General features: G+C 39.5%; 2 protein-coding genes across 2 annotated transcripts; one reads left to right on the forward strand and one right to left on the reverse strand.

Annotated features, from left to right (window-relative positions):
• Positions 1–21,106: 21,106 nt before the first annotated feature.
• SLC15A5 (solute carrier family 15 member 5) lies at positions 21,107–50,942 on the reverse strand (the record flags this gene model as incomplete). Its single annotated transcript, XM_082280923.1, has 9 exons — positions 21,107–21,251; positions 23,007–23,115; positions 31,155–31,286; positions 35,492–35,680; positions 39,787–39,973; positions 42,502–42,722; positions 44,576–44,745; positions 48,773–48,995; positions 50,624–50,942. The coding sequence occupies 9 exons, from the start codon at positions 50,940–50,942 to the stop codon at positions 21,107–21,109; spliced, it is 1,695 nt and encodes a 564-aa protein (XP_082137049.1).
• A 27,557-nt stretch (positions 50,943–78,499) lies between these two features.
• MGST1 (microsomal glutathione S-transferase 1) lies at positions 78,500–85,462 on the forward strand. Its single transcript, XM_082280980.1, has 4 exons — positions 78,500–78,556; positions 80,709–80,856; positions 82,721–82,815; positions 84,871–85,462. The coding sequence occupies exons 2-4, from the start codon at positions 80,731–80,733 to the stop codon at positions 85,115–85,117; spliced, it is 468 nt and encodes a 155-aa protein (XP_082137106.1). The 5' UTR covers positions 78,500–78,556; positions 80,709–80,730; the 3' UTR covers positions 85,118–85,462.
• Positions 85,463–130,978: the final 45,516 nt, after the last annotated feature.

A 130,978-nucleotide genomic window follows, 5' to 3' on the forward strand; every position in this document is an offset into this window, starting at 1 on the left:
TCAGACGGCAGCCGCAGAAACAGCTGCTTAAAGGAGCTTTTCATTTCACCGGGTGACAGACCCAAAATGCTAATTGAAACAATGTCTGCCTTTGCTCCCACCATTTTAAACCACCAAAGCTTCGTTTCTGACGCAGGCACAACAAACATAAAGTCCTCTTCAAAAGAGTGGCAGTGACCTCATTCAGACACATCCGTTTTCATGAGAGGTAAATACGGCAGACAAAGCGGTGATGTGAGCGGTTTGTTCCTGGCAAGTGAGGAAGGGGGGAAGAAAAATCATCACATAGTTTGTCTTTCCACCAGGCCGATTTCCTTTAGCAGCCTGAATAAGCAATTGGCCACTAGCCAGCTGTGGTGAATTTGTCCCATGTTTGCAAGATCAGTCAGTGAGCAAAGCTGTTTTCAGTTAATAAATATTTGATTTACAAGGTACAGTAAGTAACAGAAAGGGAAGGGAGTTTAGCTGCTGGGAGATTTGTTTAGCACTTTAGTGAGGATAACTAACAACCAGCTTTGGTTGTTTTTTCTCCTTCACATGGCCAGTAGGCAACCAACTTTATCAGTCTTGCTGCATTACAACTGGTAGCAAGCAGAACTAACACCGAACAAAACAAGTGGACTGGGACATACACCGTGCCTTGACAGAAACACAGCTGAAGGGAACACTCGTAGATTCTCCTTTCTTCTTCTCTGCAAGTAACCTGTGATAAATATTGCATTTCTCAGTATCGTTGGGAAAAATCAAAACTGTTTGATCCTTTCCATATGATATAGGTAGCTATATATGAGAGGGGGAAAGATATAAAGTAGCAGGTACAGAAGAGCCAGCAGCATTTTATCAAAGGAGAAAAGACCCCAGAAGACACCAATCAGCCGACTACACAGTCCTGGGTATTTTGGATAGAGCTGGAAAACAAAGTGGGCACGCACAGAGAAAACAAGGAGAAGAAAAAAAAAAGAAAACAAAAGGGCAGTGTTTAAAAAAGAAGCCCAAATCAGCTATGATGGAAGAGGTAGCGTTTTTTTTTCACCTTTTAATTTCTTCCTAGAGTACTGAACCTCTAGGTGGGGATGTGGTAATGTGGGCAAGGCAGGGAAGAGAGCACCAGGAGGCCTGAGGTGCAGTGCTGAGCACAGGTGAGCTCTGCATGCTGAAGGAGCCGACACTTCTGTTCTCGGTCTCAGGTGCAGAGCAGCCCTCCCTCCCTCCCGTGTGACACTGGGCACATCACCGAGTCTGTCAGATCTCCAGTTCCCCCAGCTGGAAGAACACTGACTATCCTACCCACTGCTCAGGCACATCAGGTTGTTTCGTGCAGGCTCTGAAAGGGAATTTTGAGCTGTGTAGCAGTCAATAACTAAAGAAGTGCAGAATATTATTGTCAGAGTTGTGGCTGTTCATCGCAGATCAAGGACTCCACCAGAAGAGTAAGAGCCTCCTTCTAGAGGCTCAGAACAGCAGAAAGTGTGTCCACACAGCCTCACCAGAAATGCCACGCATAGCCAGAGCTACTGATTTCCAGGATGCTGTCAGGAGTTTCTTCCCAGTAACTACCAGTAGGAGAGAACAAAGTGTTTTCTCTGACAAATAAAAAACTCCTCAGAGTTCTAACTCCTCAGTCTGTACAACTTTGCACTCTTTTGTACTGCTTTGCATTTGACCCCAGAGATATTCCTGGTATATGCCTTGCAAGAACACAAAGCCTGGCTTGGACAGCCTGCAGGGAGGGACAGACCCCAGGTCTTTCAAAGCAGGCTCTGGAAAATCAGCCCTTTCACCATTTTCTGCCATACTGAGAGGTCTCAGCACCTGGAGAGGACAGCAAAAGGCATCCCTGGATACCCCCACATTGCTGTGGAGGACACAGACACTCTGGACAGCCCAGCTGAGTGACCCAGGGCCCTTCACAGCCGTGGAGGAAAGTCCGTGTTCACTTTTCTGCCAGCACAGAAAGTCTGCCTTTAAATTCCGTCCCACGCGTCAGGAAAACTTCATGCCAGGAGTTTCATCAAAGCATATGCTTCTGCAAAAGAGCTTTAATGAATCAATGTTTCCTGACAAAAAATGGCTTTTGCCAGAAATCCAGTCCAGCTCCCCTATTCAGTTATCTATCTCTAAAGACCACAGTCCTCAGTCTGCAAAACAAGGATGAGAATTTTGCCTTATTTTTATGAAGCACATTAGGATCTAGGGGCGAGCAGCTCACAAAATAAGGAGCTATTAAAAATCTGGTGCTTTCACAAACGGATCTGAGAGCTGCCTCACTCTAATATTGGACAATGGTATTCAAATGGGCCAGACAAAGCAGCAATTTTGGCATGAACAAACCTACATTACATTATTTTAAGATATGCAGGCATTCCCCTGCAATTGGAGTCCAAGGGTGACGCCACGTGCTTTGGGGAAAGCGGGGAGCAGGAGGAGGCTGTATTTCTTTCATATGTGCTTTACTTTTTAATAGCTGTTGGGATAGCTGTTAAACTAAACTGCAATAGCTGTTTATTGTAATAACAGCAACATTATAAAACTGATCAGCTCCATTCCTCAGAAACAGGCTGTGCCTCTGTTTGTTTTTCTGTTGAGAAAGGACGTGTCCCAGAGGATCTCCCTTTGGGAACCCCTGTCTCAGCATGAAATGAGTAACACGATTTATGTAGACACTGCCAGCTTCTTTCCCTCCTCAGACAGAAAATGGCTTTATCTAGTCAGGTAATGTCACAATAAAGTAGTACAGTAGAAATTTCATCACTGAATGGTCTAAAAGAGACAGATCACCCAATCTATATTTTCACTGGCAAACAACGTGCTGTGCTCAAACGGCAGCAAGCAGCAAAGAGAGGGGGGGAAAAACCCCAAACAACCACAATACCAAACTCCTGATGCTAAACCACAGATTTTAAGCCCAATATTTTCATGAGTGACTGATTACAGCCTTATCAAAGTTGGATAAACAGGAATGAGATCAATGCAATGTGCTGATCAGATTTAGAGGCTCTATTAGGCTTGCTTTTGGTGAGGTTTTCAGAACAATTCTTGATTTATTGTCTGTTTAACCACGCAGGGTTTGAGTTCAGAGGACAGGGCTGACAAGCCCCTGCTAACAGCATTCAGTAGGATGCTAACATCTCTCCAGCACACCTGCACACATCTCACCTTTCCTCTCCAGCTCAGACTGGGGCTTGTCCCACTGTATTTGCAGATGCAGAGATTATTATAATGGGGATTATTAATAGCTGATTTTTTAATAAAGAGGGTAACATGGCAAAGTGGGGTTTTTCGCTACACTTGCTTTAATCACATTTTTCCTCAGTCAGAGCCTGATGGTGGGTACAAAGCACCCTGTCCAGGCAGGTTAGATGCAAGAGGTGAGCATTAGTGACACTTTGATGTCTTCTTGTCTTTGAATACCTGAATACAGAGCCTTAACAAACCCCCTACAGCCAACACTAAGTACATAATGCTATTGTCACATCAGTGTCCTGAAGCTCCACTCACCATTTCAGCATAACAAGGTTTCTCAGCCTAAGAAAAGCCCCAGTGGATGCAGTTTTAGAGAAAAGAACACCATGTACGATGCAGTTGGTTCGAGCCACTTTTGCTCTGTCAGGAAAAGACCAATTAGTGCCTCAGAAAATAAGTTCCTTCCAAAAAATCCAGACTTTTCTTGCAGCTCATATCAGTAACTCTGTACCACATTGTCAGTGCCAAAGAGGGATGGGAATGCAGGAACTGGTGATGGGATTTAGTAAATGAAGGGAAAGGAGGTGTGTCACCACCTACAGAGACTTTTAGTTGTTTTCAGAGGTGTGAGTGTTTACAAGCTCCCTGCCCTCAAAAGTCAAAGCAGATATAAAACGAAACTATGTAAGTCACTACTGTCTCCACTGATTTAGGCAGCTGTTGTTGCTGATGGTATTTTTGCATCTCAACATTCATGAATAAATTCCTTCATCTTAAACCTTATAAACATATAAGTTCATGAAAGAAACCCACATGACTCCTTTTATTTTTAGGAGACTGAATAAAATATTTATATCCCTCTGTGTCCCAAATATCAATTACTTCCTTCACCAAAAAAAGTATACATGCAACGTGATTAAAAATTTACCCTACTACAAAACAATATACAGTTAACTCATACATTTCCAACTTGCCTTGACAGACACGTACTGTACACATCCACATCCATCCTGTTTAAACCACACACACCATCAATTCAGCCTTTCAAATCTGACAGGTAAGTAAAAAATACAGCTATTATCAGACAATGCATCCACATGATCGCCTGACAGCGACAAGCACACACAGCAGCTACCACTGGAAGAAGTCAACACACTAATGTATGTTGGATACCAGTCTGATTTTCCTTGATTATAAGATTCCTAAAGTACTTCAGTTTCAGAATTAATTTTTAGAGAAATTTAGACAAACACAAATTCTGAAATGGCCATCTATTTTCTTCTTTCTTGTGACAACTTCCGTCTTCCCGAAAAGAATATCCAGCAAAACTCCTTAAAACGTTGTCCCAGTAAAGCTTTCAATTTTTTTCTCTTCTTCTGAAAGAAAGAACATGGAATTCAATAGCAACGTTTGCTTTCATCACTGCGGTTTACATGAGAGAGATGAGGAAATTAAAATCTTATTTAGAAATGGTTTTTAAATGCCTCTGCAATAATCTTACAATAACAGCCATGAAGATCAGTGGTATTAAAAAAAACTGCATAAAAAATACTAGTTAAAAAACCCAATCCAATCAACAAATCCAACCAGGAAATCAATGCTCACAAAGCAGAAGCAGCACTGAAAAGCTGTGTTGTTTTTTTTTTTAATCCTACATCATCCTCAAAAATGTTTCTTTTTAGAAAGTGTTCTGAATTGCTCTAAAAATTAACTCTACTGATATGTTAATATTCAGACCTTAGGAGTCAAGAAAGGCAGAAAAGAATAATGAAATATGCACTGAAATGCTGTTTATGAAGACCAGATCCTGCAGCAAAATACAACAGCTAGCCAAAATTTGATTTGCAGCACAGAAAGCTGAGGGGTTATTTCAATTATTTTTTAAAATTAAATAGCTCTGATACAATCAAGCATCAACTGGCCACACTTAAATCAGCATAAACGAATGTAGATCTTCTTCTAGTGTGGAAAACCTTTTATAGCAGCAGCAGATTTTTGTTTGTACCAATAGGAAAGGGACCCTACAGCTCTCATATGAGACATACTGAAAGAGCTACACATTCTTGTCTTCAAAAAGTGCTCCAGCTTCATAAAAGTAAAGGTTTTGTTGGTCTTGGGGTTTTTTTTTACAGATACTTAGTGACATCACCTCGCTAAGCAGAGCCTCCAGGAAAGACCCAGTACTGCTTCTGTCACTTCTGCTGCCCCCTAAGATGTAACTTTTGCAGTTAATAAAGGCTCAGGCCAATGTTAGAGGAACCACAAGTTTCTCAAGCAGAGGAAAACAGAAAAAACATGGGAAAAGGAGAGAAGAATTTTTGAGAAAGTAACTGCCCAAGTGTCCCTGTTGATCTGCATCCATACAACCACCCACACCTGCAGGGTGTTGTGCATTTAATTCCTGAGTTTTCTCAGTTGTGGATCTGGTGTGGCCATCATTTCCAAGATGAGAGGAGCTGCCTGACCTGTTGGATACTCCCCTGCAATGGAGAAAATAAGCATTAAAAAATGGATCAGGGCTCACAGTAGAATGACTCTACAGATAGAACTGAGCTCCTACTGAAGTCAGGAAGCAGTAAAACTTCTCAAGTTCTCCTGGGAGGTTGATTACATTCCTCTTGTATTCATTTTTGGAAGATGGCAAGACTGTCTCCACTTCCCTATTTCTGGCTTCCTACAGCCTCTGCTAACATAAAATAGAAGGACTTCCCATCTGGATGGGTCTTCTGACAAGCAATAACAGCATATGACTTGATGACTTCCAGCAGGAGCATGGAAGAATGCACAGTGGAAAAATGTATCTTTGAATTCAGCATTTTGGAAGTGTTTTTCATTCTCATTCTATGAAAAATTCATTTGTGCTATTAAAAACTGTTATGGCGGAAACCCAAAAACCCAAGCCAATTTCATAATGGAAGGCAATTAAGTTGATTGCTGAATGATAAACACCACATCTTTCTTCAATGGGATACTGTTTTTGAGTAAGCAAACTGCTTTTCTGTTCATGATTTTAAGAGAATGCATCACAAATCTCTCTCTCAAAAGTTCAATGGGAAGCAAACATTCATTAGAGTGTTCTTTAAAATCTCAGCCAATTAAAGAGGTTATACACCAATACTGGAGGCACAAAAAAAGCAAAGTTACTCTTGTGCAAAACTATTGGAATTAGAAAAAGCACCTCTATGAATCATGACCTATATTTTTGCTTTCCAGGTGTCTAGTCATTTTTAAAACATCTTCCTCTAGATTCTGTAGGTTGATTTAAGATTGGAATGAGGGAGTTACTGCAAAAGAAGTAATTATTTCTTTGCATGTACTTAAATGGCAAAGTTTGTTTCTCAAGCAGGACCACAAATATGCAATAGAAGATGGCAAGGCTATCTCCACTTCCCGAATGATTTATTGATTTATTCCCTCGGTCTAGCCTATGCGAACTGTATAGGTTAAGATCCTTTATTCTGAAAATCAAACCAACCCCCATCAAGAATTGACTCTACCATGCTAGGACTTCATAAGGAGCACAGATAAACTTAGTGTTAGGCAAACCTGAAGAGAAAAATACAAGATCAAATCTGCAGTAGAGATTAGTTTTGAAAGCAAAGTCAGGTAAGAGTTGGGGGCAATAATTATAATTTGATTCCTAAACTTCAGGATTTTGCTGCTGCAGTAAAATCATCAAAGACAAAATGCCAGACCTGACTTTGGTTTGATCATAAAAATCTAAGGTTAGTTCCTGTCTTCTGTAAACCATATACATTACAGGTAAAATGTAGGAATTGTAAAAAACCCAAACCCAACAGCAATAGTAAACAGAACCTTATAGCAATGTTAGGACTTTATATGATTGAAAATCTCCATAGATCATACAGATAGGTTGGAAAAGACATCTTAGGCCATCAAGTCCAACCTTCAGGCACACCCAGATGCTCATAAATGACTAAGTCAAGCCAGGCAGCAGAATGAAACCAGGTATTAAACCCTAAACAAGGGCCCAGTGCAGTCATGATTCTCATGATCTAGAACAGGCAGCATTCACCAGCAGCTGAGGGGAAACTCAAACCACATAGAGTGATGTTATCAAATGGCATTAGCTGGAGAAAAATTTCAATTGGTTGGGATATGTAAGGTTTCCCTCTTGTTTCTCAGAATTCTGGTTTTATTGTTTCCTAAGGCACCGACAAGTTCCTGAGGTTAGAGATTCTCCATCTGTGGTATTTGAACAACACAGAGAAGCCAACCCTGCACATGATCTGAATCTTTGGACACACTCAGGAAAGTAACAGTGACACTAAAAAAAGGTGACTATTCCCAGCAAGCTGCTCCTCCCTTCAACTCTCTTTTGTACAGGTGAGGCTAAATGTTGACTAAGAGTAATACACTATTAAAAAAAAAAAAAAAAAAGTATTTTATGGTTCCATTGGGAAAGCCCAAGGTTTTTGATGCTTTGCAGTGTCGAGAGAGAGGAGAAGCTCCTGGAATTATGTATTTAAAAAGAGACTAAATTAGAAATATTTTGTGAAGCTGTAAGTGTGGATGGAACGTGGTAAACAGTAAACAGTGCAAGCTCCAGCCAGGCTACAGTGTGTGGAAATGCCAGATGATTAAGCACAGCAGATTGCAAGGAAGGTATTCCAAGATCAGGAGCCCCAAAGCCTGCATGAGGATATGATCATTTTTAACACCAAGCAATCTGAAAATGTTTTGTGGGCAATGCTGGCTTACAGAGGGGTGGCAAATGGGATCTGGGTGTTCCAGGTGATATTTCACCAGAGCTCGACTTTCACAGGGTGCTGGTGACTCCTGGAGATCACACCTCCTAAAGGGCAGCCCAAATGGGCATTTTGACTGGAAGGTCCTGCCAGAGCCATGGAAGTGATCCTAGACCTTCCCCTCTTGTTGCAGCAGTCAGCTGGCTGTGGTGAATTTGAGGAAGATCAGTACCTTCAGCAGTTGAACTCAATCTTTGAGATCTCTCTTTCAAAAGACGTGCCTCAATTACATTTATTTTAACCAATGCAATTCTCTGCAAGCTGCAGCTCCCTCATCAGGCCTCAATTTGGGCAAAGACTGTGCTTAAGTAATTTGTGAAACTCTTAAAAGACATAACACTCAGCCAGATAATTAAAAAAATAAAAAAGTGGCAGCCTGACATGACTCAGCAGTCAAATATTTTCATTCAGAGATATTTAGCATTAAAATTCAAACAGACTCAGGTGCCATTAGTTATTTATGAGGGAAAGAATCTCAATTAAGTATCCTTGATTTGTTCAGAATTCAAGTTACAATGAAGCTTTTATTTCCTTTTAATTGTAAGCAAACAATATTATTAGTACTCAAGGCAGACAAAACAGCAGTATTATCATTATTCATTTCTCACTGGTACTAAAAAGTATAAGAAAAAGCAACAGAAGCCCCCCAACCTCCATCTCTTCCTCCACCCCTCAAGATATCCTTTCTAATCCTATAAAAGCATCTGTCTTTGATTTCAAGTGGAGTACCTGCTGTGCAGGATGCAATGCCAATCCAATTTGTGTGCAACAAAACCAAATGGGTTGAAATGAACTCTGCATTTTAAAGATGTTTTTGTTTAATCATTACCATCACTCCTCTTTAATGAATACATTAATCAAGCAAAACTTCAAGCGCAAACGGAAAGGCTCATCTCGAGAAACAAAAAAACAAACAAAAAACCCTCCCCCAATCCTCACGACATCCGCTGCTACTGTCAAACCCTGCTACGCTTCCCCTTGGCAGAACTTCAAATGCACATTACTGATGGCTCTTGGGAGGCACCAGGCAGGAGCAGCAGCTCCCTCCAGAAGGAAGTGGAGGAGGACACAGGTGAGCTGCTGCCCAGGCCCTGCTCCTCAGCTGATTAATGGCCCGCTGCACAGGATGGACAGCCCGGAGCTTTCCTGACAACCCCCCCCCAAATGTCCAGAATTCCACTTTATTTTGAGGAAATAATAACGGTCTCCACTGCAGCGCCAGCAACACGGAAAGGCCACGCACATAGCGTTTATTCAGACCTTTGAAATGTATTTCTTTCAAAAGTCGGTATCGGTAGGAACAATTCAACATTCGAAAGATTTCCACCAGACAGTAAAAGGCACACGGCTTTGGCCTATAGACAAAGTTGTTTTTAAAAATTAGGCTTTGTAACTGCTCACTTCTGACATAAATTCGGTCACACCCATTGTTTAGCTTATGATGTTCATCCACACTTTTGAAGCAGGGGTTGAAGATGATTTTGCGTGGGGAAATACCAGCAGAGAAAGTGAGAGAGCACCACAGCTTTTCCAGTCTGGTATTCCCACCATCTCCATCACCCAGGAAAAATTAAGGATTTGTTGAAATTTAACCATCCTGGTACACTGGAAAAGGCAATTATTTCACAAATAAAGTAGAGGTAATTCAATAAAATTTGCTTAAAGACAAATGCATATTAGATAATTATTTTTCCTTTATATGAGTTTGCCTTGTTGAAATTACCATACTCTTCCACCAAGGTAAAATTTAAAATCCATGACTTCTTTCTTGCTCTATTTGTGCATCATATTTTTTACAAATGATTCAAGCATTTTGGCTGGTCACTGCCACCATGCAAACCTGGGGAAAAGAATTGCTGTACCAAAGTTGCAGTGTTCCTTTGGAAGGCTTTGTTCCAGAGCTAGATCTTTTCCAGGAGGAAATATCATACTGCACTCCATTAAAAGATCATAAAACTTTTAAAGACATTTCATGATTAGGCCAGTGACCTTTGCTGGAATTTCTCCCATGGCCTCCACAAATTTTGTCTCAACGTGGGAACAGTAAACAGCAGAGGAACAATTGTGTTGTTTAAATTAATTTGTAATTTGACAACAAAATAAAGGCAGTGTTTCCACTTTCAGATAGACTAAAAGAAATGTAGTATTATACAGGATTACAATAAATTAATTTTAAAATAAGATATTTATGTGCTCTCTCAACCCCTGGAGGGTTCATACTCTTTTTTTTTTTTTTAACATTTCTGAAAAAAATGAGGGAATAGATTTGACCACAGTGATGTACAGCAGAAAGACATTTTGCTATCCTGATGCTAAGATCAGCTTGTGCCATTTTTGGAGTCACCAAGAAAGCAAAGGACAGTTGGATCCTCTGCATGACTATACAACAAATTAAATATATATATTCAATTAATTTAAATTGATTAAACTCAATTTAACAAATTAAATATATATATATACACATGCAGTACAAATTTAGCAGGACAGGATAAGAAACATCTTCCATCCTCTGATGGAAAGGTCTGGAATTCACAGTTATGCTATATTGTGACAACCACAGAACAGGTCTATTTTTATTTGTGTATTTTAAAATCTATCTTGTTCAGAATCATTCCAGAAAAAAACCACTCAGTGGGGAAAATGGGAGGCTCTGCTTCCGCAATGAGCAGGGACTGAATCTGATCACTGCCAAGCTCAGAAAAGGGAAGGAGACAGCTCCTCTCAGCCTCATTACAGACACCAGATGAACCAAGGTGCACATGCATTATGCATGAGGTAATTTGAAAAAGTTGTATAAAAAGTTTGTGATTATTTGTCATCACTTAAAAAAAAAAAAAAATCCCTGTCACCACTAGCAATAACATTTATTTACCAGTTATTCCAGTGTTATGCATTCAAAACAATAGCTATATTTTCTTTACTCTTTCTTCCAAATCCTCAATTTGAAAAGCAATTAAAAGATATCCCCAGATATTTGTCTGCGAGAGACTCAACTTCCTGATTTCTGCTGCTGATAGATATGAGGCAACATCACATAGGGGGAAGAAAAAGACGAGAGAAAACAAGTCATCCCAACCTTCTGTCAGACACTTTACAGCATAATGAGCTATGATGAAAAACAAGTCAAACGCTGAGAAAACAAGAAAGCTTGGAAATCTGATCTCCCTGACGGGATCGGGAGTAATTAATTATAACCCATGTGACCACTGGATGTCCCCACTGTTCCTGGAATGCAGCGCAGACACCAATTCCCTGGCAGTTCCAAACCCGAGGGACCTGACAAAGAGCAGTGAGTGTGCAAGGACACGGGCACCGACGATTCCTACAGCAATCGAATTCCCAATGCACACAGATGCACACGTGGGAGCAGAGCAGAGACCAGGGGAACAGCAGGTCACACGCACACACTCCTGGAATACAGTTTCCACCAGGTTCACTTAGTGTCTACTTGATGGTTAATAATGCAACGCCGAGTGAGGCTGGGTGACAGATCCTCAGAGGGAGCCAGGAAAGCAGAATTACTTCTGAGGAGATGTGAAAGAAGCCTGGATTAGAGCACTGCGTGCCATGGGGCAGACAAAAAAAGAGCCTTGTGCCATAACAGGTGAGAGGAAAGGTGAGCAGGAGCAGGGATGCCAGCACAAGGCCACCGAGAGCTGCCTGTCAAAAGCAGCCAAAAGAGCTGAAAAAACAAGGAGAACATCTGTAACACCCTGGGGTGCTCCTCATATCAAAGCTTGGAGGGCACTGGTGGATGAAAGCTGGGGAAGGCAAAGGAAAACAAAAACAAACCCCCAAGTACACTAGGAAGACTACTTGTACACATCCTTCTTTTGAGGTCAGGTCACAAGAGGCTTAAGTTCATGTGAAGGAATAGAAGCCAAGGTGTAAGCATCAACTCATTTTTATTTATTTTCCCATGTGACAAAAAGCTAGACCTAATTCTTCCATCAAAGAAGACCCAAGTGCCTTGCTCGCTATGATAAAAAGGAAAGATCCCAACCTATTTTTAAAAGAAGGAATTTCCTACAAATGGATTCGAAAGCTAACTTCAAATCAGCCACGTGTCTATTTTGTGGACTTAGAAAGCTCAAGCTCTGATAACTTATGACTTAATTCACTCTTGAGATGAGAGGTTACACTGCAAAAAGCACCAGATCTGTCCCCAGCTCCTTTCATTAGCACAGCTCCCTGATGTTAGATGGTGAACTACAAAGCCAAGGGAAGGGCAGCGGAGACTCAGACAAAATAATATTTGAAGAGTGAGCACTCTGTGAAGGTGATGTGCAAGTTCATTCTCTCTCCTCCATCCGAAATCCCCTTCCTACTACTTGTAGAAACCTGATCAGTGAAGTGTCTGGCCCACAGCTGGTTTCACCTTGGACTTCAAAATGAAAGGCATAAAAACCCCAAGAGCAAAAGCACTAGCAGAAAGATACTAAAACCAGATGTAAACTGAGAGCAAGTACCTGAATTGCACATTAAACTAGATCATGCCAAACTGGCAATTAGCATTATGTTCAGCTAGTGTTTGTATTCTGATTAGTTACAGAGGCTACCAGGACAAGCGGAAACACAGAAGTAAAGGTATCTCCTTCAGCTTGGCTTCCTGGAAGGGTTTTCTCAGAAGGCTTTTGTGTTTTGTCCTTTATTTTTCCCCCCTCACTCTCTGTGTAAAAAGGATGACTGGTCTGACACACTGTGGATACTCTTTTATTCAGATTTCAGATATTCACAAAACAGAGCTGCACTGAAAAGGAAGGGGTTTTTTAGGGGGAGAGCCCTGGGGGAGGGAAGTACATGAATATATTTGAATAATAAACTAATTTGAGAATTTCATGGTTTGGAATTAAATTAATTAGGCACTCTGACTTGCTGGACAGTGAGTCTTCAAGCTTGTTCTGCTTGTTTTGAAGTGATGCATATGCACGAATGTGCCAGAAAACCCAGATAACTTTTGTTCCCTCCCCTTAATCTCATCTGTACTTTCCGATCAGTGGCTGACCACAATACAGACATTTTTATGAAGAATAAAATGGGTAAAGAGATTTGCTGAGATTTCACAATAATAAAAAAAATATTGTTACCTGTTAGGCTGACTTCTGGTAGTCACCACTCTCTTTTGCAGCATGTTGTCTGACAGACAGAAATCATTGTGTACATCTCAGCCTTCCAAAAAGTAGAGTTACTATCGTGGCTCTTCATCCAAAGATCTGAGATTGCTTAAAAATGTCAGGGATTCTTTATGACAGCTGCTCAAATTCTGAGCAGTTTCTTTATAGCTTTTGGCTCTCAGAGAGGATAAGTAACATATCTAATCCTGAGACCTGATTACTTTCCCAGGTGTGAAAGGGAAACTGTGCACTCTCATTTTCAGACTCACTGTTGGAAAGCTGGTTCTCTCGCACCTCCTTCACTCTCAAAACATGACATCTCCACTTGACTCCAAGCTGAAGTCAAGTAAGAGGGCTCTGAACTCTTCAGTGCTCAGCTTTTTGCATCTTAATCAGGTGCTACAATTACATAGGCCTTAATTATGGCTAACTTGTAAATTTAGGAGAAAACAGTAGCAAAAATAATTTCAAGAAACAGTCAAAATCCTTTGAGCCAAATATTTTGGACACAAAAGTTCAAGATTCCATCCAGTCTCTTGGCCCTACAGCCCAGAGAAGGAAGAGTTTAATTACTCTTATGTGAGGAAAACAGAGATTATTGACGCATTGCTAACGGTCCTTTCCAGTGCCTCCACAGGAAAGGTTTTGCCCATGCAAGCCAATGCCAATTAAATGGAGAAGTGTTAAAAGGTGTCCACAGAAGAAAAATAAAGACAAGACTTTGGCCAAGTTTATTCATATCTTTATTCTGTGGCATTTTTCCCTTATCAGTCATTAACTTAGCAGGGAAAAATTTGGTCCAGAGTTGCTACATTGCTCTCTGATTAATGTTTTAGCTAGTCATCAGTGATATAAAATTTGTGTCTGAAAGGGCTGTGTAGTCCAGCCCCAAACACTCACACTGCCTTCCTAGAGCCCTGATAAATCAGAACAAGACTACATAGTAAATCCTGTCTTGCACTAAGGAGTCTCACAAATTTGGTTTTGATTTTTATAAACAGATTGCTTCTTGAGTTGTCATTATTAGTGTGAGCTGGACAGCTTGAATTAGAGAATAATTTATTCCCTGTGCATTTCTAATTACAGAAAAGAGGTTCACTCACTGACACACTTGTCCGTCTTGTTCTTTCCTGTCTTTCAGGCATGGCTGATTGCAGCTAAATAGACAGACCAGCACAAACTGCACGAGAAACACAACTCTGTCAAAAAAGGACTGAAGTGTTACCATTAATTATTCTGGACCATGTGCTCATTTACAACAGATCTAACATGAGAAATATTCTCAGAGGTGTCAAACAGCCTCAGTTTCATAGGTGCATGGGGGTAGCACTGACTAAATGTTTGACTGACTGGTAGGATGTGACCTGCCAGAGACCCTTGAAGCTTGGGGATTTCATGTGCAATTTGTGTTTCAGCATTCAATAGATAATTTAAATTGGGCCGCTCTCTCTGAGCATTTCTGAAGGATCTACATGCCTGAGCCTGTGTCAGAACTGCACAAGTATCTAAAAAAACCCGCAGCAACCCCCCCTGAAAAGCAAACAAACAAACAAACCCACCCCAAAACACTTATGAACATCTGTGCAAGTGATTGTTTGGAACTCACTGCATCTTGAAAAGGCTTGAAGAAAGTGAAAATGCCATTTAGTAAAGAATGCTGAAAAGTAGGTGTAACAATCACCGGGTGCATAGGAAGAGAGCTTGAAAATGCTAACTGGGGGAAAAGCACAAACCCCAGTCACCTTGCTTTAGTTAACCCTTGCTAAAACAGAGGCTGTCGATTTAAATAACCGAGCAGAGAATAGTCCATTTCAGGCATTAATCAGATGAACAAATTTTGCAAAGGCAAGAAGCAGTTGACTGGTAATTCACATTGGAACTGACAGGAGAAGCAGCACTGGATTTACTAAGTTATACCCTTCTACTACTTAAGCCAGAACTACAAAAGCACCCTTTTCTGGTCTTCTTTTTTTTAATTTAAATTTTTAAGTACAATATATATACTTTAGGTGTGCCCTTACTGCCACTGTGTTTAGTCTTTTTAACACCTGTGCAGTCTAACAGACAAGAACTCCCTCCACTCTCACGTGTTCTCATAAACATGAATTTCCTATCCCAAGGAGCAGCAGTCAAAAGCTTCAAGGAATAAAGTAACACCATTTTCAAATGACTAATAATCACCTCCCTCCCCTCTTCATACAGTTTGCTGTTCTCTGTTCTTGAAGCTGTTTGCTTTTTTTTTTCAAGACCTGCACAATTTCTCTATTTGTATCTCTGCAATGAAGTTTCTTCCTTAAAGTCACAGGCATTCCCTAGTTCTTTTTTACAGAACATGTAAGGCTGCATAATATTTCTGCTGTTAAGGTGTTACACAATATTCTCACCTTTAAAGTTTAGTTTACAAACAGCTTAAGTTTAAAGAATGTTTCCACTAAGTGACAGCTCCTTATAACCAGTGACAAAGCTTGTTGAGGGGGTTATCATCTGTCAGCATGATATCAAAATCTCTCAGGTTTTTCTCCTGAACACTTTAAAAGGGAACAATTTCAAGACAACAACAAAACTCTATGAACCAAGATGAAGAAATTCAGAATTGCTTGTAATGCTGGGTTCACTTTCAAGCAGCATCCTCTTGTAACCTTCAGTTTACTATTCAACATTAGCTTTGAATTTATGATTTTGCTAGTTATCAAAGGTTGCTCCATCCTGCCAGCTAAACAGGCAGTATCTTCATATCACAGTCATTGACCATGCAATAAATGAAACTGATAACTCACTGTGCCTTTTTATTAAGTGCTACTCTGACTACTACCCCCACTCTCATGGCAATCTTGCTTCTGAAGTTCACACGGCATGACAATAAAACCATTCAGGATCTGGTTTCAAAAGGTGCTTTTTACCAGGCTACAAAGCAGGTAGGACAAACATCAACTGCTTTAAGGTTTGTTGATGTCCCTGCTGACTCCTTCTCGGTGATTGGGTTTTTTGGATTGTTTGTTAAGTGTTTCAGCTTTCAAAACATGTCTTCTGATCCAAAAGGGAAAAGAATATATATATTTAAATAATGAAAGGAGAATCCAGAAAATATGTATAACCTGCATTCAACTCCAGCTGGTCAGCACACACTGCTGGGTATTCAAGATTCAGTTTCAAAACCTCTGTTCAAAGCTAAGCTCCTCCAGACGTGACAGTGCAACCACTTGAACAGGAGTTTCCCATCTTAACAGGAAAGAAGCCTAACCCTCAAAAATGTAAAGCTAACATCTGCAGTATCTTCTAGACTTGAGCATTTTCTCAGATGTGAGTTAGAAAGGAATGAGAATATTTTGGCTCTACAAAAAATTGTGGTGTTTGGAAAGGTGCTGGACTACTCCCCAGTCAGCTGTAGATGCACATACTCCAGTTCCTTTATTTAAGCTGGGGAGAACAAACAACAGAATTCAGCCTCAAAACAAAACAAACAAAATCAAAGTAGGAAAAGATGCTGGTCATACAGTATGTTAAAAAAACTTCCTGCTAATTTTATTTCTGAGTGTGTATCTCCCAACAAAATATAACTTGGTAGTCTTAGGGTGCAACATCCAGCACTCTGTAGAGATAAAATATCTCCAAAACACTCAAAAATCCCTGTCAGAGCTATTTCTTTTGCTCTTATTACTACTATTAGAACACATTAACTTTAAAGAGTCAGCGCCCACACAAGGAGACTTCATAAGGTTCAGATGTCAACCTTCTGTGATTCAAGGAAATCTGTATTTAAAGTTATAGACAGAGATTGAAACTAGAATAATCTAAAGTACTACACCACCAGAATGTGACTTCTGTGGTGAGACTTTCTAGAGACCGGGAAGGTAGAAAGGAAAAGGCAGTTTTTATGCTGTTCAGAACAGAGAAATCACGAGGAAACTTGTGAATTTCCTTTTTTTTTTCAGATAAAAAAAAAGCAGACTTTCAAAACATCCTCTGGAAGGTAGCTGCATTTGCCCTTGCCGAGGCAAATCTAATACATGTTATAGCAAACAGACACCAAGCTTAAGTTAAAAGCTTTAGTTCTGCTCTGTACTTCTACTCTGTAATGCCACAAGGAAGGAATTCTCCTGCCTCCCCTTTCCACTCACAGTTCCCACAGGACCTGAACAAGACTGATTTTCATGTCTAGTGGATCATGCACCTCTTTCCTCCATCACTGGCAGAAACAAATGGTTCTAGAAAATTTTCAAGAACTTTCAAGATGCGATAGTAACTTCAACTAAAAGAAGGGAAAAGAAATCCAGCACAGAACAAGGCAGCTCAGTTTAGTGTGGTAAAATTACCCCCAAGGTACTTTGATCAGACATTCTCAGAGTTCTTCACAAAAAAAAAAAAAAAAGTATGTCATTCTTTCTTTCATACATACCTAGGGAATCTGATTCAAACAAATTAAGTAACTTGCACAAGGACACTCAAAGCCTCTGTAATGTCTAATCTGGGTTCTACCTTCTGACTACCACTGCCGAGCCTTAACAACTCCCTCTTTCCTCCACAAAGCTGCAGGCTTCAGCAAACAAAGCATTCCTTACAGCTAATTGGTATTACACAGAAACTCAACTGCTCTTATTTACAAAACTACAGATTTATGTCAAGCAAAGCCAATTATGCTTAATGTTTAAACTATTGCAGGTGCTCAATGACATTGTTGCTAGGCAGTAGAAGTGAAATTGCTCTTTTAATGCATCTTGTTCCAACTGGGAGCATGTGTTTTATCATCAGTGCAAACTTAACAGATGGAGATCTTAATCCTTTCCATCGAGTTTTCTTCAGCCCCCCCGCACACAAAATGGTGTCCCATGCATTTAGGCATAACTGAGGTGGTCTATGAACTGTCTGGGACAGAACTTGCATTTTTTTTTTGTATGTGTGTACGTGATTACAGTATAAAACATGCATTTAACCACTAAAAAGACATCCCCAAAATGTACCAGCAGTAATCAGCAGTACATGTGGTTATTCAAGGCTAGTAATGACCTCTGATGAGCACAGCACCTATTCAGTTATAACCAGAACTGCCCAAAAGCAACTTCTTCCAAAGTCAAGTCTGAATCTAGACGACTTTATACTAATTCCACTCTGTGTTGGGAGAACAGTTAGAAAATTTAGGCAGTTATCAAACAGAAAACTGAAGTGGAATGTTTCTGGTCACTCCTAATCTCCTCTAGGAGGCAACTTCTTCCACAATACATTTCAGAACTATAAACCTTTATGGTGAGGATTAAAACATGCATATTCTGAATTTACTTTGTGCAGAGCAATGCAGAATGGCAACAGGTGACCTCAAACACAAGCGATCAGATCTGAGTGCTTTGTTATCTCCCATGAAAACTGCCACGTATCAACAAAAGGCTGAACAAAAGAAGGCTCTCCTAACGTTTTCCAGCTGTTTATTGCATCACTTTGTATGCACACACATCCTTATTTTTTCTGTCCTTTAATGGTTTTTTTAATGTTAAAAGTCTCTAAACTTTTCAGAAGTGAAGGGCAGTTTCCTTCAAAGTCAAGGCCAAACCTTTAGAGTTCTTTATGCTGAGTTCGCTGTGTGCTGGCACAAGATTTATATAATTTAGGCAATGCCCTGTATGTACAAAGGATTCCATCAGCTTTGACTGGAGTCCTAGATGCTTCAGTTCAAGAAAAATCCCTGTCTGTTGGTTTTAAGTGCGAAATTGCTCTGTCATAACAGTGAGATTGATTGACAGATTTTTGCATGTAGATTCCTCTGCTCCACCAACTGAGCTAAGCCAAAATTCAGCAACCAGTGCTCCCTTTTCTTCTGCCATCCATCTAAAAGGCCAAACTCTTTATTAAATCTGATAGAAAAAGCTTTTCTCCCGTCTGTGTGAAGAAGGCATCGAGCCTTCAGTAGTCAACTCTTCATCCCAAAGCCCATTCTAACTCACTGTCTTCCAGAGTACCTGTTTATGTAGGCTGCCCAACTGCTTCCTTCATTGCTGAAAGCCTTTCTTGCATGAGTGCATGCCAGGCAAGTCCTATCCAGGGAGTTAACTAATCCTCTTTTTCTTGCAGAATTATCTTCATCAGACAATTCATCTCAAATGGCTGCATTCTGTTATCAGCTGTCATCTATTCTCATGCTTCAGTTTCTGAGGAGAAAAAAAAAAAAAGAAACAAACTGGTCTCGGGAAGGTTGAAGCCTTTCAGCCTGAGAATGCAGCAGAGGAAACATTTTACCTTAAAACAGAGTTTCTTGTTCTCCTGTTCTTGATGTAAATGGTTCCAAACCACTACTACTTTTGCAGTTTAAAAAAATAAATATTTATCAGTAGTTGTTAAAAGCATCTCCAGCCCAATCCTTTTCACAGGCCCAAATTTTAATTTTTACACCTTTATTACACAGTTTTTCTGCTTTGTGTATAACTCTCAAATGCATTGAGAACAATCACATCCCTCCTGTCAGCAGACTCCAGACAGCATTTTTGTAGGTTTTCTGTGCAAGGACAAAGGTCAAGTATTCATGAATTTCTCAGGAAAGAAACTAGTATATTTTTCATGGCTTAAACCTGGGTCTATTGCAGTACAAATATGATTTAGAAAATAATACCTTACAAGCAAATAACTCTCAGGTGTCATGGATAAATTTACTCAAATATGTAGAAATTAGCCTGTCTTGCACTTTCCAGTGCCCTCAGAGAATAGACCCTTCAGCCTTTTGCTTTCTCTCCTCTCACAGCCCCAGTTCCAGCCCAGCTTGTGGAGCCACCTTGGGAGAACAAGTCTGTCCCTTGCTGGGAAGGGGTGTATTCACTACATTTTTCTCCCACTCCCACAATGCCCAGCCTAAAGTTACAGCATTAAGCGTGGTTAATGGTGCAGAAGAGATTTCCTTTACCATCTCTTTTACAGTTTCAGCTCACAAATTGTGTCCCTTCAGTACATTATATCCTTTTAATGTAACTTCTCCTGTGGTAGAGCATTCCTCATACCTAGCAAGCATTCTGACTTAGCTGCCCATTCTGTTAGGAACATCTTGATATCAAAGTGCTCCTTTAGTTTTTTTGGGTTTGATAAGTTTCCTTATCACACAAAAGACCCCACTTCCATCATCACTCTTTTTAGTAATATGACTTTTAAAAGACATGTTAAGTGTTAGATTATCATCTCCCACAATAACAAAATCAGCCAATTTTGGGAGTGTTTAACACTGTGTGGATCTTTAAACTGGAATGCATTTTATCAGTAATTTTCTCCCCCATCTCCAGATGCATCTACCCTTTCCCAATCTTCTTTTCCTAATTCCCTTCACCCCCTTTTAACCAGGCTGCAATTAGTAATTTTGATGTTAATATATTCCAGTCTCCTGTTCTCCTACTAGCAATTTTCTTTTTATCATCCTTTAGGAATGGCAAATCCCAGTGTTGCTGCACGATAAGACTGGATGCCTCAGCACCCAGCATTTCAAAACACACTTTATGGACTGATGACTGGTATCTTGTTTCTAGGGTATTTTTGGTAGATCTGAAAGCAATTTGCAAAGTAGGTTGATATGCCTGCGTCCATTCCACTGACAGGGAAACTAAAGGAGCACCTTGCTAAAGGCTGGGGAGTAGATCAGCAAGAGCCCAGAACAGCACACAAGACTCCCACCATTGCAAATATCAACCAGCCAATAGCAGATTCCAAAATTATTTGTAAATGATACTGTCACAAAGACATTTGCTAAACATACCTGCACATTTATTAATTTTTAACCATTCCTTAGTACAAATATATGTGCATGCCTATTTCCATATAAAGATTAAAAGCCTCTCTCCATCAGCCATGACAGGCAGTGAGGTCTCATTGGCCTTGATGTGAATTATGACAGTGCAGCCTCCTTTGAGGCCAAACCCTATGAAGAATGCTATTTTGTTAACTTGTAATAACATTATTATTCAGATAATTCATAAATACCAGGACATCGTTCCACTTAAGTACGCTGAGTAATTCATCATTAGAGAGCTGGTGGATAACACAATCAAAATTTAGTCAAACAAGGGTGACATTTTATCAGGTTTTCTCCATAGGAGACAGAATGGGAGAACTTTCCAGGACAGCATTATAATGCTTGATGGCTTTTTCATGCTTCAAAAGTTTTTCTCCAGGAAGACATCCTCTGAATTCATTGGTGCAATCCTGATGCAGATTGTTGTATCTGGGGGAGATGATACAGAAGGAAAATAACAAAATAATCACCCTTGAAGGTTTTAGCTTCACCCATTGTTTATTAGACAATACTTTGTAAGTTACAGTGCCTTCCGAATCCTGGACTTCAAGGCAGCCAAAAAATAGGACAGTGACATGCATTTTCCTAGAGCCTTTCAGAACTTCATGATGAGAAGTACCAAAGTGAGTGCAGATGTTATCAATACCTGTTCTGTGTCTTTTTAAAAAAAATTAATAATGAACATGCTTCCCCCCCCCCCACCCCGAGAAATTTTAGTGTATCTTCCCTAATTCAGAGTTTTAAAATCTGATTTCCCCCCCCATGTCTAAATCAGTGTTTATCTCAATAGTCCTCACTCTTTTTTCTCCCCTGTGGGTTTTTATTCACCAAAAAATGAAACAATTACGTTTGACTTCAAAAACCATATTTCTTTTATGTTTTGGTTGTCTCATTGAAAAATGAGGTACCGTGAGATTCTGAAGAGAAATGTTGATTTGAAATAAATTTTTTTAAATGTTTGTTTTTCTATTTTTAGGAAGATTGGAGGTCAACAGATTTCCTCATAAAAACATGTTAAGATGTGGTAAAATTTTTTTTTCAGTTTAAACCAATTTTATGTTAATTTTTTGACAACCAAAACCTTTTAGTTTTCAGCAGTAAATGTCACAAATGAAAATTTCAGTTTACAGAAGAACAAAATCCCATTTCATAAGGAGAATACAAAGTACATGCAGGAGAAATGTTTTATTTGCTTAAACGTTTTTTAGCTGCGACCCAGCCCACATTTAAAATAAGGAAATCACATTGGAATAATCCACAAGATGCTACGGTAAACTTTGGTGCTGCAAAGCTGGTGCTCTATGCAGTAGAAAAAGCAATATTTTTGTCAAGAGTTCCAGAAGTGCACTGGCCTTAGAAGTTTTCTATTGCTCTCATCATCACATCCTTGCTTCATCAAGGCTCCTGAAGGATTCACATAGAACTGCCTCCCAAAGCCTAAGAGCCACCTGCACGCGACCCCTCCCACCAGTGGTGGCACAGGCTGCTTTCCCTCCCTCTTCTTGCCTTGAAGGGTTACTTTAACGCTGACAATAGAAAGTTAACTGGGATTAAATGCTCCGGAGTTGTGAGTTCCTTGCATTTCGAAGGCAATACACAGGGATTAAACCTAGGCTCTATAGGTGGCATAAAGCTGCTTCCTGTGAGGGGGCTGAGAAATCCTGTTGGCTCTGGCTGGAAGTTGCTTCCATCCCATGCCCAGTATCAGAAGATATCTGGGGGTTGTTGTGTTGAAACTGCTGCATGCAGCATTAACCTGCAGCGATGTGCTGCTTTCTCACCACCCCTCTGCCTGCTATCCTACACTCAGGATGTGAGCTCATTGAGAGACAGCAATGCTTTCTATAAATCTGCACAAAACCAAGGGCAGCAGAGGTCAGTTCCATGGCCAGTATAGCTTTGGGCTCCCCTCGAAACTCCATGCCAACATATTCACACCCTTCTGTAATGAATATGATGCTCTCCTTTCTTTGAGGCTTTTTATAATAATGAGACTCCTTAAATATTTAAGGCTAATTGCATCAGTCTTTTTTTTTAAACCTCTCCACATTATTCCTGTGAAACCTCTCTCCACATATGATCTATCACTACCAACTCTTTATTACACACTCGTTCACAGAATTTACAAGAACTTCTTCCTGCACCTACAGACAAAACATCAAGCTTTCATTTTCTCACACGTACCTGTGTGCAATGGTCCAGAACCCCAGGGTGTTCACCATCATTAAGGAAGCCAAGAAGAAGAAGAATCTCTCCAATTTACCTTCATGCAGCAAGTGTGGAAACCAGTTGCCTGGTAAAGCAGATATTTGAAGCAGAATTAGTTTGCCTTGCAGCATGAGATCTGGCTCACATGGAAGACACGAAGATAACTTATTGTGAGACACAATCCCCACAGGTGCTCTGACCCTCCCATAGCTATTGATACAGATTTCATTCTCACAGCATCCATTGGGGATTTTTGAGCCCCATGTACTTTTGCTCTTGCTTTGCAGACAGGCAGTAGAGATCTAAAGAAACTAAAGAACTTCCCTAATAAATCTGAAGTGTACTGGAAAACCTAATCCTGCACAGCTACTGCTGTAATGACTGGACCACTTTCTGTCTGTATTGTTTTGTGAACGCAGCTAAATGAAAGTCAACTGTGAACATTTTAGGAAGGGCTAGAATTAAGGTGGTCTGTAGAAATCCTTACTTGCATCTCTCATTCTTTCAATAGTCTCTTCTTAATAAAAATGAAAAAAAAAAAACCCCTAAAACTAAAAACATTAAAAACACTCACTCCATTACCAAGATACTACCTGACAATTTACTTTACCTTTCTTTATAGCTGCCTTTAGCCATGAGTCTGTAAGGTGTCCTTCTCCTTCATTCAGTGTTTATTTACACAAATCAGAGCTTTTTCAACCAGGGTTTTTGGCAATAGTGTCTGGGACATTTTGGCACTCCATTCAGCAGAGGACAGTACCACCTATATGTACATTGAGAAGCTTCCCTGCCTGTCTATTCCTGTGCACTCCAGTTTGTGCTGTAATGGTTTCAGTGTTGCTCACTGGAACCAGTCTGCAAACAAGCTCAGGTGGCAAATAGCTATAGAAATCAAAATGGTTAAAAACAAAGCCAGCCCCGTCAGTCTGCAATTGAAGACAATCAGTACCTGAAGTGCCATAATCAACTACAGCAAAACCATCAAACCGAGGTGAAAAAAAAGTTACAGTAGAAACTGAAGTTACAGAATATCAGAGACCTAGACAGTGCTGTAATGGCTGTTTACACGATTTGGGAATACAGGATATTTATTGCCTTTGAAGAAGGCAGATAGCCTGTTTTCATTAGCAATTAATGAACAAACACAGAGTGTGAAACAGCTGGTGCAGAGAATGTGATGACCACACTCTCCACAGCTCAGGGGGGTTCACAGCAGAGCAGTTCCCACTAACAGCTGGAACATATCAGACATGAGCTTTTTTTTTTTTCCTTAGTTCCATCTAAAAGGAATTCAGTTGTTTTCATGCTCCAAGATCATTCTGTGATGTAAGTAGGAGATTATCAAGAGATTTAGATTAAAAGCACACCTCTGGATCTGAACTACACCAGCATCAATGTGCCCAAAGTCACCTTTCTCTGCTGCATGAAAGTCTGGTATCAAATCCTGCCCATCTAAATAGTGTGGCTATTCACCCCTTGGATGGAGAAAGAAGGAAAACCAGCCTTCTTACCCCAGCAGTATTGTAAAAAACTGATGGTCTTAACAGATCTTTTGGCCACTAATGCCACTTTTACCCACTGAATGCCATCCTCAGATTATTAATATTTTTCTGGTTAGAGACAAAGAGCAGTTCCACAGCGCAGAAGAGACACCAAAGGATTACACCCTGCCAAACACACATTCATGTATTTACATTTTACTCTTCCCTCCACATTTCAGAGTTGTAAACACATTTCTTTTCAGAGCTGTTGCCTTTAGCTCTCCTGGGATTAACAGAGAACGACTGCTGTCAGTGCAGCAGTTTTCCCAAACTCCTCCACAGTTGTCTCCATGCCCTGTTACCTTTGTGCTTGTCACAAAGAAGAACCACCACACCTCTGCCTGCTCCCTTCCTTTTGTAGTGTTATCTCAGAGCCAGTTTTAAAAATCTATCATCTTACACTGTAAGTGACTGAGCTCCTAGGTGCTGTAACTTCATTTTAGTAGCTTGTAAACTTTTACTGTCATAATTCACAATCAAGTAGTTTTTCATTTTGCATCCCCCAGGGCCCAATAGAAGGCAGAGAGAGAGCATGTGGATGTGATGAAAGAGAAAACATGCACGGGGGTCTGCACTGCAGCTTGCCAAAGCAGAGCTCACATTGTCTGCTGGGTTATTCACCTTGGCTGGGCTAACTACAGGAGCAGCAGGAGCTTCCTAATGGAATGGCATCAACAGTGGAACCTGAACAGAAAACATACTTAAAAAAATTAATAAAAACCATTTTGCTGCTTCTGAGCTTCAAAGGTCCATTTGCACCATCCTCTGTCTTATCACTGATAAAGGCACCAGATAAAAGCACTGGAACTGGGGCTTGTTGGTTCTATGAGGGTAGGAGGGCAGCCCAGCAAGCAGGAGATCTGGATTCTACTCCCGCTACACCATGGGTCTCCTCCACGGCCTGGGCCAAAGATCCTTGCTCTGCCTCCTCCCTGCTTCTTTCAGGAATTGCCAGTGTTTAAACAGGGAGGCCAGGACAATGACAGAGAGCCTCTGGTAAATCGAGATGAGCAACAGCAAGGCAGGGACAAAATCAGATAGGATATGGCAAGGCTCCAGCTGCCATAGGGCACACTTTTCCCTCTAGTTTCCTGCTCTGTCCAAAGCAAGGGGTAAGATCAAGGCTTCCTTTTCCTTTCAGAGAGGGACAGCAGGGTTTGTTAGGGGTAGGCCTTCCTCTACAGAGGAACAAGGATGGCAGCAGCCTAAGGTTATCCAGACTATAATCCTTCCAATACACATTCTAATATATCAGTGGATGCAGCAAAAATTAATATAACCATTTCCTACTTTCAGCCAAAAAAAAATTACTTCTCACTCTTTTTTCTTTCGTTAATTTTCCTTTTTATTTTTTTTTTTCCCATGAAAGAGGGGATAAACCTGGACTACATTTACTTCTACTTATACTCACTTCACAGAGAATCCTCTCTTCTGCTTGCAGGAAGCCTTGAGAGAAGAGTCATCTGTGCTAAAACATCACCCACGTGTTTCAGGCACCAAAACTCCCTTTAGATGCTTTCACCCCGACCCTACTAACACCTCCCACAAGCTGTCTGCAGACTCCAGCACCCTCCACTGACTGCCTTGGGGGTTCATACTTAGAGGATCTTACTCTCAGCCATGAACATCAGGGACCCCCTGGGCCAGTCTGTTTGGTTTTGCTGGACTTTCCAACCCTGGGCACCGCTGTGTTTGAAGAGTCCAGCACCTTCCCATCCTCGACTCAGCATGCAATATGCAACAATTCACTTTCCCCCAAAAGAGACTGCCTTTGGGCTCTGTGCATCCTTTACTTTTCTATGGAGATTGCCAACAGAAGTGGCAATTACAAGGCTGGTTTGTCACACAGATAATTGCTCACTGGGAATTAACTTTCCACAACGAGCTCCTGATTTTCATTTTTATACCAACAATAGAAATACTTCGTAGCATGAATCACCACAAAGAAACAGAAATTTCCTTTAGGTGTATTATTTTAAACAGACTTTTTCTACTGGTTAGAGGTGAATTGGTTATGTATTTTACAGCAAATTTAGAACAAGTTAGAAAATGAAGTCTAGGCAGAATCAGTTCCTCAAGTCTGCTCTACAATCATGGAAATAAAGCTCCTGGTAAAATTTCACTGACATTTTGGAGTCCTATCAATTTTGCATCAAAATCACTCAGTTAGTTCAAGAAGAAGGAATATTATGCAATACCAAGAGGAAACAACTGATCCTCCTAAAACAGACGCAGGTGGTGGTGAAGCAGAGATTAGGACATGGACAAAAACCTTCCTGGGCTGTTTCTGGTGGATGACTGACAGCAAGAAGCTGCTGACAGCAGCAGCCATCAAAGAAAACCTGAAAAGGGCTGTAAGCCAGTCTTTGACAAATATTAGTGCACACAAGATATCTGCTACTGTGGTGGCACCCTCAGAGAGCTCAAGGGAAAGTTGCACAGGGAGGCATCCAGGATTTTTCGCTGAATAACTCTATCCTATTTTATTATGAGGAAAACCTTGAAGAAAAAACAAGTCAGTCATATGACAGAAGTTACTTTACCCTGTACCATTCCTGTATTTTTGCAGCTATCCTGAAACCCATGCTATGACTATAGAAAACATTTAATTCATGTTTTAGAAAAGGCTTGTATTGCCTTCCTTCATTTCATCAACTTAGCGGGCATATATTTAGTGTTTAATCATATCCAAATTAAAGTCTCACTCTGCCTCTAATCCCTATTAGCTAAGTAGGCACCAGTGGACACCACCATCTGGACTGCAAGAAATATCCTTTAGCTTTATCATCTTTGGTATTTAGAATCACACAAGACTAAAATGAAAAAAAAAAAAAATCAACAAAAAAAACCCCAACAAAACCCAACCCAAAAAGCCCAACAAACCCAAACCACAAAAAAACCACCAACGATCCTCTAACTGCAAGCAGGAAATCTGTGTCTGGGGCAGTTTCCTTCCTCTGACCTTTTTTAATTTATTTCTTTCTTACATATTTATATTAATATTTTTAGAGAAATATATTCTGAAATGATTGGCATAGGAGGACAGGTTTTGTCTTGCATCTTCTTCCGTTAAAATGTTAGGAGAGGTAAGAGATCCAAAAGAAAGCAGTTTCCCAGCTTGTACTGAAAATATCACTGTCACCCATCATCTGTTTGCACTCGTCAGATTTTTAAAAAAAGTCTTATTTTATCATATTCACACCATCCTCCATAGATGCGTTAAAAATGATTAATGCAGCTTTGACTGTGACTGATATCTGATCAACTTTGCCAATAAAAACCCAAATAAAATTCTAAACTAGTGACATAAAATAGGATATAAAAATGTTTAAATTTTGTCAACACCCTCTGTGCTCCAACATTTCAAAATACACACTGGAGGATCTACTTCGCTGCAGGAACATAGAAAACATGGTCTCAATTGCTTAGAGATGGGAGAACCAGAAATAGTCTTGGCTCAGGTTTTAGTGATACAGGAACCATGGGACAAGACAAAAGCATTCATAGCTTGTATTAAGAGTCACTTACCAAGCCTTGTTAAAGCTTACAGAACCATTTCATGAACACTATCCTCTCTTTCAGCTAAAGAGAAAGAACTTGCTCTTCCAATATAAATAAATTAGCAAATTAGCTGAGCTTATTTTTAGGAAGAAAAACAAAAAAGGGTTCTGGCTGGTTTGCTTTACTTCCAGTTCCATAAATTGTCCAGATACCAAATATTTACAAGCTCTTTAAACAGATCTGAAAAAATACCAAATGTGACCAATAATAAAGCTTAATTTGTGTCATTGGACTGTAATTTGACCTAAGAGAGGTCACAAATTTGTTCCCTACAGCAGTGTCATCTTTAGAGGGATCATTAGGCAACCACTAGGTATTAATAAATTAAAAAATATATATTATTTGGTTGACTGCCATGAGCACCAAAGTCCACTGTAAGAAGCACAATTGGAAAAAATACAGATGGAACAAAAGATTAGTGTGTATAATGTTTCTTACTGAACTAGGAGAAAACCAAAACTGAGCCTAAAATGAGCTTTTTGTTTTGGTATAGTCTATGCCCACCTACAAAAGTCTGATCCCAAATCTACTTTGATTTAGGAGTCAGCAGGACAAGAGCCTGGCATGAGCAGAGGAGCATTATAACACAAATGAATTTACAGGAATGTCACCATCATTTGCAAGCTGTGATTTGAATGGATTGTGGTAACTTGGAATAATTAATCTTATTCAAGCAAGGAACACTGGGAAAGAGACATCCAGCAAGATCCCAATTATTTTTAAAAATAAAAAGTGAGAGCCCAGTAATATGTTGTTTACATATTAACAGGGCAAGTAATCCCTAACACTCTTCTAACTAGAGCAACAGAGCAATCACTGAGCATTTTTCACTTTACTCTCCCTGAAGCTTTTCAAGTTTTGCAGAGGACTTTTCCTCCTTAGCAGTAGTCATTCCCGTTACAGCACCTGAATCTGAATACGGACTTTCACTGATTCCCTTGGAAATTTCACAGTGACTTTTGCTCAGGATAATGGTGCAGTTAATTCCACCTACAGGAACAGCAGGTCTGACAACATTAAACAAAGACAAGTTATAGCTTTGGGGGAGAAAAAAAAAAAAAAAGCTAAGTTGAGAAGTTTGCCACCCAACTTTCTAAGAGTGAAGAATATTTTAGCCAGGAAATTTTTCAGTTTGCTCAAAAATCTTGAGCAAAAGGGTTTAGAACATTACAACTGCAGCCGGTGGAGAATTTAGAGAGTTCAGCCTTCTTGGTCTCAGCCAGGAGAAGAACTTGTAATCTCTGTTAAAACAGTATTTCTGGCAAGAAAAGAACGTTTGCTTTTTTGAATCAATTAAATGATTTCATACAGACTCACAGAAAAATAATTAATCACCTTGATAGAAAACCAGACAAAAATCTACTGAATTGCAAACCAAATGCAAAAATTGGTTTCCTCTATCACTTTGTATAGAAATACTCTGTAAAGAAATTAATTACATAATAGTGACACAACATAGACAAAATATTTTGGTGCTGACATTATGCTTAATTATTTTATAATTAATTATTTTATAATTTAATTATTTCCAAAGTCAAATTGCAGTAAAATATGTCAGTTTTACTAAACATTGCAATCTCAAATTAATAGTTTTCATATTTTGGGAGGAAAGAAAAAAGTCAGCAACACAGTCTGTCTTAAACCGTTTGTTTCATTGAACCCATATTGCACTGAACTCAGTAATGAAAAACAGCCTTTTCCACTGGGGGATATTTGAGGAGATCACTTCTCCACACTGAATGCCTTGGTGCTTAATAGCTCTTTGCCCGATTCATTTGTGTAAACATTCCTGGTTTTTACCCATCTCCAGGTGATGTTTTCGTACCTCGTGATAAAATTTTAATTGAATTTTTAACTGAAAAACAGTACTGCATGTCAAAGCATCATTTGTTTGTTCAGATCTTGCAAGTAGGAATAAAAATTTCTTGTCACACTTTCAAAACACCCACTTTCACTTGTTTTTAAGTTACATGATTCTTTACACAGGAAAGAAAAGGGCCCAAAACTTAACCCTAAACAGTCACAAAATCCTGCAGCCATGGCAATTGCAATGGTGTCATGCATTAGGGCCAGCAGTTGTGGTCTTTAAAGAACAGTTCTCTGTAACAGTTCCACCAGAGCTTATTGATAGCACATTAAGAAATATTCCTTCAGCACGTGGGACTATTGCAAATTTATGAACAAAGGGAGACTCTTGTCCCTCAGTTCAAGAACTCAAGTGCTTCACTTGTTAAATTTACTTGTGAAACGAGTCTGTTCTGTATTGAACAAAGATTCATCAGCAAAGGAAAAATGACTTTAAGAAATTCCTGGCTTTTCTTGAAAGTCAATAACCCAGGAAAAACTCCAGTTCAGGGCTTACACTAAATACACCTCAACAGAAGGCTGAAGTGAATCCGAAATAACTCCTTTGGAAACAGGAAGTTTTCCGGGAATTGCAGCATGCATCTGCGAAAGGGCAAGCCCTCAGTGGGACCGTACTGTCACAGAATCTGGATCTTCCAACAGCTGGGCAAAGGCAGAGGTGTAAAGAAGGCAGGAGAGAACTGATCCAGGAGAATGAGCTCCCCAGACAAGTTTGAAACCCTCAACCCAACCTCATTTTCCCTACAGCCCAGTGGGACAGACAGAAGGGAATATTCTCCATTCTTTAAAGCACCAATCTTGCTCTGGAGGCCAGAGGCTTCCATGTAAGTGTGAATATCATGAATGTACTTCTTCATGAACACAAAAGGTGCTTCCTAGCCAATTTATTTTCAGTCTTCCAGAACGGAAGTAGAGAGATTGGACAGGAGGACTTCCTGCAAGATGCCATCCTCTAATTACTCCGACTATCAAAACTAAGATGACTCATTAAAATTGGATGAATACAGCTGGAAGGCTATTTCCTATCTTAATTCCATCTTAATTGTGAGAGCAAATCAATAAAACTTTGGCATCCCTTTTAATTCTGCTGCCTGATTCTCCAAATCAATAATATTAGAAAACTGCTCAGGAACACCCGTCATGAGCATACTCTTACCTTGAGTGCCTGTGTGGGCTGTCTGAACAAAGAAAGCTCCCATAAAGCAGCCAGCTCCATTAAAGAGAGCTAAAAAATGCATGGAAATCCCTCTCATTCTTTCAGGCACAAGCCGGAATGAAAGTAAGGAACCTTAGAAAGGAAGCAGATACAGTTACAAGTTAAAAAAGGAAAAAAAAAAAGCTAAGTGTTGGTAGAACATCGATAACAAAAACCAAACAAAATCATCAAAGCATCTCTATTAGTGAATTTCCATATTTTATACAGAGAATGTACTTGCTGCAGAAGAGCAATCAGATGTGTTAGTATGCACCCTATAACCTGCTTAAATGAATATCTGTCATAAACCACCCCCATCCAACTATCCACATTCCACAGGTACACCAAGATCTTTCCCCCAGACAGTTGCTTGCACCTTTTAAATCCTCAGGCATAAGCAAGAGCAGAGAAACACCACCATGGTCAGTAAGCATGAAGACAGTGGATGTGATATTTAACTGCAGAACAGCAGGACCTTCTATCCCAGAGCCAGTGCAGCACAGCCATTGTTTGGAAGCAAATACCTCCAAAATCTAGAGCTCTGCCTTAATTTGGACAGTTAGCTTGCTTTACCTTAAGGCTGGACAATGCTTCTCGTCCCCAGAGTGCAACCCCCAGGCTCACTGGCTCATTTTTAAGACATCAATCTTCACTTTCTTGCCAGAAGCCTAAACCAGAAGCAGCAACAGCTTTGGTGGTGAGGGGAAGCTGTAGCATGCTGTTGTAGCATGGATGACTATAAATTATCCCACCAGCTGTAATTTGGCTGTAACAGCAAGACTTTATGGTAGCTGTTCTTTTCGTGCAATTTTCACTGATCATCAAAAACTTTTGTTTCCTAATTTCACTCCTTAAGTTCTCATCCACACTTTTTCTCCCAAAACCAGAGTTTCCCCACCTGCTTTATTTGTTGAATTAGAATGCCCTCCAGCTTGAAAAACTTGCCAGCAGAGGATCCTATTTGGACACTGAGTTGCCTGAAGCACCTCTGAATACAAATGAAACTTTGCAATCACCACCTTTCACCATTTTTAATTCGGATGTCCAAATGAGAGCTTTGAAAACACATGAAAGAAAAAATACCACAGACAGTGTTTTCTTCCTCATTCACAATAGGAACCAGAACCCTGAGGTCAAGAGAAAGCAGGTGAGCCTGGGACACCATCTGTAGCAAGTCTGAAGCATTGAACAGCTAATCTAAGACATTAACAGACTTTAAAGTTTCTGGTTGTTCCTCCTTTCTAAAAGCAGGGGTGCAAAACATGCATCTTGGTCAAATTCAGCCTGGGTAATTGCATCCTACTTACCTAAATTGCCCCTGCTGTTTCAATAGCCTACTCCAATCCTCCCTTTCCCCACGGTGCTGCTAGGAACTATTAAACAGCTGCTGCATTTCCCCCTGGAAGCTACTGCATTTCATCGGTGGCTGAAGCCATCCCCAATATATCCTCTAACTAACAGAGCTGCAGTTTCCTGGTTTAAACCAAGCTAGGGCTACAAATTCAGCCTGTCAAAGGCTCGTGAGAACTTTGTAGCACTGTGGAGGAGAGCAATACAATTGTTTTATGTTATTTTTAAGACTTCCTTAGTGGTAGAGGAATGTTGAAGGCAGATATACTTCTAAGAGATGCTCATGCCACTTGAAGCAGGTGATTGTTCAAATCACCTACCAATAAGATAATGAAACATATTGTATAAACACAGTTCTAATAGAATAGCTTGGGTTGGAAGGGACTTTAAAGATCACCCAGTTCCAATCCCACTGCTGTGGGCAAGGACACCTCCCGCAAAACAAGGCTACTCAGAGCCCAACCTGGCCTTGAACACTGCCAGGGATGGGAGAGTCACAGCTTCTCTGGGTAACCTGTGCCGGTGCCTCACCACTCTCACAGTAAAGAATTTTCCTCCTGATAACTAATCTAAACCTACTCTCAGTTTGAAGCCATTCCCCTTTGTCCTGTCACTACATGCCCTTGTAAATAATCTCTCTCCATCTTTCTTGTAGGCTCTTGTCAAGTACTGAAATGACACAATTAGGTCACATTGAAGCCTTGTCTTTTCCAGGCTGAACAATCCCAATAAGAGGTCTTAATGAAGACAGAGAGTTCAATGTGCCAAATCTAACTTCTCTAACCAAGCTCTTCAGAAATGAGGAATCTTCTTTCTTCCCTCTGCTTAAGAGTGAACATTTCCCTGTTCAGCTTGGATCATGTACTTTCAGGTCCAGTAAATTATTATGATAATTGAATTTGACCTTCTGCATAAGAAAGGCAGTAAAGCATCAGGAAAGGTGAAAGAGCTCTGTAAGTGTCTAGGCTGTCATTAACATCCATGGCGATCCACTGAACAGCTCCTGAACAGCAATTCCATTCAAATTGACGTGGAAAGCTAGAGCTCAGATCAGCAGCCTGAATGCAGAGGCTTGGTACTGCTGGAGATGATTCAGTGGACCTCAGCCACCTGCACCGGGCTGCCTGACACAGTGCAAGACCTGGGGGAAAACCAGGCTCTTTGTCCAGCAGCAGCTGGAGGTCACAGAAGGCAGAGAGCCTGCTTGCCCTGCCTGCACAGCCGAGACACTCCACGACAAACAGGGCCAGACAACAATTTGTGGGCAAGGGAACAGAAGCCTTCTTCCCCATCAGCTAAGCAATATGCTATTTCAGGCACCTCCCTTCAGCTTTTTATATGCAAGTCTCACGTTCAGACTTAGTCCCATTTAGCTGGGGCTTTAAGTCACACCTCTCACTGCAGCTCTAAGCACGATGCTTAATCTCTACTTAAATGGGGAAGGACAGCTTTTCTTCCTAAGAAATTCTAACCACAATCCTTTAAAAAGATCTTAAAAAAAAAAAAAAAAAGGGACGAAAACCGCCAAGATGGAGTTTTATGTCTTTTCTAAAGGCTAATGTAATCTTCCAGTCATTGGACTCCAGTTGTGTCCCAGTGTGCTAGATTAAAAAGCCTTATTCTACCAGCAATATTCTTCTCATGCTTTTGCATGAGAAGACTGTAAGCAAGTCACCTCCTAACCTCTTTTTTGTTAAGCTAAACAGAGAAGGTCACAGTTTTCAGTTACACTTAGCCTGTAACCTAGAAACCAAATTACCTGCCTAGAAACCTGTCTCAGTTAAGTACTTGAGAGCTATCAGATGAAGAGGCATTATGAAAGTGCTAAGTATTTAAAACTAGGGAAAATTACCTTTTTAGTGACAGACTGTGACCCACAGCTCTCAGTAGTCTCAGAGTATAAGAATGAAGCTGAGACACTGAAGTTATTTCCTACTCTTAAATAAACACCTGAACATTTCTGGGGTTGTACTAGAACAAGAGACTCAACCCATAGAATTAAATGCCTGCAGAGATCAGCCCATCAAGTACTTTACCTATGTCTCTAAGTGAATGTTGCTTAGATTATTTTTATAATACTAACTTTTTTTTTAAAGCTCTGCAAGGTAAAAACACTGGTAAGCACTCTGCATGCTCCTCAGAAGAAAATAAGCCTCAAAAATGTCAGTGTAGACACAGAAAAGTAAATTATGGAAAGCAGAAAATGTTCACACTCACAATCAAGAGTATATGTGGATATACATAGTGCATGGATGGCAGGCACAAGCTGAGCTCTGCCTGTGCTCTGAAAAACAGAGGTGTTTATCTCTGGCTCCATGTCACAAGCTAGGACATGATGATCTGTGGAGGCATGTTCTCATGACTCCTGATTGGAGCAGTAACAAAAATCTGGCAGCTGCCTACACCATTCTCTAGGTTAACCTGTCACTGTTACCTGCCCACATATGCTCTGTGCCAGTGAAAAACACGTAACAATTCTATTAGCTGGGCCCACAAATGAAAGGTGTTAAATTGCTTCACCTTGCTCTGACTGTGGCCTTTACGGTGGTCACAGAGCATAACCCCAGCTCAGCTCTCATGTGCATTTCTGTTCCATCTCAAAATCATCACAGGGGAGCTCAGGTCAGAAGGGACCTAAGGAGCTCATCCAGTCCAGCCCCCGCCTGCAGCAGGTTCAGCTCCAAGACCAAACGAGGGGTTGTGCCCCCCAGGGGCCCGACTGGACCGTGCTGCCTTCCAGTTAATCTGGAACATCACTGCTCATCCTGAGCTACAGCCAGCAAGACAAATTATGCTTCTCTGAAACAGGTAAAGCACAGATCTGCTCATTAAGCCCGTGGAAAAGAGCCAGGGATAAAATATCAGATGCCGGTAATTATTTTTAGGAAACTGATATAGTTCTCTGAGAATCGGGACACTCTTGCTTTAGCCAATTTGATTTTACTTACAGGAGGGAGTTACCAAGGCTTCAGCCACTCCAAGCAGGATGTACTGAGGAGCTAAGTGGAAGCAAGGCATGGAGGAGACCAGGAGAACCTCCTCGGAGAGCGTCTGCTCCACCTGAGGGAAGCGCTTTCGGTGCATTTCAGAGAAGCCAGCAACCATCACAGAAAGTGCAGCAGATAAGTGACCTACAACTGGGTAAATAGCACAGAAAGCATTCACCAAGGCTGTGGTTACAGTATCATCATGGGTTTAGAGTAAAGAAAAGTCCTAAGAAATGCAAAAGAAGCTTCCTAGCCCCATCCCAAATCATTTTTTCTGAACATCTAAACATGAATAAAGAGTGCTTGCCATATATATATGGCAAAAGGACACCAGCTCAGCACAGAGACAATTTTAGAGTGCAGAATAAAAGAGAGGAAGAAGTTTTCTGAAGACTGAAATCAGAAAGGAGAACTTTTTACTTCTATTCTTGAAGATTGAGGGAGAAAAGGAAGGAGACAAGAAAGAAAAGGCAAACATCCTTCCAGATACTACAAGAGAATGGGTAGGAACAACACTATCAGGCAGCAGGGAATTCTTCCAAAATTCAGATGTATTAAAACTACCCCACAATTCACCCATCACATAGAGGGTACTATTAAAATATATTATTTTATATTTTTTGGTGTTGACAGTATGAAACGGTTGTATCCTCTCAAAAAAGAAAAACAAAGCAAGAAATGCTTCCAAGTAAGTCTCTGAACATGAATTATCTATATTTCTCTCAGTTTGAGCTCCCATTAATTTTGACTAAATTTCTTATTTGTCAGCATTTCTAAGCCATAATGTGAGGAGAATTTGGTTGCTTTCGACAGTGTTGGCTCAAATGCTTGGACTATGTTTTTCTCACAAAGCCTTCATGCTAATTGTTGCACTTACTAGATTAAACATCAACAGTCAAAAGCTTTTGTTTCGTATTTATAACATATACACACTTTGTCTTTTTTACTGTCAGGACAGAAGAGATATAAAACCTCATGTAGCTAAGTGGCCTTAGCCTTGTTATGTTTTTGCAGCCTCTGTTTCTTCTCTCAGCACCAAGCTCTCACACCCTTCCTCTAGCTCAGTTTTCCTCTGTGTTCACAGCTTTAAATATCCTATCCCCACTGCCTAACCTGAACCTGGGAAGCTGTTTAGGCTCCTCTAGTGCTTAATGAGAATATCGATGAATTATTGCTTGAAAATTGATGACAGGAGGGAATTCAACAGTGTTTTCTAGCCAATGCACCTTATCAAAACCAGGTATAAAGCCCTCAAGGAGCTTCTTGTAGTCATCCAAAGCAAGAGTTCTCCTAGTGAAAAATTATGTTGGTACTAAAGGAACCTCCAGCAGTTCAGTATTCCTAGCAGTGCTATACTTGAAGCATTTGCCTTACTAAAAGCCAAGACATTTCAGAAAAAGTAACCTATGAGTGCCCAAAAATTTCTACTTTTTTTTTTTCCTTTTTTCCTCCCAAGATTTTATGTGGCAGAAGAAGAAACCAAGACCCTTGGAACTTTGGTTTTTGCCTTTACTCTTCTCCCTTCAGTCCTCTTTAAAACAAGTGTGTCAGAATAACTGTCTGAGGCTTTGATTTATAGGACAACAGGCTGTTTTGTTAACATTTAGGGGTGATTGTGCAACAGGGTTGTTTATGTTATCTAGAGACTAAGGTTGTATTGGACCTAAGTCCTGATCTCGCATCCTGAGTAATGGAAGTCAAAAGCTTTCCTGTTCAAAGTAGAATGTGCTCAGGGAGAAATGGCAATCAACCTCCAAATCACCTCAAATCAGACTGAGGGCTTGCTTTTGTGTGCTGTACTGAGAGCTGTTCTCCATATCAATCACGGATGGAGTAAATCCAAGACTAAGACAACATCCCAGTATAATCAGGCATGAAGAATATTACAGAAAGAACTTCTATGCCTTAGGTATTTCATCTAGAGCCTCTTTCCTGTAGCTGATGGACAACTATTCAGCAGACACACGAGTTCAGTTCTCTCCTGAATCTTCTACATTACTGACCAAATAACACAGGAAAAAAACACATAAAAAAAACTCCAAACCAAACCCTCAACAAACAAAAACCCCACAAATATACAACTGGGAGACTGGAGAAGCTTTAAGTCTATCAAATACTCACATTTTTCATAAATAAGTCCAGATACTCACTGTATTTGGGACACAATCTAAATTCATGTTAAGATTTTAATGTTTTTTAGGTCACATCTAATTTATGAATAAACCAACAGCTATAGAGAGTAACAGATTACAGTTTTTATGTAGACACTTAATACAGAGCAATCAGGTATTTCAGTTCAACATTGTCTACGTGGTTCATCCTTGAAAACTGTTACTCTTAACATACTGAAAATTTCCAGAAAACTATTTAAAATTTCTTCTTCTTACAAGAGTTGAATTAAAATATAGTTATAGGCTGGCTTAACACCAACTGCCTATTTATACTTCCAATTTTGTTGCTGAAAATAATTGAGAACCTAATTAACTGTTGGCAAAAATATTGGCACTTAGAGGTCTACCATACTTGCAGGTGCAGTCATATACTTGGATATCTAAAGCCATTGCCTGTACTCACAGGTATTTTTATGCCTCAGGTAGTTTATCACCCCTAACAGGAGGCTATTTTGATAAATGAACCTATTAAGAATAAACCACTGCATATATTCTACTGCTGTTCAACATAACAGGATAGAACATTAATACTAACTTGAAATTTCCATGGTTTAAAGGAAAATGATTATCTGAATGTGCTTTTTGTGTTTTAATGGAGATGTTATTTTAAAAACTAGGCTAATTGCAACCTGCTGTGTATATGCTTCTGGTTTGTATAAAACTTAATAACACTCTTAATTAGGCTAATTTAGTCAGATTAATACCTCTGTGTGTGTCAGTACTCACTGTGCTGCCTGCCATGGGGCACTGAATTAATAGCAGCACACTGAGAAAATAGCGGTTTATAAATATTTTCATCTGAGGTTTGCAATGCAGACTGGAAGATAAAAAATGTAGGAAGTTTAATGAGAGTATCTATGAAAGGGAATAGTTTTAAGTGAATATGGAATGGAAGATGCTTTTCTGCTGGTACTACATGTAGCTGATGCCTGAAGAGTGTTGCAGAGGATCCCACCAGATCCTAGAACACAAGAGGTTTGGGGGTAATGAAAAAAAAAATAAATAAAAGAAACCACATCAGTGTCAGGAGAAGGCAGCCCAACTCTTATTAAAGTTATCATTGCTTCTAGGCTATGAATTTCTCTGAAACAAGTGTCAGTCTACAACAGGGAAGACTTCTTTTTACCACTCCTGTGAGAAAGAGGTAACAACTTCACCTTTGGAGGTCCCTTTTTGTCGTGACTGAGTGTACAATGAGGATTTTACTAATGAGAATACTAATCACTTGAGCAATTATCTCATGTTAGATATTCTAATGAAAACTCTAGTGCTGGGGAGGAAGGCTGTAACCTCTCCAAGTAACCTTCCACCTGTGAAATATTCAGCCTGTTCAATGGGAACAGCAGCCAGTGATACACACCCATTTGTTTTGCACAGTTTTCTGCATGTTTTCTTTTGCTCCTCCATTCTAAAAACTCCTATTGCACATAGAGAATTAGCCTAGATACTTTTATTTCATTTATGACACAACTTCAGAGCCTGGACGAAACTGTACTAATGGTAATACCGTTTCCCTCTTATGAGCTGCAGTCCTAACAACAACGCACTTATAGCGTAAAAATCACAGCAAAACAAAACCTCTATTCATAACTGAGTTATCTGAATCCAGACTCCTCATTTTGAGCAACACATTTCTCCAGTATCAGAGAGCAACTAACTGAAGGAATTTTTACTTTCTAAAAAAGTCTTTGATTGTAAATTAACTTTCCAAAAGGCGATGGATAAAGAAATATATTGAAGATAACCAAGTCAAAATAATTCTCAGGCATAAATAGTTAATACTGCTTCTCCCCAATACCAATTCCTTTGGATGATCCCTAGTGCCTCAAAATTTTTATTGGTCAGAGGAATCTGTCCTACACAAAACCTTTACATTTTTCCTTACTATCTAGTAAGTGTTTTCAGGACTGGTTTTTTCCAATAATTCCTTTGATACATATTTACTTCTGAGCATCATACCAAAACAAGTCCATCTTAACATTTATAGTCAGATATAATTGTCTAGGATCATCCATCACACTGAAATTTCTTTCAAAAAACAGAAGACATATTAAAACTGTATAAACACATGTATTTTATACATACCAATGTAAATTGTTGGAGAATGTCCATTGTCCTTGGAGCTAAAGAGCCATGAGTTAATGCATTCCAAAATAGGAACAAGAATCAGTAGTGGCACGATGCTTATCACATTCATTGCTGCAACTGGCAAGACAAATCCACTGAAGTGCAAGTTGGAATTCATGGTTTGGAGATAATATCCTGAAGGAATCTGTATTGAAGGATAAAACCACAATCCATGGATAAGATTTTCACTATATTTGGAAATGTCTCCAAGTTTTTCCTTCTGAAGGAGTCACATTAAACCAAATACCTGCTGGCAAAAAAGGAATGATCATTCATGAATAAAGCCTTTCAGAGAGTGACAATACTGTTCTCTGCCAGAACATAACATTTCCCTTTTATAACATTTTCTCCTATATTTTACAGATTAAGCAACAGTCTAAGTTTCTTTGATCACCTCTGATTAGAGCCATCAGCCAATATACTAAATGGTTCCACCCCATACTTCAGTCACTTCACCCAGACAGTGTTTAACAGAAGAGAATCTTAAAATAGCAAAATGCAGAGTGATTTTATTTCAGAATTGCAAGGCACAGTGTGATTTTGGACTTATGATTGTGTGCTCAAGGTAGGACTCATTCTTAAGAGCACTTTCCAAGCTACAGGGAAGGAAGATTTGGGTACAGCCTTAGAACCAGCTTCATGCAACTCACAGCCAGAGCACCTATAGAGGACTTCCTTTTACTTGGGGGAATGGAAAGCCAAAGACAAAAAGAAGCAGATGAGGAACATCCCTATGGCAGTCAACAGGGTACACAATTAAGTAGATTTATAAGGCTCTCTCACTACAAAAGCAAACAATTCCTCCTGCTTGTGTGAGGCTACCCAGAAGAGCTGTTGAGTTTATTAAAAAGTGTAAAATCAAAATCCTGGTGGCTTCTACCAACAGATTTACAGATTTTTCAGTGGGTTTTTTTGTTTGTTTTTCTGGGTTTTGAGAAAGGTTGATTAACTAATTTCATGTGCAGCAGGGAACCATAATCCACTCTGTTTTACAGGCTGGGAAACTCCAGCTCGAGCAATTCACAGAGTACAGTCATGACAGAACTCAATGTAGAACTGGATTCTTTACTCTGTTTTTACTGAGTTCTGGATTCCTGCAGCATCCTGCACACTCTTCGCTATGACCAGTAATTTCAACCTCAGGCAGGATATTGCTGCTTTATAGCTGTCTGAAATTAATGTATCATTATTAACTGAGCTCATGCAGGGTTACTCACCAATGTTATAGTCAGCCCTACCCACCATGAGTCTGTTCAGTGCTCAAGAACTATTCAAATGCTAGCTCTTAACAAAAATATTTTTCACCTACATTCCACCTCCAAAAGGAAATACAAATTGTAAAAGGGAGAATAAATAGCAACCAAGTTATGTATGTTAAAACAGAGTCAAATTTAGTTGATTCCTTTTTTCCAATGCCTATTGCAAATAAGAATTGACTTCTTAATAGGAATTAAAGTATCATCAACATGAATCACAGGCACTGAAAGCTTTAAATTTAATGTGAAGAAAATACTATTAATCTTTACAAAAGAGATACTGATCTATCTCAGTTTGAAAAAGGGCCTCAAACTTATTGGAAATTCTGCCAAAGGATTAATTTCTTTCAGCAGTGGAAAGACATCTATATTTTCTAGATAAATACTTCATAATAAACTTGATAAATGATAATAACTGTTTAATTTTCATCTGGTCACTAATGCACAACCTTGGTCACGCATGTGTGTTTGTTGGTTTGGAATTTTTTTTTTTTTGTTTGTTTGTTTTCTTGGGATTTTTTTGTGCTTTTGAGGGGAGGGGAGGAACTGGGGAGAGAAGAGGAGAAAGAACGAGGCAGATGGATGGGAACATAGAATGATGGCAACAGGAAGTGTCAGTGAAACAGTATACGCCACGTATTTGTAAGAATTTCCTTAAGCAGCATTTTAACACCAATGACTAAAAATGCATTTCCAAGCCAGCTCATAAACTTGTTATTCCAGTTGCCAAAGGGTAAGCTACCTCCAACTCCTGCTTAGCCAGGATCATCCAGGCAGAAAGGAATCTGAAGGAATCATGTCAGCTTAAGGAGCTTCTTGACACATTTACATTTATATCTCACACACACACACAAGTGAAAAGAACCACACAGCCTGACAGAGGGGCTGTGAAAGGACTGCTGCTTTCCCCAAATGGAAACCCACCCACTTCCACTGTAGGTACAACAGCCACACAATCCTGTCAAAACAGTAGGAGAAACATGCAATCAAAACAGCAAATAAAGATTTTCTACCTCTCCCCAAAAGTGATTGAACACTTAGGAAGTTGGGAAATTACATTTTTCGGGAATGCTAAGCCTAAGGCTCAGTGTTGATAACTGGCACAGCAGTATGAGGAGCACAGGACTCTCACACAAGATGGTTCAGCCAGTAAAAAGGTTCCAAGAAAGGAGTAACAAGCACTCACACAAGCTTCTTAATGAGTCTTGACCAAGTCAATGAGTCTTGCCCAAGCCAATTTTCATTATTTGAGGAGATCAGAGGCTATAGCAGGGTATATTTTTAGGCAATTAAAACTACTCTGCAAGGTTGCTCAGCTGGCAAAGCCACAGTTAGAAAAAAGCACACCTAGAGACACGGTATTAAACAATGTGTCACGGTCTGTTGTGAGATCTTTGTTTAAAAGCTGTGCACCCACCTGCATAATGCATGTTCTGTACAGAATCTGGAAAGTAAACAACGGGAAGAGTCTGGCAAGTGACTTTGTGCCTTCCACCTGAGTCTCACTGTACTGACCACCGTGGTTTTCCTTGGCATGGTCCAGCCAGTTGGTCACGCCTGTGCTAAAGTAGCGATACCGCACACAGCACGCTTTCAGGGCACTACAAATGACCCCAAAAGTCGTCAGCAGGGAACTGTCTGCAAACAATCAGAGAAATTAGACATTGGTTTGTTTTTGCCTGCTGCCAAAAAAACAAGACGAGACAAAACACTTTGGGAGGGAAAATATAAGCTGGTATACTCGCCTTTCTGTGTTTTTAGGGAGGGGAAAGGTAATAACAGTCTGGATTTATTTAAAAACTTTTTTTTTTTTTAACCCAATTGGTTGACAACCTAATTGTTACAAAAGCAATCCTGTCCAACAGCCACCAGAAAAGAGTGCCTTTTATTACCAGTTATTTAACACAGCACAATGTGTTTCTCTGGTTGAGCAGGTAAAGTATTAATTTCCTTTGTTTTTTCTTTCAATTTATTGAATGTATGTTGAAGTCCAGTGGCAAGGGAAGGGCAGCAGCAAAGTGAGAAGGAAAAGGAGTTTAAAAAAAGTTGAGGAATTAAGAGAATTTTCATGGATGAATTTCAAAGCCAGAATTATCATCTCAGGTGTTCCAAGTAGTATGCAGGACAGAAGAGGAGTTTCCACTCTACTACTTGGCATTTTAAAACTTGTTCACTAGGTTCAGGAATTGCTAACTTGGTAAGAAATAGAAGTAGAATGAGCACCAAACTGTTAGCATCAGGCTTGAGAATGCAGGTTCATTTACCTTTGGCAAATGACCATCCATGCAAATAGGGGTTATGGCACTTCTCTGCTTTTCTGAGTGCTGAAGCACTACACTAAGTTGGGTATCTATAAATAAATACTTCCCAAAAGCCAAGGCGAACTAAGATTGCAGAATGAAAATATCTCCCTACTATCTCTGATGTGGAAATTGTTTCCTAGAAATATCCATTGACACCTACTGGAAGCACTTGCTTTAAAGTACTAAGTAAAGGCATTTTATTAGGTAAACTAATATTTCAAACTCCCTGGCTGTGTAGTATTAACCTGCAGACTGTTGCCACTATGGAATAAAATCTGAGATAGCATATCAAAATCTGAAAACACAGAGCTGGTAGAGTTTTTATTGTACTCTAGGACTGTACTAGGCAACTATTCTCACCACTCATTGTAATTGATGTTTAAGTTTCAGACCTAGAAAATTTTAAGATCAACTCTGAAGACTAAAAGACAAAAAAGTGCAGAATTCCAGAGTGACTTGACTAAGAAGCTAACCAGAAAACAAGTAGGACTTGGGGCTCTTCTCAAAGCAGAGCTAGTTTCAGAAGTAAATACAAGGTAACAGAACATTTGATATCAGCTCAATTCATTGACAGAGCTTGTAATGAAATGTTTTAAGTTAGAGAAATGTTATTTTGCTTTGCCCTACACTAGAGATTGGACATTCACAGAAAGGGAATAAGAAGCAGTAATGTGGAGTTACTGCTCTGCAAGGGTTTGAACCCAGTCAGGCTTGAAATTAGAATATGGAGTGCCCCATGACAAGCCCAGCAGAGAGCTCAACAAAGCAGCAGCATGGCTGTGCCCTGGCTCATCTGACCTGGTCTCAAAGATGGTCATGGCCACCTCCTTTCCTCTGGGATGTAAGGGGTTGGGCAGACAAAAGGTTGAACCAAATGTGACAAAATCAATTCCACCAGCTGCACACCTCTTCCTGCATAGGCAAAGGCTGTGCCACGTGCCCTGACATGACAGAAAACATACACGAGTTTCCCAGACACTGCTTCCCACTTTTACAGCCTACCCAGAATCTCCAGGTTTGTCTTTGCAGAGGATATAATTTCTCACATGCAGATTTTGGAGGGCTAAAACCCAAGGATCTCCAACCAAACAGGGCAGAGTTATGAAAGAAATAGTTTAGATATGCAAGTTGATTTCTTCTGTGAAAGTAGTCTCTAAAGATATTTCCTAAGACAGAGTTGCCTCTTACCTGTTTTGGGTTTGTAAATCATTTCACCCCGAACCATGTGAACTGTGATCATACCCATAAGCCCAGACACAAATGGGATGAGAAAGCCAAGGTTCCTGGCCACAGACTGCTGGATGTAAGAAATGCTGACAAAGACAACTGCTGAGTTCAAGTTAACCAGCCAATGAAACCTGGTACACAGAGACAAGAGAGAGAAAAGCTGAGAGGCTGAATAATATAAAAGCCTGTACAGAAGATTAAAACATCCAATTAAAGGCATGGTTAAGTATAGTAATCATGGACAGCATCAGTACCATGCACACATTAACACAGCAATTAAAACAGATTTTCACTCAAATGTCTCAGCTCCAAGAGGTATATGATTAAAGTAAGTGTACTAAGGCAGTAGAGCTGAACAAATTATCAGTGTAGTACTGGAAATATTCTAGTGGGTGACATTAATTAAATACATCAACATTTACCATTTACACATTTAATATCTGGCAACAAGCTTTGTGTATGAAATATCATCAAATCATATGTTTCAAGTTTAAGAGAGAAATGTCTTAATGCCACCACCCCTTCGTTAAGAAACATTAAATGTTAAAAAATGTAAGAAATATTAAAATTTGATTTATCAGTTACTAGTTGCAAGGCTCAGTTTGAATTTTTGTTGGCTTCTGGAATATCTTGGTAAGGAGGTTCCCCAACACAGTTTTCTCTTAGACTGTAATTGGTAGTAGAGGTGCTTCCCAAGTCCTGAGCCCCTCCTAATCACAGAAGATATTCAAAGGATAAATCCCATACACTTGGAAGCAGGTGGCATACCACTAGTGATAGATCTACTGCAGTTTGGAACCCCTGAAAATAGCACAATAATTGAGCAGTACTGCCCCGGTGTGTCAAAGATTACAGTTTGAAACAACTGCAAGAAGAGAATCCTTTGCCTTTGCTGAAGCCATTTTCATTTAAAGGTGAAATACACATCGATACATAATTGTACAGCTTAATACATACTACTGTAAGAAGCCAAGCTCCTTTTCTAGTTCAGTGTAACTTCTGCCTCATGCATGCTATTTGAACTTGAGTATTTGGGCTAACGAATCTAGAATTGTCTACAGTGACAAGAGATTTGGAATTAAGTTACTTGATGATGATACAGTTGGAGGGATTTTGTGCATAAAAATATTGACCCATTCAACTAAGGCTTTTAAAAAAATATAACTACGTGATTAATTTAACTAGAACTTGTGTAGAAGTTTTCAATCAATTCTTAAGTGACAATTTTTAAGTTAGAAGCTTCAGTGGCTGTTTTCCAAACTTTCCAAAGAAAGTAGGTAGCCTGAGCTACCTGAAGTCCTGACATTCTTCATGACTATGAGTGTTTGACTGGAAATAGGAGCATCCAAAGAAAACCCTGGAGTACAGGAGAGCACTTTCATTTTTCGCTGCTGAGTAGCAATGTACTTTAAGACTGAAATGTAAAGTAAAATGTAAAAAATGAGAAGAAAAAAACCCCAACCAATGTGTTTAGCAATCCCTATGGCCAAAACATGAAAGATGAACTAACCTCAACACACATATGAGAATTCTGGGCTGTGCTCATATCATACTGACAGCAGCAGATAGGTATTCGGGCCTTCATTACCTAAAGAGTCTCAGAGCTCACATCAGGGCATAGCAGATTTTGTTAGATACATCAAACTGAATATCCTGTCCAGCTCTGCAGGGAAGAGCTCCTTCCTGAAGCTTCAGCACTCTGAGATCTTTTCACAATGAGAGCCAAAAACCAACTTGAGAGGTTCATTTCAAGAATGCAGACCAGATAAAAACTTAAAAGCTACTGTGACGAGCCTACATAAACCTAATGATTTCCTTAAATCATTTTACAGAAATGTATTTGTTGTGAAAACTTTAAAGTAGTAACATCCAGGTGATTCTTATTGAAAAGCATTGTTTATGTTTATACATCTTTGTAGGAGGAGGTCAGTTTTTTCAGAATGACTGTGGAGTTCTCTGCAAAAACAAAGTGGGGGAGAAAATCCCAAAGAAGTAGAAAGAGTCTTTAAAAAGTCAAAGCAAAGTGTTTTGAGGAAAATGGCAGAAATTGATCTGCAATACACGGAAACAAAAAAGAGAGTGAGGATGGAAAACATCATTGGTTCCATGTTCTCGGCAGTTTTTTTTTTGCAGCAAGTCTGCAAGACAAGATACAGCTCTGCTAACTCTCACCCCTCATCTAGATTGTACCCTTAGCTCTCATTCCCTGCCCCAACAAACAGAATGTATTTCTCCTGCTGCAAAATAGTACCAGTCCATAATCTTAACCTTGGAAAAATTTAATCCAACAGAATCCAAGTTACTTCTTCACTTAGAATTGGTATATTCTATTTATGAGGTCAGAGCCATAGTACATAGTGCACATTAGAACCAAGCCCTAAGATGTGCAAAGCAATCTTCTTGAAGGATTGAATTAGAAAACAGGTAATTACCAGGACTTTTAACCCAATCTTTAATTCAGTAATTCTGATTGTTTAAACAGAACTTGGCCAAGACCAGACTCAAACTCATCAAGAGTATGCCATCTCATTTTATATCATTTTAAAATTCAATCCCACAACAAACACCCACCAAGAGAGACAAGGCTACTGAGGAAAAATGATTATATTCTGAGGGCTTTAATGAGATTAAAAATGCTTAGAATGAACCCCTCATTTTTCTAAATTTTGAGGTTACATTCCAACGGCTCCTCCTTGGGTGCCAGTGCAAAAATTAAATTTTTTGGCATCAGACATGTGCCTTTCTTGATATTTCCAAAGTTCCAAGAACTTACCCATTTGGATTCCCCCAAGGAACTTTTTATTCATATTATATCTCCTTTGTAATCAACACTGAGAAATGCCACTTTGATTAAACACAATTCTGAATGGCTAAGACCACTGTACAATAAACTCTCCAGAGCTATCTTTCAGAACAACTGATTGCTCTCCAGTCTTAATTCCCCAGAGTCTTATTTAATCAAAATGATGTTGCTAATTAAGGATTAAAACTCAGAATAGAGTAAAAAAGAAGGATTTTTTTTCTCTTCTCTCCTATGGGCAGGTCAAGGAGGCAGAATCTGCTCTAGGGAACTAAGCATCTCATCCACCTTTGGTAAAGCTACTTTATTCACTGAAGTTTGGATTTAATTCAAAACTCTTTGATATTAACATAATTGGAAGAAAAAAGAATAGCCAGGAAAGATACCCCCAAAGGAGGAAAGATCTGATTCACCAAGATCTTCACTGATTCTTCAGCATTGCATTGTTAATATGCAAATGTGCTCAGTTTTTATTTTAGTAACTGTGCATGTAAAGGAGAGAAAAGGGGGCAGTTTAGGGCTTTCTTTCACCCTGCCTTGAAGCAGGAATATGGAGATTCCCACTGCAATTTCCTCACTACACAGTTTAACCAGAAAATATATCACTCTGTATAGGGCTACAGAAAGGGCAAATAAGGGCAAACAAATCATCAAAAATTACCTCCCTGATGCATGGAGAAAGAAATAGGTCTTAGGAAAAAAAAAAAAAAAGAAATCCAAACCCTGGTTTTTAAGAAGCATTTTAAGAGCAACTTTTCCTAAAGAATGGAAAAAGAAATTCAACCAAAATACAAATGTTAAGTGGTTTATCAGATGCCAGAACTTCCCAGGAACAAAGCTGAAACAATACAGGAGATCCCTACCACTGAGCTTAGTTTGAGACTACTCACAATCCTGACTTCCAGCAGACCAGCAGTCTACTGCTTCCCGTCACTGCTAAAAACTTACCCTGATGTAAATCCCAAAATATCATTGAATTTTGCCACTGTTAGGGAGCAACAGCAAAGTATCCTAAAGGCATAGCCTTGTTAAAGGCAGAAAACCAAATGGAAAATATTGTTCCAACAGCAAATAGGGCAGCAAGTCTTTTGAGTCTTTGGGCAAATTGTTTAATCTTGAATACTCTGACTGAATACTTCTGTAGGAGGCCAAAATAGATTATCATCTACTAGCAAAAGGAAAAAGTCAGGAAAAGTTTTAACTGAACCTCTTGAAACTCTTCCAAAATCTAAAAGTTGTGCCGTTAAAAGCAAAACCACAAAACCCACCATCCACAGGATCTGTGAATTTCAGCAGTGAATTTCAAGGCAATGCTCCATGATTCCCAATAGATATTTAGCCAACATTAAATTACCAACCAGTTGAAAAATGAAAGCAGTTCCTTTGGCCCACAGTCCTCGAGGCTGTACGCACTTAGTGGACACACTATAGCTCTTATTCCTCCTATTCCCAGACTGGCTGTGAGGAGGGCGAAGTAGAACACAATTTTCTGCTCCCTTTTGGGTAGAGTGTGAAGAATATGTCGTCTGTCGATGTAAACATCTTCAAAGGGGAATGACACCACAGGTAATAGTGCTGTGCCTGGAATGGAAAGAAAATAGTCATTTGAAAGGAATTAGAATCAGATGAATAAGATGTATATTTTTTAGAGCAGGTATGTTGAAAAGACAGATGGAAAATCAAAGATGCACAACAGAAAAGTGCAGAGAGGGAGACGCATAATTCTGTAGAGAGGCAGAAACTGTTTGGATGTTGCCATGAAAATTAAGGCAATACCATTATGGACCTCCAAGAAACCAAACTTCCTCTGAAATGCTTGTAAGGATTCAGGTTCTTCTATCAATTGAACCACCAATTAATCAAAAAAAACCCACAAACCATCCCACAGTGGAGTGCAGCTTTTTTTTGCGTCATCTAAAACCCCAGAATTGTAATAGGAATGATAATTGAGAAATAAATTCTCAAAACTTTTGTTGACAATTTCCTTTTTTCCTTCAGCAGCTTCATAGAAAATATGATTTCCAGAAAATTTAACTATCAAAGCACTGCCATAAATTGCATTTGCCACTTCTAGTCTTCAAAGCAAGTCTCACAGATTTAATCCGCTACTGATTTTTCAAGTTTTAATGGACACTAAGCTTAAAATATATTGATGTGTCAACAACACCAACATCAGCCAATGCTATGACTGTGCATCAAATTTTAATACATCAGGAATGTTTAATGATTTATCTCCAAAGGAAGAAATGTTCTAGTTATAACAATACCCAAGTGCATCAAATTGTGTTTGTGTCTCCAGTCTTCTACTTTCAGAAACACACTGAAAGGACAAGTGGCAGAAAGAGATTTAAACCAGAATACCAGAGGAGAAACAGTGGAACACAACAGCAAACATTTTTCCAGACTGCTTGAATAATGGTTTTGCAATCAGCTCAAGAACATTTCAGGAATGACTCTGATTTTTTTCACTTCCTTTCTTGTGTATCTAAATAACAACGTGGCCAGCTATTGTAGCAGTCAGACTTGCTCAACAAGCAGTTCAAGAAAAATATTTTTATCACCTTGGTGTAATTTGACAGAGTAACCACCAGATGCACCACCAGTGCATGGGAGATGCACTAAATGCTACAGAACAGGTGCATTTTGTTTGAGCAGTGGTTTTTTTGTAAAAGGTGTTCAGAATAATACCCAGGGAAGATTCAGAATGTGCCAACAGAAGGCAGGCCCTCAGTGGAGGTATTAGGACACTTAAGACAAACTTTGTTTATACTGGTGTGTTCTTAAATGCTTTTCCTCTTGTCCAAACACAAAAGTCATGCACCTTTACATATAATCTTACTTCTAGCAGCAGGGAAGCAGTTCCTAAATTCTCTCTCTGACTGAAGCCTTGCATTTGTGCAAAACACTTGCGAAAGGGACCAATTTTAAGAGTTGAACATCCATGCTCTCAATAGCTGACCCACTTCAGAAGAGTCAAGTTTGTGCACCAGCACCACAAGGTGCCCACACAAATGCTGCTTTATCTTCTTGAAAGCACTGCCTCAGAAAACTGCAAAGGTGAAAACACTGCAGTGCATTTTGCAGAGGAGTAGCTAAGTAATTAGGTGTTAGAGAAAGCTGGGGAAAACAGATGCCAAACACAATGCTCAAGAGCGCGTTTCTGCAAGAGAATTAGTAAAACGTGACATAGCCACCAGGGAGTCACCCACCTAGGAAGTGTAGGAACATGCAGATGCACACCAGCTTGATCCTCCCCACAAGGTATTCGGCGAGCCAGCCCACCAGCACTGGAGTCAGCGTGGAGCTGCCCACAAAGCACATATTGACAATGGCTGCCTGGTAGCTGCGATAGCCCAGCTTGACAGTGCAGAAGAGGATCATGTTGCACACGATGCCGAAGAACGTGAATCGCTCGCACAGCTCCACCAGCAGCACACAGACAGCCTCTTGGAGCTTCTTCTCAGGTTGAGGCAGTTTGCCAGCATGGCTGCTTCCCCCAGGTAGGGGTGCTTGCTCCTTGTCAGCCATGTGGTTCAAAAATCCCTTCTCCTGCATATCTCTTCTGTCTGCATCAGGCATGCTTGTCTTTTTTTTTTTGGAGTATGACTGAGTAGATCAGCTTAAGTTACAGGTATACTTCTGTGCTCCTGCACTGTCATCAGCAAACTGGTAAGACTCTCGCTTTGAATTCCACACTTTGCTACTACAATTTCTTAGGGCACCTGTCACTTTTGAGATATTACATATAGGATCAAAGAGTATTAAAAAAAAAAGCAAAACACCCAAACAAAAAAAATCAAAGAACTATATGAACGTTTCAGCTTCTGAATTTAGCAACACTAGGAAGTTAAGTAGTTTATTTAATTAGTTCATTTGGGGGTGAACAAGATTTTTCCCCAGAATTATATTACCTATTAAATTATGTGAATCCAATACTGTATGCTAAACTCAATCTGTATGTTAAAGATAAAGGTTTAAACACAGATGAAAGCTAGCATTTTCAGCAGAATTCAAATAACAGATTGAGAAAATAATTTGGTTAAAATAATCCAATACTTTAATTAGACAACAAGTGAAAAACAGCAAGTAGATAAAGACAGGGATTTTTTTTAAGGTTAACATTATCCAATCATTGTGAAATTTCTTTCTATTTCTGGTTGAAATTCAGATAAAGGTAATTATAAAAATAAGTAATGCTACTAGGTTTAAGCTAGAAAAACAAATTTTAAAAGAAAGTAAGTTGAATTTATTATCAAAAGAAAAAAAGAGCACTCTAGAAGCAACCTAACCCACAACTGTTCCTCTAGGCAGATTCTGCCCTGTAGCTGCAATGCATCAGAAGGGGCAGGGGCACTGGCAGTGCTCTCTCAGATCAAACAAAAGCTATTACAACCTTGAAAGGGAATTAGGAAGAGCCAAACTCACAGCACTTTATAATGTTCCTGCTGCTTTATCCACAGCGAATTTGCTGATTTCCCAGGTCAGTTTCTCCATTTGGTGGAGCTCATTAAGATCACTAACACCTGTTCAAAATGCTTCCACCTGCAAATGGAAGCATCCCACATCTATCTCGTGCAGGTGTAAATGCATACACATGTTACAAGGAAGTGGAAAACCAGGTCAGCTTCTCTAAACAGAGCTCTCAGTGTTTCTGATGGCATTTTTTGAGACATAGGTTCTGCTGTTCGCTTCCACCTGTCCTTATAACTACTCAAATTTGGCCTCTTAGGATCTGTTTAGAATATGAAGGCTACTACACCACAAAGCAGAAGCACAATAGTATATAACCAGTAGGGATAAAGATTCCAAGATTACCCAAAAAAACCCCAAAACCAACCATGATTCAAACACAAAGCCTAGAAACTCTGAAGCTTAATTCTAAGCAGTAATAGGCTGTTTCCTAAAATAAAATGTATTTTTGAACCTATTACAGAAGAACTCAGACAGCAAAAACTTCTCAGTTTTCAGAGACATTCTAATGGGGATGAAAACAGCTGTGATTGGTAACATGTCAAGAACTGTATCTGTCTTCTAATCCATGATAGCCAAAATGATCCTCCTTTGGACAAACCAACCAGAGAAATCAAGAGTATAACTCAGCTTAGTTTCTTCATCAAAGCCTAAAAAAGCCAATCTCAACTCAAAACAAGACAGAGAAAAGTATTTTAACTTTTCTGTTGCATAAAGCTACTTTTACCAAACTGTTCATAAAGAAAATGATTTCCCCTTTCTTTTAATTCTTTCCTTTTTAAGCAAATGCAACCAATTTTTAACATCAGATAGAAAACATAAGGACAAATAAACTCTTGCTCCAATAGACACTTGAATGTAAAATAGTCTGTTTTCCTTTAGAGTGCCAAGTTTACCTGTTCTCATGGGTGCTAGCAGCTCACAGTGAATTATATGATGGGAACCAGCACAGAGAGCAGGGCTCTTAGTCCTCTTGTGGTTTCATTTACCCAAATTTGGGGTTACAAGCTGGGAAAAAGGAATAATTGACTGAGCCTTATAAATGCTGTAGAAAGCAGGAGGTGGGTGATTTTCATAATTACTTTTGAATTGCCTTTGCATGTGATTAATAAGGGTGTGGTGGTGACAGTCAAAGATCAATCAGTAAATGAGTTAACATGCTCAATGCTAAGAGAATAAGCTACATATGACAACAGGATCTATATTGATTTACTTTCTTAATCACTTCTGCAGCAATTATAGGTGGTCATTCTATTTACTTGACATGGTTTTTAGTGAATTCTGGTTGACTTGCATGGCATTCAATTGGCTTATTCTTACTTATTCTTACACAAGGTAATAGAACTGCATAAAGCCTCATAAAAACCTCTATTATTTGCATTAAAATATGTAGAGCTCTATGCATACTGAAGCTCCTAGAAACTGGACACACAAAATAACTGCTGTTTCAAAATCCAGCCCTTCTGGCAGTACTTCTGCCTGCCAGAAAGGACTTTGAATGTTTTTTAACCACATCCTCTTTAAAGATCTGAAAATGTGGCAGTCAGATCTTGGTTTATAAAAATACTTGTTCTCACGTGATGGTGTCAGCCCACTAGAGGTCTGGCTGTTAAAGAGTTGCTATTTGGTGCCCTACCACCCAAGGCTAAAGGTTACTTCTTCTCATACTAGAACCTATACATGAGCATCAGGCAAGTGAATTAAGCTGGACAGGTTGGAACTGAAATTTTCTCCTAATTTTCTCTGACAAGAGATAGTTGTCAGTGTTTTTATTGTAGAGGTAGTTTATTGGAACTGAAGAGGCAGAACTTCAGTGTCCAGCACATTTCCTCTGGCTAAAGGGTAGTAGTGGTGTTAGAACTCAGTTTGTGCTCTAGAAAGGTCAGTCTCTCTAATGCTATAGTAAATTTAATTCAGCTTTACTCTTAGTCTTTTAAAGAGCATGTGAGAGGTGTTACCCTTCATCATAGCAGTGGCTGTGGTTCCTGCTAAATATCTGGGGTGGAAACATAATTGACATGGACAAGGCTGACAGTGCAACACAAGAATTTTGACACTTGTAAATAAAAAATTATGTGGGTCAACTCTTTCTAGGCAGCACTAGGATTCACATTAAACTGTATGGGCTGAGAACCTGGCACAACGACCACTGACTTGAGGACTGGAATTTAAAAGGCAGAAGAAATGCAGAGCAAAATTTTAATAGCTAAAAAATTTAATAAAAATTTAGCTTCTAGGAACTAGAACTCTGTCTTTTTCTATTAGCGTTCTTATTCTTTTGTTTTTTGTTCCCTTTTTTTTCATCTTTAGATGTCCCATTGGACAATGTGTTAATTCCTATGTCCTATATCCTATTTCACAGGTGAATAATGAAAATTCTGTTTAAAATGTTACCTCAGACAACCACTTTAGTGATTTCTGCACTGCCTGTCACTGTAGTCTCAGAGTAGTCTGACCTGAACAGAACTGTGACAGAATATGGCTTCTTTAGGAGTTCCCAACACTTCAAACCCATATCTGATACTTGTAAGAAACTCCAGAAGAATAAATACATGTGAAACCCAAGTGCTTTGTGAAGCATATAAAAGGTCGATTAAGAAAGTGAAATGTAGTCATCATGAGTTTGAGAAATCCAATTTATGAAATCTGTTATGTTAGCAAATCTACTAAAATAAAATTGTTTTATGTTTTATAAAGATCTCTCAAATGTTTTAAAAGGACACTTTGAAGGCTGAAAAATAGCATCTATGAAATAACCAGTTCTTAAAATTACTGATTATATGAGAAATGCTCTGAGAAGTTCTGGAACCACGGTACCACATCAACTTTGAATAATTTTATTTTCCCTTCAGTAAGTATTTTTGCAGAAGTGTCAACACTTTAGCCAGATGTTAACTGGTAACGTTACCCAGTTCTGCCTTGCTGCGGAATGGATGTTATGTCTGTCTTGTTCCATGGCCACTTCTGTGTGTGAAAGTGCAAGACCAAGGTGAGACTTTAAATTCAGGGAAAAGCGTTATTTTAAGAAGTATATTTGTTTTTTCCTAATATAATAATAATCAAAAATAATGTGGGAAAGCCATTTTCTTCATTCTGCTGAAATGCAGCATACCAAGAAAGAGAATTAAATCCTTCTCCCAAGAATGCCCCAGAGGTCCTGGTGAAGAGTGCAGGTAGGACCTCTCTATTAGAAGCTTTTTCTCAGCTTGTCCTCCAAAAGCCTGTCTTCTCCCTGAATCCTACATTTCCCCTGGTGTAATTTTTTTCCCTTTCTCTTACTTAAGCAGGGAGTGTGGCAAAAGCACAGAACTGACACCAAGCAAGAATTCCATAGATTTTTCCATGGTACCTAAAGCAGTACAAGGATGTACAAGACATGAACATACTGGAGTGAGTCCAGTGAAGGGCCATGAAGATGCTGAGGGGACTGAAGCATCCCTCGTACGACCAGAGGCTGAGAGAGCTGGCACAGTTCAGCCTGGAGAAGAAAAGGCTCAGGGGGCCCTTATTAGACTATAAAAATACTTGAAGGGAGGGTTCAAAGAGGACAGAGACAGGCTCTCTTCAGTGTGCCCAGCGACAGGGCAAGAGGCAACAGGCACAGGATGAAAAAAAGGGAACTCAATTTAGGAATAATTAAAAACTTGTGGAGTTTTCAAATGCTGAAAGAGGTCGCCCAGAGAGGATGGAGTGGAATCTTCATTCCTGAAGATATTAAAAGCCTGACTGGAGGCAGTGCTGAGCAACCTGCTGCAGGTGACTCTGCCCTGAGCAGGTGGGGTAGACAATTGCCAGACGTGCCTTCCAACTTTAACCATTCTGTGATGCTGAGCAGCAACACTGAATACTTTGGCAAAGTAGACTCTAAGGAAGATGATAGAAGAAAATTTTTCTTGCCCAGTTGCTGGGCATGACCTCTCTGAGTGAGAAATTTACTTTACACTCTATGAGTGCTAATTTATTTTGATAATTTTTTTTCCAGGGAGATGGTTTTAAAATTGCTGATCCTCAAACCTTTACTGTAAATGAAAATTATTTTGGCATGATTACCCTGTTCTTTCAAACCACACATGTTTTATTTTGGGGATTTTGTTCAAACATATATAATTATCTATGCTAAGCAGTTTATCATATGTTCCAAGGCTTTTGTCTTTTTTGCACCTAGCTGACAGTTTTATAATTCAGGAGTAATTGAATTGCAATTATTTTTCATGATGCATGGTGTGGTTTTATATCATGTTGTTGGCAGATATTCTTTATGGTGTCGTTTGGTCTAATGGGAAAATTAGAAGTAGCTCTATCATATAGAAAGATGGCTTTTTTGTGTCATGTTATGGTTTGTAGATGGCACCCAGGATATTTTCTTTTGACATATAGATTTTTAGGTAGAGGCTGAAATGAGATTCTACAGCAGAGTTCACAGTTGAGACAATATTATCTGTACATCCAAGATGATTTCAACTATTCTCCCATAGTGACAGTTCATTTATATTCAAGTCCATTTAATAGACTATGGTTAGTATTCTAAAATACATATATAAGTACTATGTGGTGGCAGAGTTTCTGCTCTATATTTATCCCTGATCCAACATAACTGGTTTCAGAGAAGCCAGGAAAAGGCAAATATTCATCAGAGCAGGGGATTGACAGCAGATCTCCCACCTCACTGAAGAGCTTTCCAACCACTGGTGTGCCCAGACAGTCTTTTAATCTCTCCTGCTGGAGCTTTACAGTGTGTAAAGCTTTGTGAGCTGCATGGGAGCTGACTTTGTAACCTAGAGATTTGGGCTGCTCTCCCTATGGAATTTGGGAAGAGTCAAATTCAAGGCTCTATGTCAATGAATAGTTAATGTCTACAAAAGAGATAGTCTTCACCAGACAGGAGAAAGAAAGCTCAATCTGAGAAAAGTACAGTTTTGGCCCAAGAGTGGTAGAAAATGAGAGCTGCATGCTGGAGCCAGCAGAGCATCCTTTTCCAAAGGGAAAAGTATTACTTTAAAGTTTCTGGTTTCATCCACAAAATAATATCTGGAGTCTCACAAATCTGCATGGGATGTGTCAATGGTCATATGAACCCCAGATTATCTGCCCATATAAAATTCTCATACACAGATGATCACATAAAGGTTGATGGCAGGAAGTTTCAGGCAGTCATCTTGAAACCTTTTTTATTGCTCTTATCTGTTCATACACATTTCTGCCTTGTAGACTGGGACAGGAAGTAGTGTAACACAATTTTATTTATTCATCTGCAAACTTGAACGTCCACAAGCTGAGAACTGTGTGAGTCACTACAGACCCTATCTACAGTGCCTTGTGTGGCTTTTTTGAGGGAGAAACTGGCAGAATTTAAAATGCTTCTCTCCTAATGGCGAATATTTTCCTATCTAAAACTGATTTTAGTCGAGTTTTTGGTCTTCATGAAAGGTGTCAGCATGGTCAGCAGGTTAAGGGAGGTGATCCTTCCACTCAACACTGATGAGGAGACATCTGGAGCACCAGGTACAATGTCCTTTATTGTCAGCAATTTGCCTAAAATGAGTGAAACTGAAGTTACACTCCTAATCTGGGGATAAGTACAGTAGAACTGTTTCAAAATTAGCTCCAGCTGAAATACACTGGATTAACTTTTTCAACTCCATTTACTGTTAAACCTGCCTGATTCTGACCAAAACAGATGACAGAGGGCTCACATAATCCTTTCTACTGCTGAAATGGGTGGGTGCTGGGATGTCTTCAGCCACAGAGGTTTATGAAGGCAGGGGAGGTTTTCCCATGCCTCAAATGCTGATAACAACACATCATGTAACTTTATAGCTGGCTGTACCTCTGGGCCTCAATTATGTGATGATGTGAATACACTTTTTCCTGACTGCATATGGCTCTTTAAAGACATCCCTGAGTTTTCCAAAGTACAGTTACTGCCATTTAGATTGCGGTCTGTGAGATCTGAATTTGTATTTGGAAATGCTGTTTTCAATTTCCACTTAAAAATCACACTTCAGCCATCAGTGGCTCTTGCATCTGCTATTCAGTGCTCACATAGAATATTTGTCATGTTCAATACAAGAGATGTCTGCAACATCTGCCCAGGCAGTTTTGAAAGTATGGAAGCAATTTAAGAGAAAAAACCCTAGAATAATTATTATTAACTTTATTTATATTTGATACAACTTTAAGATTAGGAGTTATTGTTTTTTAAACACTGAACTTTAAATTTCAGTTTAAGTGCTGGTGTGTGAATTTCAGGATAGAAATACAATTGCTTACATGGAATACTCTGAGTTTAAAAATAATCCTCCTCCATTTTGAGACATGCAATATAGTACGTTCTGAAAAATTCATTTTTTTTAGAGAGGTGCACCTGAATGTGCGATTCCAAAACAATATAATCAGACCAAATAGCTTTATCAAAGATAGCAATTCAAAGCTTTTAGTGCAAATGCATCACAAATGCTCGCACTTAGAAATTCTCTTTCTAAGGTCGCGTTTACAGACTCTGCCACAATAAAAGAAAAAAAATATCTTTGATGATTTAGCAGAGAAAAGGGTGGTACTGAAAAAGACATGAGAAAGAATGGGATGCAAGACACTATTGAAAAATAATTGATACTGTTGCAGGAAGAAAGCCTAAACTCAAAAAGAAAGACAGAAAGGGAATAATAGTGAAATAAATTCGGTATTAGGTGCTCACATTTTACAGTTAGATACGTAAGTGTTTGTACATCAGTAGTTCTGTCACATTCATAATGCACATTGACCTAAACCCACATCTGAGTTTCTCAGCTTTCTCCCTATTGCTTTCTCCTTGACAGACGTTTTGAAGATCTTAGATATGAAATCTCTTAGCGAGACGAACATCGAGTAATTATATTTGTGGCAGATGAGATGAAGGTGGACGAATGCAAACCAGGTTTTGGCTATCACACTAGGATCTGGCAGGAAAAGAAAAACACAAGGACACCTTAATTTCCTCTCCCAGCTCCCCTGGCTGAGCTGGAATGATGAAGGAGAAGCCCGTGTGCCAAGTGATGCGCAAGGAGACCACCCGGGCTGCAGTGTTTAACAGTGATACAGCCATGTCACCAGAATGTTTGCCTTTCTCCACGTGTAACAGTGGGCATCAATTTCAGAGGGAAGACCTCAAGCTGTGACAGAAAAAATGTTTGGCAAGTGTTTCAAGGGATGAGGGAGACACCTTTGGTTTCAGTGTCTTTTCATAAATTCAAGTTCCCGTTCCATGGAAGAGTTGCAATGAGTTTATGTCTCTCAGATTACCACAGCACACTACCTGAAAATAAACACTGCATTCAGATCAGTTCTTACATTTACTTATGGATGATAGAGCACACAAATTGGTCTGGCTCCTTCCAAGGGAAGAGAATCATGCTTCCTGCTAAAAAAAATGGTAGGGAGATGTTTAATAAGATTGCAACTAACTTTTAAAATCCAGGGAGCTGACAGAAGAAAAAAACAGCAGAGTTATATCGTCCCACTGCAGAGATGTCACATTTATAAGATAATCTCCAGCACAGTGCTCGTAGCTCATGTTTGTTCACATACTTCAGAGGAATGTTTTCTAATCATCCAGAGAAGTTTACAGTGCTCTGTTGAGTTAACACCAGTGGAAATCAGGTCAGCAAGCAAGAGATCCATCATGAAACAGCTGTATAGCACCTGTGTGTGCTGTGCAAGTGGCTGCTGCTTCCAGTTTGGTGAAGAAATCACAATAGGTATTTTTCACAGTGAAGGATTTTGGCAGTCACACAAGCACGCTTCCATGGAGTTGTAAAATCCTGATGGAGCTCTAAAATCCTGAGTAGATCTAAGCTTGAATTTGAAGTTTTAAAATTCTTTCTTACTAGTGGTCCGTACTGTTTCACCTCTGGATTTTGCAGGTGGGATGGACAGCGTTTGCCCTTCTCTGCTAGACAAAATGGAAAAATTCTACCAGAGTAGGTAGAATTTCAAGTCTTTGGCATTGAATAAGGGAAAGAATTAGGTTTCAAAATATGTGCATGAAAGTAACCATTAATATATTTGCTGTGATATGCAGTAATGTGTTTAAAATGCATCTTATCAGTGCACCAACTGTTTTTCAAGTTATTTGTGAATTTTCACTGTGAATGTGTATCCAGAGGCTCAACCTGATAGTCTTGAAGAGCGTCAGTTTTCACAGGATGTCTCTAACCAGTCACTTCTGAAAACATTGTCTGTTGCTAATTAAGTCTGGCACGTTTCTGTCAGATAGGCAAGGAATGTTATTTGCCATGCTAGAGACGGGTCAGTTATGGCACAGAGAAACTCTGGCTCCCTTGCAAATTAATAGCGGGGCCAAATATAGAAATGAAGAATCCTAAAGAAGATCAGAGGAAAAAACTAAGATCCTAAATAATGACTCTACTTACATAAGGATGAATCAAAGCCACTACAGAATTTTACACTGGAGAGGAAAAAAAAAAGAAGCCTTTTCAAAATATTCAACAGTGTGACAATCAGACCATGGGCTTTACATGTGGGGCACAGCATGTAAAGCCTTTCTGTCACGATACTGAACATTATGCTGATATTTGTCTTGCTGGGAGAATAACCCACAGAACCCACAGAAATTTTCCAGGCAGATATTCTCTAAATTGCTCTGGCTTGCAAAGAGGCAATTAACTTAAGTGAATCTGATTTTTTGAAATCAGACATTAAAATAAGATTTACCCAGCTGTAGTCCTTATTGGAAACCCTTTGCAAGAACAGTTTTTCACTGCTTATTTGAAATCAGAAAACAAATACTATACTCCAAGTGCTGCAAGATATTTGGAAATTTTTAACCATGGCCTGAACTTCCGTTCTCAGGAGTGATTTCATGGTGACAATGTGACTTCTGATAGAAAAGAAACTGGTCTTAATTCTGCAATAGCTGGATGCTAAGAAATCCTTCTGTGCTCAGTGATAAGGCTGCTGATGCTACTGCCACAAACCTTGTATTTTTCCTGTCTTGGTGAAATGTTTTTGCCACACTCTTGTCATTGTTAATGATATTTAACATGGACTATAATGTGCTACCATTATCCCTGGCCACAGGAAAATGTAGTTTATACCTGAAGCTGCCCACAATCTTTCTGATTTAGACTTTATCTACACTCAAGACCTCTCCCAGCATAACATTTTTGTTGCCTTTTTTTTTTCTTTTAGATGTAACCGTAACATCAATAAAAAGCTTCAGTGTGCATTACAGTACAAAATCACCCTGCTCCCCTTGCTATACAGGGACAAGTACATGACAGAATGGTGTTTTACAGGGCTGTAACAACAGCCAATGGGTTGTAGCACTTTAATTACAGCGGTATATTTAAAGTGGCACAATTTTGGAGCACAGACAAAACCTTATTTACCACTCGAGGTATAACAGCTGCATAAAAAATTATACTCCATAGATAAATCACCCCGTGACGGTGGCAAAACACTGCGTTTAGCATCTCTCTGTGCCTGTAGGAGTCTCAGCAAAGCTTCAGACACCTGCTAATGGAAAAATAGAGAGGCTGCTTATTTTTATTACCTTCAAAGTTTTTGTGATACTAAGCTTTGGATGTATCAGGAATTACTGATTTTATTCCCCCTGTGGAAATTCAAAATTTGCTGAAAAAGAAAGAAGTAACTCCCAGTGATTTCCTGATTTTCTTAACAAGCTGTTATACTGAGCTTTTGTATTCCCTAGCCCAAATCTGTGCTGACCGTATCTCAGGAGACATTAATGAGGGGAAAAAAATTGAGCTGCATTGTCCCCACCCAATGTGCATTTTTTTGCCACAGAGAGACAGAGTACTTGTCCCTGAGTGTCAGGTAGGTCCCTCATGCAGTCAGGTTCCCAAAGTAAATACAAACTTCCCAATGGTGTGATAGTGTCTATCATTTGGGAACAGCTGGTGTATGAAAAGATCTCTTAATTTTCCTTGTTTTTTCCTTCTTTTTCAAAAATTCAAAGGGGATTTTGGGGTTTCCTGGAGATTCATTTTTCTTTTATCTACCATCTGTCCCACCAGTTAGTTACTTAAACAGACAAAACTTAAGAAAATACTGCCCAAGCATATTTTTGTTATTTTGAAAGCAGTTTAGACTATATTCTGTTTTTCACATCAGAAAAGTGAGCTGAAATCATGTGACACATCGGAAAGCACAGCTATACTTCCTCTTTTTTTAACTCCTTGTGTCTTCAAGCTATTCAGTACCTTTTTTTAGAGCACAGCTTGCACTCAGAAAGAGAAATGAGGGGATCATTGCTGCTAGTTATGGAATTCAGCATGGCAGGACTCCAGAGCAAGCAAGTGCATGGCAGTGGCACCTATTCCTGCTGGCTGCCAACATTCCTGTACAACTCATACCAGCTTTACCAAATCAGCAGAAGGAATTTGTTTTGATTACTGATGCATTCAATATTGTTTCTTCCAGGTCATAATCATTCCACTGGTGTCCCACTGAAAATTTCCACTCAGCAGGCGTTTGCCACGTGCCTGCTGTCCCCTTCCCCACCTGGCTGGGGATGGCTGGGCCACGGAGGAAAAGACCAACATGGAAGTTTTGAATCCCATGGAGCACCGCCACCTCATTTCCAGTGTGCCCCACTGGTACAACAAGGGAGCTTCCTACTAATACAAGGTTTCAAGGTGAGATATGTCTTCAGAAAGTAAGGTTAATAAACAGAATTTAAGTGTTTTTAGAGTTTTGTTAAAGTTTTAGTTCACTTTCCATTTTTACTCAGCCGATTCTTTCTACTTCAGCAGATAGCAAGGATGTAGTGCAACTCTAGCCTTGAGACAGAAAGGTACTGACTAGAAAGTGAAAAGCTATCAGCCTCAGCAAGCCTGCAGACATTATGGTTCACTGCCTAAATTGCATTCATACAGCTCTCATCATAAGAAATATGCTGGGTAAGTTCAGGGGCAGGTTAACCTGCCATTGATGTATAAACTTTCTAATTAGTTATTGCTGGTTTTGTTTTGCATGTAACAGTTACTAGAAAAGAGTTTGATTGTATTTTTAAAGAAGTTCTGAAGTAAGCTAGATATCAGTGAAAGCTGTCAAATTGATGCTTTATTTTTTTTATTATTATTTTTCTCCTTTTAACAGAATAAGAAGAAATAAGTTCTGCAATAAATCGTCATTTGGTGTTTTTAAATGCTGGTCAGGACAAGCCTCCTCCAGCAGTTTAAATTCCTGTAGTGCATTCAACTTTCTGCCTGTTGGCCACAGTTGGCCAAGGGTTATTTACTGAGTGCCAATTGTGACAGGACATTTTGCAGTGCTGAAGAACCAAAGGGCACAGCACAACTTGCTTTGAGAAAAATGCCTCATCTTAATCGGGGAGCTTGTGAAGGAAAAAAATCCAGCCACCAAAAAACAACTGGTACTGAGGACCTTCTGCCTGATAAAGACTGGAAAATATTTTAAACCTCATTAGAAAAGTAAAATTTGCCTATTTCTCATGTTTCATACACTGTGCAGGAAAGGAACACATATGCTGTCACATTCATATTTTACGGGCTCTTTTTTTCCCCCAAACCTTCGTACCTCAGATTTGAACTTTAAACTTGTGACAGTGTTATGTTCATTAGAATAAAAATCACTTGCTATTTCCATTGCAAAGCTCCCCCCCAGAGGTTATCTTAGCTGTTTTATAAATCATATCAGGAGGAAAGCTGGCATAAAGGTTGACAGCTCACTCTAGATAATCACTTCCTCTTCTCTTAAGTGACTTTAAGCAGAAAGGAGCATGTAGCTTGCCAGTTCAGTTTTTAGTGGTCAAGCATCCACATCTAACCACCACCAACACACTGACTAAATTACATTGTAAGTATTTTACTGAAATGCAGGAAAATCATAATCCTGCTCAGGAGAAAGAATCTCAAACCTTCATCAGCTATCAAGGTGTATTTTCTCTGTCCTTCCAGGGCAGAGCTCATTACACAGAACGACATGAACGCCAAAGCCCTTTGACACAGGGTCCTTGAAGGGAACCTGAGCTTCAGATTACTGTTGATTTATCAGCTTCCTCAAAAGCTGGACTGATTAGACTAATGGTTTATAGGGGATATGATTTCAACATTGAAGTCCTGTATCATGGAGGCAGACAAATGAAACAAGTTAGATCGTGTAATAAACAGAATCTACAATTCAGGGCAACAACCCATTAAGTAGAAACTTAAAGGGAATAAACACACACCGAAAGAATCCTGGGTTTAGGAGGAAAGGTCAGCTTATGTATTATAATTTTTCTACATAAACCAATAAAACTAAATCCTAATCCTCTCTCAGAGAGACTGAAGCAGTCTGGAAATGGTGCCAAATCTTCCCAGGCTGAGTCAGAAGAGAAAAAAATCAAGAAAACTATCCCTTTAACACATCGCTTCCCCGTGACCTGATTACAGGCATTTTGCAATCAAGAGGGACCTTCCACTGTTTCCACTGGACTTTGGAAGCAGTGTGCTTGGAAGAGAAAGGGTTAACTCTAACAGGTAAAGTGGGGGAGGGGGCACAGGAAGCAGATGGAAAGCCTTTCTTGGGAGTTGGTTGTGATAGAAGCAAATATTAAGGAAGGAAAGAACTGAGAATATTAGCCTGAAACATAAGTTACAATTCAACTGCTAATCACTCCATCTATCCCTGAAACTGTTGTCTCTTAGTTAAATAAGGATAATAAGACTGTCCTTTCTAAAACGGATAATCCTGAAAGTGTGTATCAGTTACAAAGATATAGGGAGCTTATTTTCTCACTGTCTCATAACACAGAATCAGAAGACAAATTCAGCTCAATGCCATTAGGAAGAATAAAGTCCAAGCCTGAGAAAACAATACTTTTTTACTCAGCTTATAATTGGACTTTGACATTAATTTCTCTTGGAAGCCAAGAACTTGACAAGGTACAAAAAGGGACTGGATATTTATGCAGACAATGAAAATTATCTATAGAATTATTAATTTTGAGGAACAAATGTTAGGAAAGCTATTAAATTTTATGCTTCAGATATTTGGCAACTATTTTAAACTGAGCAGCTTAAGCTGACAAAGAGTAGTTAATTTGGTTGCCCCCAACTAAATAGTTAACTGTAGTGTTGTGGAAATAAAGGAACTTCTGAAAGTAGAACAAAATCTGAATCTTTGGCAATAACTTGCATGAAATACTTCCAGTTAAGAGATGTTACACAAAGCACTACACATTGCAGTTGTTACTGCTTCTCAGTCTTCCCGTACTTTTATTAGGCTGATCTCAGCTTGTACAACACCCCCAGGAACCAGATGAACCTTATATCTAGTACACCCTGGTAGCTTCAGAACTTGGCAGCCCCTTTTCAATGATGAAAGTTATTATTAAGTTTAAACAAACAAATCTTAAAAAGGCAAAGGAGTACATGAGACACCACCCAGCAAAGTGGGTCAGAGTTGAAGGTGTGTTTGTGGGTGGGTGGGAGGACACTGAACGTCTTTCATTACCAGATTCTTGCTACATGGTACTGGGTCTTCATTCTTCAGACCTGTCAGGTTCCCTCAGGTCCACATGAAGGAGATGTTGTAAAATGCAGATATTCCTAGTCTGGTGCAAAACCACTGAGTAATGATTACCTGATTTTCTGACATGGGAATTTGTCCTTAGCCATAGCAGAGCCGGATGTGCACTGGCTGTTAAGCAGATATCGTACCTTGCTCTCACCTGTCACTGGGTTCAATGCCCAGAAACAGAACTGGGAGGCAACTAGAAAGTCAATATTGTGTTTGCTCTAAAGGAAGCAAAGACGTGTGGAAACTCAGAACCAAAACCTCTGCATTGTGTATTCCACCTGTCTTCACGCTTACTGGATGCAAATATTTGGGAATGGAACATGGGAACTGTTAAAAAAGAGGCAATGATTGAGGGGAGAAGGACCATGTTTGATTTCTAGTGAAACTACCTTTAGGAGAAAAGTAGTTTGAACTAGCTTAATTTTTCATGTAGCCATTAACTTCTTTAATGAGAATGGAACAAAGATGCAGCTATTCCAGAGCCTGGGTGAGCGTTGTTATTGCATTTAAAACTGAAGTGTGCTTTTAATTTTGCAGCTTGTGATGAAAGAAAGTTGTTGCATCAGTGAGAGTTCCTGGCAATACTCAGCTTCCCAGAGAAGAGCTTGCCTTGGGTAATCTCACAGAAAAAGGAACAGTGGCTGGGTTCCAAGGTGAGTGACAAGCTTAGGGCACAAAATAAGAATCAACTGGGTCCATTGTCCCCAGGAGCACAAGGGACATAAAGCATCTTTCAAGAAGCCAGAATACTCTTCTCCCGCTGGGAAACCAGTTTTGCCCTGTTTTGCTGCTTATTTTAGCTTTGGTCAGAGATGTGAGAAGGCATGGGGTGGTGCTCACTCCTCCTGTGCACCCTCCTGGCAGTTTCTAATGGCAGAGTTTCATTTCACCACCTGGGACAGAGAGACCATTCGTGGGTGCTGGTAATTGCTTGGGGCAAGAAACGCCCGGGAAGCAGCCAATTGTGTGTGCATATGTCCATTTCAACAAGAATTAAACATTAGTGCATCAAGAAGGCCATTCCCATTTTGCCTTTGATTTGGACTCTGGAGATATTCTTATGAAGATGTAATTTCTGCAGAATACTTTCTGAAAGTATCAACATGTGCTGTGGGATGAAGATATTGCCTTGTTTACTCCAGACTCACCTTAACCTGGCCCCAATTTTACGCAGTCTTTTTGCATTTTGCTGTTGGAGATGCTAAGCCATTAGTGTGACTACCCAGTTGTACGAACCTGAAATTATTAAATTAAATGTTTATGAATTTGGCTGTATTTCCTTGCTTCTTGAATGTGGACAGTTCAATACAATTTCTAACCTGCACATGCTTGCAGCCTGGGGGCTGTGAGTCATGTTTGCTTTAAAAGAGGCAGCACTCACAGACTGTCACTCACCTGGGTTATTAGAAACAGAGCACTTTAAGAATTACTCTGCCACCTCCTCGCCTCTAAATATAGCTGGTGTGCGTGGGTCTTAAGCGATTTAGCTAGTCTGAGAAAAGGCCTCATTCCAAATAATCAATTAAAAATCCATCATTTTAAGAACTATGTGGGCCTCAGGCCAAATGCATCTTGGATGTAATACCTTTGACTGTTTAATGCTGATATTAATTATTTGTATTACAGCTGCAGATCCTAACTCAGAATGAAATTTCTCTGCACTACCCAGCAGCAAGTCCTGTTCCAAAGAGTGCACTATTTAAGTAGGCATGATGGACAAAGAGCAGCAGCAGAAAATCATCATTATTCCCTGCTTCACGGATGGGAAACTGAAAGACAGATTCAATGACCGTCCAAGGGTCACACAGGAAAAGGAGTAATTCATAAATCCCAGTACAAGGTCTTAAACCATGAGATTTCCTCTCATTCTTTAATCAATAATAAAACACCACAGATGTCTAAGAATCTAATACCTGCAAAACTGCTCCAAGGTCTATAGGCATGATACAATTAATTTCCATTAAGAGCAATGTGATGTGAGGGCACTCTGTACTGACCAGAAAAGTAGGCCTTGCAGACTTTGCAGGTTTTAAATACTGTTTTAATAGACAATATAAAAATCAGGGATAGTCGAATTAAAATAAAAATATGGGGAAACAGTTGCCAAACCTCTGACCCAAGCTGAAACCAAAGGAACTGATTCAGGAAGTAAACAAATGCATAAAAAAAATCAGGTCTAGAAAAGGCAAAGTCTGTAAGTGAAAATATTTATAATAGATTTTCCCTTTTTGAATGAGGGTTATGTTTCCCAGTGTTATGTGTGTTGTTGTTTGACCTTTAGGGCTATACTCAGCCACATTTTTTACCTCCCTGCTCCCCTACTAGCACAAAGGATTACCAAGAGAAATTCTCAGAGATTCGCCTGCCTGAAGGATTTGGATTTCAGGAAAAACATCGAGTATCAAAGAACTTGCAACATAATCACAAGCATCAGCAAAGCTGAGTTGCATAAGACAACACCTGCAGGTTACAGGGAAGAAGTTAAGCGCTGTGAGAAAAGTTCACCTTGCTCAGGCCCCGTAAGACCAACACAGGGAGCTTCCATAAATACCTCAAGTCCTTCTATCCAAATCCCTCAGCAATTTCTTTTAAGTATTCACACAAATGTAACAGGAATCATCACTAGGATGTGCAATACATTATCAGGCCTCAGAGGTACAACTTTTGAATCTTCCCGTCACCATCTCTTATTGTTTGTTAAACAAGTAAAAAAAAAAAAAATTAAAAATGATTCCTGCTCCAATAAGCCTGAACGTTGCAGTGAGTTACGGTCATGTCTAAATTTTTGTGCAATATACACATTACTGACATTAATGCAATTGCACAGTTAAGCATATCTATCCATTTTTAGGTGTTGTGACAGGTCTGACTTTTATTTTATGCGTTTGAAGCATGTAGCTAAACTGGAACCTGTATTGCTCCGGTTAAAACATCAAGCAACAGTACTCATACTAATTTTAATAAAGCATGCTACACTTAGAGCATTGACACCACCAGAAAAGTAGAGAAATTAAACTTGTTTACAACCTGCCTTAAACCTCCAACATTCCCAATATGTAAATCAAACTGACAAAACATTAAGAAAACCTCTGGCTAGTACATTTTAACCCCCATTCTGAAGAAATGTAGAAATTCTGGTTTACCCATTCATTCTGTAGAAAGACATTACAATACAACACAACACAACACAATACAATACAATTTTCCTTTCTTCCAGTGCTACACAAAGAACTTTGATACCCTAAGCAATTTGCACAGGGAGTCACCCACTATTCTTCATTAAAACTGTTGTGCAAAAGTACAGAAGTGAAAAATTAAGTTCACTGCTTTATCAGAGGTGCCAAATTTACTGGCTGGCACGGACTGACTAGGTGGAAACTTTGGCCCATCAGTGTTTATTCTGATAAGTTATCTCCAGTTGTTGCAAAGTTCTCAGAAAATAGATGCCATTGCTGTTGCTTTCTGTACTTGTGAGAGGTGAGCTGCAGATAGGCCCTACTCATTAAACATCCACTTGGAATCTTCTTCATCAACAGGAAAATTCAGCTTTAAAGGAGGTGCCACTACTTGTGACTGGGGTTACTTTTCAGAAGCATGAAAATGAGTGAAATCCTTGTGTGCCACTTAAGCTGAGTGTGAGCCATATCTCAAAAATTAGGAAAAAAATCTGTTGGTCTCGATAGGACTTGGATTGGGTCTATTGCAGTGGAAGAAACAAATCAACTACATTTATTTCTGCAAGAAGAGTAGTCAAAAAACTTGAATTCAAGTCAGTATAGCTCATTAAGAAATAGCTATACTTTAGGTGTTTCTGAACATATTGTAGAAGATGATGAAACTTTGTAGGTGGCTTGTTTATTGAATAAAATTTAGTGAAGGAAGGAAACTTGCACCGCTCCTCACAGAATTAATGGAATGTCCACAGAGTTTAACAGCACCTTTTGTGGAAGGCCAGTAGCAGAAAGACTGCATTCAGGCAAATCAGGCCACTCTAATGTGCCCTTGACCTCCCTTATGTAGCATTGTATATCAATTTATCTGCCTTGTCAAGGGAAGAGTAGAGGGAATACTGAGTGACAAGAATGAGTGATAAGAGTGGTTTCAAAAGTAGAGGGGGCATAATTTCAGAGAGGCTTTTCAGAGGCTAAAAATGAGATGGTGCACCTGAAATTTCAGAATTGAATGACTGAAGCAACTTCATGAAAGTTTTAAAGAAAATGTGAATGAAATGTATTGGTGAACATACATAAAATCTAAGAATATGGGCTAGAATTTGCCCTTGGCTTAGAAGGTTATGCAGGGCAGCTAAAGAGGTTTCCTTATGCTCCTGAGCAGCTCTTTGCTTTGGCTGCTCTGAACTGGGAAGGCAATGAAGCGTCTGAGTGTATCACGCAGTGCCATGTTAACAGCTGGAAAAAAATGATAAAAGGATGGACAAACTCTACACCTCCAAACCAAGGTTAATGACTTAACTCTGTGAAAAGTTAACTAAGTACATTATGAAGTTAAGGGGCAAATCCTGCAGTCTTGCCCAGGAGGAGCAGTCAGCTCCACTCAAGGAAAAGACAGAACTTGACTTCCATCCTCCATCTGAAGCTTCCTCTTCAAAAGGCTTCTCTCACCTCTTCTTCTAGATCATTCAGGTCATTGTTGAGGTAGGAGTCCAGGTCACAATCTGCATACTGTGGGAGACTTTTGCCAGGGCAGTATGACATGGACTGGGAGGAGGTGGCATGTCAGGGATCTTTGCTTTGATCTTTTCTTAGGATACAGTCAAGCACATTTCTTCAACTTGCTTCAACCTGTAATCCCATGAAAATCCTTTACTCCGCTTCACAAGGAAGTAATTTTTCTTGTACAAAGACAGTTAATGCTACCATTGGAGGCCAACATTGCCTTTTGCAAATAGGCACTTGTGTGGAAATTAGGATAGGGTGAAAAGCATCAAGAGATCAGTTCCAAATGGTCTTGGTGCAGCTGCCAGGGTGGGAAGCCAACCTTCCACAAAAAGGAGAAAAATCCTGTCGTTCTTAAAGTGGGAAGATGCTCACTTTTCTTTTAGGAACCCTTTCTCATTCTCTCTTGCTGCACAGCTCCTACACTCATTCTATACATATGTATATATTGATGATTCACTAGAGCTACTGTCAAAGACACATTTTCCCCTCAGCTTCAGTACACCCAAATATGTAGTAAAATGCCTTCTCCAGTAGGAAAGTGGCTCATTCCTGCTGGAAGAAGGCAAGGTTACTGCTTTGCCATCCCTCCCACGTAAGGAGGCACAGACATGACTTTTCACGGCTCAGAAAAGCATTGTTTTGCTCCATGAGGAAGTGACCTGCCCCAGATCTGTAACACCTCACATTGCGATGACTTCTCTCCCACTCTTGAATTCAGCACTCCTTGTCATAGTTCTGGGAATAGAAAAGAGGTGAATTCAAGGTCTTTCCCTTCTGCATGGTAGAAAGAGGCTCTGTTTCTCCTGCTCGCTTTCACCCCAGGCAAGGCCTGTGGATGCCTTCCCTGCAGAAGGGCACAAGGAAGTATTTCAGAGCTCCTGTGTGCTGTGCAGACAGGTAAGAAAAACCTGGCCTAAATGTGAAAAGACAGATTATAGTGAAGAAAAAACAACAACCCAACAAAAACTTGCACAGCTCCCAGAATTATGTTATTGAGGACGCTATTTGTCATCTGCTGTATAATAGAGCATACATTTTGAAACAGGCTGGCAATTCCATTTCATTCACTCTTCTCTTTCCTATTCCACAAGTGTCATTGAAGGTAAGCAGCAAAGTCACCCTCTTCATGAATTTCTCAAACTGAAATGCTCTCCTGAGGATTGTTATCCTGCTGCTATGTGATCTAGTCTGGAAGGCTGCATGTACCAAATTAGAGACAACTCTATGAATCAAAGCTGAGAGACTCGGTGCTGAGATATATAATGAGCACAAGAGCACATGGAGGCCCAGTCCTGCTCCCACAGAAATGAGCAGCAAGGGTCTGATTCTGATTCTGCTGATCCAGCTATAAATCAAGAGCAACTTCAATGAAGCTCACATGAGTAAAAAGTGAACAAGCAGTCTTTCAGCTGCTAAATTCCCAACATATCACACACTGTATTTTGTACAAAACATTGTCCCAGCTTGACTTTGCCTGCATGGCCATCCTGGGACAAAATGGTGAGGATATATTCAAAGTGTGTCTTAAGAGAAAAGCAGTTATGATACAGCAGAGGAGTGGGTTAGCAGAGCCCATTGAGCCCCCATCAACTGCCCAGCTGAATTAAAAAGAAACAGGGAGACTCTGAGAGTTGAAACTAAGCAAGCGTACTTCTCTTCCCCTGCTGTACCAGCAGATCCTCTTAAGTCCTGAGCTGGAGCCAGGATTTGATGTCCAGATACCTATTAAGAGATTCCATAAAATGTTATGTGTTTATGAGCACTCTTTATTCAAGCAAAATTGACAGTGCTGCTGAAAATCCCTTTGTATTTTGAGACTTAAAACAACAGAGATCATCAAGCTGAGCCACAATATGTTATATCAGCCAAAAGATTTTCACCAGGACTAGTTAGAATTGCCATGGCAAGGAAATTAGTTTCAGCAGAGCGTAACAGAGAAAGACTGATTATAGTGGCTTGGAGGGGAAAAAGATATAAATGGTATTTTTGTTAAGGCATGGTATTCATCAGAATGGCAAGGCTGAATCTTTGAGAAAGAAAATTGCCCATATTTACCAGAGGAATGTATGATTTTGTGATGTTCTTTGTAAACAGGATTGCACCAAAGCAGATCATCACTACTGGAGAGAATAATTGCATCTTATCACCTTTTTATCTTTTTAATGAGAATTGCCTGGCAAAGAACTGTACACTGGGTCACAACACTGCCCAAGAGGATTTGTGTTTGAGTAGTGACTGTGTATGTATTTGTAGCCTATTATTACTGGGCATTATATGGACCACTAAATGAAAAATGGTCCCTGTCCCAATCAACTTCTAAACCAATTACACAACTCCTTTTTTCTACAAGCTAAAAGATGGAGTAAGATGCATACTTTTGTCTTGCTCCTGTGGCTTGTTTGTTTTTATTTCCCATCCCAGGCCTTTAGGGAGTGTGTTTCTGCTAAGTATTTCTGCAGCTGTTCAAAAGCAATCTTATTGCACAATACAGTATCTGAATAATTGTCTCGGGTGACTATTAAAGTCTACTGCTGCCCCATAAAACCACGAGGAGTAATCTTGCACCACAGCAGAAAATATCCAAGAGACTACCCTGTGGAGTGTCATTTCTGTTAGGAGAGAGCTACTGCAACTGAGTGGAGATTCAGGAAGGCAGAAAAAGCATGGGGACGGCTCTGGACCTTAAATTGTTTCTTTTCTTGCCGACTAAGCAAAGCTGCTGATTGTTAAATATTGAATTGTCTGTATTCATCCCCAGCCAGCTGAAGTCAATGGACAGACATAGAGGAGGACTTTAACCTGTTACACATGAAATGTTTGTCTTCTTTGCCTCTCTGTCTCTCCTTACAGCCTTTTATACTCTGCACTAAAGGAACCCCTTTAAAGCCTAATGTATGGTAATACCGTTTAATTGTTGGGCTGTTGGGGATAAAATGTGCTGGTTCCAAGTAATTTTGCTGACTCTAAACTTGGCTCTGTATAGAGAGCTGGAGGAGGGGAGATTGCTAATAAAAATAGCTGTGCTACCTGGGGAAGCTCTGCATACTGCAAAGGTACTGTAGGACTAGGCCCTATAATTGCAGTTAATTGATTTTTTAAAACAGTGATGTTTGCCTCACACTGACTACACAGCCTGCCTCTTAGCCCTTACATAGGAACAATTCACACACAGAGGTAAGTCCCAGACAAGCACTCTCCAGGCACTCTTTTCTAACTTAGCAAAATCTACTCACTTTGTGTTCATTACACAACTCCTTTCAATCTGTGAGTTGGACACAGCTGAGTGGTTGAAGGCAGAAATCTCCTGTCTTCCTTTCCTGCAGGATGAAAACAGACACCCCAAATCTGGGGGCCCTCTTTCTTCTCCCCACATCCTCTGATGTAAAATGTCCACTGAATCCCATGCACAGCCCACCAGATAGTGATACCTGCCTGTTGGAAGGATGAGTGATTACTACTGATCAATATTTTGCTTACACTGAACATTTAATTCTTTCAGATGGTTACTCCTCAAGAATAACCACCTGGGCATTAGTACCCCTCTTCTTCCCTGCTTTCAGCTCTCACAATCATCACCAAAATGCCAGGCAGGAGCTGCTCTATTAGCTAAACATGGTTCACATCCCATCAGTGATATATATATACACGCACATAAAGTGTTAAGAAACTCCAATTTTAGATGACTAATAATGTGCACTAGGACCATTTAGCCTACTGATATTCAACTGTGATATGAATCCAGTCAAGGTTAACAGACACCAAAGGTTCAGGCCATCCAAGCGTAGCATAGAACCCTCATGAGAAAACGAACTTGCTTCAATCCACAGGGCCAAACTCTTTCACTGCCTTACATAAATACTTATATCTATACAAGTAGTACAATGCATGATCTGGGAGAGTTTCAAAAATCAACTTTATCACTTTACCAATTTATCTACAGACACAGAGGGTCTGTCTGTTTACAGGTATTTCCAATAACTGTAAAGCTTTTGCTTGTTTACTTAGAGAAATATCTTGCCTGCAGAGATAAGTTGGCAACTTCTTGCTAGATACTTTTTTTCATCTCAGTAGCTCACTCAAGCCTTCTGTGTGCAGTTGGAGTGTCACTGTGGCAAGAAATCTTCCAGTCTGGTCTCCAGCTTTGTAATTTCTTTGTGTCTCTGGAGCAGAGAAGTAGTACAATAACAAATAAAACCCACTGGACTCTTATATAAATGATCAAAACCTCAATGTCTTAAAAATAATTTTGCTCTCTACACTCTTGTCAGTCCAATCTGTGAAGTGAAATTTGAAAAGCATTCTGCTTTTATAGTGAATACTTTCTCCTTCTGCTACTTCAGTGTTATTTTAAAGGATCAGATTTTGTTCTGTGAGCTGTATGTAATAATGTTTAACAAATAACCCTCTCATTGGATTAGTTTAAAAGAAAGTTACTATGGTGGCTGAAAACTCTGCTTTGTGGGCACATATCCACTCTCCCATGTCCTTTAATGATAATAATATCTTGCTTTCCTAATAAAAGCAACTGTACAGCTCAAATAGCATGACAAAAGCTGAGCGAAGCTTTCCCCTTCAGTTCAGCACAGGGCTTTAAACACCTCGCCACACATGCATTACTGCCAGCTGCAAAGGTGGTTCTGTGCTGCAGACCTATTTTCAGAAGCAAGACTGCAAGATGTTGCAGTATTCTTGTGCAGCGACAGAGGAATCAAGGCAAAATAAAGGTCCATTTATAGACCTACTAAAAAGGTTTTCCTATATGCCCACCAATCCCTTTCTGAGTTGTTCCTCAAGTGGGACACCAAGCTGGCAGGGCACAGATTACAGATCATTTACTTGTGTTGGGGTTTTATGATTGCTCTGCACCTGACTTTTGATCTGGAAGACTGTAGCAGCTTTAGATGATAGCTTGATAATGACCAGTAAATGGGCTTTGTGGAGTCTCTGCATAATGTATAAATGAAGTATAACTGGGCAGATAACCAGCAGATATCACCACTCCTGTGCTTTCTGGAGCTTGTACCCTTTTCTCTCCTTGCTTGTTGGTCACCACCCACTGTGACTGGTCACTTCAATCGTTTCCTATTGTTTCTGTCTCACAAATAAGCATCTGGAATTCTGTAAAAATGGAAAATTCCAATACTGGGAACTGCTGTCCTCTAAACAGTGGCATGGATAAAAGAGACAGATGGATGGACACTGCTCTTTCGGTGTTAGAAGCTCAACTGAAAGGCAACTTACGCCAGAGAACCCTTCACTGAGCTATACCCAGCAGGAAGCATTCCCAATGGAACAACGATCCTTTCTTGCTGTTTTTGAAGCAGTTCCCTAGAGAAACCAGACAGCAGCTTGAGATCTTATAAAGAAGTGTGTGAATCACAGTGAAATTACATAGGTGTCAACATCTGATACAGTGAAAGTGCTTCTGAACCAGAAGCTGCAGGTTTTAACGGAGCAGCACAAAAAATGACTCTGGTCTGTCATACTAAACATTTTTGTAACACTTTTCTTGTGGTATTTAAACAGCATTTCAGATTTTAACTTAAAATATGGATTGAATCTTAGTGTTCACGATTTGTTTTACTCTGCAAAGCACTGGTTTATTTCATGAAGCAGGCATAATTTGCCAATTTTACTTGAAGGAACACCTAATTTATATTACTAAGGGGATGTTGAACAAAAGCTTGAGGCGTGGTGAAAGTGTACTCTTGCTGCCTTCTTTGCCACTCTAATTATGGTGAATAAATGGAGCCAGAGAAGGAGACAGGACAGACCAAGTCTGATCAATACGTGCCTCTCTTTTGCCCTCCCTGCAGTTAAAAGAGAATGATTGCACTTATCTGGCCTTCTTGGGGAGTATCCATTCCTTGCTGGAGGTTAAATGAAAAACTCTTTTATTCCTACTTTTATGCTGACCCTAAACTTGTGTCCTGATTCTACTGTCTCTGGCTACATGGATAGTTCTTCAAGTCGATGGGAAAATTGCCATGAAAAAGAGTTGCTCACACGAATGAGGTTTGCAAGATCAAACCCTTCATGATCGGTATAACCCTGGGCACTGGGCTGATATGGCAGCCCTGATTTACAAGAGTATTCCTATTAGCATCCAAGGGACAATTCACATGAGTAAGGACGGTGGGAATGGGCCCCTCAGGAGCAACTATCACCACAGTTATGCATCCAACCTCACTTAGATCACAGCAGTTTTCAAACGTTCTACAGGCACTTTATGCTGCTACTGAACTTTGAGAAGAAAATAGACCTTGGGCACAAGTTCACTTCTGCTTTACAGACTATGGCTCCACTTTTCCTCTCTTCTTATTCTCTGCCCTCGAAGAGTCTTTGCTCTAAGGATCTGAACCTTTTAAGTGGATCAGGGTCTGCAAGAAACCTTGGCTTTTCTTGCTTTTTCTTTTTCCCTTCTACCTTTCTTTTTTTCCCCCTTTTTTCCAGTCTTGCTTTTTAATTTTTTAAAAAATTCTCCTTTTCTTTTTAGTTTTCTCTATTTTTTTCTGATTTAATTTCCTTGTTTAATATTTTCTATTTTTATTTTTTATTCCCTTTTTTCTTTTATCTTTTCTTTTTCTCCTTTCTCTTATCTTCTGTTGCCTTCTCCTGCTCTTTTTAACTTTCTTTTTAAAGTCTTTTTCTCTCTTTTCTATTTTTTCCCTACCTTGCTTTTTTTTTAAAAAAAATTCTTTCTCTTTTCTCCTTCTTTCTTCTTTTTCTTCCCTTCCTGTCCTTCTCCCCTCCTCCTAATCTTCTTTCTCAGAATTAGGGGTATTCAAAGAAGGTAGGAAAAAATTAACAAGTTGTTTCCCTCAAAATTCAAAGACTGGGAGAATAGCAGCCTTCCCAGTTTCAGAAGTGCTTTTTTAAAGTCACATAAATCAATCTGAATTTCCAGAATCTGAAAAACTGGAATGTAAAATTCAAAGGAAAGCATGGAAATTGTAGAATTTCTACATGCATTTATGCTTCTTTTTATATCTTACCTACAGCAAATGAAAAGCACTTTTTTTCTGGCTTTCTGGTGTTTCCAGGTGTAGTTGTGAGAACTTGTATAAATCAATTACCAGCTTTTCCTCTCAAGTGTAATAATGTGTGTTTAGTTTAACTGTTAACTTAATAGGTTTACCTGCTTTTAAAACTGACTGCAGATAAGGATTAGAATGCCAAACAATCAAAAAGGCAGTACTAGAAGATAATTACAGTTTTATTTCAGTCACACCATGTGATTATGATATGTGTTATGTGTGGTAAAAAAAAAAAAAAAAGGATGAAAATAAAATTCCTGGCTTGAACTAAGTCATGAGCTGCAGAAATGCTTCCATGGTTTTTGAAATAAATCCGTTCCCTGGGATGGACCCATGCTCCTGTGAGTTTTTTGTTGACTTCAGCAGAAACACTATTTGCTGTGTTCTTAGTGAGAACAAGGGTTGTTGAACTCAACTCCTACTAACATTTAAAAACAGTTTCTGATACTACAGCTCTTGCTCAAATGGGTTTTTCTGCATTTTATGACTTTAAGAAGAGTTACACAGGTATTTGACGTGACGTGACATGACAGGATATGACACAAAGCACAGAAGTACCATCAGTGAACGCAGAATATATGTAGCTAAGAGGAGAGATTTTTCTGTAAGAATGCAGTTTTAAAAATTGTATCCCTTTCTGACCATGTGCACACCTTTAGGATTAGTTTTGAAACCTTTGCTGGGCATCTGAGTACATTTATCTCTATATTCTTCAGTCTTGCTTATCATGAGCTGCTTAGTCACAAGCATTGCTCCTGTTGATGAGGAGTGCTGTGGGACTAGAATAATTCTCTCTGAAGAAGCACTGGGAAGCTCAGGAACGCCAGGTTCCCTCTGTTCATCACATTGTAGCACACTGGTAGGACAAGTCTGTGGCCAGCTGCGGAGTTCCTTAATTTTCTGTTTCACTTTGTGAAGAAACACGATGCATCTGTATTGGAACAGTGCTGATGGCTTGGCAATACAAGCGTGTTTAATTTTTTTCACTTTGGTAAAAGTTAAGGCCCGCCAGAACAACGGAGGGCCCGAAATACTGAGACTTCAGGTACTTTCAGATAAGCTTTGAGCCCTCTTGGGAATTTGCACAGTCGCTGAACTTGGCTGTCACTACCAGCGCCCGTCTGGGCCACAGCCTTTGGTTTCCCCCTGTCCAAGGGTGGTCAGACAGGAGGGCTTTTCCTTGCTCGTTTTCACACGCTTTCCTTCTCTTTCTCCCGGGTTTGCTGGGCTCCGAGCCTGTCCCGCCGCTCCCGGGTGACCGCCCCGAGCCCGCGGGGCACCGCGGCTCCGTGAGGGCGGCCCGGGCGGGACCCGCCTCCGCGGCCGGCGGGGCGAGGCGGGGCCGGGCCGGGCCGCGGCGCAGTGTCCGCCCGGGAGCAGCGGGGCTCGGATCGCCGCGGGCAAGGCCGAGGTGTGGGCGCTGCGCGGTGGCGGCGGGTGCCGGGAGCGAACCCCGCCGCGGGTGCGGGGCTGTCCCCGGGAGCGCTGGTGTGAGGGGCGGCGCGGCGGGGACGCGGTGGCGCGGCGGGGGCATCTCCCGCGGGGCCGGGCCGGGAACCAGCGGCGGCTGGGGGAGCGGAGCCTGCGGCGGGAGCGCGCTTGGAGAAGGAGCATTTGAAGCACGCACAAACGAGGGGCCCCGGGACACGCGTGGCGAGGGCGGCGGGAGGGTCTGCACCCAGAGCCAGCACAGCGGGGTTGCAGAGACGTATCATTGTTACTATTATTGTTATTGCCCATGTAGATCAGGCTGTTTGTAACCGTAATGAGCAAATCCCTTAAACCCCTGTGCTGTTTGCGTGTTTGGGGTTTGTTTTTTTGCGTTTCTGCTGGTGCTGACGCCCCGGGTTTTTCGGTGCCCTTCCATTTTGTACTGAAGGCAGGCCCCGGGCATTCTGGGAGCTCGGGCAGGCCACGGTGCGGCGAGGGAAGATGGATAAATGTGGTGGAGCGCCAAAGGTGCTGGGGAACAGTTTCCCTCTGCATCGTTCTTGGATGTATTTTCAGCGTCGCTTGGGGAAATATGCTCTGACGCCGTGCGTGGATTTACTTTGTTTTTGTTGTGTGAAACACCGTGTGCTTTTTGCTGTGATACAAAGTTAAAAGTAGTAGGACAGTTCTGTTAAAACGTGTTAACAAGATTGTTAAAGTAAGCAGAAACAATTGCTGTCCATTTCTGAGAGAAGCCTTCGCCGAGTCGCTGTTTATCTCGAACTGGACTGTAATGTGAGAGGAGGGAGAGTTACACTGAATTAATTTCCCATGGTCCATAGACCCCTGTGCTAGACCCAGTGACCCAAGCACTGCTTTAGAAAGGATAAAAGAGGGAGCAAAATCCCATCACCACAGCAGACAGGTGCTGGCAAGGCTAGATTTGTTTTCACTGAGCAAACAGCTGCTTACCTGCATCCTGCCCACTTCCTCACCGAGGATGTGCCTTCAGAGCAAGTCTTCTATAGTGCTCTTGGCTCATCAAGTTCCCCTTGTTCGGCAACAGCTGACTCTGCTGAACACAAGATGAGAGATTGTTAAAACTGAAATCAAGTGAATATTAACATTTTTATTACTATTGTTAAAATTATATCACAGGAAGTAAGTTATTTGTAACAAAAAAATTCATTTATTTCGGTCTCTAGTGAAGCTAAGACATCCTAATTCTGTGGATTCCTAGTCACTAAGTGCATGGTTGAAGCACTTGGTGAGGCAAAAGCCTGGTTCTGTGCAGAGCAAAAATTGAATGTGCATGGGGATGTGGTTTTTTTTTCACGTGCATTCACTCCTCAGCACCTCTTAACTTTCTGGTGTTGATAAAAAACGTACCGTGTCCATAGGATTGTGGGCTTGGTACGGTCTCATTGGAAGGAGACTTCATTAATTTAAACCTCCCATGATAAAAGCAGAAATAGTCCTCTCCTTTTTGTCACTACAACTTAATCTTTGCCTGTGAGTCATGCTAAAAGCAATTTTTAAGAACAAGGTCTCAAAGGGGAAAAGTGCATGTTCAACTCGGTTTGATCACAAGTTACTGCTGGGTAGGAAGATCCTGGTTAGTTTGAAAGCTGAAGTGCAATTATAATTGTGTCATTTTACACAAAAAAAGAGTAGGCAATACTAATTTTTCTCTTCACACAGTGTAGCGTTCATAGTATTGTCACACACTCCTTCTATCCCGGTAGCTGCTTAGGGAAATTTGCTAGTTCGAATGAATTGGTCTAAAATTGGTCTAACTCCTTGTGTTATTTCAAAGGAGTACTAATTTCTGTGACTAAGTGTTGTTTCTGCAATTGCATTAAATATTTTGGTAGTTTGTACTTTGACAGTTTAATAAGCAGTTATAATGGAAGCCAAATGGTATAATTTATCATCTTAAGGTATGATATTATGCTACTGTGAAAAAAAAAATAGAAAAGGGGGTGAAATTGTTTTAAAAGAAACTTTCCACGGTAGCAATATCGTGCTGTCATTGCAGTGATGCTAAAAAACAAGGCTATTAAGACAATGTTGTTGTCAGAACTTTGGATTGCAATGATGTTAGCATTAACTAACTTTAATGTTTTTTAAAGGTCGTCTGTGAGAAGGGGAGAAATGGCTAAAGCCACCCAGTTAATTGACAATGAAGTCTTCCGGGCTTACGCCACTTACACAGCCATTGTTCTTCTAAAAATGATGCTAATGAGTCTGATAACAGCATACTTCAGGATCACAAGGAAGGTAATCATTTGGAAATACTGGCTGGGAGAATAGATTGGCATTTGTACTGAAATACAGAGATATCACAGCTATGTCTTTTCAGCTTCCAAATACTGCTGCTATTCATTTTCTTCCTCCCTGTTCTAGAGAGATTCTGAGTGTGGTGCTCTGCTGGTCTCAAATGGACGATGTTTTTAACCTAATTATGAGATAATTATGGAACTGAATTATACTTTCATTTGACTTACTTTACTCTTATAAAACATTTCTGTTATTTTTAAAAAAGAGTTTTTCATAACTGTAATTTCCATTGTCTTCTGCAGAAAGCTCATGTCCAGGGTACCCAATTTATAAAGCAAAAAAAGTGTGATATGGAGCCATATTACATGAATAACCAACTGGTAGGGTCAGAAGAGGGGATAGCTTTTTATTCACCTATAACCCTTTCATCCAGTAATTCAAAAGCTTTTTGCATTCTCTCATTGTTATAGTCTTCCCATTGCAGGTAGGTCAGTATCTGAAAAGAAATTTTTTTTTTCTAGAGTGAGAGGCAGGCTGAAAATTGGATTTTCAATTCTGAAAATACCTGAAAACATTTGAAAATATTTGAAAATCTGTGGTCTGGTGTTTAGGCTAGATAAAAATATGAAAGATCCACTGAGGTTTACTAAATAGTGTAGAAGCTGCATCTACTTTAGAAGAAAGTGCTCGTGGGAAACGTGTTGTGTTTGCACTGTTCCTGGTCTTCTCTAGGCATCTTCTCAAGGCCTCTGTAGGAAACACTTGGTCCTCAGCTGAAAGAGCCCTGAGTGTGCCTCATATGGCTGTTTTTGTGAGATCTGCTTCTGCAAGATGCTGTGTGCTTCAAGGATTTTGGTGCAGTCCTTTTGTTGAAATGCTGCTTTTTGTTCCTGCTTGTTGCAAGAGAACCCAGCTGAACTGCTCTGTGGTTCCAGGTGGAGGTAGATGACAATAGGGCCTTCATTAATTTGGAGTGCTTGGTTTTATTATGTTAGTAATATTACAAACAGAAAAAATCAGTAAAGTAATTTTAATTTTCTACTTACTATAAATATTCTATTTAAAATAAAAAAAGTCCTGAAAGAAGAAAACAGAGGAAAGCAGTGAAGCAAGAGAATGCAAAGTGTTGCTGATGATACTGTTAACGCACCTCTAGAATTCTGAGGCTGAGGACAGTTCACAAATAGGGATCAAGGCTGCCCTAGGAAGCAATCATGTAGCTCTCCTAAAATCAGAAGATTTTCTTGACTTATATCTGCATAGCCTGAACAGTCCACAGACTGCATATGTTACTACATGTGTCAGCAGGGAGAGATCTGCTGCAGTCTGCACTGCCTGAATTAAATGTTGTTTTCAAGTAGTGTCTTGCAGTATTTTGAGGTACTAATGGGTCATATAAGTGTAAGAATTTATACCTAAGAGGAAAGGGAGACACTTACTTGGTCATAAATGAGGATGAGAATAAGGCTGTTGGATGCTATTGATGTGTAGACTTCTGTAGAAGGAAGGGATCCAAAAGGACTTTCACATAATTTATCAGGAATGGTGAAAAAGAGATTTGGGCAGTACAGACCTTCTACCTTGTAGGTGCCTGTGTTCTGCCAGCCCACTGGCTTTACTGCAGGCTTGTCCATCTCACCAGAAGGGTTTATCTAAATGCATAAATTACATTATATTAATTTGTCAGCACACAAACTGTACAGGCTGGGCTCAAGAAAACAGTAATGCAGTGAACATTGTGTTCCCTGTGCTTTTAACTTCAGGTGAGTTAAGTGGTAAAAAGAGTGACCTTTATAGCAAGCTGCCTTGACTGGATAAAACATTTTGGCTTCTAATGTCTCTTGTGTTCTTGTGTTTGAAACAGGCATTTGTCAACCCAGAAGATACAGCATCATTTGGAAAAGGGGAGAGTGCTAAGAAGTACCTGAGGACTGATCCGGATGTTGAACGCGTACGCAGGTAATGCACAGGAACCTTTCAAAGTTATTTTAAATAGCAGAATAATATTGAATCAAGGAATTTATTTCACCCCGTTCTCTGTCAAGCCTGTGTGTGTTTTATGTTGCTTTATGTAGTAATCTAATGCATTAATTAGTTTAAATGAACAAACCTGTCCACATTTAAATGGTCAGTGTGCATAGTAAAAGCAATAAGCCATTGTCTGGTTATAATAACTAACTCTTGGATAGTGTCCTTTCTGCACGGGCAAAGTGGTGAGAACACTGTAACATATGACCACAAGTCAATGTAGCTCATGGCAAAATTTTCTGTTTCCAAAATCATAACTTTCAGGATGCTGTTTGATACACCTGTGCTAACAAGGAGAGCTTTAACAGAGTGCTTTCCACATCATAATTCCTTGATGAGGCTAAGTTTATTTTTATACCAAAACTTGAATGTGAGTGAACTCTTCTCGTTTAAACCTCCGTTAGGGAACATCTTGAAAATATATACCAGCTCTGATTTAAGAACACTGCATCCTTGCAAATGACAGCTGTTGTTTCATAAAGTATATTTCTGTATGTCTCTTATGCATTAAAATCTTAGAAAGAAGAGTCTAATCTCAGTGGGCTGTAAAGATGTTCTGCTCCTTCCTTTTCTGCCCCTGAGTAGTTCATGGAGTTGTTGCTTAATTTCATGGGTGTTACACAAAAATGGAGACCTTTTGGTGAGGAGTAATTCCTTTCTCTTTGTAAATTTTAAGAGGCCAGCTAAGTTGAGACTAACTTTATGACCCATTTAACTCAAATTGTTATGCCAGAGAAATGACAACCACCTCAGTCATTTTCACAGATTAGATTTTTAAAACACTGTATTACCAAATCCTGTGTTGCTGTTTTGTGGAGTTTTTCAGACATCCCCAGATCTAGTAAGTCAGCTTGGTTATAGTTACTCTGTTGGTGTTGCAGCATCCATATTTTCCTCCAAACAATGGTTCTTAGTGGATGTTTACCATTTTTTCTTCTGCAAGCTTCATGGCAATACATAATGCCACATAGATTTAGCATGGCTTCTCTTCTGTATAAGTGACTGAAGTGACTGGATGTGTTCTGTTTATGGATATAGAAAAAAAGATTGCTTTCTTCAGAGTACTTTTAGGGGGAAAAGAGTAAAAAACCTGGAGGGATTATGTTTCCTTGTAATGATAAATACATTTAAAAAGCACCTGCAAGACAGTGCCATGACCTGATTCCAGCTGGCTCTGAAATTTGACATCATTAGTAAGGCTTAGACATTGTTCCAATCAGTAAATTTGGCTGGAAGTGTAATTTATCTAAAGAGGTGACAGGAGCTGGGAAAGTTTAGGAAGGTATGTGAAAGAATGCTTCAAGATACAGAGTTCTCAACACATTTTTAGTAAATTACACTATGGTTGCAAAATTTCAAACATTTTTTCAGCTATTTCAGTGCTGAGAGTGAAAAAAATGAACGAAAAGCGTAACTGTCACACCTGTTAGATGTTCAAAAATAACCTTCTTCAAGATGATGGAACTTCATGAACATTTGATAGAACGGTTCCTATGTAGGATGTTTCATATTTTCTTTATGGAGGCCACAAACTGGATTTATGGGATTAGAGTAGACCAACTGGGCCATGAACTCTAATAGTTTGTCACAGGCCTCCAGTTAATTGATGTTAATTGAGTGAGGCTCCAAGAAAATAACAGCTACCTCTCTTCCTCCCTGACTTCACACTCTTGCACACCCAGGTGCACTCAGACACCTCATGTAAGTCCTTAATATTATCAAGATCCTGGGGAAAAACTAAGACCTTTCATACAGAAGATTAAAAGCTTAAAAACGTGGGATGCAGCAGGAGAGACCAGTGTGGTGTCAGGTGAACATGCCAAAATTGTTTCAGTAGCTGAATCAAGTCCCTTCTGCAGAGGAAGCCAAGAATTGTTTTAGGGCCTGAGTAGTAGCATGCTCTGAAGATGCTGAAAAATCATGAGGCTTGAAGTGGTTTATTCAACAAAATGTAACACTTTAAAATAACTTTGCTTCTTTCTCCAGGGGCCACCTGAATGACCTTGAAAATATTGTTCCATTTGTTGGCATTGGACTGCTGTATGCTCTGAGTGGCCCCGAGCTGTCCACAGCCTTGCTGCATTTCAGGATCTTCACAGGGGCTAGGATCCTTCACACTTTTGCATACTTGATCCCTCTTCCCCAGCCTGGCAGAGGTTTGTCTTGGGCAGTTGGCTACTCAGTGACCTTCTCCATGGCATACAAAGTCCTGAAGACAGCGTGGCTCCTGTAGCAGAGCTGTAGCTTCCGTGTCCCCTTCGACATTCCACACAAAGTTTCCAGTGCTGTACGTTGATGTCTTGAGTGAGCCAATGAGTCTTCTGTGGTAACTGGAATTCTTTTTTTTTAACAAAAGCTTTTTGTTCCTGTTCAGGAGTGTTTCTTTTTGGAGGAAAAAGAATCCTTCTCCGTGTATTCCCTGTTCATGGGTTGCACTGCCAAATACTAGATTGGATGTTCCCTTTGTGATCTGTCAAGTGCTTACAATTCTAAACATGCAATGATGCTGTACTGATAGCCTGTTTGATAATTTTCTACAGATGCGCTATTTTTGGCTGTAGCTCTGAAGTCTAAATCAATAAAGACAAGATTTAAAAAAAAGCCTGTTTGTATTTTTGTTTTCATTTCGACTCTTCTCACTGCAGCCAGCAAATAGCATGTCACTATGTATCAGGAAGAGATTCCAATCATAGAGTTCTTTGAAGAAAGCTTACCTTAATAATAAGATATAACCAGTAATGCTGGTCTTTTTGTAAAAAAATATTTGATGAAAATGTTTTTATAATCCACTTTGGGATTAAAAAACCTAAACCATTGCAGCTCCATTTCTTTCAGTTGAATAGATTAAAAAGAAAGAAAGTATTTGTGCTAAATTCTGTTTGGAGACTCTGGTGAAAATTGGAAGTAATTATTTCTATTGGAGTTCCAGCAAACATAGGTTTTGTGACTGGATAAAATGTAGACCCTTTGTAGAGGATTTTCTTTTCATTTTTGAATAAATTCAGCATAAAATGAGTGACACTTGCAAATGTAGATATCAAGTACTTCAGATTTACATATATAATTAGTTTGTGTGTCATACTGTCATAAATATGTTTCTGATAGGAAATCTTGCTCTTTGCTTACATCTTTCTATGATGTATTAGTTTGGAATATATTCTTTAAAGACTTTTACTTGGTTTCTTTTTGTTTGGTTGGTTTTTTTGGGGTTCTTTAGTAGCTCTGGCTTAAATAATAGCACGAGATTTCAAGTGACCCAGAAAAGCCTTTATATCCAGTGTGCTGGTAATTGAGAAGTTTTAAATGGCAGAAGTCAGAGCACAACACATTTGGTTTCCTTTCCTACCCCAGAAGCTGTGCTCCTAAGGGATGGCCCAGAAAGGGGCTGGAGAGTTCCCTCTGCTGCCTCCATATGTCAAAGATTTTGTTTTGCTTTTTGCATGGGAGCAGTAGTTGTAGTACTGCAAGAAGTAACACTGAAGAGCTTTCCTACCAACCCACAGTTGTGAGGTGGAAGTTGGTGCAGTGTTATGTAAAGCAACTCAGAAGGGTGGCAGAAGGGATAGGGAGGAATTCAGAGAGACTGGTTTAATCCAAAGAAAGAAGATTTTTGTTACAATTCAAGTGTAGTGTTTAAGTCATGTCTACTAAGGAAGAGAGGGTGGAACTTGAAATCAAGATGTTAACATTGATTTACGAAAGGTTAAATCTTAACTAATGGGTAAAATAAAGAGCTGGAACCTGTAGAAGGAGGATGAGAGGAGATGGTGATTAAAAGTTGAACATTGTGGAGCTTCAACTCCTGACATGGCAGAGTAAGCACACACTGGCACCTCTGGGTTAGCAGAGGCTCCAACAGGAAACGTGGGCTTTTGTTTCTTCTGCCATCTTTCTCCACCACTTCCAGCCTGTGCTGTTTTCCTCCTGTTCTTTCTTCCTCTGCTAGCTTTTTATGGGCTCTTGAGAGCAGCTACCTTGGAATGTATCATTGTAACAAAGGCCATCAGCTCTTCTGGTTTGAGAAGGACCAGTGATGGAGGGTGGAGGAGCAAGGCTGCAGCCTGGAACTGTGTCCCAAACCAGTTGTTGTCACAGTCAACCTGCCATCTCTCATCAGTCTGTGGCTACTCTTTTTCCCTTATATCGCAAAAACAGCATCTAGAGCTCAATTTCCCTCACTACACTGTTGCTTGTCTCTTATTACCAGCTGTGTGTCTTTCCATCCATTTAAAACAAAGGGAATGTAGCCACTGTGCAGAGGGCCCATCTGAAATTCAGCAGCAGAGCGAGTCCTCTCCTTTAGCATGGAAAAGGCTCTTCAGACAAGCCTGGTTGTCAATGCCAGGCATATGCAGGAACAGCATTTTTAACTCCTTTTGCATCAAGCTTCTGTACAGAGATCTCATTCCTGGAGCCTTTCTTTAATTCTGTGATCTTATATTTGAAACATAACTAGTTTTAAATCCCTTCCATTTGCTAAGTGGTTTCAAAGCTCAGAACATACACTTGCTATGTGCTGAGAAGTAGAAAAGATAGATGGAAACCCTTAGAAATACCTAGAGTGATTCAATATTATTCTGTGTTTCTCTTGCATTTATTTTAAACCTATATTTTATTTTCCTTTGCTCCCACAAATACCATCTGTGCATCTGGGCGGGGTACGTGCTCAATCTGGGAAATGTGCCTTACCAGATTCCGTCAAACGCCGACTGCCAGCTCCGCATAAAGTGTGTTGGAGTGGTCCTTGTCACACAGCTCTTGCATTTCTCTGGCCCCTGCCCTGGAGAGGTGCACTGTACCTGTTGTACAGCTGTATATTTTAGAAGGCTGGCATATTTCAGGAGACCTAGCATAGGAGAAAGAGTGTGTTAGTGGAGTTTATTACTGAGCTAAACTGAATTTTCACCTTTTAAAACATGCACATGTGGATTTCAGACTGCTGTTATCAAGTTCTCTTGCAAAATTTTTAAATGAAGTAACCTGTAAATGATGAAACAACTGACTGTTATCAGCAGGTGTGCTGCCTTTGACCTGGTGAAAGTACAGAAAGGGCTGGTCTATGGGAGACACGTAAAAAGAGGTCAAACCGTCATCTTCTGTGCTTCATTTCTGTTCATTATGCCCCTTATTCCCATCACCAGTCTTGGGCAACCAGAGAAACTGCAGGGTTTCTTCTCTTTGCTCATTATTCCTGGCATTTTGTGTTCTTCTCCCAAGTACGTTTTGTATCTTTGAAGTGGCTCTGACAGTTGACCGTGAAGCACTTCAAAATGCCAGCTGATGTAACCTGGTTAGCTGACTTCATCTCTGAGGGAATTTCATGGGCTGCTTTGTTTTCAGAAGTGTAAACCTGAGCAATTCCTCTATTTATTTTTTGTCTCTATGGGTAAATGCTTACACGCCTTTGGCCAAAATTACTCTGTGCTGGTTTCCTGGCTGCAGACTCATGCACTGAAGGCAATGAATTGTTGGGAGAGATGGTGACTGGTGAAGAGCTCTGAGCTAGGACTTACTGTTTGATCATGACTTTTTGTCCTGTCACAATGAAGAATGTGTTTAAAACCATAAATGATACATTAAACATTTCCTTGAATTTTCAGAAACAAGTGTATGTCTGAGCTTCACCGCCTTCGAGGTATTTATTTTGAGAAGCTGGGTCAATGTTTCTGAAAGTGATGGAATTGCTTGTCATCAAAATACAGAAGAAGAAAAGCCTGGGCTCTTAGCTCAAATCACTTTGGGATTTGGAAAAATTCTATTTACTTGAAGCCCATTATTGCTTAGCTGTGCCTATTCCTAGTTATTTACAGAAACAAATTCAATCTAGATTTTTCATGGAAAATGCTTGTAATGGATGTAATTTCTAAGAGCAAAAAATAAAAAGCAAACCTTTTATAATACCCTTTTTAAAGTGACTAGAATGTCATTATTCAAGATAATGGAGTTTTCATTTCAAGGTTGAGGTTTAAGAAGAACTTTTCTCTTTTCCAAACATTGTCCTGCCAACTGAGATGGCACCAAGTGCTCTCTGAAAGGTTGTATTGACATGTGTTAAAATACTCTCATGATTAAATGTCTCTGGCTGGTGGAGACTTAGAAATCTAATACCTCTTTGTGATTCACTTTAAGTGGTATTCAGGCTTCCAAGTCTTGATTAGTGACTCCCACTCATAGATTCTGAAGGCTAAAATAGATCATTAGTTCCTTCAGCCTGACCTCTAGTGGAAAAGATGCCATGGAATGGCTGCCCTTCTGCTGAGGTTAGTTCCATCACAGCATGACTTCCAGAAGGTGTGTGATCCTCATTCAGAGACTATGGAAAACAGGCATTGATTCACTCTTTTCCGTGACATTGGTTCTCTCTGGCATATATGTACACTAAAGTTAGGCTTTAAAACACCATAATTTGTTTTTGTTGGCTTTTTCTGTTGTTTTGTTTTTTGGTTTTTTTTTTTTTAAATTGAGGCAGTTCTTAATACATTATTGCAGTGCAAGATGGAATATGAACTATTTTAATCAGGAACTTTCCTCCTACAAAGCACTCTGCTCCAGTTTGGCAGTGACCATATAACCTCCAGAACTGAATGCTTTTACACGTGGTTCTTTGCTGGCAGGCCCCGGTGTGCATCACTACTGACAGCATCTTTCTTTTATTCTCCTGTGTGCTGGAGAACTTGGAGAGAGCTTAAGAAGAGGAAGTTCCAAGGTACCTGTCTTTTTACTACAAAAAAACCAAACAAAAGAGACAAAAAGAAGACCGCTTGTCCCGTGGGTACTGCTTGTCCAGTGAGGGGGAATAAATTCAGAAGATACTGTCAGTCCTGTAGAAAAAGTAAGGAGGGGAAAAAAGGGAGAACCGAAGGGAGGGAAATCCTTTAATGATAGCTTAGAACAGCATCAAGGAGCAAACTGGGTGAAGAGTGGTAGATGAAGAGTGGTATGAGAGGCAGGTATCTTTCTGCTTAATAAAATTGCTTTACTATCTGTTTAAAACAAGTTCGTTTTTAAGAATATTTTTCTTTGTGTATCCAGTCATTAAATATCTGCAAAGAGGATTATAAATACCTCAAATCAGCATGGAGAAGACCTGTGGGCTGTGTAGCTGATTCTGTTTAATCAGTTTCCTTAAGGCACCTGTGGTACACAGACCACTGCAGTGGGAGACAGCACTTGACGTTGTGTGACTATAAAACTGCCCCCAAAATGGCATCACAGCTACAACAGGGAAAGGAGAGTTACTTCCTTTTTACCTAGAAAGTCTTATAAATGGCACTTTCTTTCAAATTTATGGAAAAGAATTCATTTTCACTACAATACTTTTGTGGAAATCAGAAAAGACCTTCAGAAGGGTGAGTCTGGGAGCTGGGCAGAAAGGGATCAACTCTGGAGGTTGTCCCACATTTCTTGGAAGAATTTCTGGGCTTCATCTCTAACCCTCACTGTAGGAGCTGTAGGGATTAGTGCATGTGGAATTGCTACAGAAGTGCTCAAGGTAGGTTTAAATTCTTAATCTCTAAGTATCTAAGAGACCTAAATAATTGCTATAAAGGTAGAACTTAATCTGCTTCCTCTTCTGATAGAAAGTGACGCTAAAACCTCAATTTTCCTTAAAGAGCCTGCAGTTATGTTCTAGCGTGCATGACTGCCTCATTTATTTAATACTGGCAAAGTTGTTTACTATGGGATTTGCACATCAAACCAGGTGTGGTCCTTCTTACAGGCTGCATTTCTCAGAGAGCAGGGCTGGCAACTCCCATCCTCTTCATGTGAGAGTTCCTTCTGTGCTCCAGGAGGGGTGTTTTCATAGGGAGTTGTGAGTACTCTGGTACTAAAGTTGACTGGGACCATGCAGCTCATGAGCTTTTGTTGTCTCTCTAGCAATTCGGAGTTTGCTGTTGATCTCTCCTTGTCTTCAGCTGGGAGAGGGTTCCAGTGCTGCTGATCTGCCTCGTTAGTTGACAGATGGCTTATTCCACTAATTTTGCATGAGTACTTCATGGTGATTATAATGACATGTTCACTGCTAATAAATGATAAGCACTATCTTATCATTTGCTCATTGGGTGAGCGTTCAGAGGTTTTGTCAAACTGAAATTCAGTTTCAGTTGATGCTCGGCCCTTGGCTGGAGTTTCATGTACCTACTTTCAAGGGAAATGAAATTTATTCTGCAGATCCTCTTGGTTTTCCTGGGGATTATTTTGCAAGTGAAAGCCAAGGTACAGTTTCCTTAATTGAATCTGGGGTTCAGTGGCAGCATTGTTTGAATATGGCACATTCATTTAGATTCAGTTCATTTAGAGGAATCCAACATTGTTCAAACAGATCAGACTCACTGAGAAGACTCTTAAATCTTTTATTTTGCTTCATCTTTCTGCTTTGACCAAATGCAGTTTTGTGTTATTGCCACTTACAGTGGCAATGTGTTAGAAAAGAATAAAATACATGGATTTCTCCTTTCTGTTATTTTGGTCTTCCTGTCAACCTTTCCTCGTTCCCAATGAGATAACCACCAGTTATCTCAGATCCATGGGCATGGCAGTAGGTTTTTGCTCCCTCTGCTCATTCCTAATTTTGTGCATGGTACCACTAGATGTCCCTCTTTGGCTTTCTTTTATTAGATTTCAGGCCTGGACCTGTGAAAAGTAACTGTGCTCTGCATCTCTGGCAGATTAAGTTGTAAGGGGAAAATATTTTGCTAGATTTAAAGAAGACATTCATAATAGATATTAAGGCAAAAGAGTGTCCCTGTACAGTAAACTTGTACTAAAAAAACTTTATAGAAAAAGTGACCTTTGTGAAAACAGAATATGTAACCTGTGGCTGAAACATTAGAATGTTTTGTACTGTTTTCCTTTTCTAAATTAACAAGGCACCAGGTAACTGCAACATCTGAGTTCTTCTACCGAGGTTCCTAGAGAGCGATGCAATTTGTATTTTAATTGCCTGCTATTGTTTCTGATAGGTAAACACATTTTACGATTTGTATTTAGCAGTAGAGTAAACTGAATGGGACTGAGGCTGTGCAAAAACTTGAACTGAGTAAAGAAGCAGAAGTAAAACTCAGAAGCTGTGTCTGTCTGCCACAATATCCAGAGGAGAGACTCAGCACAAATAGTTTACTTGAAATTACCTTGATAGGTACAAAATTCAACTTGGGAATTTAAAGGTGCTGTGAAAAATGTTGCTTGTATTTGAAAAAACTGGGATGCTCTATAAAGCAATGTGTGCACAGCAGATTTACTTGTCACACAAAATGCCAGGGAAGTGGTGGGGGGCATCTTTGAGTGATCCACTTGGCACAGAGGTGGAGTACAGTGTCAGCATAATGAATAGGAGCTTGCTTGGTGGATGGAAAATATTTTAAATTGAGTTTTTATTTAATGGATTTGAACTTTTCATGCCCAATTACCTTTTTGCTGAAAGAGAACAATAATAATAATAATAATAAAGTGCAAAGGTTTAGTTTCATTCTAGAAATGGGGAAATGTGCTTGGCGAGCTGTCAAAAGGCACAGTCAGATCTCAGGAGCATGGAGCAAGGTAGCTAATGCTCTGGAGTGAATGTCCATCAACTTCTTTTGTGGCTTTATGTGTCCTTGTAAATGGTAATGTGGCAGAATGGGATGAGTCCTGTGCAGGGACAGATGGCAACAACGAGTTGGTTAAGGTCAGAGGAAGAATGTCCTTGCAAGGGGGTTTATATTATTTCTTTAATTTGTCCAGTTAAGTCCTGTAGGTGCGTGAATTATGGGGGAACCCACCCTCCGAAACAAGCTGGCAGGATTTAGGGAAACTCTTCCAGGATATACATAAATAAATCCTTCCCGCAGAAACCTTAATCCACCCTATAAGCAGGAATGTAAGAAGGACGAAGTAAAGCAACAATCCCTGTGAAATTCTGTAGGTATTTTCCTTCTGGAGTAATAGGCTGTTCTCAGTGAACTTCCATTGCAGGAATATTTATCTCCAGGTACATGTACATGGCTGAAGAGAAGGTTGGCCCTGATGTGTTCAAGTGTACTAAATAAAAGTGTATTTTTATGAATGTGTGTAATGAAAGAGGACACTGTATGTAAATTATTTAGTTCTCCTCGCTATGGTATCTGGATACAATGTATTGACCACACACCTAATTCAGCAACCAGTGATTTGAACAGAACTGTTCCCAGTGACTTTCACAGGCTTTGTACCTAGACAAATAATCTCTGCCATATTCCATTCATTTAACTAAGTATGTGCACAATACAGCTTGCACTAAAATATTTACTGCCAGCAACAGTGTCCAGAGAAAATACTGTATTTTGTAAAATTTCAGAGAAAAAAACCTGTCAGCTAGATGCCACCTAACTTCAGCTTTAGCTCTGCTGTAACCACTCCTAGAAGTGGCTGCTCCATTGTTTACATATTCTTGATCACAGCAAGAGCTTTATTGATGCTTGGCCTTTGACTTGGCGTTACTGATGGCTCATATGGTGCAATCCTCAGCGGGGGACATGAGAGAGCACCACTTTAAAACAGACCCTGCTGGCCATGTGGTGCTGTTTTTGTTCTGTGCACTGCTAAAAGGGCCGCTGTCAACTGGAAATCTGGTCAATTAAAAACAAACAGGCTAATAGGACATGTCCCCAAGTCCTTTCACCAGTTTCTGTGGGATTGCAATCAAGAGTATTGTGTTTTCCTCATTCTTGTTGGTGGCTTTTTCTGTGTGTGTGAAAGCAAACAACTTCACTGACATGGAAGTGAAGGTGTGGATATGACCAAACCCAAAGCACACTAAGTAAATAATCCACAATTTCTTTGTGTGTTTCAGAAAGTGGGAATAAAAGGTATTTTTCCGTTAGCTCTTTCTGTTACTAAAAATTTTGTCTGAAAATTTGCATGGAATGAGCTCAGCTGTAGGATCGACAAACTGAGTGGAATTTATGGCAACCTCTAAAAATAGTAATTTTAGAAACTGAATAAAGTTTGTTAGCTCTGAATAAACATTTTAAACAGTTTTTGAAACAAAATTTTTTAAAAAGTCATTAAATTTCTCTGATTAGAGAAATCAAAATATTTTCTTTTGTAGAACTCGACATTTTAATACTTTTACAATGGATGGATTTTCTATGCACTTACCTGCAGATAGCATTTACCTATGTTTTTACAAACTTCTCTTTTATCTAGGACCACTCTCTCTAATTTAATAGTTCCAACAATTCTTAAAATTGGAGTCTGGAGCTGCTGTTTGGCCTGTGTTTGGTCACACAGTGGGCTATGTACTGGGGAATGCCATGGATGTGGGAAAGGGCTCGTCATTAAGGGACTGATTTGGAGGCATTGAGGATCATCAGTTTGCATGGGCTGCAGGGCAAGTTGGCAGCATCCAGCGCTTTAGTTTGAGGGTGGGCTCAGGTCAGAACTAGTGGTGTGGGATATTGGAGGACTCTTGGGCTGTACTCTGTTCAGAGCACCAGATGACTTCTGGAGAGCTACCCAAGCACCACCAACAAATGCAACACAACCTGTGGACAGCACATATTACACCCATTGAAGACCAGGGATATCAGTGCAGAAGATACCAACTACTCAGTCATACACTGAGAACCCCATCACACAGCTGAAATAATTTTTCAACTGCTAATTTAACTGCTGTTTTTCTTCAAAACAGAGGAGAGAGAAAATTCATGATCAAACTTGAAGTTTTAAAGTGAGACTAGCAAACATACCAGAGAGTGATCTGAGAGCCTCATATTCTCCAAGGTGTGGGCAATGCAAAGTCCATTGCAGCCTTGGCAGAGGCAGCTGATGGAGTGGTTAATGATGCAATACTTTTTTTAGTAATGTGTCTCATTTGGACACCACAGCACATCCTGTTTGTATTTCATCTCCTTTCCCTGGTATTTTATCTATGTCCACTATGCTCGCATTTTGACCCAAGGGACTTGTATTTTAATCATTTGCTGTTCCTACCTGAACTTTCTTCTACATACTTAATATTACTTTACTTGGGACTTGAACATATGGAACAGATATTTTTAATTCTCACAGTTAACGCTTGACTGCTTAAAAGATATATTTTTCTACTTTCAAAGAAAGCATTTAAAATCTCCTGTATTATGCTTGCTACCCAGAAAAATGTTTAGTGCTGACCAGGAATGCATACAAAGTGAAACTTGTTTGATTTTTTTTTTTGGTCCCTGGCAGGACAATAACTGACTTTAGTGAATGAGGAAGTTTTATCCAGTGGGGTCTTGAAGCTTCTTTGCAGGCATGTAGGATCATTTGGCCTACTCATGGAGCTGTTTTATGCTGTTGGGGAAGTACCAAACACTGGCAGGTATGTTTTGTTAGCAGGACCTTGGTGCTGTGACAATCAGGTTGCAGGTAGCTCTGACCAAGAGTAGCAGTTACTTGCTTCTGCTCATAAAATCTAAAATTTTTATAACTGCAGCACCAAAAGGCCTGTATTCTATCCCAATTCTATTTTTGACCAAGTCAGGTAACAGGTCTGTGCTTCTGTTTCCAGTCTCCAAACTTCTATTAATAAAATAATTAATGCTTAAACAAATGCTAAGTGCTGAAATTGCCTGTTTACATGTTGGCAGAGTCGTATATCACACGCACTCACACATAAGAAAAAACGTTCAGCTGCAAGATAAGAGGAGACATAAAGGCAAAGTGCCAAAGAAAATGTAAAGCAATGTGATACCTTGGACTTGGAATTGGGAAACTTCTTCTGCTTTGGACATGAGACACAAGCTGGGCCACTTCTTTTTGCTTTGATTTTGTTTCTGTCACCTTTCTTTTGGGAGTTTTGAGCAAGTGACTGTATCTTTTTAACAGTGAGGTTTGTACAGAACCTTCTCTAACAGGATCATGTTTCTGGTGGAAGCTGCAATTTTAATTTGTTGCTATAGGTGGTACTGTAATATTAATTCATAATGTAAAAGAATCATACATAATATAGAAGAATAATACATAATATTAAAAAAGAAGAGGAAATAATAAAAAGGTGAGAACAATCAATAAAATGAATGGTAGCAAATGCTGATGATTCATACTGTCTAAGTTCCAGCTGCGTTGATTATAAAGCTTGAAGGGGACATAGTCAGTTTCATGTGGTGGCTTTTAATCTGAGTAGTGCATGTCTGTAGGATACTTTCTCTGTTTTCAGATCTCTTCCACCAAATCTCACAGAACCACGGTTCACACCCTGCTCCCTTCTCCTCACCTGGTGACTGACTGTGACAAAACCCTGAGAACTTGCCAAAAAGATAACCAGGAAAACTTGAGGTAAGACGTGAAAGTTGGAAGATGCTCTTCAAAATGAAGAAGGTTCTTGATATGTAGGGAGCCAAAAAAAGTTTGAGTGGAGTCTCATCCATAAAACAAAATTTAATCTCTGCAATCTTTTCCAGCCTCACCTTGAGCAGCTTTCCCTCTCACTTAGCTTTTCTAGACTGTGTTGCTTTACTTACAGAGAAGCACTACTTAGTTTTCCTTCATTTTATAATATTGCTGTTTTCAAGTCCATGTAGTGGTTAGAAAGTCCAAAGAAGAACTCTGAAATAGAGTAAGACTTGTGCAAAAATCCCTTCTGAGAGAGTTCTGTAGCTCTCCCACTTCAAGTTATTCTTTGTGATACATGTTCCTTTGGCCAGAAGTGTGAATGTCGGTATCAAGCTCTCCAGCTTTTCCTTGGTTACTAAATTCGGGAATGCAGTACCATGAATCAGTATTCAAGGCAGCTGGATTTTCTCAAAGCTGCTATTCTGACAGGATAATGCTTACTGATCTTCTATAGCAGCATCCGTAATAACACATTCTCGAGGAGCAGTTACTGTACAATAAAGGTGATTCTTTAGGCTGTTGAGGTCAGCATGGGTCTCCTGCCTTGTCCTACAACCCCAGTGTTTGGAGTTCTCCCATACTGAACAGGCTCTGAGTTGCAAGGGAGCAAAGGATAAGTTGTGTGAGCCAGCTCAGCCTTGAACATCTCCAAGGGTGGAGTCTTCACACTTCCATTGGCAACCAGAAGCATTAATTACTGAAGTCTTGTTATCAAAAGTTATTTACCGAAGCTTTTAAAAAATAGGATTACCTTCTCTCAACACTTCTACTGGAGATGACCAAAATGTAGAGGGGCCACTTTGTGTGTATAAACGAAGGAGCAGAAGGTGGGAGGGGGAAATTTTCTTGAGGCTTAAGGTCGTGTCTTTTATGTTTGAGCTGTCCTGCTGTGAGATGGAGAGCTACATTCCTTGTAATCCCTCCTGGCTGCCACACCATAGACGTACAGGAGTTCCTGTACAGAAGATCTGGAGAGATAGTGTCCAAAATAACAGAGTTCTGATGAGCTTGTGCAAAGCCATGCATAGGGAAGACAAGATGTAGGTTCAGGTTCCAGCTGATCCACCGCCTCCTTTTCCCTTAGACCAGTAATGTGGGACCTCAGTTACTTGGAGATTCACTACTTAACTGGAGCAAGACTGTGCTGTTCTCTGCTCCTCATTCCTGTTTAGTGCAACACAGATGGTGAAACCTTTACCTGTTTTGCTTACCTGTATCCCAGGATCTTTGGGACAGATAATATTCCTAATTATACAGTAATTCACTTGCAGGCTACCATGACATTAATGATAATAATAACAGGAACCATCTTTCAGCCCATGATTGCGCATTTCAGCATAGACAAAATGTTGTAGAGAAGGTATTCCACAGTGCAAAATGTTTATAGTAAAATCTGAGAGGTCTGTCTTTTTGTGGCATGTGAGGTTTTTCAGATATAGCTGTGTTTACTCAGTACTGCCTGTAAAATATATTTGAACCTTCTCCCTCAAAATATGCTTCACTGCATCACTATAATATCCTTGTGAAACAAACATTTGGATTTTTTTAACATCCAAACCCATCGTTTCACAAGGCTTTATACAAACGGGAAACATAGTTAAGATTTATTTATTATGTAAAATGGCAGGGATTATTATGTTCATTACTTTAAAATTGCACAATGCTTTTACATTAGGATCAATTTTAGAGCACAGGATTAGCTGCTAAACTACTGGCAGTTTTGGTGCCTTATTACCTTCTATTATATTCTGAAGTAATTTTCATTTATTTAATTTAAACTTCTGTCATTCTGCTTTTTCAAACCTTAACGTCTCTGCTTCTAAAAATCCAGTTGGTGTTTTCTATCTCCACTGCTAAAGAGGAGCTGTTATTAAGTGATTCGATGGCTTGTTTAGTCCCTTGACTATTCCAAGGCTCACTTTGCTTAATTTAACTACTGTACTTGCCTGCTCCCTCTCTCCTCCCCCCCGCCCCTTTTTTGTTCTTAATTGTTTTCAGAGTACTCAACTTCCTGTGGGGAATCAGTCAGCATGCCAGACTTCAAAGCACTTGTTACAGTAGACCAATTTGGCAATATGCTAATTTAAACCTATTTTTATATCTTTCTACGTTGTTTCTACGCAAACAAAGACCATTTTGGACATTAGTGAAAGAGGGAGGTCTTTGGAGATTTTTTTTATCACCTCAGATCTTATTGGGGAGAAAAAGGGAGTGACTCTTAGCTGTTGGAGATGGAAAATACCTGTAGGGTCTCATTTAATACATCCTTCTCTTAATTATGTACTCCATTTTATTTGCTTTGCCTGATCCAGTCCTGGTCCTTCAAGTGAATCCACATACATTGGATGTGGATTGGCTTTAAATCAAGGTAACTGGGGTACAGCTCTTACCAAAATGGCCCTGACATGTGGGGCTGAGAGGCCTCAGCTGTGCTAACCATTATGGGTTCACAAAATGGAAATACCTGAAAAATAAAGGAATGATGAATTAGGCATTTGGACCCCTGAAATTTCTGATGACAGTGAAACATGTTGAATCTATGAAGTTTTTAAGTGGGCTGGGCAAAAACATCACATCTGTAATGACATGCACGTTTACTGACACTGTACAGTTTGAGCTATCAGGCACCTGACAGGTGAACCTAGGAGCTGCATACAAAACCAAACTTTCTCTACCTCCTCCCCGACAGTGACATAGCAGAACAGGGCATGGGGCCTGTGGTCAGTTCACCACACATCATCTTTGCTGCTCCTTCTTCCTCGGAGGGATGACTCCTCACATCCTGGCCTATCTCCAGCCTGGGTCCCTCCCATGTGATGTAGTCCTTCAGGAACAGACTGGTCCAGCGTGGGTCCTGTACGGGGTCACATATCCTGCCAGCAAACCTGCTCCAGTGTGTGCTCCTCTCTCCATGGGGTCATCGGTCCTGCCAGGACCCTGCTCCAGCACAGGGTCACAGCTTCCTTTGGGCATCCACCTGCTCCAGCACCCACCACAGGCTGTGGGTGGATCTCTGCATCCCTGTGGCTCTCCATGGTTTGCACCAAAGGCTGCAAAGGAATCTCTCCTCCAGCACCTGGAGCATCTCCTGCCTGTCCTTCCTCACTTACCTGGCTATCTGCAGAGCTGTTGCTCTCACCTATTCTCACTCCTCCCTGCAGGTACAGTTGCTGTTGTGCAGGTTTTCTCTTCTCTTCTCTTCTTAAATCTGTTAGCCCAGAGATGCTGTCACTGCCACTGGTGGGCTCAGCCTTGGCCAGTGGCAGATCTGTCTTGGAGTTATCTGTCGTTGCCACTGCTGGACATGGGGGAAGCTTCTGGCAGCTTCTCAAAAAAATTTCCCCTGTAGCCCCTCAACTACCAAAGCTTTACCATACAAACCCAATACAGGGTGGTTCGGACATAATACAAGTAAGATCTTTTGGGCTTTTTTAAAACTTAGCATCATACATCATCTCAGCAAAGTCAATGAAGTCATAGTTCCAGCTTCATCCATACTGCCTGCATGCATCTTTGAGTTGGCTATCTGTAAAGATTTCGTCTGGATCCATCACAAAACTGTCATTAGGGCTATTTCTGGTAAGATAATGAGAGCTACCAGGTTTGTGCTTTGTGCTGGTTGCAGGGTAGAGGATAGATGATCTGGCATGAAGTATACTGGGATGATTTTTTGAATGTATTTTAACGGGCAAGACAAGTTCACGTAGGGTCTGGAAAGCACAGCATTTTTATGTTATTGGGGCCCAGTGTGTCTTGTAGAACCATGACCTTGGATTTATCATCTACTTATAGCTGGACAAGTTTAGCTTTTCAATGGGATTATTTGATGACAGAGAGAGAAATCCTGATAGATGGAGATTCTGTAAGTCTTCAGTGACATCAGAATCTCATTCAAGGCTGTTATTAGCTTAGTGTTTTGTAATCAATGCCTTTGCAGTTCTTGATTATGGTAATTTCATTAGTGATACTGTTCCAAAATGGCATGGATTGATTTTCACGAGGAGAGTCTTGTGTACAAGGAAAGAACAGGAATTCCTTTATTCCCATATTCATTTTTCATCAGCACACTGAGGAGTGCATTTTCAAACTGTGCTCTCCATTTAAGAAGGCACTTCTGTGCTGGAGGGCTTCAGCCATGAATGAGGAGGCTGCTGTGGCAGCAGAGGCTGTGTGCTCATAAAGGGCACAGGCAGGTCATGTTGTGAAGAGTTATCAGGGGTCTCTTACGTGGAGCATATAATTTTTATTTGAGAAGGCAGTGAGCATGAACTCAGTGTTGAGTGCTGGCACAAGGACCCTTCCATGAAGGCTGCAAAGAAGATTCTTGCATCACCTTCCCTCTGCAGAGGGAGCACTGTACAAATCCTGGAAAAGCCAATGTGAAAGCTACCTCGGAAGATTGTCCAGCTACCAGCTGAAAAATTATCTTGATCTTGTGGCCTGAGATCATATTAAGTTCTTAGAGACTTCCTTAAACTAAATGTGAGGTCTTGCCCTTTGGAGGATCTGATTTGTTGCTGTTGCTGTAATGCTGCCTTTTTGTGTGGGTGTGGTCTAAAGGTGTTCTTTTTGTTCACAGTCTTGGTTGAAAAATGGAAATAAGTGATGGTTAATTACCAAAGAGAATTCTATTTGAGCTTTCCTACTATAAAGAAAAAAATTGAAGAGACATGTAACCTGTAATTTCTCTTTTAAAATAAAATTTACCTCCTTAAATTCTTATAATAAATAGTAAAAGTTGGTGGACTGTAAAGTGAAAATTCAATTTGTAAACTATAGGTTGAAATGCATAAAACAGAATAATTTTTAACTTTTAATATTTTTAAATTATTTCCTTATAGCCAAAACTTCTGTCTGAATTCTGTCTCTGTTAAACAGTTTCAGACTCTCTAAAATGGTATTTCTCGTTAGTTATGCCATTTGCATTTGCAATATGTACATTGCTCCAGCACAGTGTTTCTTTAAAAAGTGGTTTATTATCCATTTAGCCACATCTATAAGGTGGAGTGATGCCTGCATATGCAAAAGATCAAACTATAATAACATCTTTGGAAATGGATGATAGCAGACTCTCAAGTAGCTCTCATTAGTGGAATTATATAGTTATAGCTAAGGAAATTATTATCTGAATACTACAGATGGTTCAATGGCTTCTTAGTGCAGGGACAGAGTGAAAAAAAATCATAAGCAAAACATGCTGGGAATGACTAAATGGAAAATGAGAATTTTTTTCTGATTCCTAGTAGAAATGGCTCCAAGTCAAAATGTCAGATTCAGATAGCTGCAGACCTTAAGGCTAATGAGATCTGGATCTGTATTTTGTATCTTGCATCTATAGTTTAAAGTGAATTTGAGATCTAAATTTATACATGTGATGGAGTTTAATATCATTTGAATCTCTGGTTCTGGTTTCAAAGGTCTCTCTTAAACAGTGATGGCGATGGAACATATATCTCATGTTTTGCCCTAGTCTTTAAAATCAGATGTTACATTCTTTAGGAATATGAATGCACAGAAGTGTCTATATTGTACAAGTGTAGGAAAGTAAAACAACTTCTTTCATAGTGAAAGTTTCGGTCTTGTCCAGTAGATGTTTGTTGTTATTTATTGAATTTTGCTGTATTGATTTCTGTAACTCTTGACTATTTATCTTTCTACTGCAACACACATTTCAGTAAAAACTCTTTACAGGGCAAAAGGCCAGAGTGAAGTCTTTGCATGGCTTATCTCTAAAGTAGGAAGGGAGAGACTCAGAAGCTGCACCTGCAAAAAACAGTGGGGACTCTTTGATGTCTCTCTTAATGTGCTGGGTTTAGATTACTTTGTGAGTACAAAAAGGGTGAAAGGTTTGAGGATACTTTCAACTAAGTCTTAGGATCATGGTTTGTCCATGGGGTAGTTTTTAACAGAGCGGATACAAGGGGATGGGCTATCAGATGCAGTGTCTTGAGGCTGAAATCTGGTCTCTGTCCACAGAAAACTCTCATGACCCAAAGATCTGTGATATTTTCAATATCATACTTCTTTCAAAGAAAAAAAAAAAAATGGCCACAGCATGGGATATTTTTTCTCAATTTTTTCAGCCCTCTCAAGTTATTTTCTATAACTGAGAGCAAGCACATCATCCCCCCCTTTTCAATTTTTTGTTAATTATGCAGATGACTCCAAGATGTCTTAGTGTAGAACATGAGGTACCACAATGTCATAGGAGCAGGTGCATAAAGCAGGGGATTTAGCAGGCACCCCTCAGTCCTGTGAAAGTGAAGTATGTTTAGAAGAGTTCCTGTCCTATGCCAATGAGTTGACTGTTCTTTGTTCACCATCTCCTTCATTATCCATTAAGTTTTTGCTTTAATGCAGACATTTTTAATCAGAAGAATTCTAAAGATAAACCATTAAATTAATTTTTGAACTGGTTACTTTTTCAGCTGAGCCTGATCGTTCTCATTTGGAGCAAATTTATCCAGTAACAAAATGTAAAGTAGTGAGACAAAGTTTAAACTTCAGAGAGGGAATTTTAAGACAAATAATAATTTTCTGAGTTTTGCACAGGACAAGAGCATTCAAATTCCCACATACTGTGGGTCCCCTCATTCATGCTATGAGTAATAACATAATTGGGGGTTAAACTTTACAGGGGGGCCAAATTCTGTCCCTTCATGTTCTTCCACCTGTAGAGGACAATAGAATACAGTATTAATAGGCCCACACTCTTCTGACATCCTAATTAAACCCCCAAGACTTTCTAATAAGCTGCCAATCCTATGGCATATTTATTTTTGCAATAATGCCAGACTCACAAGGTGTATCTTTTACTGTTAGATATACCCTAAAGGCAACAAATGAGGTTTTTATGCTATATGACACTGCCCTTGGCTGACTAAGACCTGGTTTAGGTGCATTGTTTTTAGTTCTGACCTAGGGCTTTCAACCCATAAGTAATTGCTTCAAGAAGTTTAAGCTGATGTTACTGAAGGATTCCTGACAAGTAAAGAAGTACAGTGAAGTAAGCAAATAAAAAATTTCATGGAGAATGATCCTGTGTGGTCACAATGCTGATAGGAAGCCTAAAGCTCTTATCAAAATTTTCCTTATAGAAAATCTGAAATCATTATTAAAATCAGTCTATCCCTGATATACAGCTACATAACTTGGATCAGAACCTAGCTTTGGATATTCCACTGGTTTCTCCACTCTGTTCACATAGGGAATTGATAATTTCTGCTCTTCTTTTTCAGATACAAGTGTCATATTTTCACTCTGAATAAATGGATTAAGTATTTGTCAGGCCAATTTTGCAGCTTTCTTTCAAGAAATTCACAAACTTTTAAAATGTCATATTGCTTTCATGCATTAAAATGTCTTAAAGATCTGCCTAGGGAAAGGATGCACATTATTTATGACTTTCCTAGATATTTTGGTTTCAAATATTTAAATCTACTAATAACTGGAAGAAATAGACAGCTGTGGTTTCTGAAGAACTTAAGAATTTGTTAGTGTGGTGACAATGAACCCCAGATAATTATAGACTAATTTATGAGCTAGTTATACAGGCTGAAAATTCTGCCTTTTAGAACCATTTTGGGCAGACTTGGTTACACAGGAATCTTCTACTACCTACTCATATCTCGTTTGTCACTGTCCTATTCCCCATGTTAGGAGAAATAGGGGAGAGCAGAGTTTCTCCTTTCAACATTTCCAGGACTGCTTCTGGAAAAAGCAGGGCAGCAGTGGCCCAATTCTCTTCCACAAAGGGATGGAGGTACCCCTCCCAGCAGAGGAGCTGGAGAGGACACTGACGTGCTGCTGACCTGAAAGTGTGTGAGGGACACAGGAAGAATGTCATTACCTACACTGTCAATGGTGTTGAACTGCAGGGTCCTTTTTCCCCCCTCAATGCAATGCCATCATTTTCTTTACGTTTTCCAGAATTCTCATATAGCGGCCACCATATTCAATAGACGATTTGAATATGGATTGTTCCATAATTGAAGCTAAGCTAGGACACTAATTAATCCCTCTTCTGCAGTTCTGTAATGAGTTGGCTGGCTTACAAATACCACTGACCTCTAATGGATGGAAGCAGAACTGTTCAGTCATTTGTCATGTTTCATAGTGCACAACTCATGCCCAATCTGCTTTAAGTTGAATAGTAAGGGCTTGTGCTTTTGAGTCAGGAGAATCTAATTTCAAGCTCAGACACTGCCAGGAATTTCTGAGTGGTTGTGGTCTCCAGCTCAAGATTAGGGTATCATTAGTGAGCCCAAACGAGTGAGCAGTTACTCGCAGGAATGAGTTAATGCTTTGCTCGCCACTGTAAGAAAGTTTGCAGTCTGTCCACAGTAACAAATGGGAAGCTGTAGGTGGTGAGAAATTTGTTATACTATATAAACAAAACATTTCAGAGCTATTATAAAAGTTGAGATTTTGGTGAGCAGAGCTCTTTATTATGTCTTTGTTCGTTGTGGGCTAGCTAGCAGTGATTCATGGAATATTACTGTACATCTGATTTTAGTAGTTGCCCATTACATCATGTTAACATATTTCAGTAAGTGATCAATTCAGCTTTTGGTATGCTGCTTTAATTCAGGTTTCATTCCTTGCCTGGTATTTATTTTTGGAGGGATGTTGTCCATCTTTGTCTGAGATCATACTGCCCTTTTTGCAGTAAACATTTTAGGATAAAATGCTTAATAAGATTTGCATTTAAAAAATGAACTAAAAGAACTGGACCCCCTCCAGCGAGGAACAAGTAATTATATCATTTGTATTGCAAAACAGGAGCAGCTATAAAACATCAGTATACTTTTCAAGATTGATATTCTTGAGAAGCATTACATTACATACAAAATAACAGGCCAGGCAGCGGGGAGAAGCTTTTCCAGTGGAAGTAACCCACAGACTCAAGGCAGAGACATGGGATTTGTTCTGGATTCTGCTTAATCAAGAATTACAAATTTACCACTTCTAGTTTTTGCCTTTTACTTCCATGATAGCCTGGTTGGAAAAGCTAGTGAGCAACACTGATAGATTTTGTTGTAATCAGAACAACTTTTTGAGAGATTCATTTCAGAAAACCACCCAAGTGTCGCATAACACACTCAGAAGTCTTTTGTCTGGGTAGTTTATTTTAGATTTCTTCTCTCCACCCCTGCTGAATTATGAGCCACTGGAAGGTTTCTCTGCATAGCTGTGCAGATGGGTTCAGCTACGGCGTTTCTTGTGATGTTTGTTAATGTGGCAAGAAATATTTCACGTAGCATAGATGCTCCTGGCCTTAAGACCTCTTGTTCCAAGTAAAAGTACAGGAATTGTTCTTCCTGTTTGGATGACTAAACCAGTTTAAATAGTCTTCAGGCAAAGCACTGTCTGTGCTCAACCCCACGTAACGTTTTGTGAATCTCAAATAGAAATCCTCCTCAGATTTTCAACTGCTTGTGAATAATAGGTAATCTCATGAACCAGAATCATGTGTTTGGCATTTTATTAATGAAAATATTCCCAAATCAGTGTCTGTTAGCTCATTTAAATATTCAGTGACTTCTACCCTGAATACAGACCATTTTCAAAAGGCTGTTAGATGAATATTAATAAATTAATATGTTAATTAAATCTGCATCTGTGTACAGGCTTTATTACTGTTTGCTTTGCATCTTTCTAAAGCTTTTTGAGCTTTTATTTTTGTGTGTAGCAAACTTTGCATTAGAGTTGGTCAATCTATTCTCATATTGGCAGAAGGGGATTTTCATTGATCGTTTTCTCTGTATTTGCCTTTTTTCCTCCCTCTCTAAACCCTAGTGCTGTAATACAGAAGATTTATTGTCAATGATTTATTAAAATGTAATTCTAAGGTGACTCCTTATCGTGAAAGTAATCTGCAGGCTATCTTTGTTTAAACTTGCAACCCGCTTTGTCAAAGAAAACAGCCTATGAAATTTTCATTATAACAGACAGGTTTTTATAATGAACTGGGAAAAAGCCATTATGACCAAAAAAGCAAATTGTTAGGAAACTTATGCATTGAAACAATATGCTCATTAATTGTAATTTTTTGGGGAGGGTGAACAATTCTGTTTAATGGTTACATTTTTCAGGCTTATAAATTAATTTGAATTACCCAATATCACTTAATTTTTCCCTAGGAAAGCTTCTGCTTGCCCGAGCAATATTATAACTGCTAATTCAATTACACTGAAATTGTTTAATAGAAAATATAATTGCTTATTCATACAGAATACCCATTAAAGAAGTGCAAAGGCCTATACCCTAGGGTTACTACATATTAGTACTTTGGGAATTCAGAGGGGATTGCTGGGTAGGGAAGGTGCTGACTGATCTTTAATTGTTCATCACCTGCCTCCAAAATAATATGAATGGACCCAAACTAAATGACCACTCATTACAAGTTTCAATTTAGGAGCTTGGCTGAGGTCAGCAGATTGCTTATGCTGATCGCAATGATTTGAAGTTGTGATTACCATAAGCAATTTAAATTTTATTGATCTACCCTTCTGAAAGTTGTAATTGAGCATAGATGTTGGACCCGTAGCTCTCCAAACTAAATTGTACTCTGAAGCCCTTGCTGGATTACTGCAAGAATCAATAAGCAGTCAGTCACATTAACAATGAAATAGCTCCATTAACATACAGTGCTACTGGTGAAACTTTATTTAGGAGGGGTGTTAGTTCACTTCATTGTTTTATCAATGAATTTCAGTTGTACAGGGAAAAGTATAGCTTGTGTATGCCTAATGAGCTTGCACAATGATAATCTTATATGCTTTAACTATGAGTCTTTTTATGGGAAAGAAAGATTATTTTTTTCTGTGACAGATTTGCTTTATTATGAACAGAGGAACTATGGAGCTGGAATTACAATTTGTTAACTGTGATGCACTGAAATAACTTGGCGCCAAAGAGTTTTCTACTGTGACATATGTTCACTATTAGTGGGTTTCACACAAAAGGTCATGTCTCAAACAAGAACACAGACACACAGTGAGTTTGTAATTTATATATATTTGGAACTTCCAAGTGGAGTCTAGTGATCAGCCTTCTAAACAGCCTCCAAGTTCTCTGCAGCTCTGTGGCATTGCTGAGGAGGTTTGAACAGTGACCAGGGAAAGTCTGGTTGTTCCTACATAATGCAGACAGTAGGAACAACACAGCGGGGGTGAGAGTGAGATGGATACAGACCTGTCTGGATTGTGTGAAAAAATGGTTTCCTGTGACTTAAAAGTGACTCAAAATTTTGAAAAGAGGATACACAAACTGGGCAGTTTGAAGTATGGTGTGGCAGGAAAGACAGAAATATCTTGGATTAGATGTCTCATGTATTCCTTTGTGCTTTATCTCTGCTTTTTCTGTATCTACTGTCATACTTAGTTTGTCATGACTTTTAACTCTTCTCAAAATCTGCTTTGCTGTAGTACCTCGAAGCCCTCACTGCAATGCAACCTGTTTCCCTTCCCTCCAAACCAGATTTTAAATGAGCAATGAACCAATATTGGTTGACTTGTTTGGCAGTGGTGTTGTGCTAATTGAGTAAACTTGGTTTTGGGAAAGTGCTGTCTTTGTATTCATCAAAATGACAGTAGAAGATCCATTTAATGTAAAATTTATAAATTATTTATATTTATACATCTTTACTACATGAAGTATTGCTGATTTCATACTATCCCAGACAGTTCTCCTGGCAACTCATTCATGAAGAAAAGACAGCCACTGGCAGTTTACTGGACCTAGTTTAGACGCTGGTGGAAACCACCCTTAATCCTTGACTTGAATAACCCTTGTAAAGCACAAACTATAATTTCAGCACCTCAGTGCTGCAGAACTTGTGGCCTCACAATCACTCCACAGTCAAAATGCCTGATATATATCTATACAGACCTGCCACAACTACTTTTGCAATAAGGGCTCATTCCTTAAAATTTAGCAGTAGATCAGCTTTTGTAATCTAGGACATATCCTTTGGATCAGTAAGACCAGAAACCCTGAAGGCTGCAGGCATCCCACAGTGGTGAGCCAACACAGCCCCTTTGCAGGAAAATGCTCCTGAATTTTTATATGAGGTGGTTTTTAGTGTAGGACAGTTCAACCAGTTCTTTGCAGCTATAACAACAGAAACAAATATCTGGTCTGTCCTATGGGTGTAAAATATCCATGATATTTTTGCTGCCTTCTCAGGAATTTATTTTCTCTGTGTTTTCTGCCACATCTCACTGAGATGATAAACAGTTTTTTTCCCTAGGTCTTGGTTTCTCAAGGATTGAAAGTAATGCATGTGTACTGTGATCCAGTGATCCAGCTCTTGGAATTCCTCTCTCACTCAGCAACTCAATTGGCACGGTTTATGTGCTGTTCTTACTCAGGCCCACACTGACTTTATGAAACTCATGCAGAGGGTGAATCAAAGAACACATAAATCCTTTGTCATTCCTTCAGCTGAGGCAGTGTTGTTATCCTGGGGAAATCATGTGGAACAAAAGTATATGCTACTTACATATAATTTCTATACCAGCTTCTGACGCAGAGCAGACACAGAACAATGTATGATGTGGCATTGATTCATAATAGCCTTAATCTGAATGGTCACTTTCAAGTATAGCAACATGTTTGCAACTCCAAGATGCCCTAAAAAAAGACGTAGCTTATCTTTATATAGGAAACTTCAGCAAGAGAAATGTTCAGTGAAAGCTGTCTTGTGGAAATTACAGATCTTCAGATAAGAAATTATACTAATTAGAAGAGGACTTAAGTATTTTATAAACTATAAGATCACTTGAAAAATTGATAATCAGATACATACTCAATTTTCAAAAGACATTTTTGGATATGGTGTTCTACTGCTAATATATTTGTTGCAGAAAATCTGAGAAAAACGTGTCTGATCTATATCCTACATAAAATGTCATGCATCAAGAAAATTCCACATGTGCTCTCTAAGTGTTACGTTGAAGGGATGAAGAGTTCTCTGTCATGATAGTCTGATTATGAGATATTACATATTAAATTACATTGAGGAAAGAAGATTCTCTTTTAATGCTTGCAATTCTGATCTCTTTATCATCTATTTTATGTTAAAGAGCTCTGGGTTTTCAGGTCATTTCTGTGAGGATATCTAACCAACAAAATAAAATAAAATATCCTTTAATTGAGAGCCCCTTACACTAAAAAACAATTAAATTTTGAGATCCATTTAATTTTTACTTATTTTAAGCACCATCATGAACATCTGCCACCTGGCATAGAAATTGGTTCATATGGCAGGTGGGAAGATGAGATTTATTTAAAAGTTCTTTGTCTTTGATACTTCTCCCTGCTGTATTTTCCAGTGGAGTAATTTGAAACTGATGGCATTTAAACAACCATTTATTGCCATAATAGAAGAATACAGTTAAAAATATGTAGAGAAATTGCTGTCATTCCAATATAAGAATACAGCAGGAGGTATAATGGAGCAAACCATCTTCAGTCTAGTTTGGCCTCCAGCCATAACATTGGCCAACACTTTGATCATTCAGAAAAAAATAGAATTCCTTCCGCTCTTTTCTGTGCATATATATAATGCATTAATTGATAAATTTATTAGCCTGGACCAAAAAAGTTCTCTTTTTCCCTCTGTATATAGTGCTTAAATCAGTAAGCAAGCTGATTGTATTCAGTTTTTAACTCCTCCACAAAATCAAAATGAGCATTGTGTCCTTCTCTGGAAAGCGCAATGTACGCGTGGAACCTCTTTCCCATGAGCTGCAACCTGAGCTGTTCCAAATATTCCCTCCCTTACAGCCTTCTTCAGTATTTTTTTTTTGATATGACAGAAATTCCAAATCAATTTAGGAAGATTAAGCCTTTCCCTTGATAATTTGCAGCAGTGTTACAAAATAAGCACAAGAGGTGCAGATAGAAATTAAAGGGAAGACAAGTTCTGCTTATCTTTTCCCTGCTCAGGCTTCCTTCATATTCTTGCATACATTTTGTGTGGCATTTTATGGACAAAAAAAAGAAAGATATTTTCTATTGTCCTTCTCACCAGACTTTTGACCTCCAAAGTGGAATCATCTCATAAGATCATTTGTTCTTGCAAAATTTGAAACATCTTGAGCAAATAACCTCATCTGAACAGTTTAACCTGCAGAATTCTTGCTGACTCTCTTAGGTCCATATGATCTTAATGCAGAACTGAGACCTTATAAATAGAGTGAAGAAAATTTGCAAAAAGCTCTAAGTGCACTCTTAGCAAGTATAAAATTATGAAACATTGCTTTAAATGCAACACTTGATTCTTGTGCCAGTAACTTCCCACAGCTGAGTCTGACTGCAAAGCAGTATTTTATATCTGATTCATATTTTGTTCCCTCTTACATTCAAAGTGGTCCTAAAAGTCCTTCCAAGTACTGAGGGGAGGAGGGGGAGTGAAGAGACTAATGTATGCATTGTAATCCTGTGAATTTTGGATAGCTTACTGATCCCTCTCTGACTTTTGAATCATGTGTTTTTAAAATTCACTCTGTCTATACTACCATTCAATAAATATTCCTGTGATTCTATTCATTTGCTGACCAGGAATTTCAAGGAAACAACAAAACATGGATATATAATAGAAAATATTTTTGAGCAGCAAATTGTAAAGTCGGTGACATGAATATTTTCAGCAAAGGTCTGGTCTCTCAGTTCTCTGACATCTCATTTTGAGTGCACATAACCTACTCATTGTGACTAATCCAGAGATCAAAATTTGCCAAAATTATTGGGAAAAGAATTTTGAGCAAGAACTAAACCTGAGGAAAATAAAATAGTGTTTAAATGGAGGGTTCACTTTATGTTCAGCTACCACATTTTGTCCTGTTCTCTTCTTTTTCTCCCAAATCTCTGACAAAACCAAAACTGAATATAAGTCATTGCCTTATATTATCATTAAAGATTCCTGATTGCTCTTTCTTTTAACTTTATTTTTAACTGCTGAGGGAACTGGGCAGATATACTCATTATGGCATTCAAATCAATTCCCCAGCATCTTCCTCAGAGGTTTCAATAACATCCATTGTCCAAGGACCTCATTCCTGGACCATCAGTGTGGGAACCTAGATTTGTTTTGGCCAGCAGCTGTAAGCTTGCCATTCTTCATCTGCTCTTTGCTTTCCCTTCAGAGTCAGAAATGAAATGTCCTGCAACTAAAAATCATTCTAAATTGAACCATTGTCAAATTTAACTACTTTCATCAATTTTTTTTGTTCGAGTCATTAGTAAATACCAAAGGCAGACCAGGGAAAAGCCAAGTTTCCTACTCATTTTGGAGAAAAGTGAGGTTCAGGCTTTTTTATGTAGCCTTTTGGACATTCAGGTCTAGTTCTCTCTGCTACTACTTTTATTAAGGAGGTTAATCAGTCAAAGCTACATTTTAAAATGTTCAAATTTAGCCGCTGCAACAGCAGTTAAGCTATTGGACTGATCTTGGAAACTGGATTTGGAAATAAGCGCTTGTGCGGTACCTCCATCTGGCCCATATTCTCAGCTGTATTTCAGTTTTTGGTTCCTATTGATCTCTGATAACCTTTAAGCTTCTGGCACTTAATTGTGTTTTGTTGCAAGGCTGTGTTGTAAGTCTGAAGCTAGATGAGGATTATTTGTTTTTATCATAACAGACAGAACAAAATTATGGATCTAAGTAATCGACAGCACTGATTGTGGAGTGTTCAAGACCGGATGCACTGAATTTTGCATGGAAGCTTCACTTTTAATGTTAATTTCAGTATAACCCATAGTCCTTTTCTCATTTTATCGACCCAACCATGATCATGTATGTTCTTGAACTATATTTTATGTCTCAGCATTTAAAAAGTTTAAATAATCAGAGGTTAGAGGGGTCTTTTTTCTTGTTATTAGAAGTATTTCAAAACATTTATTTTTTAAATTTAAGACTTTTTTTTTACCTGAAGTGCTTTAAATTTTATTAGGATAAATATTTCTGAGAGAAGAAATATCCGTTTTCTTTATTGTTTTTTTTTTTTTCAAACCAGGTAGAAGTTTGTGATCTTGCTGCAGTATTTTCTACTATAACACTCATAGTATCTGCTTTATACATGGAAATATTAAAATATGTAATTGCTAAAGTAGTGTGGTTTATGTGGCAAATCAATCTCTTGCCTGCATAAAAATAACTGTGAATAACCTTACATAAAAGCACTTGATAATTTGTTAGATAAATAATAGCATATGAGATATTAGATCATTTATATATATATATATCAAAATCTGAACTTGAAAGTCTGAGCCTGTTCTGATAAAAACCCCCACTTTCAGCTGGTGTAAATTGTTATAGGTGCTTTTATCTCTGAGTAACTTCCCTGTGTGGCCTAAGAAACCACATGGGCTGCAAGTTCTGAAGGTGAAACTGCCACTGTTAGCGGGGGGCTTGTGTTGTTCCCTCCTGTCTTTTACTCACTCTAGGGTACTGTGGGGTAGACCTCAGGGCTGGAGGAAAGATTAGGAGGATGGAAAATAAACGAGCCAAGAGAAGTTTGGAGAGCAGCTGATTGGAGAGGATACGACAACGTCTAAAGGAAAGACAAAGAGGATGATGAAGTAGAATGAAAATACAATTTCTCCCGTAGTGCAGATCATATCTTAGTAGAGATATTAGTTATGATTTTCCACTGACTTGAAGGGGTATAACTGGTGTACACACTGTGACGGATTTTGCATGGAATTGTGATAATTTCTGCCCTTTGACGATATGGAACATAATTTTGGGGCCTAAGAAATAGGCCTAATAACCTATTTGCTGTCCTTTTGTATAACAGCAGTCCTTTGAAGAGTAGACTTTGTGACTCTTCTCCTAACTGCTTTTTAAAATCTTTTTCTGATGAAGTTCTTCAACAGCCTTTGAAACAGCTGGAATTAACCAGAAAAGGGTAAATGCTTTAGCTCAGTTCACTCTAATGCACTGCATTGGCAACGGTTGCCAGAACATTATAGTGATTATTAGAACCACAAAACTCCTATTTTATGGGTTCTGTTAATTCTCCTAAGCACAAGGCTGCCCTTTTACCAGTCTATTTTGACTTTTACCAATCTACTTTGATTACTTTCAACCTTTACATTTCACAGTCCTAAAATAACTATTTCATACCCATTTCTCTTCCATTTCTTTTTCTTATATAAAAAAATACTTGTTCACAACATTATTTCAGGTAGTGAGATACACAATTTGTGTTGAAGCGACTTCTAGTAAGTCAGAAATCTGAAATATAACTGGATGCTTTATGTAATTAGAGAGCGGTAAATGAATGGTATTTCCTTATTTTACTATTGCAACAACCTGACAGCCTGGAGACCAAGAAAATAAGACCCTGGAAAGCTCAGGTTTGTAAATAATAAGTAAACCTGAGAATTTACTCAATGGGAAGTTTCTAAATAAAAATTAAAATTTTCTCTTAGGAACATAGGAGGAGGAAACAGGATCTTCCTCTAGGTATTAAAGATATTTATTGTTTTCTTTTTGTTAAGGAATTTGCTGAGAAATTATTCTTATTTCTTTTTCAACCTACCCTCTGAAATACTCATTTGTATGAAGAGGTACCTCTCCTCAGTTGTCTTCTGTGGTGCTTAAGTAGCTTTGTGTTTCCTGTGTCTTGTAACACAGAACAAATTTAGCTCCTCTCCCTTCCAGCTGCACCCTTGAGGACCACACCACCCAAGGAAGGCCTGCTAAAGTACTTATGAAAACAGATGGCATCAATTGTTCCTGTAAAACAAAAGATTAAAAGAAAATGTCTGTCTGAGTTAGATTACATTCCAGAGATCTGACCCAGCTGAGCACGGGCAGTCTCTGCACCAGGGTTGTCAGAATGACCGTGATCCAAAATCACATTGTACTTCAGTAACAGGATTCTCCAAGAGATACCTTTTGAAACAGAGCGTTGGGTTGGACCAGATGGTTGGCCTGAATTTCCATTGTTCCTCTTGGCTCTCTGGTGATATGCAGATTTCTGTATTGCTTTATATTTTCTCACAGCACTGCCTAGTATTTACATTCAGTTAACTCTGATGGAGAAAATTAAAAAGCCAAGCATAAAGAAGCTACAGAGCACTTCTTTGTCTCTGAAGTGTACACATTAAGGGTGATATTAAAGGTGTACTAAATAGGTTTTAATCCTGTTTACTTTTTCTTTTTTTTTCTTTATATATATATTTTTTTAAACATTGTACATGAAAGCTGGCATGATTGGGATAAGAGTGAAATGAACATAAGTATGATAAATGATAAAGTGTTCCTGGGAGTAAATATACCACTCAGAAAGAGCATTGCTAATCAAGCAGTGCAGCCAGCTAATGCTGTCTAAGAGCAAGCACCTCAAAAAGATTCTAAATTTGAAACATTGAAGACTGGCATTTAGCTTGAGTAGCTTCTGCTTTAAGATGAAACTGCTGCACCAGGGTAATCACAGTTGCAAAATGAAACCTTGGAAGGGGCAGTGGACTGAAGTATTAAATGACCAATAAGATTAAAAGGAAAAAAGAGAGCTAAAAGTGGAATTTGCTACTTGGTGTGTACTGACTGAGAGTTTGGGAAGTAAATGGAATTAGGGACAGGCACAGATAAACTCTGTCCAGCTTGGATTCGCAATAGATGTGTAACCCTGGCTGTCCACCAAGCTGACTGAGAAGCAGCTTTGTCACAGCTGTATCCTTGGAGGGCATTTGTGACTGCCTTGGTGCAGTTTGGTAGCCCAGGTGCCTAAAGGACTTTGCTCTGGCACACGAATGCAGGCGGCTTGCATTGATTTTAGAGAGTGCAGCATATGTTCTGCTGATGAATTTCATCTGCCACCCACTCTTCAGGAGTGTAACACTGCCCACACTTCTTGCCTGAATGATTTGGAAAATATATTTTTATTTCCAACTGTTACTCAAAGTTAGAACTATCTAAGCTATGATGGGTCAGGGAAATCATGCAGGAAGGCTCCTCTGTTTTTTGAAGGAGCAAGAAAATTACTCCTTTTGCATGAGTAAACTGTACATAACTCTATAATGTGTTTTGAGTGACCGTTAGGGAAGGATTTGACAGTATTTATCTAAAAAACTTTGCAGTTATTTTATGTGTTTGTCAGTGTTTAAAAAATTGCACATAAGAAGTTGCAAATGTGACTATGAACCCATCTAAATGTTTCAGAAAATTTTTGAGTTTTACCTGATATTTATTCAACCTCACTGAATCTTGTGAATCGGCTGTTTCCTAACTCCAAGAATGATAGGAGTTCCTCGTGGTGTCTTGTCTGATCCTACTGTGTGACATGGAAGGAAACAGGATAGCAAGCAGTAGTTGAAATGTGATTGCATTGGGTCTAAATTTTTAAGTTTTCCATTTTAATCTGTATTTCTTGGTCAGGGAAGTGCTTGTTTATTATTGTATTTTGTAGCCTCCCCTAAGGACATCCTAGTGGTCATCTGTAGTGTGAAGCCCCCTTCTTTCCATCTCCTTGGGCTTGCCTTGCTGGAGAGCTTGTCGTGAGGTAGAGCTTCCCTTGGCTGCATGGAAGAGGGAGCTTTGAAGTCGCTTTTTACCTTTCTGAAGGAAAACAAACCAGTCAGAAACTTTTGTAGGAGTCACAGACCAGTTTGTATGGAGTTTTTACTTTGAAAAATTCTTAAGTTCAGTTCCCTTAGAATCAGGTTCAAAGAGGGAATTTGTACTAGAAATGAGATGATTTTGTATTGTTACTGGTTATATTGTGGACACTTAAAAATAGAGAAAAACTAGAGACACTGCAATAATAAATTCTTTTTTTGTATATCAAAATGAACAATTGAAGTGACTTTTAAAGAAAATTTTAATATTTATTTTTGCAGTTTTCTTAAAGAAGGTAAGACTAAACTGCTGTAGTAGATGAGCTGCAGATCTGGGCACACTTACCCAAAATATTTTTCCTTCTGGTTTTATCATTAAAACCTCCTAAAACGTTTTCTATTAATATGAAGATATTTTAAGCTGGAGCACTGACATTTTCCAACGTTGCCCCTTACTTAAGTACAGTTGAAAAAGTTGCTGCATGTTCAATTACTTCACATAGCATAGGCTGTTAGTAAAAGGGACCAAGATCTGGCAGCTTGTAACTCTGTATTAGCTTAGTTTGTGTTATAGCCAATTGCTGCCTGACCTCTCCACACTGCGGAGGAAATGCAGTGCCATCTGTATATCTCTTAGTCACATTAAATTATGTCATTTATATTCCTTTGGAATGCAGGGTTTACTTTCTGCTTTGCGGCAAAATTAGCAGAAGTAATGAGATAGAAGCAGAAGCGCAGAGGTGAAAATTTGTGGGGCCTGTTTCTGTCCAGCTCGCTTTGTTAATGCCAGGTGTTGAAATTAGGGAGGGAGGAAGGTTGTTTAAATCTTTGGAGGTGTTAACATGTGCAAATGTTTATAGGTCTTAAACACCCACTGATCTCAGGCAAGACTTCTAAGCGTTTGGTGGTGCAGGATCAAGTCCTTACTCTTGCTACATTGCGGCCCTAGAAACAAGAACAGAAGAGGAGGGGTGAAAAGCACATGGAAACTCAAAAACTGATACAAAATTTATAAAATATACGAGGTATTGAACAAGAGTTTTTGTACTTTAAAAACCAGCTTCAAGTTAACACTGCCTGATAAACAAGGACTCTTGAAGTGTCTCCATGACTATGTCAAGCTTACACTCTCTGAGTACAGTCCTGAGGATTTTTGGCTAAAAGAAGATAAAAGGAACCAGGATTTCTCCCCAGAAGGCCTGTTCCAACTCCCATGGAAGTCGATAGAAAAACTTTTACAGATTTGAGTGGAACTGGATCCTACACGTAATTTTTGTGTCTTATGTTTTCACAACTGAATTTCTCTCAAAATATACACCTATGGATCCACCATCAACTGTTCAAATAAAGTATCACTCTGCCCAGAATATGAGTTACATTCCACATGGAATAGCTTCCAGAAGAAACCACTCTTTTACTGTCGTTTACTGTAAAATGGAAAGGCAATAAGACTGTCAATTACTTGGTGGAGCTCATGCAGGCTGAAACAGGATCCAGCTGCTCTTTGGACATTTATTGCTTCAGTCCTTTCCTGTTAAATGTCCACTGTCATTTTGGTTTTATGTGAAACCCTTGGTTCAAAAATATGATCACAGGAAAGGAGGACTCTTAAAACAACAAAAAAAAAGGTTTTCTATGTGCTAGCTGATAATAAAGCTTGACTATGGCTGGGTTGATAGGCTTAAAGAAATTTTAAATGTTAATTTATGTCCAAAATATGTCCAAAATATTTATAAGTGGTGAAAATTTATATGAATCTTTGACATAAGTCATCCTGTATTTTGTTTTATAAACATTCAGAAACTGTTCATGAGGAAACAGGATGTGCACTGTCTGAGGAGATTTCTGCTCTTTCCATAAAAGGATCTGCTACATGCATGTTATGCAGAGCTGTTGTATATCACTTTAGTCTTAAAAAGATGTGTGTACATAGAAAGGCTGAGGATAAAATCCTTGAATCCTGGAATTCAATAAGAAAACTCTTATTGATTTAATTGGAACAAAGATTTCACCTCGAATCCTCAAATGTTGAAAGCTAGCATAACTTTATTGAAGACGATGAACAAATCTGAAGGATGCTCTAGTTTGATTATAGCTGAGGATCTGGTCCTCAGAATGCATGTTTTCTTAGGATAAGAAAGCAGTCAAGAGGAAATATTTCAGAAGACAAGTAAATGATTCAAATTTAGTTTGCAAGTTTGAGCCTGGGCTAAAGAACAGAGCAAAGCCTGTGCTGTAGCCCTCTGCTAGACATCTGTACAGGAGTGACTGTCATTTTAAGTGAACAAAGTAAGATAAACTTGTGTTCACGTCAGATTTATATCCTCACTTGCAATACATTAACAAATAAAGTGAAAATGTATTTATACACATTATTTAAGCTAGTTCGAAATCCTGATGTATGAACCCACAAATTTACGAATTATACTTGTAAATCAATGTAAATTGCTTGGTGAGGGTGTTCATGCCTTGCGATCATAGAAATTAGACACAGAAAGGACTGATTCATTTACCTGGATCGTCTCCTTGCCAGTGAAGGATTATTCCTGTTCATTGTAATCTCTTCTAGTCTGAGGTCCAGCGTAATTTTGAAAGACTCAACAACTAGGATTTTTTTATTTCCCTATCAGATATAGATTTTATTTTTGTTATGTCATGATAATTTCAGCTGAAAGAGGTGACAAAGGTCTCCAAAGCACCTATACCATTCAAGACCAGGAAAGAGCAGTACAATTAGCACATAAAAATACAAAGTTAAAATGTGAGCTACATAACTAGCATACCTCTCTTAGTCCATGGCTAGCTACAGCCCCTCAGTGATAGAACACTTTTACCACTGCTTTTAAAAATTGGATTATTTCCATTTCAGAACTTGAGATGCAAATAATTCAATAAACAGGTGGTAAAGTAAAGCAAAACCTGTAGTTATGAAGTGGAAGCATTATTGTCTTGACTGAGGCCCTTAACACTAGTGGCATATTTATTTATCTCTCTCTCATTTGCACAGATTCCATTTCCCAAGTCTGGATTTAACTCTGGAGGCTGTAGAGAGGGATCTGACACCCATCTCTACCTGGCTGTTGAATCTTGGCAACAGAGTCCATTAACCCTGTAGCATCATGTACTTCTGGAGTCTGCTTGGGAGTTGTGTGCAGCAGACTTTACAGGTAAATGAGCAAACTGTGAGGCAAACAAGTCCTGCAGTTGTTTCTGGCACTGCCTGAGCAGAGGCGTTGTCCTCGTCTGTTTCTGCACCATGGGAAGTTTTGCTTGTTACGATGAGTTATGATCATGATATCGTGGGCTTATCACGAATTTATCCAGAACACAAGAAGTAAATGAAACAATCACTGGAAAACTGTGGAGCTGTTTTTTCAGTGATTGAACTCTCCCTGGTGAGAAGGTTTGTACCTATGTGGTAGCTGTCCCTCAATTTATAAAATGGTCCCATTTAAATCCCTGAACCGAACAAGAATGTGATTAAGATGCAAGACTGGATCAGGAGATCCAGGCCCTCATCCTGCTTCTGGTGCAGCTTGGTTGGATCTGATTAGTGTTTCTAGAAGTATCCACTGGAGTTCATAGAGCCCAGTCAGGGGAATTGTTAGCCAGGTTTTTCAGAAACTGTGGATGTTCTTCCCATTCATTTTCTGGCATTTTTTTTAATGTAATGCTCTTCTGAAGTTCTGGCACTTTTGATATGGTTTAGAAGTGGGGCTCCCCAACAATATATGGGATTCTAAAAATGATGTCCTGAATCATTACGTCTTGCATCCTCATTATCTCCAAATAGATACAATGCTTTCCTTAAAGGAGTGAAGTTGACATAATTTAAGATGGTAAATTGTGTTGAGGTCTTTAGATGGAGAGAGAAAAATACCAACTCTTTATTTTTTTTCCCCCCCATTTTTCTTCTGTATATGTTAATATATTATGTGCTTTTGAACTGATTTCGGCTCTCTGGCTTGGGACTATTCCTCTTCTGAGAATTAAGTAATTTAGTACAACAAAATGAGCTTAGTAATGCACACGATTCTTTGATGGAAGGCTACTCTACTCTAATCACCAACGCATCATCATTCATTACAATGCTTCATATCTGATTCGCTTTTCATTTCGAGTGGCACAAATCAGGAATAATGGCAATGAAGTCTGTGGTGTAACTAAAGTGAAGTGTGTGGTGGCAAACTGGTGTAAGTGAGGATATTCAGGCTTTCCTTCTGTTCAGCCCTCCTTCCTCTGACATGTAAATTGACTACCTTTTTACAATAGAAGCCATTTAGGAGTAAATTTCCAGTGTGCTGTATGATCATTTGGTATGTAATTCATGTGTGCCATTTTGAAAATGCCAGTGCCCCTTTGAAAGGGTATGAAGGAAAAATGGTTACTTCTGTAATGTTGCTTAAAAGGCTTCTGTTTATCAAAACCTCATTGTGTCATGAAGGTAGTGTTCATGCTTACTGCAGAAAAAAGCACACTTGTCTTTGTGACTGATCTATGGAACAACTCTTGAATAATGGAAACCTATTTTGTACATGTAAGAAGGATATATAATCCTCCCCCAGCCGCTTGGAAAAACTAGAAAATTTGGCTTTGCTATTTCTGAATTTAATCTTAATCTTCAGAGCACTAAAACTCTCCAGTGGGGCTAGTGGTTGAACTGAGCTACTGACTGTTGCCTGCAGAAGTTTATTGCAAGATTGAATAATACAGTATTTTCTCCATACTGTTTTAACCCATTGTGTACTATTAAGACAGAAATTTGGAGTTGGGGAATGGGAGTTGTCACTTCCTGCACATAGCATTTTCATTTTGGGTGCAACAAAATAATATGCGATCATGGTTCTCCTCTCCCTGTTGTATTTTTCCTTCTTTGGAAACAAAGTATGATTCCTGATGCAGAAGTGGCTGCAGTTTGGGTAGCAGTTAGGCTGCAGTGTTTCACATGTTCAAATACAAAAGTAATTGCTGTGGTTGTTAACAGAATTAATTTCCTTACATGGAATTACTCCTTAGGGGAGGTCTCAGGCCCTTTTCTGACCAAGTGGGAGTCTTAATAAAGTTCTGACGGATCCTGCAAAGCTGGAGTTTACTGTTCTTGATAACGATTCTTCATCAGTGTCTCTGACATCCTGGACTATCAGAATGGAAAAGAATTTAGAATAGACCATAATTTTATATTTGTAGCATTGAAAAGTCAGAGGCCTCCAGGCCTGTTAGCCTCTCAAATAATATTTAATCAGTGGTTTTCAAATATTGGTAATTTGTGTATCCCTAGGAATTATCGGGTGGAGCTGTAGAGTCTTGTACAAGGACTGATAACTTGCCAGGATCAGGTTTTTTTTTTGTTAGTACACAGATTCCCAGGGTCTCAATCACATGTTGAAAATTGCTAATTGGTATTTTTGTTTTCAGTTGCCATATCAACAACTATCTTTTTGGGTTTTCAAATTAACTTCTGCTGTGGGGTGCAGGTCCATTGAAGCAGAGCAGATGCCATCAGTGAGATTTCTGCATAGTGTATACAGACTTTTCCAGTTCTAGTTGCTGTGGGCTTGATTTAGCTGTTCCCTGGCTTTCAGTGAGCTCCTGAAACAAGTGCCATTACTTTCAAGAGGAACAGCCATGTGCAGATGCAGTCAAAAGATTTAGGTAGGAGAAGGCACATAATTCCTCTTTCCCCTGGCATTCTACCAGGGTTTTACATTATTAGCTGACTCCTGTTCTGGTTTTGATCACAGCAGGAGAGGCTGTTTATGCTGCCAGTTTAAGTATTGCACTCTAAATCTGTTCCCCTCATGTACATAATGGCTTGCTCCTGAGATCCCTTCTGGATCAACTAGGTATCTCTCCAGAAAAAAAAATAATCTCAGCACATTCATTTAGGGACTGAGCCAACACACAGTATGGCTGTGATGCCACCAAGTCTTACTCCTTTTGCCCAGTCTAAGCTTCCAGTAGGGTTGCAACACCCCTGAAACCACCTTACACCTTTAAATCACAAGGACTCTTTACTTTAGGGGAGAAACTGAGGACTGTGCTGTCCAAGAATAACAATGCTGGATTGCACAAAAACCCTCTCATTGTCACGGTCATTTGGATTGCAGAGGAGTGCACTCATTGTCACAGCCATTTTCAGTGGATATATAATTTCCTAAGAGTCCCAGACCAGAAGGATTTCACATGGATGCAGAAGAACTGGGCTCTTGTGACAGTGTAGACAGGGGAAGAGAGTATTTACAGGTGCAGAAATTTTCCTGCATGTGTTTAGAGGCTCCAGCTTTAGTGTTGAGGCTCCAAAGTGTTTTGCTCTGCCCTTATCCGCTTTGGTCCCACTGATAAAATCCTTGTCAAGCACCAGTGGGACTGAGTAGAAGGCAAAGGGGAAAGCATGACACAGACCCCAATAATCTGCCTGTCCTCCAAGATATGGATTGTGTTCAGTCACCCCAAGAGGATCTGGTGTATTCACAGTGGCTGGGAAATGAATAAGTGTTTCATGGTAGAAAGATACATATGACAGTGACCTAGGGGTATCTGTACAAAGTACTCACTGATGTGTTTTAATTTCTTTCTTGGTTTGTCAAAATAAAAATACGAAGTCATACCTTGTGGTGGATAAATTAAAAAAAAGGGGAGTTAAAGTTTGTTCCCTGTGCAAGTAAAAGGGTGTGAAGAATTGTCTGCAAATCAAATTTTAACAGAGAAAACCCACATTCTGAAGTTTAGGAAAATCGTTGATTTCCGTTTGTAAGATTGACCTGAAATGCAGCAGCTGTTTGTGTCTCATTCTGATATTTTGTTGAAGCTTTGCTTTAACTTTTATGGCAAGGAGCAAAAAAAGGTTCCTTGTGTCAGAAAATAAATTTGATCTTCTTTCCTCTTTGTTACTCTTCTACTTTAGTAACTTAGTACTGCAGCTGAATGTAGAAAATTTCGGAAACTAGAGATTCTTTCTTTTCACTTTTTGAGTAGATATGTTCAAGTCATGGAAGAAAGCAGAATTATACTCAGAGAACTCTGTTTTACTTTTCATTTGCTTTTTCAAATAGATGCCTTTCCACTCTGCTGTGTCTCAGGTTGTGTTAAAAATGGCTTTAATATTTTTAGCAAAGGTACGCAACATCAGGTAACATAGAATTTTCCATGAAAAAAGAAATTAATATATGATTAATTCTACTGTATAGAAGATCAAATTTCTTAAAAAATAGTTTAATGAACCTTTTTTCCCTGCAGTGAATCTGTTTGCTTTCTTAACCCCCTCCTCCAACCATAGTTTAAACATGTTTGTGGCTAAATCTGGTGTGGATGGGAAATAACCACTTAGTAACCTTCACTGGTGTTCAATTGTTAATATAGCGTGGAAAATAAAAAGGGTTTGAAAGGTTATAGCGATAACTTTCAACATTTGCAATGGAGAAGGAGAATACATGACCTAAATTATTTCACAGACCACTGCTACTTTTATTAGTTTTATTTCTTTTCTTTTTGTTAGTTGTGTGGCAATTTTTGGAGGCACTGGTCAAACTCAGTTGCAGCTGCTTGGAATTTGCCACCAAACTTTTTTCCCAATTAAAACCAAAATTCTCAAAAATACTGAAACCACAGAAAAGTAGTTTCCCAAGTAGAATACTCCTATTTTCTGCACATAAGAGAATGGATTTATATTTTTCCTGGGCTACTGTTTCAAATCATTCACTAAAAGATTTCAGTGGGCCGCTGAAATACTCTGATTGGAGATGGTGCCACTGAACCTCAAAGGAACTGTACTTTACATATCTTGAGGTCTTATTCTCCTAAACAAGCAAGCTGCAGCTCAAATTCTCTGCAGCCGGATTGGATTTACTGTTGTCTTGCTGGTTGCCCAGGAGCTGGCAGGATTTCCCAGTTTAGAGGGAGCAGAGGCAGTAGCTTTGGTCCTTGCTGTGTCACAGTTACTGTAGGTGTGCACGGTGGCTGATTTGCACCTCGCACAGTAACCCTAGCATGGTCTGGTCCCATCACACCTGCTGTGCCTGCACAGCAGATCTGTGGCTGTGTGTGAATCATTGCCACAAGAATCCAAGTCTATTTTTTGATGGAAATTTTTCCAACGAAATGGGGAATAGGAATTTGTTTTCAGAATAACATTAAAGAAGAAAACAAAGGAACAACTGAATTTCTACCCCAGGCTGGTGCACAAGTTTTCAAATTGATCCTGTCCTGTGATACTCCTGAGTATAAGAATAACATTTTGTATGAGTACATTGATATTTGTGCAGCACAAACCAGTTCAAGTCATAGTATACAAGTCACAGTACTTGAGAGTAGTATTGTGGCTACTTTGGTGAGGAGAAACCTTTGGACAATGAAGTCCTTGAGCTAGGTTTGAAGTGCAGATTTCATGTCCAAATTTCACTCCTGGCAAAGTATGCAGGACTTCTGGCTGATTAATTAATTAGAAATAAGAGCCAGCTGCAATACCTGGGTATACCATCCTGTTTATACTTCAGAGCACATTAATGCAGCAGCAGCAGTGACCAAATTTCTCAGTGCAGACAAGTCCTTAAGTTATACATTTTTTTAATGGGATACTTTCATTAGTGCCTTAGCTGATATTACTCATAAACCAACCCTTGCACTACCAGGTTTAATCATTGTCTCCAGGCAGAGGCTTATTAGTGCAAGGTCATTCCATACTTTTTTATTCCATGTTTTCCCTTAGAGAAAGTGAGCGATGTCTCCAGAAAAATCACCTACCTCCTGCCTGGCATATCAACATCCACAGACTTGCTGCCAGCATAGATGTAATGCCTCTTGGTCAAACCTCATGTTGCACCAAAACAGAGAGTTTACATTAAAAGGCAGATAAAAAAGATAAAGTCCTGGAATTTGTCTGTGGGATTTTGTAAGCTGTCTAAAGAAATAATGATAAAACTTCTATTAAAAAAAAGTGAACTGTTTCTTGAAAATATTACATGTCTCATTGTGAGTTAAATGCTTTTGAAATGCTGGATTGATGACTCTGGAGATCAAAGTCTTACACCTGGCTGAGCTACTTAGATGTCCCCATGGCCTTGGAGCACCCCACAGTCTAACCCTCAGGGGTGGGGAAGTGCTCTGATTCCTCTGCTACCGTGAAGGAATTGAGGTGCAAAAAGGCAAAGTGACACATTTAAGCTCACATTAGAAGTCTGTGCTGAAGCAGGGATTTCAGACCAGGCATCTGATCTCCTTAGGTAGCAATCCAAATGGGAGCTGTCACCTCTCTCCTACAGAAAAGGTAATGACAGAAAGTCTCTGATCAAAAAGGATGGGAGATTTCCCAGTTTGATGAAGTCCCTGGCCTTTCAGGAGGGAAACAATGAGAAAAATGAGTCAAGACAAAGAGAGTCGTGTGAGGTGGCTGACACCACTCTGCAGCTACTGGACTGTGATCTAACAAGCTCATTTGTTATAGAACAGTGAATAATGACACTTACCATGGTAATTTCTATAATTCTTTCCCATGTGATCATTCCTTGTTTTGGAGTGTATTCTAATTGAACCCAAAATAGCTTGAAAATTAGGGAAAAATTAGAGAAAAATTTCTGCTGCAAGGCTGTTCTCAGCACTTATGATGGGAACGCTTTAGAACAAAACAAGCCAATTATACAGGAACATGCTGGTCCCCCTGGAATTCACATTTTTCCTTTCCTCCTGTGTCCCTCTCCAGGCTCCTCAGCAGCACATAGACAGGGTTTCTGGGTTTCTTCACTCTTTGGTGACTTACTGGTCAAGGAACCAAGAAGCCAGACCTCTATGTTCATTGCTTTCCATTTTTTAACTCCTGCAGAATCATGCAGGGTATATTAGGAAGACTCAAGATTCAGAATCTGTCTAACAAATCAAAGATTTCTGCATGATAGAAATTGTCGTTCTTTGATCTAAAGTACTCATATTGCTTTCTGCATTTACATCAGTAGGAAATTCAGGCCATTTCTTTTCCTGTCTTGTGCACGCTCCTTAACCCCAGACAATAATAAATAATATTTTAAAAATTAAGCGTAATTAATCTATCATATTTATAGCCATGCAAATTAGAGAGGTCTGAACTAATAATGTGAATCACATATTTTAAAATAAATAAATAAAAGTGGTATAGGCAGAAAAGCAGCCAAGCATATGGTTTCACCATATGCTGAAGCATACTTACTGTCCCTTATATCCTGTATTCCCTGTGAAAGCTATGTATACATAATCACTGACAAAAAAAACCCAAAAAACCAACCCAGCATGAAAGAACTTTAAAGCTACAAGATCAAGTGCTCTGTATTTGGGCTCTGTGAAAATCAATGCAGTCATAATTTCTCTAATAAGAGTCATAATTTCTCTAATAGAGGGATGTTGCAAAGATGTGTTTTTTCTGGGCTTCATCATGCGAGTTTTTGCATGGAAGCTCTTTCTTGTTTAGTGGAGGTGATGTACTGGAGTCACTGAATGAGTATGAATATTCACATGAAGGCATTGATCCATATCCTAAAGATGTGTCTTATACACCATCTTCTCCTTTATTCAGTGGGGAGGTAGTTCTGGATTGCTTAATGTCTGTATCTGATATCCTTTAGAGGTATTGGGGACAATATTTTCAGGAAATCCATCAGTGTGGCTTCATGGTCTGGGTTCAACTTTTCCTACTTGATTGATAGATAGAAGAGCAGAGTTCATATACCAGTGAGACTGGTTGAAAAAATTCAAAACATTTTTTAATTGAAAACTAGATTTCTCTTGAAAATGTTAATCACATTTCTCTTTACTACAAGAGAAAAAAATTTCCTTCAATTGAATTTTCCACTGAGAAACTTTGAGGCAAGCTTTTCATTCCAGCTAAGGTAAAAAAGTTCTTTTTTGGCCTTTGTACAGCAACCATGCTGCTTTTGGGGTGCTGATGTCTTCAGCTAGGAGTGATCCTCATGCTGCAGTACATTAGTTAGTGTCCAGAGTTAAATAATCTGGGATGCCCTTTGTTCTGTGGAAAGTGCAGACATTTTGATACTTTGAACCGCTCTGAAACAAAAGTAATTCCAGGAGCAGCAAAGCACTGTAGAGGAAGGTAAATCCATTTTTAAGCAGCTGGGTGGCAATAGAAATCTTTCCTTATGAAAGGTTTTGTGTGGATGCGACTCCTCTGGAGCCACTTCCAGCTGATGTCCAGGAGCAGTCGGGTACTGGCAAGAGCTTCCACCTCTACTGGAGGCCAGAGCCTGGGAAGGGACCTCCCTGTCCTCCCTCTGGGATCCAGTGCTGGTTGTGACTGCAGCCCAGAGATGTTGTCTTTCCCTAACCTTTCCATCAGGGAAGAGATTCTCTACTTTTCCTATGTTTACCTGGCTGTTTCATTGCTGTAATTTACTGAGGCATGACTCAGAAAGTCTGTGTCGGTCACTTAAAAAGTAGATGCAGCTCATCATTGACAGAAATGAAAAAAAAGAAGAGTGGGAAGGAGCAGAAATTTGTTGCATCTTGAAATAAACAGAATGGAATCGGAATTTGAACAGATGAATTATGTTTTTATGTTCATATCTTCTGTGTATCCATAACAATCCCAGGAGGCTTCACATCAACATTTTGAAATCTTTTTGATAAATGCATTCACGTCCTTACCAAAATTGACTTGTGTTTGGATTTCTCATCTTATACTCCAATTAGCATTTGAACCCAACACTTTAAGCACATGATACAGTGATTTCATGAGTGCATATAGTTAATTTAAATGTTTCAGATCATTACTACTGAAGCTACAAAGTGCTATTTTATTTCTGGCAGTTTTCAAGAGCTGATTTTATGATTATTTGGCTTACCTTGAAAATGTATTTTTTCTATAATCTACTTTTGAACTCCCATTTGTGTCTTTTTAGAAATACAGAAAACAATTAAGATTATGTCAGTGCTGAAGCTACTGAAGTCTTAGGTTGAAACCTAAAGTGGAACCTATCTTTCGGAGAGGAACAGGTCAAAGGAGTTAATGGCTAATGTGTGACTTAGAGCTAATTTTGAGGAGAGAATATGGAGTGATGTTGCTATTATTTCCTGATTATTTTTTTTCTCATTCGCCTTTCTTTTTTTTTTTTTTTTCTGGTCTTGGCTTATACAGAACATAAAAGCTCTTTATTAGGAAGACAAATGAAAAGGAAAATAAGCTAAGAGGTGACAACTTCAATCTGAGAACTGTACCTGATATAAATGTACAGCAGTGACTTAAAAAAACGATGACCCACATGCAGTCATACCCCATGTTCTGAGTATAAAGTTGTAGGATTTTTCCTAATTTGTACCTTCCATGATAAATAAATTGGCTGATACCATTTCTGCTTCCACCAACATCAAGAATATAGTGAACTTAAAAGACAGAGGCTATTGAAGGCACATGAGATCAGATCCCTGTGAGACACAGAGAATCTAGAAGTTTGTCATGTCTCTTTGAACAAAAGTTGGCCACAGTGAGGGACATCATCATTTTTAGGCCCTGGTGTAGCTCTCTTTGTGCTGGCTCAGCTGCTGGAAAGGAGCCACGGGGTTAGATTGATCACCCTGTGTGGAATACAGCTCACAAGAAGGATGTAGCATATGTTTGGCATGACCACCCCACACTATTCCCTTGATTGGGACAGAGGGAGAGGGCAGAGCACTCCACTGTTCTGGCTGATCACAAGCCACTCAAAGCCATGGTAAATTAGGGGAGCCCTTCCGAGGTGTGTTAAATTATACTGGACTGAGGAAAGACACAGACCTAGCATCCAGGAGGTGTGAAATGTTCCCTGCTCCCTCTTCTGTAGTCCTAGGTGGCATCTTGTGACAACCAAAAACTCTCCAGCAGCCACCATGGCTAAGCTGTTTTATTGCCATGAGGTTCTGCAAGATGAAGAAAATCCTGACTTATCCACTTAGATTCAGAGGACAGTGGACTTCAACTACATTATGCTTTCAAACTGGCTGGGAGGCTACAGATGATTTCCTCTGCCTGTGCAATCCACCTGTGAAAAAGAGAGAATTACCTGTCTCTAAGGCTCTTTGAGATCTGTGGTTGAAAATTACGTATGTCAGTTATAAATTGCTGTTTCCTTCTTTCACTCACTGCCCAAGTTTTCTTTGCATGCAGAACTCAGGCAGCTTCTTGTTTTGGAAAGAACGTGGCTGAGAGGAAGGAGCTTGCAACGGATTAGGGTTTAGGAGAACTTTGCTTTGCCACAGGCTCGCTGTGGGACTTAGAGATTTTTATCTCTTCATGTTTCCGTTCTCCATATGTAAACTGAAGATAATAATGCTCCTCTTGGCTTGATCTTTGTCCTATTTATTTAGTTTATAAACTTCCTGGGGGCAGCTATCATCTCTTAGTACGTATAATACCTACCACAGAGAAGCTCAGCTATCATTTAGGGCCTCTATGTACTGCCATAAAATATCCATTAAATAATTATGTTATGGCAGGCATTGCCAAATGATCTTGTCTCCTTAGACTTCTGAAATATTTTTCTTAATGTACAAAAAAGGTTCAGACATCTGCAAAGATTTTGGTTTTCTGTGAAAGGCTGGATGTGTAACTGCATTTAAAGGTATAAAATGCATCCAGCTCTGGGGTCCCAGCACAGGAAGCACATCGACCTGTTGAAGCAGCTCCAGGGGAGGCCATCAAGATGATCAGAGGGATGGAACACCTCTCCAGTGAGGAAAGGCTGAGAGAATTGGGGTTGCTCAGCCTGGAAAAGAGAAGGGTTCCTTCAGGGCAATGTAATTGTGGCCTTCCTGTACCTAAAGGGAGCCTAAGAGACAGACGGAGTGAAATTTTATGAGGGCATGGAGTGACAGGACAAGGGGGAGTGGTTTCAGACTGAAATAAAGTTAGTTTTGATTAGGTATTAGGAAGAAATTCTTTAATGTGAGGCACTGGAACATGTTGCCCAGAGAAGTTGTGGGTGTGCCTGGAAGTGTTCAAGGCCAGGCTGGATGGGGCTCTGAGCAACTGGGATAGTGGAAGGTGTCCCTGCCCATGGCAGGGGGGTTGGAACGAGACAATTTTTCATGTCCCTTCCAACCTAAACATTCTATGATTCTGTGACAAGATTCTATGCATTAAGTGTAAAGATCTATATTCTCTCTTGGCAAAAAGAAGTCAATGAGATCTTCTGGGGATAATCAAAAATGTTCTTTGTAAACACATACCCAAATTGTGGGTAAACGTACTTTAATGAACATCATATTTTTTAGCACTGGATAGCTCAGAACTATGAAGGTCTTTCTGTGGCTTGCAGTATCCTGCAAAAGCAGAAAAGTCAAGGAAAAATTAAGTCCAAATATTCTGAAAACATTTTCAAGTCTTCTGATGAATTTTGAGGTTCTAACAAAATTAAGGAGTAGACATATATTTCTTTGGGTTTCTATTTTATGCGGAATCTTCACCCAAGTGCACTGCTGATCTCTGTCCTCTAAAGCTACCAAACTTTATTACAGTTGTGATCTCTACTAGATGAAACAACAGGAGATATGTGTGAGTGCTAGTTATTTCGACACAAGAAATGGTTGAGAATCAGGCTCAGGGTAATTGTGACACTTCATTGGTTACAGTTTTTCTTTAGAGACAAATAAACCCAGCTAGATTTTGGGAAAATTTTGTCTCTTGTAGTCAAAGTTAAAAAAAAAAAAAGAGGAAACATTATGTGGGGACAACAGAAACTGGGCTGAAGAAGATGCCCAGCATTCAAATCTGCCTTTTTTTTGCTGTTTTCTCCTTCCTTCCTTCCCAATGTGAAACATACTTTTTCCATTAAAATAAAGCTTTTTTCCCTCCCTCCCTCCCTTCCTTCCTTCCTTCCTTCCTTCCTTCCTTCCTTCCTTCCTTCCTTCCTTCCTTCCTTCCTTCCTTCCTTCCTTCCTTCCTAATTCCTTCCGAATTCCTTCCTTCCTTCCTTCCTTCCTTCCTTCCTTCCTTCCTTCCTTCCTTCCTTCCTTCCTTCCTTCCTTCCTTCCTTCCTCCCTCCCTTCCTTCCTTCCTTCCTTCCTTCCTTCCTTCCTTCCTTCCTTCCTTCCTTCCTTCCTTCCTTCCTAATTCCTTCCGAATTCCTTCCTTCCTTCCTTCCTTCCTTCCTTCCTTCCTTCCTTCCTTCCTTCCTTCCTTCCTTCCTTCCTTCCTTCCTTCCTTCCTTCCTTCCTTCCGAATTCCTTCCGAATTCCTTCC

Source organism: Coloeus monedula (genome assembly GCF_965178545.1).
Source record: "Coloeus monedula genome assembly, chromosome: 4".
Classification (NCBI taxonomy): domain Eukaryota; kingdom Metazoa; phylum Chordata; class Aves; order Passeriformes; family Corvidae; genus Coloeus; species Coloeus monedula.

Bases quoted from the DNA above. Each gene is read 5' to 3' on its own strand.
- MGST1 (XM_082280980.1), top strand. From the start codon at position 80,731: ATGGCTAAAGCCACCCAGTTAATTGACAATGAAGTCTTCCGGGCTTAC. The intron at 80,857-82,720 runs GTAATCATTTGG...TGTTTGAAACAG, and splicing joins ACTTCAGGATCACAAGGAAG to GCATTTGTCAACCCAGAAGA. The intron at 82,816-84,870 runs GTAATGCACAGG...TTCTTTCTCCAG, and splicing joins GATGTTGAACGCGTACGCAG to GGGCCACCTGAATGACCTTG.